Source organism: Salvelinus fontinalis, chromosome 18 (assembly GCF_029448725.1).
Source record: "Salvelinus fontinalis isolate EN_2023a chromosome 18, ASM2944872v1, whole genome shotgun sequence".
Lineage (NCBI taxonomy): Eukaryota > Metazoa > Chordata > Actinopteri > Salmoniformes > Salmonidae > Salvelinus > Salvelinus fontinalis.
Genome location: NC_074682.1, coordinates 13,098,555 through 13,242,733, shown reverse-complemented (window position 1 = coordinate 13,242,733; position 144,179 = coordinate 13,098,555). Strand labels below are relative to the sequence as shown.

General features: G+C 41.9%; 1 protein-coding gene across 13 annotated transcripts; it reads left to right on the top strand.

Annotated features, from left to right (window-relative positions):
- The first annotated feature begins 48,735 nt into the window (after window positions 1-48,735).
- On the top strand, window positions 48,736-125,182 carry LOC129815005 (neural cell adhesion molecule L1-like protein). 13 transcript variants are annotated; one of them, XM_055868241.1, is made up of 31 exons: window positions 48,736-49,091; window positions 98,632-98,846; window positions 99,401-99,433; window positions 100,009-100,117; window positions 100,410-100,600; window positions 101,593-101,715; window positions 101,866-102,036; window positions 102,352-102,390; window positions 102,575-102,686; window positions 102,828-103,009; window positions 103,377-103,508; window positions 103,602-103,742; window positions 104,733-104,844; window positions 105,274-105,440; window positions 105,641-105,806; window positions 105,924-106,048; window positions 106,804-106,905; window positions 107,216-107,413; window positions 107,596-107,666; window positions 108,458-108,680; window positions 109,389-109,504; window positions 109,754-109,958; window positions 110,095-110,217; window positions 111,496-111,675; window positions 114,544-114,573; window positions 115,691-115,762; window positions 117,835-117,948; window positions 118,183-118,344; window positions 118,774-118,905; window positions 121,859-121,931; window positions 123,007-125,182. In XM_055868241.1, exons 2-31 carry the CDS (start codon window positions 98,702-98,704, stop codon window positions 123,212-123,214), a joined length of 3,957 nt encoding a protein of 1,318 aa, XP_055724216.1. In that variant the 5' UTR covers window positions 48,736-49,091; window positions 98,632-98,701; the 3' UTR covers window positions 123,215-125,182. The 13 variants fall into 13 exon arrangements, with proteins under 13 accessions (XP_055724216.1, XP_055724219.1, XP_055724220.1 ...); XM_055868244.1 differs by having other exon boundaries at window positions 48,737-49,091; window positions 99,416-99,433; XM_055868243.1 differs by lacking the exon at window positions 48,736-49,091 and adding an exon at window positions 92,249-92,494.
- The last annotated feature ends 18,997 nt before the right edge of the window (window positions 125,183-144,179 follow it).

Below are 144,179 nucleotides of genomic sequence, written 5' to 3'. Positions count from 1 at the left end.
GGGCAATTAAGATACCAAATATGTTGACATTTTGTTTGGGAGTTTGCTGACAGTACCCTTTCATGTCTTGTTCCTTTAATTCCACTATGATGTCCCCAACTTCTATGAAAGCCTTGGATATATTTGGAATGCCTTGCAGATATCAATCGTGTTATCTGTTAAAGGCTTTAGAAATGGCAATCGTGAAAGAATCTGTAGTGTTGAAAAACAACATTTTCTTTTCTTTCTTTTTTTTACATTGCACTACTTTTAGTTACTAGCTGAGATTTGAAGTGCAAAATATATGTCTGCCTATTGGAATACAATTTCTTTCCCCTGTTAATTTGTCCGTCTAAGCCCTGAATGATTGTGACAGAGGACTGTCATCAGGCTCTAAATCATGGGGAAGTACTGTTCTTCCTCCAAACAAAACCAGAGGATGTCAGTCTGTGTTCCATCAAGTTTGCTTACTCACATACCCCCTCCGAACAAGTGTGGAGGTTTTTTGGGGCCCACCCGTCCACAGTTTGTATGCTTGGAGAACCACATGGATAGCAGATTTGGCATTGGCATGCTCACAGCACCAGCGAGTCTGCCCATTATTCTCCACACATTGCAAACGCTATGGCTGGAGTGGGGTCGGGCTGCATCCTCAGGGCCGGAAACAGCAATCTCAGCCTGCAGAGCTGGGGACAAATAGGCCGCTGATCTATGCACATTCATTTACCGTGGAAGTGGAAATAGAGACAGCCTTGCCATGCTAAAGGGATTGCAGCAAAGGCTAAGTGTATACAAGGGTACATCCTTGCTACTCTCTGGAGAAGTGCAGGGTGAAATGTACAAGTGCAGAAGTTGTATGAAACCTGACTGGGAAGCAGGGCAGAGTCTGGCAGTGTTAATCAGGCTTTCTGGTTCATCTGTATGAAGAAACTTTAGCCATAACTGAAGCCATGCAGAAGTGCAGAGATGGTAGTCTTAGGGGTGCATTTGTGGTTGCACTTTACTTGAACCGTCCATCACAAAGGTGCTTTGTATAGAGATAGCATTTTTAAAGGCAGAAGATTGCATCCCACCTCCAAAATAAATAGGAGATACGTATGTGTGCAAGTACAAAAGGAGTAATTTGTTGAGAATTGATAATACTCTCAGCAGGGTTTACTTTTAATCATCATTTATGTAATCTGCTTGTATATGCTCCTGGGTAAACACAATATCTGAACAATTAAACACCTGTGATCCCTCTTCCTAGAGGCACATCTTCGTTATTGACAGTGAACATGACACCTTAACACCACATCATGTTATCATGGAAGCTGAATTGTTATGTTCAAAAACGGGACTTTGAGAGTGCCTAGTGGTATAGTTTAATAGCATGTTTCACATTCATCTCAACCAAACATTTCCCACCCACACAATATTCAAGTGATTCCCCCCCCCCCCCCAGAGCTGACTCCCTAAAGGTTGCTTGTTGGTAAAAGCTTTCAGGAGAAGTAACCTGAACCATGTTGTGGGTACCTGCGTTATTGCTTATACTGTACCATGATTATGCAGTAAGCCTTCAGGGACCAGGACAGTGCCCACTGTCTAATATAATTATGAATTCACTGGATGATGCTCACCAAGGTGCCTTCGGGAATAACTATGGTGGAACACAGATCACATATTTCAATAACTTCAGATAAGCTAGCAAGTAAACAGAAAACAACTTTTCTGTTTGGAATGTTTCTTGGCAATGGCTTGCACTACACCCCATTGTCTTACGTCAGATTGCTCCAATGCTGTCACTGTCTTATCTGATATAAGACAATGACAACACCCCTGAGTTAGAGCTGCTACTGGAAAGATCATTTCTCCACATGCCAAATAATTATGTTGCTTTTGATATTGAAATTCAAACCCCTTGATTGGTTTCTATGGCAACTGGTTTGACTACTGTAAAAGCCTTACTCCAGTTTCTGAAGTGCAGTTGGAGATCTGTAGCCCTAGGAGGAAACTTCATAGACAAACTGTCACCCCTAAATTGTACCATAGTAATAGCCCCATCTCCACACCAGAGTTGTGCTTAGTTTTATGATTCTATGGGCAGCTCCTTTCAGATCCTGACTCAACATACTCTGGCTGTCACAATCACCCTGGGTAAAGGGCAGCCATGCACCAGACAATCAAAAACAAGGGAATAACCAGCTCACTTCATTATATCAATGGGGATGTGGTTTGTCACCACAACAGGTTCAGAAACATACCGGGTTCTTGTCCAAGCATAGGTTAATATCCTTCATCGGATACACAAAGCTATTTTAAACAGCTGACCATCTTTCCACTTTGGTCTGTTGGTTTGCTCCCACATAGCAAACTGTCAGGCTTTGGCCTTTCTTGTCGCAAGGCACCTTGGCTGAATCATCACTGTGAACTGTGATTTCTGCCCAGTTCTGTAACGTGTACACTAAGAGTTGGGAAGCAAGTACAGGGGGAGCGGGAGTAGACGTGACAATACCCCCTCTCTGATGCGCGGCTGCAGGACGGCAACCAGAGGGACGGTCCCGAGGACCAGGAGCGGGCCAGTCGCTTCCGCTGTGGTGCGGAAACCTGTAGAGCCGGCTGAGGCACGGGAGCCTGACGAGCCAACTGACGCTTGAAAACCTGTCGAACCAGCTGAGGCATCCCCGGTTGTTTCGGCAGCGGCACTTGGAACTGACGTCAGCAGTAAAAAAATATATATATCCCTGTTGCTTCCCTTTGGTGAGGCGTTATTCTGTAACGTGTATGCTAAGAATCGGGAAGCAAGTACAGAGAGTGAATTTAATAAATAACGGAATATAGACCAAAACAAGAGTAGCGTACAGACATGAAACACAGAAATAGAGGAAAGAACCAAAGGGAGTGACAGATATAGAGGTGGTAATCAGGAAGGTGAGGGAGTCCAGGTGAGTCTCATGAGGCGCAGGTGCGTGTAACGATGGTGGCAGGTCTGCATAATAATTAATAAACTGCCGACGTCGAGCGCCGGGGAGCGGGTGTAAATGTGACAAGTTCACCGGATAGTTAGGCTTAGGACACTCTCAAATCTTCAGATGGCACATTCACAACAACAGACAATCCAGTGTCTTCGGATGAGAGGAATGTGTGAGTTGAAGGTGCAAGAAAATAGTTAAGAGTCCTATGAGAGTCCTAAGTTACTATGTAGTTGTCACGTTCTGACCATAGTTCTTGTGTGTTGTGCTTGTTTTAGTGTTGGTCAGGACGTGAGCTGGGTGGGCATTCTATGTTGTGTGTCTAGTTTGTCCGTTTCTATGTTTGGCCTAATACGGTTCTCAATCAGAGGCAGATGTTTTGTGTTGTCTCTGATTGGGAATCATATATAGGTGGCTTATTTTGTGTTGGGATTTTGTGGGTGGTTGTTTCCTGTGTCAGTGTTTGTGCTACACGGGACTGTTACGGTTAGTTCGTTTGTTATTTTGTATCGTGTCTTGTTTTCGTGAATATTAAAATCATGTAAACTTACCACTTTGCACATTGATCCTCCGATCCTTCTCGCCTCGTCCGAGGAGGAGGAAGAAATAGACTGCCGTTACAGTAGTAAGAAGTATTTGTTGAACTTAGATTTCCTTTCACCATTACCAATGTGTATTCTGCAAGTATTCAGCAATACTCGCATCTAAATGAGAAAAACAAAGGCAATTTGCACTCAAACCTCTTTGTTCCTTTTAGATGGTTTAAAAGCATAGACTGGGACTGTAACCCAAAGCACTCATCAAAAATGGATAACCCCTGGGAATCAACAGCACTTTAAACTGCGAAAAAAGCTGAAAAGCACATTTTCTGGATATTTATAAATGGACATACAATATATTAAATGAACAACAGAAAAAACATGAAACTAAATATCAGTGCATACAAAGCCTCTACCTTAGTGTGCCTTATTATACAACTTAAGACTGCTCCTATACTGTTCAGGGTGTGTTGGCAACTCCATCAACTCCATTTCATTTCATTAGAGGAAAACGTTGTAGAATTCACTCACTTCTATACCCAGGGCCACGCAGTCAACATAAATAATGAGAAATGGGAATTGAAGCCCTCTGTTGCAATTAGTCATTTCATTTCCAGATCGAATTTGGCTTATTTCAAATGGTGTATCTCGGATTCTCTAGACATGTCTCTAAAGGTCAAATCTGTTTCTCTCCCCTAACAATAATTTGGATTCTCTTTCAAAGGACACACCCCCACAGAGATGTCTCCAAGGACAGCTATTTCTATCTGATATTCACATGATGAAGTAACGCCGCCATAAATGTCCATACTGCAGGGGTATTTGTGAATACATCTGCAGCAGCAGTAGTGTTACATCCAGATTTTGAGAGGAGTAGTGCATACAGTAGGGCTGTCTTGTGAGTCAAATAGACAAAGAAAAATTGCCAAAGGGACCAGGCAGGGAGATGACAAGCAGTGTTCCAGAATGACAAATGTTCTGAAATGGTAAAGGCTCAGGAATGATAAATATTACAGGATGACAAATGTGGACCAGCTGCAAAGGAAATCAAATACAAGCCACACTAGATTAGAGATTCTGAGTGGATCACGGTTTTGATTTCGTCAACTTTACGTCTTGATAGCAATGATCAAATTGAACAAGATGGGTGAAGTTTGGTGTTGAAGTTTTCCGGCTGTCTAAGAAGTGTATGATTATAATAAGAAGGGACTGTGTGATGTTGCCTCTTTAACAGATATATAAATAAACCCTCAACGCAAGGCAAATACACAAACTCAAGAGTTAGTTGTCCTCTGTGGAGGCAAGGTGTGTTGCTTCTCTCATAATACATTTCTTGCAAGAACAATTTCAAAAATGCTACTCAACAGACCCTTCAGAATTTGGGCATTTTTCCACTGTTATGGTTACATCAGAATACAATTTGGGAAGGGATTACATTCCTTGGCTAGCCGGAATGAATGTCGAGAAACACAATTGTGATTGGGACCACAGGTCATAGGTATTACTGTATGCTCAACAATGTAGAAGAGTCAAGCAGGCCAACTCCAACAGCTACTACCAACCCTTGAAAGGGAAAACTTGTCACACCCTGATTTGTTTCACCTGTCTTTGTGCTTGTCTCCACCCCCCTCCAGGTGTCACCCATCTTCCCCATTATCCCCTGTGTATTTATACCTGTATTCTCTGTTTGTCTGCTGCCAGTTCATTTTGTTTGTGAACCTACCAGCGTTTGGTCCCCTGCTCCTGTCTGTTTCTTGCTCCTGTTTACTAGTCCTTCCCGGTTTAGACCCTTCTGCCTGACCCTGAGCCTGCCTGCGGTTCTATATCTTGTCCCACCTCACTGGATTATTGACCCCTGCCTGCCCTGACCCTGAGACTGCCTGCCGTTCTGGACCCTTTGCACCCTCTCTGGATTATTGACCCCTGCCTGCCCTGACCCTGCGACTGCCTGCCGTTCTGGACCCTTTGCACCTTCTCTGGATTACTGGCCCATGCCTGCCTTTGACCTGTCGTTTCCCTGCCCCTGTATTAGAAATAAACATTTGTTTCTTCGACACTGTCTGCATCTGGGTCATACCTGAAACGTGATAATAATACCTTTCAAAATGTTGAATGGAGTTCTGTGTTAAGGCTGAGGTTTGGATTTCGAATAGCTAAATTACACCAAAGATAGGAAACAATTTAAGAGAACCACAGTATGCCCTTGAATAAACTCAAATATTTTTGAGTTTAAAAAATATTGACTCAGATGTCAATAGCTTGTATGTTAAATGTTATGTGTGACTGTTTGGAATTAATGTATGCATGATGCCAGATGTGTGATCAGACCAGTGTGTCTGGCTTGACATTTTGCATAGATAGGCTGGAACACACATTTGTAATCAATCAAATTGCATAGCGGGAAATCACCGTTTTATAACATGTAATTCAAAACACATATCTTTCATGTTTTATCTACTTAGAGTTACTGTTACTGTATGGAAGGAAAGAGGATACCTAGTCAGTTGCACATCTGAATGCATTCAACTGAAATGTATTTTCTGCATTTAACCCAACCCTTCTCTGACCATGGTCACTCCCGATCAACCATGGAGCATGTTTTGACTATAGAGTGTACACTATGGCTAACATTTGATACATTTACCAAGTGCTGACACCACACACTTTGTGCCATCAGAGTTAAAGGCTCTGATGAGAACTTAAATTGCCTCCTTGGCTTGTTTGTTCCACTTGACATCGGCTATAACGTCTCAAGGTAATGCTTACCTCTGCAAATGGCTGAACACCTGCCTTAGAAAAATAAGAATGGCCAGCATGAGCTATCAGGGACAAGGAGCTCTTCTGTTTATTGTAAGGTTTCAATTTGGGACAATATTCCCATGATCAAAATGTTTCCTTTGAACCAAAAATGTTCTATCACATTGAAATTATATAAGATCATGTTTAGTTACTGAATTCTTTTCGGATTAAAAGGTGAGGGACAAAAAAATAAACAAAAAAGACTAAAGTAAGCTTGCATAGTCCTATCAAGTAGAACATTTCAAGCCGACTAATGATGCCGGCTGGCTGCCGATGGGAAATATTGAGAGAGAACCATTTTTGAGGAGGAGAATAGAACAGAAAATGAATAATCAAATAAATAAATAGTAGGACAGACAGATAGCCTGTGACAAGGAGACCAGGAAATAATATTAGCGACTCGGCGAGAACAAGAGACAGTGTGATACAAGGATTACTCATAGTGAGCGCCTCAAGGGAATAGAGAGTAACAAAGATGGAAACCTGTTTCAATCTCTAGTCACGTTTCCTTAATGGACTCACAATGGGACCTAGTTTGTGGTGTTAGATGTGGGAGTATAACCAATTGATTACTGCAAATCAATGGCAAAAGTCTGAAGCTTCCCATGTTGCTCAAAAACAATATATTTAACAGCAGGTTTGAGAATAAAATAGTAATTACTAGGCTCAGTGATTTGTGACGACTGTAACAAGCTCTGCAAGCTCAAATAGACTGACCCAGCACTATCCTGGTGTTTATACCCCTGAGATGTATAATGACTTCAAAACAACACTTTTACACATGCATAGTCAAGTGCGTAGTTCATGCACAGAGTACATAAATAATAATTGAGCTTGGAGAAGAGTTGACCATAACACTGACTCAAAGTCAACATTTACAAATTTGCCATGATATAGTGTATTTGACACCGGAATTTGAAGTTGGACTTTCCTCCGCTCTGCCATGTTCTTTATGTCAACATTAATCATCACATGACATGAATAAACTCTCATTCTGTAGGCTGTGTGTTAATTTTTTGATGTCAATGAGACTAGTGGTCTTTTGAGAGTGGAGGTATGAGATTTCATTGATTAACAGTTAAAGGATCATTGATTTACTGCTTCAAGCTGCTTAGTTAGCTCCATTCAACACGGTAAGACATAACAAAATATGTGCTGGCTTTGATGTCTCTTAGCCTCCCAGCACAATTAGTCAATGATGTATTATTATTAATCTTCTCATACTAAGGCAATTTATATATTCTTAACTTCATAAAACAATACAAATTAAGGTATGAAACAATTGGATTGGTAATGATATCTCTATGGGCCCACCTTAGGGGGTCAAAGGTCCTACATGTATGTATTTTGGGGTACATCGAGACAGAATGGGCAGTATTGGGATGTACTCTATTATCACATGGTACCATAGATTTAGCTACATAGAGTCATCATAGATTTTGTCTATAATCAGTCCCAGCAGCCTATTTTATTTTTAAGATGGCTGCCATTCATTTCATTGGGAGGAATTGCATTGATTTTGCATGGACATAACTGAATAAATGATTGATGTAATAAGACAAATAATGGCTTAAAATGAGTGTTTACAATGAGGACAACACAACATTATGGCCCAGGTATGTCAGTTATATGTATTTAGCAAGATGTTACCAGAATAGTGGTAAAAATATGTCAGAAATGCTGTCTGTATTGTTGAGTTTTGTATCATTTTCAAATATATTGCATTTAAAGAGTAACAAAAAAATGCTAGAAGCTTTTACTAATGTCTATTAATAAAAATGATATACAATATGACTCTATAAATTGTGTTAACATCAAGAAATGTGATGTGAAACCTGCCCTGTACATTGCACCCTATATGAAATCCCATACATCCAGCAAAGAGGTACAGATAAACATTTTCTCAAAATGCCTTCATAATGAGTGTACTAAACTGTACATGAAGCTAGGAAAAGTCTAAACAATGATGCCCAGCTATTTCTGATTTAACCATAGAGTACACATTTTCCAATATGCCCACCAACAGGTTTCATTGGTTTTAATTGGTCTGACATTGCCAAAACTCTTTCAATTTTTGCAATGTTACGTTGATGGAAAAAAGCTTTCCTTGAAACAGTCTTGATATGTTTCTTTAAAAGAGAGATCAGGGTCCAGAGTAACGCCGAGGTCCTTCACAGTTTTATTTGAGACGACTTTACAACCATCAAGATTAATTGTCAGATTCAACAGAAGATCTCTTTGTTTCTTGGGACCTAGAACAAGCATCTCTGTTTTGTCCGAGTTTAAAAGTAAAACGTTTTCAGCCATCCACTTCCTTATGTCTGAAACACAGGCTTCTAGCGAGGGCAATTTTGGGGCTTCACCATGTTTCATTAAAATGTACAGCTGTGTGTCATCCGCATAGCAGTGAAAGTTAACATTATGTTTTCGAATGACATCCCCAAGAGGTAAAATATATAGTGAAAACAACAGTGGTCCTAAAACGGAACCTTGAGGAACACCGAAATGTACAGTTGATTTGTCAGAGGACAAACCATTCACAGAGACAAACTGATATCTTTCCAACAGATCTAAACCAGGCCATAACTTGTCCGTGTAGACCAATTTGGGTTTCCAATCTCTCCAAAAGAATGTGGTGATCGATGATATCAAAGGCAGCACTAAGGTCTAGTAGCACGAGGACAGATGCAGAGCCTCGGTCTGACGCCATTAAAAGGGCATTTACCACCTTCACAAGTGCAGTCTCAGTGCTATGATGGGGTCTAAAACCAGACTGAAGCATTTCGTATACATTATTTGTCTTCAGGAAGGCAGTGAGTTGCTGCGCAACAGCTTTTTTTTTTTTTTGAGAGAGGAATGGAAGATTCGATGTAGGCCGATAGTTTTTTATATTTTTCTGGGTCAAGGTTTGGCTTTTTCAAGAGAGGCTTTATTACTGCCACTTTTAATGAGTTTGGTACACATCCGGTGGATAGAGAGCCATTTATTATGTTCAACATAGGAGGGCCGAGCACAGGAAGCATCTCTTTCAGTAGTTTAGTTGGAATAGGGTCCAGTATGCAGCTTGAAGGTTTAGAGGCCATGATTATTTTCATCATTGTGTCAAGAGATATAGTACTAAAACACTTAAGTGTCTCTCTTGATCCTAGGTCCTGGCAGAGTTGTGCAGACTCAGGTCAGCTGAGCTTTGGAGGAATACGCAGATTTAAAGAGGAGTCCGTAATTTGCTTTCTAATGATCATGATCTTTTCCTCAAAGAAGTTCATGAATTTATTACTGCTGAAGTGAACGCCATCCTCACTTGGGGAATGCTGCTTTTTAGTTAGCTTTGCGACAGTATCAAAAATACATTTTGGATTGTTCTTATTTTCCTCAATTAAGTTGGAAAAATAGGATGATCGAGCAGCAGTGAGGGCTCTTCGATATTGCACGGTACTGTCTTTCCAAGCTAGTCGGAAGACTTCCAGTTTGGTGTGGCGCCAATTCCGTTCCAATTTTCTGGAAGCTTGCTTCAGAGCTCGGGTATTTTCTGTATACCAGGGAGCTAGTTTCTTATGACAAATATTTTTCGTTTTTATGGGTGCGACTGCATCTAGGGTATTGCGCAAGGTTAAATTGAGTTCCTCAGTCAGGTGGTTAACTGATTTTTGTCCTCTGACGTCCTTGGGTAGGCAGAAGGAGTCTGGAAGGGCATCAAGGAATCTTTGTGTTGTCTGAGAATTTTTAGCACAACTTTTGATGCTCCTTGGTTGGGGTCTGAGCAAATTATTTGTTGCGATTGCAAACGTAATAAAATGGTGGTCCGATAGTCCAGGATTATGAGGAAAAACATTAAGATCTACAACATTTATTCCATGGGACAAAACTAGGTCCAGAGTATGACTGTGGCAGTGAGTAGGTCCAGAGACATGTTGGACAAAACCCACTGAGTCGATGATGGCTCCGAAAGCCTTTTGGAGTGGGTCTGTGGACTTTTCCATGTGAATATTAAAATCACCAAAAATGTGCTTATATAGTAGCTATAAAAAGTGATTGAGTAGGCTGCATAGATTTCATGACTAGAAGCTCAAAAGCCGAAAATGTCATTTTTTTTTGTAAATTGAAATTTGCTATCGTAAATGTTAGCAACACCTCCGCCTTTGCGGGATGCACGGGGGATATGGTCACTATGTGTAACCAGGAGGTGAGGCCTCATTTAACACAGTAAATTCATTAGGCTTTAGCCATGTTTCAGTCAGGCCAATCACATCAAGATTATGATCAGTGATTAGTTAATTGACTATAACTGCCTTTGAAGTGAGGGATCTAACATTAAGTAGCCCTATTTTGAGATGTGAGGGATCACGATCTCTTTCAATAATGTCAGGAATGGAGGAGGTCTTTATCCTAGTGAGATTGCTAAGGCGAACACCACCATGTTTAGTTTTGCCCAACCTAGGTCGAGGCACAGACACAGTCTCAATGGGGATAGCTGAACTGACTACACTGACTATGCTAGTGGCAGACTCCACTAAGCTGGCATGCTGGCTAACAGCCTGCTGCCTGGCCTGCACCCTATTTCATTGTGTAGCTAGAGGAGTTAGAGCCCTGTCTATGTTGGTAGATAAGATGAGAGCACCCATCCAGCTAGGATGGAGTCCGTCACTCCTCAGCAGGCCAGGCTTGGTCCTGTTTGTGGGTGAGTCCCAGAAAGAGGGCCAATTATCTACAAATTCTATCTTTTGGGAGGGGCTGAAAACAGTTTTCAACCAGCGATTGAGTTGTGAGACTCTGCTGTAAAGCTCATCACTCCCCCTAACTGGGAGGGGGCCAGAGACAATTACTCGATGCCGACACATCTTTCTAGCTGATTTACACGCTGAAGCTATGTTGCGCTTGGTGACCTCTGACTGTTTCATCCTAACATCGTTGGTGCCCACGTGGATAACAATATCTCTATACTCTCTACACTCGCCAGTTTTAGCTTTAGCCAGCACCATCTTCAGATTAGCCTTAACGTCGGTAGCCCTGCCCCCTGGTAAACAGTGTATGATCGCTGGGTGATTTGTTTTAAGTCTAATACAGCGGGTAATGGAGTCGCCAATGACTAGGGTTTTCAATTTGTCAGAGCTAATGGTGGGAAGCTTCGGCGTCTCAGACCCCGTACCGGGAGGAGTAGAGACAAGAGAAGACTCGGCCTCAGACTCCGACTCACTGCTTAATGGGGAAAACCAGTTGAAAGTTTCTGTCGGCTGAATGAGCGACACCGGTTGAGCATTCCTACAGCATTTCCCTCCAGAAACAATGAGAAAGTTGTTCGGCTGCGGGGACTGTGCGGGGGGGGATTTATACTACTATCTGTACTTACTGGTGGCACAGACGCTGTTTCATCCTTTCCTACACTGAAATTACCCTTGCCTAACGATTGCGTCTGAAGCTGGGCTTGCAGCACAGCTATCCTCGCCATAAGGCGATCGTTCTCCTGTATATTATGAGTACAGCGACTGCAATTTAAAGGCATCATGTTAATGTTACTACTTAGCTTTGGCTGTTGAAGGTGCTGACGAACCATGTCCAGATAAAGCGTCAGGAGTGAAAAAGTTGAATGAAAAAAAAAGTTGAGGGAAAAACTAAAAATATAATTAAAAAGTAAAACCGTAAAGTTGTCAGGTAGCAAAGTAAGGTTGTCAACAAAACGCACAGCAACACAGCAAAAATTAAACGGTAATTAAAAAGTAAAAAACTTAAAGTTCTCAGGTAGCAAAGTAAGGTTGGCAACAAAAACGCACAGCAACACGTCTGCAAGTTCAAGACTACTGATTTAGTACCACAGAGTTATGGCCAGTCAGCACAAAGACTAATAATTAGAATAATTAAGAATAATTAGGTACAAAAACCCGTCGCGCACCAAACAACACGTGCACAAGCACTTACAATAAATAATCCCACACAAAGACATGGGGGGAACAGAGGGTTAAATGCACAACAAATGATTGAGGGAATTGAAACCAGGTGTGAGGAAAAACAAGACAAAATACATGGAAAATAAAAAGTGGATCGATGATGGCTAGAAGACCGGCGACAGCGACCGCCGAGCGCCGCCCGAAGACTGAGAGGACCCGACTTCAGCGGAAGTGGTGACAAATACACTGAAAAAAACCTTAAAGATACCAAAAAAATGTGTCCAATCAATGTTGTTAAATATCATGTGGCTGTCCATGGTACAGATTTCTCTCTGAGTGTGTGTGTGTGTGTGTGTGTGTGTGTGTGTGTGTGTGTGTGTGTGTGTGTGTGTGTGTGTGTGTGTGTGTGTGTGTGTGTGTGTGTGTGTGTGTGTGTGTGTGTGTGTGTGTGTGTGTGTGTGTGTGTGTGTGTGTGTGCACGCACAAGTAAAACAAAAAATGTTGACTCACCCTACTTGTAGACTCGATGAATGCCAATGCCATCCTCCTCTCTTTCATGTTCGCAAAACGGTCTATGGCTCTGTCATACAGTACACTTTACGTTTTTGTTGTCATAGGCTACCTATCTAAAATGCTTGCTAGCCTAACATCCTTGCATGGGCAACAATAAACCAGCTAAGCTAGCTAGCTAGTTGACGTGAGCCTAAAATGGCTAGGCTACATCTAGGCTACATATTGAACTTAAATTGTCTAAGGCCAGTGGCACAACATATACATTTATGGTTAGATCAGAATCACCGTCATAATCATTGACCTGTAGAGAGAATTAAGTCAAAACCACAAGTCCAAATCCCCAAATTCATTCATGGTATAGGAAAGGGATGATTAAGAAAGCTAACTCCTGCAGGACATCAACACAAGCAGACCAGAATCTGAAATGCAGTTTTGCTTAGAATGTGATTTAATTGGTGTGAAGCCAACTCCAAACTGGCCTCCCTTTGGGAGGCGTTTTTATGCACCAGGACAAATCACAGTTGAGCTCACCTCAACGCTGATTGGCTAATTATTTTATATATTTTTTTATCATGGGAGGCCAAGTGCTTGCTGGCATCAGTCAATCAAATGCCACGGCCGCAACATGTCATAGCCTTTTGGTCAAGACAGCATCAGATACATGGGCTACACATACTGAGACAGAGGGGCGCTGTTTCCCTCGTTCTGATGATTTCTCCTGTGAGATTCAGCCACTTGCGAATTGACGGAAAATTAAGAACACACAGAGAGGCGAAATACACTGCTCAAAAAAATAAAGGGAACACTTAAACAACACAATGTAACTCCAAGTCAATCACACTTCTGTGAAATCAAACTGTCCACTTAGGAAGCAACACTGATTGAGAATAAATTTCACATTCTGTTGTGCAAATGGAATAGACAAAAGGTGGAAATTATAGGCAATTAGCAAGACACCCCCAAAAAAGGAGTGATTCTGCAGGTGGTGATCACAGACCACTTCTCAGTTCCTATGCTTCCTGGCTGATGTTTTGGTCACTTTTGAATGCTGGCGGTGCTCTCACTCTAGTGGTAGCATGAGACGGAGTCTACAACCCACACAAGTGGCTCAGGTAGTGCAGTTCATCCAGGATGGCACATCAATGCGAGCTGTGGCAAAAAGGTTTGCTGTGTCTGTCAGCGTAGTGTCCAGAGCATGGAGGCGCTACCAGGAGACAGGCCAGTACATCAGGAGACGTGGAGGAGGCCGTAGGAAGGCAACAACCCATCAGCAGGACCGCTACCTCCGCCTTTGTGCAAGGAGGTTCACTGCCAGTGCCCTGCAAAATGACCTCCAGCAGGCCACAAATGTGCATGTGTCTGCTCAAATGGTCAGAAACAAACTCCATGAGGGTGGTATGAGGGCCCGACGTCGACAGGTGGGGGTTGTGCTTACAGCCCAACACCGTGCAGGACGTTTGGCATTTGCCAGAGAACACCAAGATTGGCAAATTCACCACTGGCGCCCTGTGCTCTTCACAGATGAAAGCAGGTTCACACTGAGCACATGAGCACATGTGACAGACGTGACAGAGTCTGGAGACGCCGTGGAGAACATTCTGCTGCCTGCAACATCCTCCAGCATGACCGGTTTGGCGATGTGTCAGTCATGGTGTGGGGTGGCATTTCTTTGTGGGGCCGCACAGCCCTCCATGTGCTCGCCAGAGGTAGCCTGACTGCCAATAGGTACCGAGATGAGATCCTCAGACCCCTTGTGAGACCATATGCTGACACATGCACATTTGTGGCCTGCAGGAGGTCATTTTGCAGGGCGCTGGCAGTGCACCTCCTTGCACAAAGGCGGAGGTAGCGGTCCTGCTGCTGGGTTGTTGCCCTCCTACGGCCTCCTCCACGTCTCCTGATGTACTGGCCTGTCTCCTGGTAGCGCCTCCATGCTCTGGACACTACGCTGACAGACACAGCAAACCTTTTTGCCACAGCTCGCATTGATGTGCCAATCTGGATGAACTGCACTACCTGAGCCACTTGTGTGGGTTGTAGACTCCGTCTCATGCTACCACTAGAGTGAGAGCTCCGCCAGCATTCAAAAGTGACCAAAACATCAGCCAGGAAGCATAGGAACTGAGAAGTGGTATGTGGTCACCACCTGCAGAATCACTCCTTTTTTGGTGGTGTCTTGCTAATTGCCTATAATTTCCACCTTTTGTCTATTCCATTTGCACAACAGCATGTGAAATTTATTGTCAATCAGTGTTGCTTCCTAAGTGGACAGTTTGATTTCACAGAAGTGTGATTGACTTGGAGTTACATTGTGTTGTTTAAGTGTTCCCTTTATTTTTTTGAGCAGTTTATATATATACATATACATTTTTGTTTTTTATTGGTCAAATGTTTGTGAAGCTTGGCTTTCCTTGGCATCCATGAATACACGGCACTGTCTAAAACCACTACGCTACCAGATTTGGATCTCTTGGACTTGGACCAAAACAAATTTGTAGTTCTGCTATTTGTAACATTGTTGTTTCAATGATGAATCAGTCTAGGTAAATCATTGGATCTGATAGCAAAAATGGACCAAATCCCATGGTTTTTAAGATGAGATACAGTCATTTTCAATCAGAATCTGAACATTCCAATTTGTCTCAACATTCTTTTATCAGCCTGGGAACATTCTATTGCATTGACTCCCATACAGCAAGATATATAAAGGTATGAAAAACATGAAAAGCTACTTTTTTAAGAATACATCGATTTGATCAGGGGCTTGTGGGGAACAATGTAATACCATCAAACCTTTGCCATCCCAAAGTGGGCACATTTTTCTGCTGGCCCATGGACTAAATTAAATTGAAAGAAACTTCCCTTCTCCTCTGGCTGTGAATAGCTGTATACGTCTGGCGGACATGTTGACAAATGGCTTGGGAGGAAATTTGAAAGGCTGCAGGGCTTTTTGCCTAAACAACTTGTTGAAAAGGGATTGCCTGAATAGCACATCACTGTCAATTTTATTATATCCTTTGGTAATGACTAAATTACCCAGATCCTATTAATCCCAGATGGTTTATTAATTTTGCAATGGGTTGTATATTATCATACTGCCATTAGTGTATTTATACCCAGGATCAACACGTGATCAATTGAAGTATATGGTGCAACATAACAGGTTAAAGAACCAGGGCCGTCAAAAATGTGGTTTCCTGTGTGTTATATGTATATATTTCCACACTATGAGGTTGGAATAATACTGTGAATTTGTGAAAATTATGATGATGCCCTTTTAGTTTAAGAGCTGTTTGAGAAGACTGCCTGAAATTTCAGCCTGTTTTGGTGAGAGGGAGTTTTGGCCTTCCGTGGTGAAATCACTGTGCAGTATATTAGTTAATAGACCAATAAGAAAGAGAGTTCCAGCATGCACAATCAGGGACAAGGAGCACTTCTGTTCATCATAAGACTTTAATTAGGATAATGAATTTGAAACAATACTACTATGATCAAAATATTTACTTTGAACCAAAATGTTCTATCACAATGAAGTTATAAAATATCTTATTACATTGCTGAATTGTTTTTGGTTTCAAATATGAGGGACAAAAAACGAAAGAAAAGAAGACTAAAGTAAGCTTGCATAGGCCTACCAAGTAGAACATTTCAAGCCTGCTGATGGTGCCAGCTGGCTGCCAATGGGAAATATTGAATTAAATAATCTCCTAAATAATAGAGCTGTGTGTTTTTTTAGACGGGCAAACAAAGACATCTGAAGAGGAGAAAAGGGGTTTTGAGACAGAACCATTTTTGAGGAGGAGAATAGAACAGAAAATTAATAATCAAATAAATAAATAGTAGGACAGACAGATAGCCTGTGACAAGGAGACCAGGAAATAATATTAGCGACTCGGCGAGAACAAGAGACAGTGTGATACAAGGATTACTCATAGTGAGCGCCTCAAGGGAATAGAGAGTAACAAAGATGGAAACCTGTTTCAATCTCTAGTCACGTTTCCTTAATGGACTCACAATGGGACCTAGTTTGTGGTGTTAGATGTGGGAGTATAACCAATTGATTACTGCAAATCAATGGCAAAAGTCTGAAGCTTCCCATGTTGCTCAAAAACAATATATTTAACAGCAGGTTTGAGAATAAAATAGTAATTACTAGGCTCAGTGAATTGTGACGACTGTAACAAGCTCTGCAAGCTCAAATAGACTGACCCAGCACTATCCTGGTGTTTATACCCCTGAGATGTACAATGACTTCAAAACAACACTTTTACACATGCATAGTCAAGTGCGTAGTTCATGCATAGAGTACATAAATAATAATTGAGCTTGGAGAAGAGTTGACCATAACACTCAGCCCAGTCCAGTCAAAACTGTTCACTGCTGTGGCACCCCAACGGTGGAACAAACTCCCTCACGACGCCAGGTCAGCGGAGTCAATCACCACCTTCCGGAGACACCTGAAACCCCACCTCTTTAAGGAATACCTAGGATAGGACAAAGTAATCCTTCTAACCCCTCCCCCCCCCCCCCTTAAAAGATTTAGATGCACTATTGTAAAGTGGTTGTTCCACTGGATATCATAAGGTGAATGCACCAATTTGTAAGTCGCTCTGGATTAGAGCGTCTGCTAAATGACTTATATGTAAAAGTAAATGTACACTGACACTGACTCAAACTCAACATTTACAAATTTGCCATGATATAGTGTATTTGACACCGGAATTTGAAGTTGGACTTTCCTCCGCTCTGCCATGTTCTTTATGTCAACATTAATTATTACATGACATGAATAAACTCTCATTCTGTAGGCTGTGTGTTAATTTTTTGATGTCAATGAGGCTAGTGGTCTTTTGAGAGTGGAGGTATGAGATTTCATTGATTAACAGTTAAAGGATCATTGATTTACTGCTTCAAGCTGCTTAGTTAGCTCCATTCAACACGGTAAGACATAACAAAATATGTGCTGGCTTTGATGTCTCTTCGCCTCACAGCACAATTAGTCAATGATGTATTATTATTAATCTTCTCATACTAAGGCAATTTATATATTCTTAACTTCATAAAACAATACAAATTAAGGTATGAAACAATTGGATTGGTAATGATATCTCTATGGGCCCACCTTAGGGGGTCAAAGGTCCTACATGTATGTATTTTGGGTTACATCGAGACAGAATGGGCAGTATTGGGATGTACTCTATTATCACATGGTACCATAGATTTAGCTACATAGAGTCATCATAGATTTTGTCTATAATCAGTCCCAGCTTTAGGACCATGCGGATGTCTCAGAATTCACCATGCAGTATATTAGTTAATAGACCAACAAGAAAGAGATTTCCAAATCTCTCTACCAATAACATCACATTTTCAGTTTTCCCCTCTCCACTCAAACCACTCCCAGACAGTGATAGCACAATTCATGCTTGAGAAATTGCTCTTTGCTAAGAAGCTGTTTTTGTTTCTTTTTGGCCATTTTCATTGAAAACAATCACAGTAAGGTATTTAACTGTTACCCAGAAATGATTTGATACTGAGATAGAAGTGGCTGCATTGGACCTTTCAGAATTATACAGTTTTTAGTTTCTCTGACGAGGTGGAAGAGTTTCTATCAATATGTCAAATCAATCAAACATGCACTGCAGTAAATCTACCTCTGGATAGTGGATATTAATAGTAGATAATTGGTACCCAGTTAAAAGTCTTTGTGCAGAGCATCAGAAAACATTTATTCATTTCATCAAAGCTTCAGTCCACTTAGGAAAGCTGATTACTTCTCTTTTGATTATAATAAAGTATGTCTGCACCACCGCTCAAACATTACACACTAAAACAGACCTTGTTCTTGTGTAAGATAGCTATGACCTCACATGAGCCAGGGCAGCATTCATTCAGAGCACTTCAGCAGCTGGGTTTAACCTCTTGTACAGCATTGATCATTTCCAAAATGCCGTATTGACCACAGCATGTAGAGGAGTCGATTGCATGACTTTCGTTTATTTTTCTTCTCCTGTGAACTATTGAAGGGAAACTGCAATATAGCGAGATAGCAGGATTTGTGGACTGTATCAATAGCCTGTTCGTATTTGAATGCTTTACAGGGATTGTTATTAACAATAGCCTAATGTATTTCCCAGATGACACAGATCATTTTGATAAATGATCCCTTTGTCCCTTTTACTTTATCTCATGCTGTCAAGCTGTCCCAGTCCACTTTTCACTTACCCTCTGTGATAGCTCTTGTCCAAAGGGTTTCATTTTTCTTGATATGTTGAGAGAGGGCGATCATCAATCAGGCTGAATCAGGCCTAACTATACAACCTGTTCGCAGAACATTTCGTATTATGATGTACGTAAATCCGAGACACTTCATTTATACTGAACAAAAATATAAACACAACATGTAAAGTGTTGGTCCCATGTTTCATGAGCTGACAGAAACATTTTCTCTCAAAGTGGGTGCAAAAATGTGTTTACATCCATGATAGTGAGCATTTATTTATCCTTTGCCGAGATAATCCATCCACTGGAATGTCCACCAGATCTGTTGCCAGAGAATTGAATGTTAATATCTCTACCATAAGTAGAGATAAGTAAATAAAAAACATGACTAGAAAAATAACCTCAATCAGTATTATACTGAGTAGTCTACTAGGTGTTTTAACCTATGCCCATTTCAGCCTGTTGTCAGAAACTTGATTCAATGTGGGCCATGTTGTTTCCCTCCTTACTTTAGAATGTGGATCACTATGTGACTGTTGGTAGTTTTTTTTCAAATTAGTATAAGTTTGTTTAAAACTATGAAGGTGTTGCATTTCTAATGAATGCCACACATGAGTCGCCTCCTCCATCGTTTTAGAAAAGTTGGCAGTACATCCAACCGGCCTCACAACCGCAGACCACGTGTAACCACACCAGCCCAAGACCTCCACATCCGGCTTCTTCACCTGCGGGATCATCTAAGACCAGCCACACGGACAGCTGATGAAAATGGAGGAGTATTTCTGTCTATAATAAAGCCCTCTTGTGAGGGAAAAACTCATTCTAATTGGCTGGGCCTGGCTCCCCAGTGTGTGGGGCCTGCACCCCTGCGCAGTCATGTAAAATCAATAGATTAGGGCCTAATGAATTTATTTCATTTGACTGATTTCCTTATATGAACTGTAATGTTTGGTATGGTTACATGAGACAGATGGTTACTTAAGGAAAAAAACGAAAGTAGGGTGGTTGGTCGGGTGGATGGGTGGGCGTATAACACTAACGTCTAGCAATCCAAAGGTTGTGAGTTTGAATCTCATCACTGACAACTTTATCATTTTAGCTAATTAGTAGCTTTTCAACTACTTACTACATTTGAGCCACTCTGCATGTTAGGTAACCCTTCCCCTGGAAGTGGTGTTGGAGGGCCAGTAGGAGGCACTCTTTCCTCTGGTCTAAAAAATATCCCAATGCCCCAGGGCAGTGATGGGGACACTGCCCTGTGTAAGGTGCCGTCTTTCAAATGGGACGTTAAACGGGTGTCCTGACTCTCTGAGGTCATTAAAGATCCCATGGCACTTGTTGCAAGAGTAGGGGTGTTAACCCCAGTGTCCTGGCTAAATTCCCAATCTGGCCCTCAAACCATCACAGTCACCTAAGAATCCCCAGTTTACAATTGGCTCATTCATCCGCATCCTCTCCCCTGTAACTATTCCCCAGGTTGTTGCTGTAAATGAGAATGTGTTCTCAGTCAACTTACCTGGTAAAATAATAACGGATAAACGGATAAATAATAAATAACTAACCTTAATAACCCCTTTAGATAACCCTAACCTTAACCCTTTAACCTAACTCCTAAACTTGACCCTAACCTTAACCCTAACCCTTAACCCCCATCCTAGCTAACGTTAGCTAGCTAGCTAACTTTAGACACCTGGTCACCTTGTTAGACACCTAACATATTGCACATTTTGCAAATTCGTAAAATATAATACAAATTGTAATTCGAAATATATCATACGAAATGGGTGATGGACATCCAAAAATATACATACCATACAAAAATGGAATACCAGAGGTAATGTAATGTCCAGCGCTGTGCACAGAACAAACTGTACATCCACATCAAGGATCTACATTTTGTTCACTGCCTAAACTGTACATCCACTTACGCAATGTGCATGCGTCATCCCACCTGAATAATCAAGCCCGTTCCCATATAATCCATCTCTCCTTGAAACAAAAGTGCCACAGTGTTCTAACAATAACTGGAAAAGCAGCCCTGGGAAGAATTAGACTTATTCACTGATTAACAACCTTCTGCATTGCACAACGATTTCAATAATGACATTCGAGTTTTGCTCCTGTTATTGACGGAAGCCTTGGAATACGATCTTTGCACTACAAGCCTTGCTGAAGGAAGTAGCAGCCTGCAGTACGTACAGTACATGCTGTCTTGGCTGCAACTTCTGCAACTACTGTCAAATAAAACTTTGTGTCAGATATGATCTAATTGTGTCAGGGTGGCTGCTCTGTTGTTTACCTCTTGATCTTTTGCAGTGCCAATTCTGGATGCGGAGAGAGAGGGGTTCAACAATGAAGACCTTATTTTCTGGTTCAAACAAATGTGAGTATCTATACATTATGCAGCTGTTACTGGGTTTCTACAGCTGTTAAACATCACTCTGGACAGAGAGATTGCCACCAAATTTATATGAAATCTGCCTTTCATTATGAATGAGGGCCAGGTGTGCTTCATTGAAAGTGGGCCCGTTGTCAGGAGAACCTCCCACACACACACGCACGCATGCAGGCACGCACGCACGCACGCATACACGCACACACACACACACACACACACACACACACACACACACACTATATCTGACAGAGCTCCAGCCAATCGGGCTAGGTGTGGAATACGTGTGTGGTGCCCTTGAACTGCCAGTGACAGAAACTGGCAGCGAGAGGGCTCACTGGAATTCATAATGTAAAGTGTCACTGTTCTCATATTCCTTGAGAGTGAAGCAGCACTTTCAGGCAACAACAATTATTTATTGCTGTTACACTTTATGTTGCTATTTTTTTTTGCTTGGAAGATATCACCATTAAATGTATTGTATGTTGACCTATATTATGTTAGCAACACGCATGCCCCACCCACCTGAGGATCTGTCTTTTCTAGACATCTTTTTCCTGTGTTTGAGGGGTGCAGAATCCACTTGTCACTTAAATCTCGCTGGATTGATTGCTTTCATTTGACTCCTGCGACTCTTTCATACGCGTCGTGCCTGTCGTTTTTCCACGTTAACGTTACGACCGTTGAAATGTTTGTAATGACCTTTCAAACACCCCCCAGTAATGGCTGAAATGGGCTCAGTGTAATGCACAGTTTTTCTGTTGCATCTATAAGAATGCTAAAGCTTTGTCAGGAATTTAACGCATCGTCTCGACACTTACATCACAAGAAAGAGAAGAAATATAACTTTATTTTGATGGGTGTTCATTTTTTGGTGAAATAATTTTTTTAATAATTTAGTACAGTTGAAATGTTTACAAATTGGATGCTCTGAAATCAAAGCAACTTCTGAAAATGAACACTCAGATTATAGTGATATTATGTCTGATCCTACAAAGAATGTAAAGTATGTATAGATAGGTGTAATCTAGAGCCAAGCCTGTTGATTTTTAATCCGAGGATGTCATGCTATTGACACACTTGTTGAGTTATGCAACAGAACATGACCACAACAGTAATTAATGAAGCTGTCTAGACAGCACAGGTGAGTGCAGGTAGGCCTAGACCACAGTCATTGGCCTAGACAGTTTTTGGTGGGTGCAGGCATATGCCATCCCTTTATGTTAATGTATATGGAAATACACCCAATGTATTTATGCACATTACTCCCATATTGTTTTCTTAATTTGAACAAATAATACCTGATACAATTAGAAAATATGTATATATTCCAAGAAAAAAATCAAAATTTGACTAACTAAATACCTGAATTCCCACCAACATACCTGAACTCCATTAATTATTTGTCCGTGCCAGTAAAATATTAAATGTGGAAGTTTAGATGGAAGTTTAGAGTATCATCATCCATTGTCCAACATTTATTATAATTAATTATAAAACCCTTTACCAACCTTGCTAATTATATGTGGCACGTTATCAATTCAATCCTAAAGTAACTGGTCATAGTGGTTTTTAGGATACAGATTAGTGGAATGCCACCATCGCTATTTATTACTTTGCAGTGAATACAATTTAGAATATGTGAGCATAAGAAATATATAAGGCAAAAATGTACAACTTCAAGCCCCCAAAGAACTATCAAGTCTGACTATTTACAAGCCCCTTAAATTTTTGCTGTTTCACTTTATGGCTGTCATAAATCTGTTGCATGGAGTGCAGCAGGACATATTGTAGATTGTATGTCCCTCCATCTGGAAGACCAAGTTTTGATTTCACTTCCGAGACCCGTAGAGACGGGGAGCCAGATGAGAGTGATTCAAAGCCCAGCCGGCTGACTCCACTGGAGCGATTGAGTGAGCCCCGGGAGGGGGTCTATAACTGTGGTCCTCCATCTGCTGTCCTGCAGGATCCACTTCACAGGACTGGCGGGTGCCCACTGTACCTAGTCCCAGTCCGGCTGATTCTTCCTCCCTGGGCCCGTCCGAAGTTCTAACCTGACCCCTCTCTGGAGCTGTGCCAGTGGGCTCTGCTGGGAGCCGGGCTGAAAATAACCCACCAATTCATCATGGAGAATACCAGCCGGGTGCTGCTGCCTGTGCTGCCTAGGCGCTTCTCTCAACTTCTGTAACTATTTCAGACTGACCGAGGGGACCATTCACAACTTCAATGCATTCATTATTCAAAAGCCTCTGCTGTGTCGTCTTTGTGTACCCCCATCAGATCAGTCCTCCTCCGGGTGGTGTGTGGAAATGATCAAATATCTCACCTAAAGCTCCATCCTGGATGCTTTTGGCATGCATTTAATCAGTTACTGCTTTACACTGGGACCAAGGCATCACAGTGATTGGCTTACAGCATATCACTGGCTGTTATGCAAAGAAAGGTAATGGTCTTCCCCACTTTGACTTTGCTTTTGATTGACTGCAATGCTCCTGAGAAATGTCCATGGTTAGCAATGGTTAGCAATTTTTCACATTAGCCTGTCCATCTCTCATCCTCATAAATCTATGAGGGTTTCACCAAAATTATCTAAACTTGTTGTTCTTACGGGGTGCAGGCGAGCTGAGTTATAGTAAGATGGTAGGATACTAAACAGCTTTCAGAAATATAATGTTTAATCTCTAACAGGAAACGGGGGAAATAGATGAATAGGAAAATAGTCACTTCCTCACCCTTTTGAAAGCAAGATATATTTTATTTACTGTATCTCAGAACTCGCATGAGGTCTATCTACAACACAGGCAGCACAATACAATCAAATACAATCAAACACAATCAAACATTACTTTAACTTTAACTCACTCTACACAAATGGCTGCACCACCAATGACACATCCATCAAACTACTCAAACAACTACTGATGACACAACCCTGGTCTCCGACAGCGATGAGTCCATGTACCGAGTAGAGGTTAACCGACTGGTGGCTTGATGCAGTCGCAACAACCTGGAACTCAACACAGCCAAAACCATGAAGATGGTAATAGACTAATAGGAAGCGTCCCTCTCCGCTCTCCCTCTCAAAATCAATGGCTCAGCTGCTAGCACAGCTGAATCATTCAATGTCACCAAGAAGGCTTACCAGAGGTGTAGTACATACGTCAGCTGAAGAAAATCAAACTCTCCGAGACAATTCTGATCCAATTTTACACTGCCATCCTCACCTCTTCCATCACCCGTCTGATTTGGGTCTGCAGCTGCCCGCTCCAAGGGAAAACTGCAATGCATTGTCCGGTCTGCAGAGAGGATCATCGGCTCTCACTTGCCCTCCATCGAGGACTTGCACGACTCCAGGACAAGTAAGAGTGTAGGAAAGATCATCTCTGACCCCGTCCACCCTGGACACCCCACCTTCCAAAAACTCCCCCTCTGGCAAACGGTTCAGGTCAATCATGACCAAAACCACCCAGCACCTGAACAGTTTCTTCTCCTGTGCTGTGGCCCTCACCAACCGACCATTGGGCTCACAGGGATTAAAAGACATAGCACTCTGTGCCAAACACTGCACCAAATCATCATTGACCTTTCCTGACCTTGAAAAGAACAAGTCACTCCAAGTACAGTAGTTCATATACAGAGAGAGGTATTTGGGTCAATGAGTGACAGTTACTTTGAGCTTATTACTGAGGCAGCAAACCAAAGGTACTGTATGCCTTGTTCATCCCATTTCAAGTCTAAATATGAACAACTAAGAAGTATGATCATACCCCAAACTGAGTTATGTTTAAGTATAAAATCATATGCGAAGATTGAGCTTACCTTAAGGACCTGGATTGATTTACTTTAAAAGGATTTCTGGTTTGATCTCAAATTTGTCAGGCTTCATCACTCAATCCATATCATATTTTCAAAATGACATTGCTACAGTACTTCCTATTCCTTAGTGTTGCATATTCCATGCCCCTTTACTTCATTATTTCAACATCTCATTGATTTCCTGATATTTAAAGCTTGTGAGTGGGCCAGCCAAACCCTTTAGCCAAGAAAGATCTTAATCAGCGAGATTGAAGATTGGTATCAGTTTGTCTTTTCCCTCTCTGTCCTCTACTGTATTTTACAAAAAATGGTAGCATGGAAGTAATCTGCCTCACTATGTGGGTATTGAGTATTGTACACACCTCATACAGTGATTGGCATAATCATGAAATGTGATTGTCAAGTCACATATATAAGATGTGATGTAAAATGACTGTCTCCATCACTCTAGCCCACCTTTGTGGAAATAGGATACAATAAACTGTATTTAAATATAAGTTCATGTAGTCAGATGTAATAGTACACGTAATAAAGAACATGGTGCAAAGGGTATTAGAAAGCAAGAGGGTTTCTTTATGCTCCATCTTGCCTGGTCTGCCTCGTATTTTATAACATGCAAGGGGAATCGACTGCCACAATTAATCACAATCTCCAGGCCCGTAATTATTACCTTTATTCTCACTGGGATCACTGGGATTTCAATCTGCAATTTATCCTCATCGGGCTTTTCAGCTGTTGTCATTCCATATAATAGACTGCTTTTGAAAGACAAGTGAACAGAATGCAGAATGTCAGCTTAATTAGTGTGCTTTCTGCCCACATGGCTCGCTGCTAGTCTGCTGCAAATTAGTTCCAGGGAGCACAGCTCAAGGACAAAGGGCTTGACACTTTGATATGTTTACACAACGAAGATCACTTACTGAACCGACATACAAGCAGTCTGCTGAAATCTTTTCTGAAAGACCACAGTTGTTCACCGTCTACTATGATAAGTAATAAACACGCAGTGTGAAGGTAGTCAATTGTGAACTAACCCACGTTAAAAAATACTATAGTAGCCTATACTATGGGATAAATTCTGTAGTATTCACTGTAGTGTTTTTGCACTCTACTGTAGCATGTACAGTATGTACATGTACAGCATGTACATGTAGTATACTCCAGTATTTACAGTTACCTATAGTATGAATATTGAAGTAAAATAACTGTGGTATATACTAAAGTAATGAATTTAGTGTTTTTGTGGATTGTAGTATACTGTACTATTTACTGTAGTGTTTTTGTGGACATTACTGTAGTATTTACTATAGTATTTTTGTTTTATTATCTTTGACAAGGGAGTGGAGGCTTTCTTCTTGAGGAAAACGACTGAAGAAATACTTAAAGAGTACCTTTTCCATAACCTGTAGGTAGGTAGGATTGTGGTCTGAACAAATAGTTCAGAGCTTCCACTCTTTTCTGTAACCTCTAGGAAACACAATGTATGGTCTATACTTGGCATCTATGTTTCACACTTATGGGTGGCAGAAATTACGATATGGGGGAGGGGAATGCATATGGTGTATGCAAATTACATAGTGTAGTATTTACTATCGTCAAAAAAGTTTTATGTTTTTGCAGTCTGTAGTGTTTTTGTGGACATTACTATAGTATTTACTATAGTATTCTACAGTATACTACAACATTCTATATTAAGTACTAAACATGATCGAGGGACATGACATTGTGTAGTATAATATTCTACAGTATACTAGTTTACAGTATTCTATAGTAAACGGTAGTATTTTTTCATGTGGAATTATGGGTATGCAAATGTTTGTGCTATTTTGAATATGAGCAATATTCTGACTGAGTGCAATATTTGTTTGGTGTACTCTAACCGTAGGCAAACAAGAGCATTCTTGTGAGTCTTTAACAATAGCAGCAATGGAACTTTTTACAGAACAAAATAAATGCAGAATGAGTGTAGTTGTAGGCCTATGTGAGGCATCTGATTGAGTGGAGTTCACTTTTTCAGTGCTTTTTCAGATAGCAGACCTCTATTTTTGTCTTTCTACTGCACTACAGTACAGTGGAGTCCTGTAGGTGCAGTTTTACCCTCAACACCTTGACTTTGACAACTGGACCTGAAAAGGCTTCAAATACTTCAAACATCAATGGGCAGCGCTGTATCTCCAGGATCCCCCACTTGTCTATTCTGTGTGTGTTTCTAGAGCTGACGAATCGGGAGCAAGGAGCTGGCAACTCCTGGACTAGGAAGGGCTGTGAAATCTAGAATAATTATCCATCTAGGAAGAGCAGACAAACCCTGCCCGTTTCACCACAAACACGTGTGTTACAGTAAGTGCCCCATGTGCCTCTTCCAAGAAAAACATGTCATACCTAGAAGAATATATCCCATTTTCAGCAAGTCACCGTGAAAAAAGAGACATCATCATCAGCATGTCCTACTAATACAAGCAGTAACCACATGTATGTCTTTCAAGTCTTTAATTTGATTGTTTTCAAAGAACATGGAGGTATATTCTATATTTCTGGTGTATCGGGTATTTTTTTCTGTTGGACAGCGGATGCCAGGTATTGGCATAACACAGTAGCAGTGAATGCACACTAGAGTGAATGCACACCTTATTGAATAAAAAAACATACACATTTCTGGGGATAAATTCAATTTAAATGTATAGCTGTGATTCAGAATGGGGCATCTGTATTGTGAGATCAAGAGTCCTCCAGAGATGATAAGATGGGGACTTGACAGATGTGAATTTGTTGTGATGTGCAGGCGGAGGATAGAGAAGGGCAGAGAAGAGCTGTGTACAGTAGCTACTACAACCCCTCTCCACGCTAGCGGCTGATAATTGCCTTTTGCGTTACACTCACATTGCACCTGGATCCCATTGGCGAGAGACGTGGCACTTTTATCAGGGTGCTTCTCGGGACAGAGGAGAGCTGTAAATAGTAGAATGTTTCTCCACAGGGAACCAGTGAAGCATTGTTGTATTCACACTCGCAATCTGGGGGCATCACAACACCATTGCTTACTAGACAAAATGTATGCCTGTCCAGGACTCTCTTCGTTTAACAGTACGTTTAATCTGGCGACAGGTTATTCAGTGCTGATGTGTGTTTTCTCATGTGGAGGTGTATTCATTTGTTTTGAAGCACCGAACACTACGGTTGTGGGGTACTGTTGGACAGTGCATATTTGTAGAGAGATTGGCTCACAGTTGGCCTATTTTATTGAAGCCTCCAACAAACAACAAGTACACAGCAAGCTCCCACTTTCCCAATATCCTCCTGGCCATGACTCATGAGCCAGAAATGTTATTGCTCTGCTACAATTTGCTCTCATTTTTGCTTTGCTCAGGGGTGTCACCAGTGCACCCCCTCTCCTGCCCAGCTCTGGAGTGGCAGAGAAGTCTGACAGTGTTAGCTGTTGTTATCTGTTATGTTCAGACTGTATTCATAGTCAATGGGACCCAGCTCCATGCATTGTCTACACCGCCTTTCCCAACCAACACTAACACCATTAAGCTCAATACATGACACATACTGTAAGCTCTCAGCTCATCTCCCTTGAATAACGATGTGTCCCTTTTTGACAGGTGAAAAGGTGACATATTGTAAAAGCACAGGAGGAGGATTAAAATCTGTATATAATAGTCAAAGGTTTCAACAAACAAGGGCTCCATCTCAGATAACACACCAAAAACCAAAGTGGAGGACGGAAAAGTACAAAAAACAATAAATAAAGAAGTTAGTGTAGACATTTACTATAGGATGTTGGACTGAGGCTGTGGAGAGATAATTAATGTCAAAACAGTGCACTGGTACAAATAGGCTCTGGGTCTCCTCCTAGGCTGATATGGCCGCAATGCACCAGCAGGCTTTACAGGCCTTCAAGTGCTTCAGTGGAGACACATTCCACCAGAATGCACTGCAAAGCCTTTGACTGCCCATCTAATGAGGTGGAGGACTGTCCGCAGCCTGCAGTCCCCAGCCAGGCCCTCCCTAGCTCCCCCTCGCTCCCTACTCACAGCCCCTGCTCCCTCTGGGCCTGTCAGCCTCCCTCTCGCCTCTCACTGACTGACTGGGCAGATGAATAAAAACAAGCTCTTTTGCGGATCGCTTGTGCCTTTTTAAAGACCGGAGCCCTGGCAAGTCGTCCTGACGGTCTCTATAGTCCTGTTTGGCCCTGTTAACTGGGCTAAAGTGGGACGCCACGGCAAGCGCTCAGATGTTGCCTTGAAAGATGTGTTTGTGGGCGTCTGAGACACTGGTCATGTTTTGTCAGCACATCAAGGTCCTGGTGACTGTTGTATGTTGTGCATTTATGTCTTTGAAAAGGCTGCAACAATGGCATTGATGTGCAACATGGTATAATTACTGCTCTCATTCCCATCACGCTCTATGTACTGTATGTAATGTATGTTGTTTTTTGAAAAACAACAAATATGCTCTACATGGATGGTGGACTCCACCCAAACCATCAAGGAGCCAGGACCCTCTCCTCACATTTTAAGACAGCATTAAGATATTGACTCAGACAGACCAAGCCCCGCTCAGGTAATACCTCCCATCCTCTCTAAGCGTTATCAGCGTAGTGTTGTCTATACCTCCAGGGGTGTTGTCAGTTGTAATCTTCTACCCATTCGTTTTAACTCCACTCATAGTTCGGCTATTGTTAGCTCAAATGAGGAGCCCACTGTGGACTGCTCGCCCAGTGCTTTAAGTTCAAATTTAAATTCCATTAACTTGAATAGCCCCTCGGTTTTCAAATCACGTAGAGGGCTTAGGCTGTTCCACGATAGCAACCAAAGCCCATGTAAGTCAGTTTAATATTCCATTATTTGTTACTCTGAGAGTTCCTCATATTGACTTTGGCTGCGGCCTCAGGCCCTATCGTTTTAACCTTGGAAAAATAATTCAAATTTCTTCTCCTTCCACTATTTCTAATAGGGATAGACAAAATGTTGCAGTTCTATGCAATCTGATAGCCATACAAATTATATAAATATCAACCATCAGACAAGGCCTGTAACCACCTACTGAACATAACTTGTTTGAGTTGGAGCTTCCGTGTGACTTAAAAAAAACGTACAGGACTTGGGTTAATGTATCGGAACATTAGGAGCTTACTTCCTTATCTGGATTACATAAAGATCTAGGCTATGCAAACGAATCCAAACATTCTGGTTCTGACTGAAACCTGGATCTCTGGGGACATTCTGGACTCTGATATTAATATTGAGGGTTATCATATGTTCAGAGCTGACAGACAGGGTAGAGGTGGTGGAGTGGCCATTTTTTTTAAAATAAATTCTCCGTCCCTACTGAAATCCATTTCCCTTGCCAATTTTTTTTTGCAACAATCTTAAGCCTTTGTCTAGGGAAAAAGGTATTCAGAACTGTTATAGTGGTCGACCGTCTTCCCTTTGCTAACCTTTGTGTACTCAAGGAGTTAACTAGTTTGTTGTCTTTTTTTACTAAATCAGAAGTTGTTATCCTGGGTGACCTAAATTATGATTGGGAAATGTAAGCTTCGGACAATCTAAAAAAACATGTGTAATGATCTAAACCTAACCCAGCCGGTGACTAAGCCTGCACGGCCCAACCCTAGAGATCCTTCAAAGTCATCTCTGATTGATCTTATTTTAACGACTACACCAGAGAAATATGCTTCTACTGGTGTCTTCGCCCAATGCATTAGTGAACATTGCCCAGTTGTTTGTTTTAGAGATGTGAGAACACAACAATCTAATCCTCGTGTCAATACAAAGAGTACCTTGTCAAGTGTCAACTTTCTTAATAATTATGACCCAATTTCACGTTTTTTTTTTTGTCTAGCTAAGATTCTCGTATCCTTGCTAAATGTACACGTTTTCTCTTTTTTATCTGAGAAATGTATTTTGAATGTAAACCAATCAGGGTTTAGGCCTGGGCAGAGCACTATTACAACAACCTCTTTAGTTGTTAATGATCTTGTCATTGCTTTAGACACTAAAATGATATGTGCTGAGTTGTTTGTGGACCTGTCAAAAGCTTTTGATACTGTTGATCATAATATTTTATTGAATATGTTGTCCTCGATAGGCCTGAGCGTTGACACCTGTTCATGATTATCTTAATGACAGAACTCAATCAAACAATCAAATGTATTTATAAAGCCCTTCTTACATCCGCTGATGTCACAAAGTGAGCACGGTGGCTAGGAAAAACTCAAAACTCAACTCAAAAATGACCAGCAGTCTCAAATAATAATAATCACAGTGGTTGTAGAGGATGCAACAGGTCAGCACCTCAGGAGTAAATGTCAGTTGGCTTTTCATAGCCCCTCATTCAGAGTATCTCTACCGCTCCTGCTGTCTCTAGAGAGTGGAAAACAGCATGTCTGGGACAGGTAGCACGTCCTGTGAACAGGTCAGGGTTCCATAGTCGCAGGCAGAACAGTTGAAACTGGAGCAGCATCACGACCAGGTGGACTAAGGACAGCAAGGAGTCATCAGGCCAGGTAGTCCTGAGGCATGGTCCTAGGGCTCAGGTCTTCTGAGAGAGAGAAAGAAAGAAAGAGAGAAAGAAAGAAAGAAAGAGTGAAGAGAGAGAGAATTAGAGAGAGCATACTTAAATTCACACAGGACACCGGATAAGACAGGAGAAATACTCCAAATATAACAGACTGAGCCTAGCCCCCGATACATAAACTATTGCAGAACTCAGGCCATCGTGATGGATAGGGTTAAGCCAGTACATAAAGGTGTACAACAGGGGTCGATTTTGGGACCTGTTCTCTTCGCTATTTATATAATCACCATTGGTCAATCTGTAAAGAATTGCTCAACTTCATCTATATGCAGATGATACTATTATGTGTGCTATTGCCCCGACTGTTGATCTAGCTGTGTCAAAACTAAATTGAGATTTAATAGCTTTGCAGGAATTCCTTGCTGATTTACAATTTGTGCTTAATATGGGGGGGAAATACATGTTGGTTTTAAACTCTTGTAAGAATGTTTCAGATGAACTACATGTTCACTCATTAGATGGTTCTCCAATCTAACGTGTTCCCGCATATACAGAACCAGTCAAAAGTTTGGACACACCGACTCATTCAACGGTCTTTCTTTATTTTTACTATTTTCTACATTGTAGAATAATAGTGAAGACATCAAAACTATGGAATCATGTAGTAACCAAAAAAGGTGTTAAACAAATCAAAATATATTTTTGATTATAGATTCTTCGAAGAAGCCACCCTCAGGATTGATGACAGCTTTGCACATTATTGGCATTCTCTCAACTAGCTTCACCTGGAATGCTTCATCCCAAATCATCTCAATTGGGTTGAGGTCGGGTGATTGTGGAGGCCAGGTCATCTGATGCAGCACCATCACTCTCCTTCTTGGTCAAATAGCCCTTACACAGGCTGGAGGTGTGTTTTGGGTCGTTGTCCTGATGAAAAACAAATGATAGTCCCACTAAGCGCAAACCAGATGGAATGGTGTATCGCTGCAGAATGCTGTGGTAGCTATGCTGGTTAAGTGTGCCTTGAATTATAAATAAATCACTGACAGTGTCACCAGCAAAGCAACCCCACACCATCAAACTCCTCCTCCATGCTTCACGGTGGGAGCCACAGATGCAGAGATCATCCATTCACCTACTCCGCGGCTCACAAAGACACTGTGATTGGAACCAAAAAAATCTCAAATTTGGACTCATCAGACCAAAGGACAGATTTCCACCTGTCTAATGTCCATTGCTCATGTTTCTTGGCCCAAGCAGGTCTCTTTGTCTTATTGGTGTCCTTTAGTAGTGTTTTCTTTGCAGCAATTCGACCATGAATACCTTATTCACGCAGTATCCTCTGAACAGTTGATGTTGAGATGTGTCTGATACTTGAACTCTGTGAAGCATTTATTTGAGCTGCAATTTCTGAGGCTGGCAAGTAATGAACTTATCCTCTGCAGCAGAGGAAACTCTGGGTCTTCTTTTCCTGTGGCGGTCCTCATGAGAGCCGGTTTCATCATTGACCTTGATGGTTCTTTATTGACTAACCTTCATGTCATAAATTAATGATGGACTGTTGTTTCTCTTTGCTTATTTGAGCTGTTCTTACCATAATATGAGGCTATCTTCTGTATACCAGCCATACCTTATCACAACACAACTGCTTGGCTCAAACGCATTAAGAAGGAAAGAAATTCCATAAATTAACTTCTAACAAGGCACACCTGTTAATTGAAATGCATTCCAGGTGACTACCTCATGAAGCTGGTTGAGAGAATGCCAAGAGTGTGCAAAGCTGTCATCAAGGCAAAGGGTGGCTACCTTAAATTGTTTAACACTTTTTTTGGTTACTACATTTATTTTATTTTTTTTATTTCACCAGGTAAGTTGACTGAGAACACATTCTCATTTGCAGCAACGACCTGGGGAATAGTTACAGGGGAGAGGAGGGGCATGAATGAGCCAATTGTAAACTGGGGATTATTAGGTGACCATGATGGTTTGATGGCCAGATTGGGAATTTAGCCAGGACACCGGGGTTAACACCCCTACTCTTACGATAAGTGCCATGGGATCTTTAATGACCTCAGAGAGTCAGGACACCCGTTTAACGTCCCATCCGAAAGACGACACCCTACACAGGGCAGTGTCCCCAATCACTGCCCTGGGGCATTGGGATATTTTTTAGACCAGAGGAAAGAGTGCCTCCTACTGGCCCTCCAACACCACTTCCAGCATCATCTGGTCTCCCATCCAGGGACTGACCAGGACCAACCCTGCTTAGCTTCAGAAGAAAGCCAGCAGTGGTATACAGGGTGGTATGCTGCTGGCCACATGATTCCATATGTGTCATTTCATAGTTTTGATGTCTTCACTATTATTCTACAGTACAGTAAAAATAAAGAAAGACCCTTGAATGAGTCGGCGTGTCAAAACTTTTGGCTGGTACTATATATATTTATCACAACAAATATATATCACAAAACTTTTGACTGGTACTATATATATATATATATCACAACAAATATATACTGTATATATATACATATATACCTATATATATATTGTATTTTATATTGTATTATACAGTGCACATTTGGAAAATATAGGTCTCAATATGTGCTCCCTGTCAAAATAAAAGTTAAATAAATAAAATAAAATAAATGATTATGCTTTTTTTTACCTTGAAATAAATATATTTGCTTGCTTAGGATTTTATGTCTCTAAATTCATTCTTAATGCACACATGCAGAGCAGTCTTTTTATGTGCTAGCTGGTTTCAGAGAGTCATAATGTGAGCAATGCTACCGTGTAGTGAATGCTATCAAGGCTATTGATTTAGGCCGTAAATTGTATGTATTGTTCAAAACAGCAAATTTGCAGGTCTTTCTGATGATGATAACCTGCATGCACCAGTGACTTCACTAAAAGTTCTCAATATGGACGAAGGAGTGCAGTGCATGCTGGGTCCTTCCCCACAGAGCGCAGGTTGCCAAATAGGAGGGCTGTTGGCCGATGGCAGATGGTGTGGGGGGAGATTACACTGTCATTGGTGCATGGCATGAGATTGCACTGGTGTGAGTCGCTGTGGGTGAGCGTGGGATACAGTTACTCCTCCGTATGCGGATTAGCGTTAGTGTTTATACTGGCTGTACTCTCATATATGTGTCTGCAGAGCCAGTTCACTGTATGCTACCAGACAGGGCCAGTTGCACTGTTCCCCAGCCTCAGGGAAGAATGTTAAATGCAGCATTTTGTCTCTAACGAGAATCCAAACAGTCAACATACTGTATGGTTTATATGCTCCATTTCTCCCCCTGGACTATGTTGCGTGCAGGATATTTATTATACAAAATATGAATTACAGAGGAATCACTGAGCAAGCCTACTTTGCATAGGACTGTAGTAGAAAATGGCTGTCCTAATGATATTGCTACTATAAAACCAGAATGAGACTAGGGAACCTCATTAATTACAGTCCCAGTCCAACAACTCTTTACGATGCATGGTACATTTAAGACAGACTGTAATCCATTTGAACAACTGTATCTTTACAGAGGCAATTAAGGACAAGAACCTTGCTAGAGGGCACAAAAACCTGAACCTCCTGGGAATCTATCTCACTGGAGTTAAATCACCAGGCCATTGGCCATCTGTGGTACCCCATGCTGACACAGTGAAACAATGCTTTGATTATACATTCAAGTGAAATTGGTAGGCATAATAATGGTAAGACCCCAAGGTCAAGGGGAGCTCAAGGTCAAGAAGAGCTAGCAGTGTACTTGGTTAGAGTGCTACGTTGCAGGGCAGAACACAAGCATCTTTCAATGAGGATGTTTGGTCAAATTAGTGGTGGAGTGTGTCATTTTTTTTTAATGTATATTATAAATTACACATGCCATTTCCAATTAGCAGTATGTACTAAATATTAAGTAATTACGGTAATATAATGTGATAGGTTGCTATGTAAGATTTTTTTCTTTATATTGTGCAAGCAACATTTTGTCCATATGGGGGCACTGAAGACAACATAAAACTGAATCTGGTGAGGGATGGGTTCCATTCAACATCGAGATCACGAGCGATACATTATTGGAAGTGGAATATAAAAAAACATGTTTTAAATTGTTTTAATAAAGTATTTGTGGAGAAAGTGTTACTGATAGTGATGATTATTATTGAATGTCATGATTTATGACCAAATCACTAAGGAAAACTGTGCTACTCTGCAACGTGAGTGCTGCTCTTGTCAGTTGTCATTTCTATCTCTACCAGGGGAGGGTAGTACAAGCCAAGTTTAGGAGAAGACTACACAAATTCTAGGCACAGGGAGGTTACATAGGGCTGTAGGACTTTCCAATCCCTATTTGATCCCTTTCCATCAGCTGCCTTATTACACATTTTAAATATTTTTCTCTCTTCTTTTTACAAAGATACTTTAAACAATCAGCCAATACTTCCTCATCAAATTCCATAACTCCATGACCTTACATGGGGTGCAGATGCAGTTATTGAAATGACTCAAATTGGATTCCACTGAAATTACACAGACACACCTACACTGGGGTCAGAAATGATTGACAATAATACATTGTGTCAAAGATCATACCCCCAAGACATGCTAATCTCCCCTGTTGTTGGTAATGGTGAGAGGTTAGCATGTTTTGGGAGTATGAACTTTGACCCTCCGTAACTTTCTCACTTATCATTATTCACGATTCATTCAGGATTATTTATGATCATGGTAACATCCACATTAATGAAGAAGTGTTGAGAAACATATTCTATTCTTACTTGCAATAAAAGTGACTGCAAAATGACACAATACATTATTTACCATTCAATTCTATTGGACACAAAATTATCTGAAAAACAACCAAAATGAACTGCAAATGCATCCAACAAGTTTGTAAAGTCACAGGCTTCATGTAGATCTTGAGTGCTAGGAATATAGGACAAAATACTAAACCTTTGACTACTTTCTTTGTAAGAACCTTTAGGGGTGTCAACAGGGGCGGACTGGGAGAAAGAATCGTCCCTAGCATTTCTAACACACCGGCCCATTTCTTTCTTCAAGGACCCCACACCAACCATTTTTTTACTTGAAGCCCACATTTCTTGGATCCCACATTTACCAGATGGACAGTCCGCCCTATGTGTCAATAATTTTGACCCCTACATTTGTGAGAAAAAAAGTATTACTTGTTGAAGAAAAACTTTTGAACGAGTAGGTGTCCTAACATTTGACTGGTAGTGTACTGTACATTGCATGCTACATTAAAAATATTATAATAATTTCATACAACTACTCTTGCTCAGGTATTAGATTTGGTTTATTTTTACTATTTTCAACATTGTAGAATAATATTGAAAACATCAAACCTAGTGTTAAACAAATCCAAATATATTTTACATTTTAGATTTTTCAAAGTAGCCACCCTTTGCCTTGATGACAGCTTTGCACACTCTTGGCATTCTCTCAACCAACTTCACCTGGAATACTTTTCCAACATTCTTGAAGGAGTTCCCACATATGCTGAGCACTTGTTTGCTGCTTTTCCTTCACTCCGTGGTCTGACTCATCCCAAACCATATCAATATCACTAAATAACTCTCCTTCATGGTCAGATAGCATTTACACAGCCTGGAGGTGTGTTGTGTCATTGTCCTGTTGAAAAACAAATGATAGTCCCAGTAAGCGCAAACCAGATGGGATGGGATATAACTGCTGAATGCTGTGGTAGCCATGTTTGTTAAGTGTGCCTTGAATTCTATATACATCACTGACATTGTCACCAGCAAAGTACCCCCACACCATCACACCTCCTCCTCCATGCTTCACGGTGGGAACCACACATGCGGATATCATCCGTTCACCTACTCTGCATCTCACAAAGACACAGCGGTTGGAACCAAACATCTTTACATTTGGACTCATCAGACCAAAGGACATATTTCTAATGTCCATTGCTTGTGTTTCTTGGCACAAGCAAGTTTCTTTGTCTTATTGGTGTCCATTAGTAGTGGTTTCTTTGCAGCAATTTGACCATGAAGGCAGTTGAGCAGTTGATGTTGAGATGTGTCTTTTACTTGAACTCTCTGAAGCATTTATTTGGGCTGCAATCTGAGGAGCAGTGAACTCTAATGAACTTGTCCTCTGCAGGAGATGTAACTTTGGGTCTTCCTTTCCTGTGGCATCCTCATGAGAGCCAGTTTCATCATAGTGCATTGACCGACCTTCATGTCTTAAAGTCATGATGGACTGTCGTTCCTCTTTGCTTATTTGTTCTGTTCTTGCCATAATAAGGACTTGGTCTTTTACCAAATAGGCCTATCTTCTGTATACCCCCCTAACTTGTCACAACACAACTGATTGGATCAAACGCATTAAGAAGGAAAGAAATTCCACAAATTCACTTTTTAAAGGGACACCTGTTATTTGAAGTGCATTCTAGGTGACTACCTCATGAAGCATGGTTGAGAGAATGCCAAGAGTGTGCAAAGCTGTCATCAAGGTAAAGAAAGGGTGGCTACTTTGAACAATCTCAAATATAACATATAGTTTGATTTGCTTAACACTTTTTTGGTTACTACATGATTCCATATGTGTTATTTCATAGTGTTGATGTCTTCACTATTTTTCTACAATGTAGAAAGTAGTTTAAAAAATAAAGAAAAACCCTTGAATGAATAGGTGTGTCCTAACTTTTGACTGGTACTGTGGCGCATCATTTGAATAATTAATTTTATACAGTCGTTATTGTTCATTTTTATCAAGCGTGTCAATACTTTCGGACCCCACTGTAGATGGTCTCACGTTAGCATTGGGTCTGTCTGACTGAGACACAAAGAGCAGTACGAGTGTTTGTGGAGCCAGTGTACAGCCTATCTGCTCATCAAAACAGACCACCTGTGAAGGATGGCCAACCCATCCACCATTTAACACACAATGGACAATAGCTCAGCTCGTATTGACCACAAACATGCACCATCCAGGATCCTCCCACCATTATGGCACCAGCTAAGGAACCAGACATATATTTTGCCAGTACTCAAACTTCAGATATTGAATGTATAACTTCAGCTATCAGCTTAAATACACCTAAAAAAGATACTATCAGCAATCTTATAGCTCAGGGCTCTCTCTCACTGATAAGGTGTTATTGCAGAAAATGTACTTATTATTCAGCCTGAACGTAGACATAAGCAGAGACAGAGAGAGTAAGAAAGAAAGAGAAGAAAGAGAGAGAGAAAGAGAGGCAGCGAGACAGAAAGAGAGGGAGACTGTGTAGGGGGGTTTCATCTAAACACAGAGGGCAGACAGAAACTCGATTACTGGGAAATGTAACTCTCCTGTCAGAGTGACAGTGACATTGTGGGAGGCAGGCTGAGACTCCTGATGATACCATCAAAGTCCTCCTTTATTTGTCTTGATGAGGAAGCGATTCCGCTTCCCCAGAGCCCCTGGGGGCATGCTGATGTCATCTGCCTGTCACCCACCACGACTGGAAGTCTCACTGCTGCCAGGCGTCAGGCACAGATGAATTAAGTCTGCAGCTCAATGCATGAGGTCTCACAATGTGACTGGTCAAGCCCAGTAATAACAGCCATTAGCATCTTTGCTGCTTCTCCTACTGTTACGGGGTTGTAGTGGTGGTATCACTATGATACCACCACTCCAACAAGAGTTAGCGAAGACTTATACTAAAATGTGTACTTCTATTGCTGCTACCACTACTTCTACTAGTGCTACCCCACTGGGCACACACTGGTTGAAATCAACGTTGTTTCCACGTCATTTCAATGAAATTACATTGAACCAACATGGAATAGACGTTGAATTGACATCTGCGCCCAGTGGGACTAGTTCTACTACTAGGCCTACATTTTGTTATTTATTTTCTCTTGGTTATGCCCCACCCTTATTTCTTAGAGACACAAAAGCCACTGCCAGACAGAAATGTGTGTTGCTCCTTTCCAGGATTTTTGGAGCAAATGCAAGTTACATATAATATTGCCAGTATGTGTGTGTGTGGGGGTGTGTGTGTGTGTGTGTGCCCTTTGAATGTCTGAGTCCAAGGCAGCACTTTGTTGAAGAGACAGATTCATCAGCAGGCTTTTGTGAGTGTCCCTTGCCTCCAGCACCTTTGGCTTCCACAGATGACTGCAGACAAACACATGTGGTCTATCGAGATTATACCTCATTTGAGTTGTACAATGGTCGCATTAGAGCGTTTGAAAGGACCTCTGAATCCCCTGTATTCACAATGGTGACAGGTCGCAGATGCTGATTTTTAACTGTTTATTGTCTTTGTCCATTGATGCATATTATAGGATAAGAAATCCATGAATTGAAGTGAAGCATAAAGTGCTTCAATGTAAATGTCTGGAAATAAATCCCATAATCAGCTGCTTACCACCTAGTGCTAGACAATATATAATGATATGCAGCCAGATTGTCAATTGACTTCCTGCATTCCACCTAGCCTCTATCTCCATGGCAACCCCTTGGCTCTTTTCTTGGTTGTTGCAAAAGAAAAATAGTTCAAAACACTCGTATTCACTCTCACATCGTGCCAGTCTCTGAATTAAACATGAACACCTGAATATTCCAAACACTTTTTTCGTTTTTAATTCTATCAAAATTCACTCCCACTATATTATATACCATAGACTTTTTTGTTGTCGTGGATATCATGTAAAGCAGTCTATGGCTTCTGGGAACTCGTAAAGAATGTGTCATGATGCCCCGGATGCGCAGAGAGGGCAGGCGTACGAGAGCCAGGGAGAGATAATGGGGGGCTGGATGTCAGAACTGACACTAACATGGTCCTCTCTGTCCTCTGTCACAGTGAGCTCATCCAGTCCAGACCTGACTCACTGCCTGGCGTCCTGCTCCTCCTTTGGGAGCCACTCTGAATCCCTCTCACTCACTAACACACTGACCCCAACAGATCATGTGTCTACGTCTGTGGAGTAACAGGATAGCTTGTCTGCTGGAACAAGCACAAGAAACAAGCTGGGGTCGTTGCGCAAGAACACAACCACCACTTGAAAACAAACTCTTGATTTGTTTCCGGGTTTCCCTAATCTCTTTGTTACATAACATGCTTAATCTGCTCTTCTTTGAACACAATCATCGGTTTAATTGTGTCCTCAGCCAATATGATGTCACGGTTACTTAGGCTGGATTATCATGGCAAATATGATCACACATGCAATGTCTTCTAATTACTGAGATCATTTCAACACCAGGGGAAAATGTCACTTGTCACCTAAATGTCATCATCATCATACCACTGTTATTCTCTACAGTGTGGAGCGCTGTGTGATGGCTGTCTCTTCACTGAAGTAAATGACATCACATAGCTGTGTGTGAGGTTTTAAACACAAGGGGTGAGAAGTGAAGGTGAGAAAAATATGCTGCAACAAACTGTTGTAGGGAAGAATAGAAATAGTTCAAACGCAGTCCCAGAGTGAACGTAGCGAACACAACTGTGACAGAATAGCACCCTTAGAAACAAACATTTCCCTCTTATTTGGCCTATGAAAGGACCCCAATGAACACTCCTCATGGCTCTTATATGTGTTCCCCACAGCCCTATAAGGAAACAGGTGGTGCTGTTCCCCCCTTCCTCTGAACCCACTTCAAATGTCAGGGAGCATGCAAGAAGATGGCAAATATGAGGGATTATTTGTATTGATTTTCCTCTTTTATTTTTAATTAGCCCAAGGGCTTAAGCCTTGATTAGATTGGATTCTGGCTTTAACAGTATTGATTTTTGATAGACTCCTCTAAATCCACTCTCTTCCTTATTACAGATCCCTGCTACCTCCCTCGTGGGCTGTGTTCATAGTGTTACCAAACATGTAGTCTGTTTCTAATGGGGCCAGAAACCATTTGATCGAAAGTGACAAAATAACACCCCTTCTGTCCCACGGGCCCAATTCTATTACCATGTTATGAACTTCCCTATGCATTCTGGGTAAGTGTGCAGAACAGACACTCCAGCATTATTCTGATCTTTAAACCTGATCTTGGGAATTATTCAGGACATTTACAGCACAGAGCAGCTCAGCCCCTCATGCCTGGATGGGTGTTTCTCATGTGTGTGAAACCTCCAGTGATAAAGCTGGTGAATGACATCCTCCTACAAGAATCAGCCTTTCATATCAAAATGTATTATTTTTTTATTTTTTTTACGCAACCTTTCACACAATAATGAGCTACAATGTACAACATCACCCGGGGTGATAGCTCTCTCTTAACATGAATTCTTTGCTGTATTCACACACAGATCAGATATGGCCATACCTGCCCACCAATTTGGCTGAGTGGAAAGGCAATTATTTGCATGATCACACAGTCATTGTGTTGCATCCATCCATTGAGAAATGTAATTATAGTATGGTAAATTCTTTCAGAGGAGAAGGACAGAAGTGAAGACTCTGCCTGCCATCTACATTGATGAAGACTGCAGGTTTCTCACTGTGTACACAGTGACGCACAAACCATTCAATCCAACTTTACCTTATATTTAGTAATGAACTTCAAACCTCTTTCAATAATGTTATGTAAAATGTACATCTTTGTATGGCAACTATAAAACCCATCACTGGCTCTCTTGTTCCCCACCTACATACAGTATATGACCCAATACCGCAGTAGATACTTTTGATTAGAAGTTTATACATTTTTATTTTACCTTTATTTAACTAGGCAAGTCAGTTAAGAACAAATTCTTATTTTCAATGACGGCCTAGGAACTTTCGGTTACTAGTCCAACGCTCTAACCACTAGGCTACCTGCCGCCCCAGTACAGAAGTACAGTCTAGACAATATTATTTTTTACATATCAAGTGTAACAGCAGTAATATGACAAATATGAAAAGGGAAATATCATATTGTGCTTGTTGTTGAGTAGGTGACAGTCTGTTGCCATCTGTTTGCTATCTCACCTCAAATGTAATTTCCTTAACATTTAAATTGCTACAGTATGGAAACAACTCTTAGTTCCCACATTTCCTGCCCCCCATCTAACCGCTGCCAGTATCTCCCAGCTTTTATTTTGTGAGAGGATGCTCCTTAGTTCCCTCATTAAGAGTAAATGATTCCATGAAGGCGGTATGATGGAGCTCCACGCCAGCACTGGTTTGTTCCCCTGGGATCTCGCCTACGCCTGCTGTAATCTGTTTCAGGAAGATGTATGCCTCTCTCTGCCTCTCCCTACCTGCTGATAATATTAATACAAACTCAGGACAAGGTATGGCAGTGCCTCAAGGCAGCACATCCCTGTCTCTGGGGCTGGGGGTGTGGGGGTGTTCATTAGAACACAGTGAAGCTACAGATGGCTTAGGAACATTCTGATGCAAGATGGTGGCAAATATATGTACTGTACTCCATGGTGTGTTTGGCACAAAGAAGTAGTGTTCGTCAAATCATTGCGAGATTAGACATCATTTTTTGACAAAGCTCAAATTGTAGGGCTACCTTTAGGAGATAGCAATCCTACACATTGTATTCAACAATCAAATGTCATATTATGCTGTTATTTTGTGGTTTGTAAATACCCTTGAGGAATAAATTCAGCTTTTTTGGCGTACATGTATCATAACATTCTTTATGCTTTCTCCCGAGGATTCAGTCTGACAGATGGGGACCTAATACATACTGACTATTTGTTAAAAGAAGAAAACAATTGTTTGCAGAAATCTGTCATTCATGAGTTTTTAGTCTCCCTGTTTCTGTTTCCTATCAGCTCTGAATGGTTTCATCTTCAAGTGAAATGAATAAGCACTCGGCTTACCTTTGATCTAGCCTTCTAAATGTCACAACAATAATGCATGTATTACTAGACAATACGTTGCATTAACATGTTTTTTTTGTATTTTTTTCCTATCAGGGTTTTTTGCTTGTGCTCCCCAGGGGAATATGTTCTTAGCCTGATGAGTGGTCTGCTAAGTGAGAGATTACTAGGGCCTCCTGAGAAGGGCTAGTCTTCCAGACCGGTAGCTAACTGTTCCACAAGACTGCCTTCCCTTTCCATCAAAGTTGGTCAATGGCAAATGACAGATGGTAATATAATTCCTATTGAATTAAAAGGTATACGCCAATAATCAGATTAATATGCTTATTTTGCACCATTAAATCCAATTAAATGGCTGTATTTGATGTGTATTGAGAATAAATAAATAAGTAGATTATACTGCAAACCGAGTACAATTCCTGTTCAACTACGACAAAAAATCTACGGGTACTTCAAAACATATCGAATGTACTGTATCCCTCAAAAAGGGCACTTCAGTTCCGGGTAAATAATACACCATGCAACATTGTGCCCGCCTTTTGGCAACACACTCTGTCTTCATTTTTTATGAAAGCCTATGGGCTGACTGGTAAAGAGCAGCAGGCAGAAAACAGGCTGCATATTTACTTCCAGCTCATTTATTCTCATTATGCAGCCCTCCAGAAGTCAATGAGGGGATTTCTGCCCCACAGAGATACCCATGGTAGAGAAAGGGGAGGAGAGAGAGAGAGTGAGTGACAGAGAGTGTGAGAGATGGTGTGTATAGATGTATCTAAAGGACGAGGGGTCAGAGTGACACAGGGACACAGAGAGGAAACGGGGCGAGGGGGGGGGGGGAGGGCACATTCATTCATTCATGCTAGGCCCGTGAACTTTGACACCTCTGACAGAGGTGCCCTTTGTTAGCAAACCCAACTCTGGTGACATGAGCTCATTCATTTCCTTTCGCTCAGTATCCATGGAACACTTATCATTCTGACTCATAACAAGGCTATATGTTCTGTCTGGTGGTGGCGGATGTGATGCTGGAATTACTATCTTGAAATATTGGATCAGTTGAGGACATAATCCACATTTTCATTAAATCTTCACAAACAGGCACGTGCTTGTCTACCTGTGCTCGAGCACCTGCTCCTTTGCCCTCCAACTCGTCAGTTTTTGTCATTGTTGTTTCCGAACCCACTGCCCCGCAAGTCGTTGAGACATCAAGTTAGCCACCCGCCGCCCCACCCCGTCTGTTGGTTGGTTGCGCCTGTTGGTCTGCCCTGTACGGATCTCGCGCCCAGTTGCGCATATTCAAATCAAGTCAAATTGTATTGGTCACATACACATAGTTAGCAGATGTTATTGAGAGTGTAGCAAAATGCTTGTGCTTCTAGTTCTGACACTGCAGCAATATCTAACAAGCAATCTAACAATTCCACAACAACTACCTAATACACACAAATCTAAGTAAAGGGATGGAATAAGAATATGTACATATAAGTACACTGCTCAAAAAAATAAAGGGAACACTTAAACAACACAATGTAACTCCAAGTCAATCACACTTCTGTGAAATCAAACTGTCCACTTAGGAAGCAACACTGATTGACAATAAATTTCACATGCTGTTGTGCAAATGGAATAGACAAAAGGTGGAAATTAAAGGCAATTAGCAAGACACCCTCAATAAAGGAGTGATTCTGCAGGTGGTGACCACAGACCACTTCTCAGTTCCTATGCTTCCTGGCTGATGTTTTGGTCACTTTTGAATGCTGGCGGTGCTCTCACTCTAGTGGTAGCATGAGACGGAGTCTACAACCCACACAAGTGGCTCAGGTAGTGCAGCTCATCCAGGATGGCACATCAATGCGAGCTGTGGCAAAAAGGTTTGCTGTGTCTGTCAGCGTAGTGTCCAGAGCATGGAGGTGCTACCAGGAGACAGTCCAGTACATCAGGAGACGTGGAGGAGGCCGTAGGAGGGCAACAACCCAGCAGCAGGACCGCTACCTCAGGAAGGAGACGCGTTCTGTGTCCGAGAGATGAACGTACTTTGGTCCTAAAAGTGCTAATCAATCCCAGAACAACAGCAAATGACATTGTGAAGATTCTGGAGGAAACAATTACAAAAGTATCTATATCCACAGTAAAACGAGTCCTATATCGACATAACCAAAAGGCCGCTCAGCAAGGAAGAAGCCACTGCTCCAAAACCACCATAAAAGAATTGTGGGCAGAACTGAAAAAGCATGTACGAGCAAGGAGGCCTACAAATCTGACTCAGTTGCACCATCTCTGTCAGGAGGAAGGTGTCAAAATTCACCCAACTTATTGTGCGAAGCTTGTGGAATGCTACCCGAAACGTTTGACCCAAGTTAAACAATTTCAAAGAAATGCTACCAAATACGAATTGAGTGTATGTAAACTTCTGACCCACTGGGAATGTAAAGAAATAAATAAAACCTGAAATAAATCCTTCTCTCTACTATTATTCTGACATTTCAAATTCTTAAAATAAAGTGGTGATCCTAACTGACCTAAGAGAGGGAATTTTTACTGGGATTAAATGTCAGAAATTGTGAAAAACTGAGTTTAAATGTATTTGGATAAGTTGTATGTAAACTTCTGACTACAACTGTACATATTGGATGAGTAATGCAAGATATGTAAACATCATTATTAAAGTGACTAGTGATCCATTTGTTAGAGTGGCCAATGATTCCAAGTCTGTATGTAGGCAGCAGCCTCTCTGTGTTAGTGATGGTTGTTTAACAGTGATGGCCTTGAGATAGAAGCTATTTGTCAGTCTCTCGGTCCCAGCTTTGATGCACCTGTACTGACCTCGCCTTTTGGATGGTAACGGGGTGAACAGGCAGTGGCTCGGGTCGTTGTTGTCCTTGATGATCTTTTTGGGCTTCCTGTGACATCGGGTGGTGTAGGTGTCCTGGAGGGCAGGTAGTTTGCCCCTGGTGATGCGTTGTGCAGACTGCACCACCCTTTGGAGAGCCCCGTGGTTGTGCGCGGTGCAGTTGCGGTGATGCACCTCGACAGGATGCTCTCAATTGTGCATCTGTAAAAGTTTGTGAGAGTTTCAGGTGACAAGCCAAATTTCTTCAGCCTCCTGATGTTGAAGAGGTGCTGTTATGCCTTCTGCACCACGCTGTCTGTGTGGGTGGACCATTTCAGTTTGTGCGTGATGTGTACGCCGAGGAACTTAAAACTTTCCACCTTCCCCACTACTGTCCCGTCGATGTGGATAGGGGGGTGCTCCCTCTGCTGTTTCCTGAAGTCCACGATCATCTCCTTTGTTTTGTTGACATTGAGTGAGAGGTTGTTTTCCTGACACCACACTCCGAGTGCCCTCACCTCCTCCCTATAGGCTGTCTCATCGGTGTTGGTAATCAAGCCTACTACTTTTGTGTCATCTGCAAACTTGATGATCGAGTTGGAGGCGTGCATTACCACACAGTCATGGGTGAACAGGGAGTACAAGAGAAGCTGAGCATGCACCCTTGTGGGATCAGTGGTGGAGATCTTGTTTCCTACCTTCACCATCTGGGGGCGGCCCGTCAGGAATTCCGGGACCCAAACGCACAGGGCGGGGTTGAGACTCAGGGCCTCAAGCTTAATGATGAGCTTGGAGGGTACTATGGTGTTGAATGCTGAGCTGTAGTCAATGAACAGCATTCTTACATAGGTATTCCTCTTGTCCAGATGGGATAGGGCAGTGTGCAGTGTGATGGCGATTGCATCGTCCTTGGACCTATTGTGGTGGTATGCAAATTGAAGTGGGTCTAGGGTGAAGGGTAATGTGGAGGTGATATGATCCTTGACTAGTCTCTCAAAGCACTTCATTATGACAGAAGTGAGTGCTACGGGGTGATAGTCATTCAGTTACCTTTGCCTTCTTGGGTACAGGAACAATGGTGGCCATCTTGAAGCATGTGGGGACAGTAGACTGGGATAGGGAGAGATTGAATATGTCCGTAAACACAACAGCCTGCTGGTCTGTGCATGCTCTGAGGACGTGGCTAGGGAGGCCGTCAGGGGCAGTAGCCTTGCGAGGGTTAACACATTAAATGTCTTACTCACGTCAGCCACGGAGAAGGAAAGCCCACAGTCCTTGGTAACGGGCCGCGTTGGTGGCACTGTGTTATCCTCAAAGTGGGCAAAGTTGATAACCCTCTGTATGCTTAGGTGGGATGGTACAGTAATTGTACTGTAGTGGTTAGAAAATACTCTGCCCCATGACATTGTAGAGTACTCTCTGCTCATCAAAAACTGAAACAGGTGTTCTCAGTCTGACAAGAAATCAAATTGTACAGTATTTGATGGAGCGCTCGTTGTAATGTGGAGTGTGCCTCATATAAAGATCCTATTACACACAGTGCTCCTTGAATGCATCGTGTAATCCCGTCAATGTGATTAAAATGGCCTGAATTAGATTAGGTTGGATTCTATTCAGTCTGTTCATTCCCTCTCTCAGACGTATCAGGTTAAGCACTTGAGAGAACATGGTGAAATCTATTAAATGTGGAAAGGGATGTATAGAATCGTTTTGAAAGTAGCCTGTAACATTTTACAAGAAACCCCAGGTCCTAGGTCATGGGGCAGTGTTGTCATCCAATTACATCACTCTCAGCCATTAACATCGTTTTTCCTGGAATAATTGACTCTGTCCAGACCACAACAACAGCTACCCAGAATAACTGTATCCAACTATTGCCCTTATAACCTAGCTGACAGCATGCATTTCTAATGTGTTACAGCGTGTTACTCATCACTGACCAGAGCAAGATGGCAGGTGTCTCCTGAAAATGTCTAATTAGCACCCAGTAATATGGTGGAGGTTGAAAAGCTAATTTGATTGCTACCTGACCTCCCCCACCCCGCACAGCAGATCAGTGGCACAGAGATTGAGCAAGTGCTTTAATGATGTTGCTGCTACTGCTGCTGTCTGAGGTTGTGAAACAATCCCTCCCTACACGGAGTAGTATGGCGTCTCCCTCCCCAATACGACCGTTAGGTTCTCATACATTGGGAATTAGCTGTTGACTTATCGACACAAATTATGTGAATATATATATTTTTTAATTATTTGTATTGTGTGGCTCACTAATAGCCTACCTGCATTATGCGGTTCCTATACAAACCTATACCACCCATGCCCTTGGATAATCTATCTGCCATATCCTGTGAAGTTGTTTGATTACATTCAGAGTTCTAATTCCCTTTTCCTCTGATTTACACTCACAATTTCAATTCAATTTTCCTCCCATTCAATATACTGTTTGTCTTCATTCGAGTTGGCTGTCACCCCCCCTCCTCCCCGAAACCTGCCTGCTCATTTTGCTAGCGCAATAACGTTGCTGTCATGGAGGTTGTTTTAACCCGGTCACACCGTTGAGAAGTTGTGGAGGGTTTTCTCGGTTGCCATGGATTTCTAAAAGCTATTGACAGCGATAGGGTCCCTTTCTCTGAATGTCTTTGTAAAAGACAACCTATTACTTTTCACTGTTTCTTTTTTTCAGGGGGGAGCGATAGCGTCTACGGTGAGGAAAGCGTTCTCGTGTCATTCTAGTTCCGTCTGACCAATTGCGCACGTTTTGAGATTCAGTAGCGATAAGTATCTCAGGCGGCTGTAAACGAAATTCAACCTCTGCAAACTGCTTGAACGATAGGAACTGCTCTTAAAAAAAGTAAGTGTATTTACTTTCGCAAATCTATCTTTGTATATATTTACTGTAAATGCATAAATGTTTTTCTCCCTAATCTGTTCTTGTTCATTAGTTCGTCATTTTGTGATACTTTGCTCCAAAGTTGGCAAGCATAAATAATCATAGCCGGTGTATCAAGTAGGCTACTAAGATAGCCTATAGCGAATTGCCTATCATAGAAGAATGACTTGTAAAATAAAATAGAAAATGTCAGAGTGAATATAAAAATCACTCATACGCTAATGCCACAGGCTGTAGCCTAGAATGGATGTCTTTATTGCCATTGTAATGCCATTATAAACAATGTTGGTTTACATGCGTTCTTCTCATTGATTTCACTTACATCTACATGGATTTCTTAACACAATATCCATTGATCACACAGCATGCATAGTGTTTTATGTTGTATAGCAATACTATTGTTGGCAGGGATGCTGAGTCAATAGTGCAGAATTGCAAGTTTTTTTTCACAACTTGGAATGGTAGCCCAGACAATTTGGGGAAACCCTATGGACACCTTATACCTCATTTGTTATTGGGGGCATGGGGAGAAACTAACCTCCGCCCCTAATGTCATCTACCACTGTGAGCTACTTTTCTCCATCAAGGAAATTCATCTCCTCATATGCATTGCTATGGATTATGAGGCAAGTGTTGTTTGTGGAGAACACATGGCCTCACAATATGATGAGTGATTTGTCTTTAATGAGTCAAATGTAAGTCACATTTGAAGCAGCAGATTGCTATTATGGGAGCCTCTACATTTCATAATAGATTTTGAGCAAGATTGAACCCGGTGATGATGATTCGTTTTTGTGCGAGTCTAAAGATACCAGTATGTACAGCATAATGAAGCACGCTTGGTTTTGCCTCAGTGATTCCTCTCAGAATGTGCTTTTAGTCATTAAAACAACTAAGTAGTAAACATTTTGGTCGGTTGTTTCCCAACACACAGTACAGTGCCTCTTGGGGATTACGTGCTTGGAGAACCTAAGAGGAAAACATATCACAGCTTCTGCTCAATTTCATCCTGTTTTGATATGCTTCCATTCTTCTTCGTCGTGTGCTTGTGTGTAGCAACACTTGCCAAGCCACATCAATTAGAGGGACCTTGTGAAGGTCACACTTCCATTTCTGGACAAATCAGCCTGTTCCTAAGAATGGAAAAAAATCACAAGTTATTTTTACCCCTTTCTCAGGTAAAGGTGGCCAGGCACATCCAATGTGGATTGATGGGCCTATACCTAGATCCTGCAGTGTGTATGTATGTACAAAGAGTTTATACCAGCTGAAGTGTGATATCCTGAAGGGATGTCGTGCTGTACCAGGTAGCTCATTATTATTCCACGCTAAAGATGGAGCCTCTCATGGCACCGGGGATCACGCGTCGTCCCAAGCCTCTCAGTATTCAGGCCACTTGTGCTTTGTGCCTAAAAGTAGGTCGAATACTTCTCACCAAACAACTTGAATGAAGTCCAGTGTAATTGGACAAGGAACGGCTCCACCACAGGTCCAGGTCAGCCATGGCATCTCTCACCACTTAACATGCGAATCCGACCGGACAGATTTCATGCCTATTTTGTTTTTAGGTAAAGAAAGTGCATGAAAAATACCAGATTGTGTCAGGGTAGTAAAGCTACCGGCATGGCCATTCAACATAGTTTGAAGACTGAACAGTAGACTCTAAAAAACTCAGGCAATATCCATTTCATTCCCTTACTCTATCTTCCCTACACAGACCAGAATACAGTCAGTCATACAAACACACACCTGTGCCTGTAACTACATTTGCTGCATTGCCTTTTCATTTACATGCAATCCCTAATACAAATAAGCAATGCCTCCTGAGACAGCATGACTTTTGAAGCTGTGAGAGACACAGTGTGTGTGTGTGTGAGAGAGAGAGACAGGGAGAGACAGGGAGATGGAAGAAGAGGGAGGGAGGGAGAGAGAGAGGGAGAGGGAAGGAGTGAGAGAGACACTCCATTATTCTACCGGCACCCTCCTGACTGATGGAATCCGTATTACACACACAGGCTACTATTAAAGATTAGAGATGAGCTTGACAACAGGAAGCAGAGATGAATTGATAGAGATGAACAGATGTAATTGCCCATTGATGATGCCGCTTTATCCCTTCATCTCTAAAACACTGTGGCGATAGATAACACACATTAGCCTTTCTTGACCCTCCCTGGACTGTGACAGAGAGAGCAATTATACTGACCCAGGAACAGATACCGATATCATAAACCCTGATTATATGAAACATTGTGACACGCCTAGGTGTACTCCAGACAGCAGACTGTATCGCATCGACAGTGTGTTGGAAGGTGTGGTGGAGCCTAGCAAGTACCCAGGCCTAATTGAACTTCCGTCGGTACAAGCTATTACAGTGACAACTCCTGCTCCCTTTAGTGCAGGCAGTGTTCACAGTGCTGCAGCTCTGCCTGAGCCCTCCTCTTTCATGTTTACTGCTGGTGACAGGAGGAAGAAGCAATCTGCCCTGTATGTTCTGGAAATGTGTTTGGTTACATGAAATATTCATTTATCGTTCTCCATAATCCCTGCCTGCTTTTCTGGAAATGTGCATACAGTATCCGTCCTTGTTATGATACCTTTAAATTAGACCCGGGGAGAGATAGTGGCAAAGGAATGATTCTGTCCATTCAGCCTTGGAGGGGTTGGGTGGGGGATGATGAAGATGCAATGATAAGAGTTGGCGATCACCTTTAACAGGCTGCTGTATTGTTGGGGACACTGGGTCTGCTCTGCACGGACAATTCGTCTTCAAACCTAACACTGAAGGACAAACCTGCAATGAGGTCAATGTTATCGCACATGTTCAGGGGTTCCTTTCCCGGAACAACCCAGTGGGAGGGATATAGGAGGCTGGTCTCTCTCGCTGGCAAGGTCCCCTGTACACTTCCGTGCTTAAGGCATTGGCTGGGGCTATCATTCTCCATGTGACATGACTAAAGGATATGCCATTGCAGAGAGTGAAGCCCTGTCCCATTCAGTGCACTTGGTTTATTGCAGTCCGGATTATCATTTGCTTGTGGCTATAGGCTTACAAGCTTGTCATATCTCAGATGTTGTCATGTGTTCTTTCAGAAAGAGGCAGTTTGTGGTTATTGTTATGTCCTGGCAGAGGCATTCACAGCTCCATATTAGACATGTCTCCCCTTTATGGTGCCTTAGGCTATTTGTGAAAGGCTTTTCCATGAGAAATAAATCGTCTTTCCCTTTTCTCAATGAAACAGGCAGCATCTTACTTGTTCTGCCTTAGTACAGGCAGCTTCAAATACAATTTTGTACAGTTTTATGAAAAGCAAATCCACAAAATCATGTTTGCATTTTTCATCCTGCAATGTTTTCATAGGAATGAGAACCACAACCAATAGGATTATGTTTTATTGGATGCCATTTGAGCCAACTGTGCATTGCCTTTCTGAAAGAACAGGGTTTACAATCTAGCCCTGAGCTACTCTAGCCCTGCACGCCTATTATCAGTCAGATTTATGGTGCTTTTTGTTTTGTGGTGGTCTGAATTTTCACAAGTGAATCTAATACAGTATGTGTTAAAAAACACACAATGGAAAGGCCAGAGAGAGTATCCACAAGGTCCTCAAAGGTACAGCAAAACCCGACAGCCTTAGCATAAAGAGCAAGTAGTTACAGAGGTAGGATCTTCATTTGATCGCTCTTTTGTTGCTGAGAATTATGCTGCACAGCAGGAAATGCAAACTCGTAGTGTATTCAAGGTTTCAAAAGGCCTTTAAAGTGTGTAATTTCCACTTTAAAATGTCAGACTTGGTTTGCATGAGCTACAAGAAATCCACATAATAATTCACATTTCCTGTTGCTGCAGGATTGTTTTCCTGCTGTAGCAAACTGGCTCAAATGAAGATCCTACATTTGTTTGATCCCGAATGAAAGCCAGCAGAATATCACCATTATTCCCAGTTTAATCTCATTCCAGATAACTGGTGAATATTGAAAAATACTGAACAAAGAGCAAAGACATAAAAGTGACAAATGTCCTGAATGGAATAGAGGGGGATCACAGTCTCCTCGGCTGTGTTCCCGCAGAGGGTATTGTGGTGGTTGCATGGGCAAGGTTACAAGGCACCCCCTAGGGACGAGGTGTAGAAGAGCAGACAGGATGGAGGAAGACAGGACAGATGTGACAGACAGATCTGGATAAGGAAAAGAGCCGTTGTGTCAAGTAGCATGATACGACGAGGTAGCAGAAAGTTCCCCCTTCCTTCCCCCTCAGTTGATGGGTAAATGTCATGTAAACCACTAAGGACAACGGGGATTGTAATTTAGGAGAATATTGACTGCACAAAGGATACACGAGGCTCATGTTTAACATCTACTACAGGCGTTGCTATGTAATAGAGTATAACTTTCCTCGTACCAACTGTACTGTATGGGCAATGAAAATAGGTGCATGTTGTACACACAACCATATGGCGTTGTTGTTGAATGAATCTGGTGGGTAGACAGACGCCAACAAACATCAACCGTATGCACAGTGACCCCATACATCCAAGTGTACACAAGCACAAGCACCAGGTGCTCCACCATAATTGCCTAACCCGCGTGTGCTCACCATTTTGCGGCTTCCCATAATATTACAATGTAACTCCTGTTTTGTTTGGAATGAGATATGCCCCTAATAAAAGCCCCAACCAGCTTCTGTAGGGGGAAACGTAATGTCGGTCCCTAAGACAGAGCCTGGTGTGAGGGCAGCGGTCCTCTGGGACCTCATTACACAGCGTGGAGCTCTACTGGGGACTGTCTGGGACGCCTGGCTGCCTGGGACTCTCAGCAAAAGATGGAGATACATGCTAGATGTAGAATCACTGGGTGTGATAAGCTATACACCAGCATCCCAATGTGTACTGATCTGCATAGCAAGAGCCTGTTTACTGGCTCAGCCATGCCTAGAGTCAGGGCTCTCCCCTAACGGGGGATCAGAGCACGTATCAACCATAATTAGAATAATGAATCAAGGAGGGCATGCTTAATAGTTGGATGGGTTGCCATGTGTAAAATCTTAATCTTCTCTCAGTTTGAAGGTGCATTGATTGCTGTGTGCTTTTGTTCCAAAGACTGTAAATGAATGGACAAATCCATCGATTACGTGATAACATTCATTCTTATGTGAAGACCAGTGGATGCTGCTGAGGGGAGGACTGCTCATAATAATATCTGGAAGGGAGTAAATGGAATGGTATCAAACACATGGATGTATATGATACCATTCCACTTATTCCACCCCAGCCATTACCATGAGCCACCAACCTCCTGGGGTGAAGAATCAATAGCGCATTGGAAGTTGGTTTTATCTTGCTAAGATGGCGTCTCATGAAGACATAACATGCTCAGTTTGAGCTAGTCCAGGAAGTGACGTTGCAGGCTAGCTCAGTGCTGCCCCCACTCATTGTGTATCTCAAGTTGAAGGCTGGCCTCCCGAGTGGTGAAGCAGTCTAAGGTACTGCATCGCAGTTTTGCGGTGTCACTACAGCCTGGGGTTCGATCCCCGGCTGTGTCACAACTGGCTGTGATCGGGAGTCCCATAGAGTGGCGCACAATTGGCCCAGCTTCGTCTGGGTTAGGGGAGGGTTTGGCCAGTCGTCAGTTGATCGGTGTTTCCACCGACACATTGGTGCAGCTGGCTTCCGGTTTAAGCGAGCGGGTGTTTAAAAAGCAGCACGGCTTGGCGGGTCATATTTCGGAGTGACTCAACCTTTTCTTCTCCCGAGCCCGTTGGGGAATTGCAGCGATGAGACAAGATTATAATTGGATTGCAATTGGAATCATGAAATTGTGGAGAAAAAGGGGGTAAAATAAAAAATATATAAAATAAACATTAGCTTTGAAGGATTACCGAGGTACTGCAGGCTGCCATTAGCAACTAAATGATCCTTATAACTTTAAAACTTTAAAAGCTTTAAAAATAATCGGTTCAAGGACATACATCTGGTGTAATAGATGCAATTATTGGTGCCATGACTGTCTTCAAAATGGGTTTTTAATTTACTCAGAGATTGACCACGAAGATTGTCATTTTCCCATTCACTATAATGGGGGATCATGTTTTCTGAAAACAGTGCCCGCAGTACCACGGTCGGCCTTGCACTTCGTGGCTTCAATGAGAGGGGGAAGTCGTTCTCCCCTGCATTAACTTATGTTGGGTAGAGTTGGTTAAGGTTACTGAAGCACAGCAGCTGGAAACAAATGACTTCATCATTTCAATTGAACGAGTGCTTTCAGGGATTCTCATTTATCATAGCAAAATTGGAGTTGCTTTTCATAGTTGATTTCCCCAGCTCAATTCACAATTATATGACACCCTAAGACTCATCAGCAATCAGCTGACTGTTTTGGTGCAGTTTTTGAAATGATAAAATACATTTTACATGTCTACAATATTTAACTTGACTGCTTGGCCATGAACTTCCATTTTGGAGATTTGTCAGAATACTTAATGGCTTTCTTAACATCTTTGTGTCGGTCCTTGGCATACTGGTGGACAGCCAGAACACAGCAATAGTCTATTTCTTAATGTTCTCTCCCTCAGACGTGGTAAATGTTGAGTAGAAGCCTTGCCAAACTGGTCAAGACCCAGCACCATTTGTCAGCTTGGGGGTAACTTCTGCCCATTTCTACTGATCTAACCGTGAGACCACCTGCAGAGCAGTGGAGACCCTTTGACCTCACTATTTTTTCCATCTCCAGATTCTTGGGTAAATACCAAAACTCCTGGCTGGAGCCATTTATTTTTATGGCGCTACATTGGATTGGATTGTAAGTTAGCCTGCCACCTATCACTTTCCAGGGTTTACTGCTAGGTTTTGCTAGTGCCAGGGAAGTGGTTTTGTGTGAATTGACTACAGGTGTGTCTAAGTAAGTGAGTGAGGCTGAGTTTTTATTTCTGTCAGTGGGTTAGGGGGTCCAGTCTTGATAAAACCACATGGTGTCTTTCCTCCTAATCAGTATCTCATATATCCCTAATTTAGATAGAAACCTCTCTCTGCACACATCATTAACTATGTTTCCATAAACTTCTCCAGTTATTTTTGTCAACATTTAGAAAGTTCATATAGAAAATAGATGTGACAATTGCCTGCTACAGTGTGTTTCCATTGAACTGTTTTGTGTCGTTAAAAACAGCTGGACGTAATGACGTCACCCCCCCCCCCCCCCAATAAATGGTGTATTAATAAATTGGCAACAGCCTGTTTCATGTCTCAAGTCAGCATAATTCTCATGTGCCAACATATCGCCACAGTCTTGCACAGAAACTTGTACTCCTGTAGATCTGAAATAATTGGATCTTGAAATTTGCATCCAGCCAACCAGAAAAACAAGACGTGAAATTTGCATTCAGCCAACCAGAAAAACAAGACGTGAAATTTGCATCCAGCCAACCAGGAAAAACAAGACGTGAAATTTGCATCCAGCCAACCAGGAAAAACAAGACGTGAAATTTGCATCCAGCCAACCAGGAAAAACAAGACGTGAAATTTGCATCCAGCCAACCAGGAAAAACAAGACGTGAAATTTGCATCCAGCCAACCAGGAAAAACAAGACGTGAAATTTGCATCCAGCCAAGCAGGAAAAACAAGACGTGAAATTTGCATTCAGCCAACCAGAAAAACAAGACGTGAAATTTGCATCCAGCCAACCAGAAAACAAGACGAAGCAATACAGGCATTCATTAAAGTCGGGACAATCCTTGTCCTGCAAAGAAACATTATTTTTGTTGCAACATTAGTTTTGTGGAATAAACCTGGGTCAATCTGCCTAACAAGGCTTTGGGATAGTATGAACAGTAAATGCCACCTGTTGCTATTGTTTTATACTTTACAACTTAAAATGTCTTCATCATGTCTTGCTATGGACTTATCTCATTACTACTTAAACAGACAAAGGCTTTAGTCCAAATGTACATTTGCTGTTCTAATATACCATTTTGGTAAAGAATAGATCATAACGGAGGGCAATCTCTGTGGTAAGTAGTGTTCAACTGCATTGGCTAATCAGTGCAATGCAACAGATGAGTTCCATACCAAATAAATGAGCATCCACTAGAATGGTATTGTAGGGTGTTGTGTGCTTGTTATTTGAGGAAAGAGCTTGGGTATGTGGGGAAACATATTTTTTTCCCTGTGTTTTATATTATATTGTACTGCTGATGAAACTAACACTGTGAACGTGTGAAACAATTTGATTGGTGTTACTTCTGATAGTTGCAGGTTTGCATGGGCATGTTTTGGATTTCCATGGTGACATCACCATGCGGTCAATTGCTTATTAGACCAATAACAAAAAGTGTTCCAATAACAGCTAGTATTCCATTTCCCCCTCCCCAATTAGACCACTCCAGACAGTCCTAGCTAAGTTATTGCTTGAGAAATAGTTTTTTGCTAAAAAGCTACTTTTCACATTTTCATGGAAATCTATTATAGTAAGGTATTTAATTGTTACCCATAAAATATTTGATGTAAAAAAAAAACAGCTGCATTGGGCCTTTAAAAGTACTCTGAAAACAAATTGTGCTATTCCTTTTTTGGAGGATGATGAAAGAGTAAACAGACCCTAATTATGTTGTCTGTTGCCATTATATTTAGGAAATCCCGTACACGTGCCCTTATGTTTTCCAATCTTATTTTCAAAGTAAACCATCTCTAAGTAGCATCTGTGCCATATTTCTCTCTCAGAAATGTAATAATACTATATAATACTACAGCACTTACTATAGAATTCTATTGTAAACTGTAGTATACTGTAGAAAACTATACTTCAAACTGTAGTTTCCCGCGATCATGTGTAGTACATACCAGAGGTGGGACCAAGTCATTGTTTTACAAGTCACAAGTAAGTCTCAAGTCTTAGCACTCAAGTATCAAGTCAAGTATCAAGTCAAGTCTCAAGTCTTTAACTTTGAGTTTCGAGTCATAAACAAGTCATTTTCATCTTTATTTAACCAGGTAGGCTAGTTGAGAACAAATTCTCATTTACAACTGCAACCTGGCCAAGATAAAGCAAAGCAGTTCGACACGTACAACAACACAGAGTTACACATGGAATAAACAAACATACAGTCAATAATTCAGTAGAAAAGTTCTATATACATTATGTGCAAATGAGGTAAGATAAGGGAGGTAAGGCAATAAATAGGCCATGGTGGCGAAGTAATTACAATATACCAATAAAACACTGGAGTGATAGATGTGCAGGATATGAATGTGCTACGTGTGCTCTTCATCAAATGTAATACCATTTCATATTTTTAACAAGAGTAATAGTTAGTACATTACATTTACGCAAATCATGAATGCTTTTAAAAATATCTATATATTTATTACTTTCCAAATAAACTTTATATTTCCTTGGAAATACATGGGTAGCCATGAGAAAGACACCCCCCCCAATAGTGATCGACTATCGAGGATCGCTATGGGGCGCAATCGGGAGATGTAGGCTTGTACACAATCGCCCAACCTTGTTTTAGGAACGTCAGGCAGGATTTAGGCTACCAACTGCCTAGCCAGTTGTATCTCAATCTTGGGTGCAATGATCACGTTCCCGCACTGACTGACTGTGTGGAGGCTCATTGATTTAACTTTACGCTAGCCTACATGATACACTAGTAAAGTAATAAAATATATAGCTGTCGGCTATATTAGCCACGACTTACCGTTCTTCGTGCAGCTTCAAAAGTCGAACAAAGTTGGAAATTGTTGCGCCTCCGTCTGTAATTTTCTTCCCGCATGTTTTGCAAGTTGCAATCCGTTTATTGTTGATACAGCGTCGTCTTTATATCCGTAAATAATAATTCTGGGTATCATCTTTCCAAGGGCTCCATCTGAATTCACCCGCCCACGTTCCTCTGCACTGCCACGTACAACGTTTTCTCAGCTGGTGTCACGTTCCTGACCTGTTTTTCATTTTTCTTGTATTTATTTAGTTGGTCAGGGCGTGAGTTGGGGTGGGTTGTCTATGTGTTATTTTCTATGTTGGGGTTTTGTGTTCGGCCTGGTATGATTCTCAATCAGAGGCAGCTGTCAATCGTTGTCCCTGATTGAGAATCATACTTAGGCAGCCTGGGTTTCACGTGTGTTTTGTGGGTGTTTGTTTCCGTGTCTGTGTTTGTTGCACCACACGGTACTGTATCAGTTTATGCACTTTGTTTATTTGTTTTGTAAGTCAGTTTCAGTTTCGTTTAATAAATCATTATGAACCCTAACCACTCTGCGTATTGGTCCGATCCGTCTCGCCTCTCCTCGTCCGAGGAGGAGGAGGAATATTACGATAGCCGTTACAGCTGGCACAATTTTATTGGCTGCTGTCCGATTCAAACTGTAATCTGTAAAGAGTTGATGCACTGCACACTTTTTTTAATAGCATCATTTTCAATATTTGGGATTGAGGAGGGTATCAAGTCATGTCGAGTCATACGGCTCAAGTCCAAGTCAAGTCATGAGTCATTGGTGTTAAAGTCAAAGTCGAGTCCAAGTCATCATATTTGTGGCTTGAGTCTGACTCGAGTCCAAGTCATGTGACTCGAGTCCACACCTCTGGTACTTACTATATAATGTTGTAGTATACTGTAGAATACTACAGTAAATACAAAAGAAATGTGTAGTAAATACTACAGTAATGTTTGCAAAAACGCTACAGTCCGCAAATCACTACACATTTTTCACTATAGTAAAAACTAAAGTCTGGGGCCTCCCGGGTGGCGCAGTGGTCTAAGGCACTGCACTACAGTGCTAGCTGAGCCACCAGAGATTCTGGGTTCGAGCCCAGGCTCTGTCGCAGCCAGCCGTGATCGGGAGGCCCATGGGGTGGCGCACACTTGGCCCAGCGTCGTCCGGGTTAGGGAGGGTTTGGCTGGCAGGGATATCCTTGTCTCATCGTGCACTAGCGACTCCTGTGGTGGGCTGGGTGCAGTGCACGCTGAGCAGGTGTACGGTGTTTCCTCTGACACATTGGTGCGGCTGGCTTCCATGATGTGCATTGTGTCAAGAAGCAGTGTGGCTTGGTTGTGCATTGTGTATTTTGGAGGATGCATGGCTCTCGACCTTCGCCTCTCCCGAGTCCGTACGGGAGTTGCAGCGATGAGACAAGACTGTAACTTCTACCAATTGGGGAGAAAAAATGGGTAAAATAATTTAAAAAAAAAGACTTGTCTGCAAAAACACTACAGTGAATACCATAGTATTTCTACCATAGTTTTTATACCATAGTTTTTATACCATAGTATTTCTACCATAGTATTTCCTCATGTGGGAGTGATTGAGCGTGGGGGCTCTTTCAATCTCCCTCAGAGATACCAGTGAGTTGTTGCACATATTTTTCATACAAAGTTTCTTAAAGACAGCTTGCAAAAGCTCAAAAGATTAAGGCTTTAGTCGTTTTGAGGAGTGATCCAACAGCATGCAAAACCTAAGAAGGAAATCTCCTGGAGGGGAGGGGTACAAAATAGAACAATAGAATAGTAATGCCATGGAAATAGTGATGCCAACATTCAAATAGATGAATCAGTAGAGATATAAAGATGGAAAATATGTGCTTGGTTTCGTTTACTCTATAGGGACTTGAGAGAACCAATTGAATTCCAAATTCATTAAAATAACAGACTTTACTTACGTTTTTTAATAGTCAGCACATAGATAGACCTCCCACAAGCTGGTGTAATCTCAGTGCATAGAGGATTTGAAATGGCTGTAAGGCTCCAGGCGATGGCTTTGAAACAAAAACAGATCAATAGAGGTGATCTAAGAAAAATCTCGCTTTGATATCTGGGGCTACATGCCAGGAAATGTTCCCATCAATCTTTGGTGACAGAGACTCTCTCCTGATTGGATGGACAGCCTGTGCTCTATGTTGTTCTATTGACCCTGCCAGTTTCCTGTGGCGTCTCTCAGAGTGGGACTGTGCGTCATTTTTCCGGTGTGAGAGGCAGGGAGGCCTTGTGTTGCATGACTCACCTCAAAGACTACAGCTAATTGGGATGCGGCCGCAGTTTTTTAGGCATTTGTTGTCTCCTCGCAAATGACAACACTCCATGGAACAGATTTTTCACTGCTCGGCTTCGTTAATGTCCTTCAGATGTGTTAAAAGCACACTATTTGAAGCTAGAGAGAGAGAGACATGTATAATTGTCATCAACAAAGGGATTAGGATTGAGCTATCATTGTATCCAATGCTGTCATCTTCAGATGTCTATTGTTTTCAGATCAAACTGTGTTCTACAGGCACAGGCAATCATACTGTCTCCCCAATTATTCTCTGAATACGGAGCTTTATATCTATTCAGCGTCACGCACAATGGCTTTTCTCATGAATGAATTGAACACAAGCTTTTGTGTGAAGGAACAGAATATGTTTGAGACAAGAGGCGTTATAGGGATCTGCCTGCAGCTCTCGTTACCAGTTGACAATTATTTCCTCTGTTCCAGAGTCTCCTCAATGTAGTAAACAATGCAGGGGTTAAAGATCCCAGACTGGGGGTCATGATAATTGGGAGACCATGTTGCTCTTACAATAAGATGACAGGGTCTACAGAGGATGAACTCTGGCTTATCACCAGAAAGCAGGTCTGATTGACAACCTGAGCCTTGGGGACTTTCCATTTCCCTCAGGCACTACTAGTCTCTTCTCTGCTATAGCCTAAATAAATCTTCCAGGCTTCCTGTTTTTAAAGTATTTTACACCTCAGTAATTCCTTCTAACTGCTATTGGCTGCAGCTGAGACAGTTTCCATTGGCAACCTGTGCCATTAGGGACACGTGATGAAACTATCGAGTGTGAGGCGCCTGTGGCTCTGGCCCACATGTTCTCACACAGCAATATGTTCTCACACAACAAACCTGTCCACAAGTGTTTTTCTGTGTTTGCCCCTAGGGGGCCTGAGTCTTCTTGCTGAACACACACTTTTATGGCCCCCATGTCACCACCCCTGGGTTAACTCACCTGCAGTTGAGATGTTAGGAGCGTGTCTAAATACTCCATGTTGTCCCCTTGTAGCAGCAGGGGACCTGTGTTCAGGATGCCCCTGTTTACTGTTGGGGTCACCACCAGCAGTGGTAGAGGCAGAGAGAGTTTGGGGGTCAGACAGACCCACCCTCCCGCTAGTCCGTATCAAATGTCATTACTGACACGGAGGCTCCCTCTGCACCCTCCCTCTGTTTGAGTAAAACAACAATCCTTGCTCACTCCACCCTGCTCACCCCTACCACCCGTGGAGTGAGCAGAGCTAGGTCTGCTGATTCTAAGTGTGCCAGCACACCCATTAACCCGCTGCATTATCCTATCTCTTTATGCCAGTGTATGAAGGGCACTCAGGCAAGCTCTTCTCCATTCATTAGAGAATAGACTGCATTCCTTCCAGTGAACATGGACATGGTGTGCTGGCCCTTGAAAAGCTTTCATTCCGATTGTGCTTCTGAACAGTAGCACCACTGTTCCCCCATATACAGTGCTTTCAGAAAGTATTCACACCCCTTGACTTTCTCCACATTTTGTTGTGTTACAAAGTGGGATTAAAATGGATTTTATTTTCATTTTTGGCAACAACCTACACAAAATGCTCTAATGTCAAAGTGGAGGGGAATTATTTTTAAATATATAATAATGAATGGAAAATAGGTTAGATAAGTATTCATCCCCCGGAGTTAATACATGTTAGAATACATGTTAGAATCAACTTTGACAGTGATTACAGCTGTGAGTATTTCTGGGTAAGTCTCTAAGAGCTTTTCAAACCTGTATTGTACAATATTTGCCCATTTATAATTTTTAAAATTCTTCAAGCTCTGTCAAGTTGGTTGTTGATCATTACAAGACAGACAATTTCAAGTCTTGCCATCGATTTTCATGACCATTTCAGTCAAAAATGTAACTAGGCCACTCATGAACATTCAGTGTCGTCTTGGTAAGCAACTTCAGTGTATATTTTGCCTTGCAGTTTAGGTTATTGTCCTACTGAAAGGTGAATTTGTCTCCCAGTGTCTGTTGGAAAGCAGACTGAACCAAGTTTTCCTCTAGGATTTTGCCTGTGCCAAGCTCTATTCCGTTTATTTTTATCCTAAAGAAGTCTCTAGTCCTTGCCGATGACAAGCATACCCACAACATGATGCAGCCACCATCATGCTTAAAAATATGAAGAGTGGTATTTAGTGATGTGTTGAGTTGGATTTGCCCCAACCATAATGCTTTGTATTCAGGACAAAAAGTTAATTTCTTTGCCACATTTTTCTGTACAAGCTTCCTTTTTTTACTCCATCATTTACATTAGTATTGTGGAGTACTACAATGTTGTTGATCCATCCTCAGTTTTCTCCTATCAAAGCCATTTAACGCTGTAACTGGTTTAAAATAACCATTAGCCTCATGGTGCAATCCCTGAGCGGTTTCCTTCCTCTCCATCAACTGAGTTAGGAAGGATGCCTGTATATTTGTAGTGACTGGGTGTATTGAAACATTATCCAAAGTGATTAATTAATAGGCATTGGAAGGTATTTGTCGTTAAATCTGTGCTTGAAATTCACTGCTCGACTGAGGGACCTTACAGATAATTGTATTTATAGGGTAGTCATTCAAAAATCATGTTAAGTCCATGCAACCTATTATCTGACTTGTTAAGCACATTTTTACTCCTGAAGTATTTAGGCTTGCCATTACAAAGGGGTTGAATACTTTTTAATTAATAACGTCATTCCACTTTGACATTATGGGGGGGGGGGGGGGGGGGGGGGGTATTGTGTGTAGATCAGTGACACAAAATCTAAATGTAATCAATTTTAAAAGTCAACGGGTGTGAATACTTTCTGAAGGCACTGTACATAACCCTCAGGAAACAACTTAAGGAAATGTGCCCCTCATCAGAGTTTGTTAAGACACACCCTTACCCAATTTCCGGCATTTGAGTGCCTGCTTAACATATTGCGTTACATATTCAGGCAAGTGAGCATCAAAGTCAAGGCAGTCGATGGGTCAAATGAGTTATGGCAGATTTTCATTCAGTTAACACCCTATGAACTCAGTGAACAAGAACGTCAACAAACAGAGTCTCTCTGTCGTAACATTTAACCTCTGTGTGCCTACGTATGCATACTAGAGGATGAGCCAAAACAGTGTTCCGAGACAGTTCTCTAACTGTCTCAGCGTTGTAAGTGAAGTCACGTCTACCTGTCTGTGAGCTATGAGGCTGTGAAGTGGGGCTGGGACAGTGCGAGCCAACACAGCGAGTGCTAGTACTAGCGCTGCATGCTAAGGGGGAATTCCACTACCTCTGCGTTCAGCTCAGACAGGAACCAAGGGGGATTTGTTTTCCTCAACAAGAGCTGCAAATAATATCAAATAGTTTCCCCCCCACAGTTCCTGATACATGGGCCTGTGTTTCTCCTGCTGCTGCTGCAAAGAGAGAAAATGGCTGATTTAAGGAGCCGTGCTTCTCGGTCTCTATCAATGCACGGCAGATTTGGTGATGAGAGAGGTTGGCAACTTTAGTTTGATGCTTTGATTTGTTCTATTTGTGGAATCCAGATGCTAGAGATTACGAATGACACATGACTGCATTTTCCCCCTTCCTATTTCACCTTGGTTTGAGGTTTTCATGAATGAGTGCAAATGTATTGGTGTGGTCGATTTCCTTCCCCTAAAAGGCTATCCTCAACCAAAATGTTAACAGTGTTTTGCGATGTTGCGTCCCACTGGGCACACACTTGTTGAATCAACGTGGTTTCCATATCATTTTAATGAAATTACGTTGAATTGACGTCTTTGCCGATGTAACCGGTGTGATAATGCTAGCTAGTTAGCTGGGTGCGCGCTAATAGCGTTTCAATCGGTGACGTCACTCGCTCTGAGGCCTTGAAGTAGTTTTTTCCCTTGCTCTGCAAGAGCCACGGCTTTTGTGGAGCGATAGGTAATGATGCTTTGAGGGTGTCAGTTGTTGATGTGTGCAGAGGGTCCCTGGTTTGAGGCCAGGTACAGGCGAGGAGAGGGACGGAAGCAAAACTGTTACACCCAGTGGGATATATTACGATAGCAGAAATCCACTCTATCAAATGGGTTGGATCAGACAAAAAAATTGTTGGTCAATAATGTCAACTAAGCTCCCGTGCTTTTATTCGCCAGAGCGATAATATTGTTGCCCGACCGGTTCCTGCCTATTGGGCCGGTGAATGAGGAGATACAGACCCATCACAGGAGATCCCACTGTCAGGACAGAGCCTGAGGGGTCTGGTCTCAGCATGTCTAGAATGCAGAGCACAGCATTCGAGAACTCCACCAGCCATCATCATTAGAGCTCTACTTCTCCAGAACGTAATGGCCATCCCTGCTCTGTTGTGTTCTGCCACCTATGCATTTTCTGAGTGCTCATTGGAGACCGGCCGGTGTGAAGCCATGAATTAATGGTGGTGTGATGAATCCTACGTGCTGTCAACCCTTTTAGAGGATGCATTGAGCAGCTCTTTGAGGAATCAACCATGGTGAGTCGATCAGAGGTAACGTCCTCTCTCCACCAAGGCCACATCCTCAAAGGCGGCTAATTTGGGCTTTAAGTCCTCGTTTATCTTCATATAAAGGCTGAAAAGAAGATGGCGTTGTTTACTGGTTTCAGTATTGAGTGAGGCAGCGGGCTGGGAAGGAGGAGGGGAAGACAGTGGAGGCAGTGTTTGGCTTGGGGGAAGGGGAGCTGGTTGGTGCTGGTGAGCTAATGGAAGTGCTATCCCTAGACTCCTAATTACATTGAAGAGATTTCAGATACCCGTTCGACGTACACCTTAAAACACGGAAAGCATTTCACTTTTTAAGAGGATGATTATTAAACGACTCCCATATTTCCATAGAATCGTCTTCATTAATCATGGTTCTGTGAAGTGCCATATTTTAAAATCAATACAACGCCATGACAAGACACATTAATCAACTGTGTTTACTGTTAATCATATTAAAAGGCTTTAAATGCTTGTAGTCTTTTTCCAATTATGTGCTCCCCCTTTGTCATCTTTGTGTAGTAGGTATAGATTTTTTTGCCGGCCAAATGAACCTTTTGCTAAGAGCCTGCAGTCATCCCCTTCTCCAAATGTACACTTTGCAAATCAATAACCCCAGAGAGGTTGAGGTTAATTCACTCCACCGTCTCCGAGGTACTCGTTGAGTCAATTTGGTTTAATGTCGTCCAGCCTGCTGTTGTTGCTATTGAACAGGCTTGTTTGACATAGTCGCAAAAAGCAACACATTTTCAATCGGCGCCATGTTTTTCTCATGTATTTTGAGTATCGTATTAATTTCATTTGGAGGCAGCCATGAGAGAAACACATGGGGGTGTTCTTCTTCCTGATTTGGCTCTCAATCAACTTGTGACTCCCCTCTGACAATCATCGCTGGATGTGTCTTGATGTGATTCATATCTGTCACATGGGGCATCATTAATAATGATTAGCCTGTGGCTGGACTGTGGCATACCTGATGCTGATCAATACTTATATTCCATCAGATCAATATCCAGTGTCGTCATGCAGAACAGGGGTTCTGATCTCTGGCTCTCATTGGCGTATTTGTTTTTAATTTAATTCCTAATCTTATTAAAAGGGTTTAGTCTGTCCTCTGTGGTAAAACCCTTGTGTGTGCTGACAGGAGGCAACCTTCATTTGTCTGTCTGTCCAACTGTAGCTCCCCGCCTCTCTCAACCTCCTCTACTCATTGCCAATGATGGATTCCCTACCTCTGCTTTCTCTGCTTCTGTTTACTCTGATTATTCAGCACATCAGGCACAGTGCAGCACCTCAGGTATAGATGAAGGACTCATTTCAATATCTTTGTGTGGGTGTGCATCAGTAATTCAATTACACATTCACTAGGAGGTTTGAAGTTAGAGAGGGATACAATTTAATGTTATTAATGAGAATGGATTAAAGGACCGGTGGGATGCTATTGTATTCTGCACTGTGTCAATGGATAGTACATTGTTATGGGGATGCTTTCCCCTAATTTCTGCAATCGACTGATTGGGGTCCTCCCCAGTATCATAGTTTAATCTGCTTAAAGCTGGAGATGAAAGAAACATAGTTCACTTTCTGTTTTGATCATTTCTGTTTTTCAATAACCTACCTTCTGGATGGATTGGTCTGCATACTGTAGGGCATTAGAGCTGATACTGGCTGAAACCCACCACTGTGAGTTGGACATATATGCACAGTGCTATGGCACACCGTGTCTGCCATTATTAACAACCAGACACGCAGTATCTAAAGGATGCATTATGCATGATAATACCAAATCATAGTTTTCCACCGTTGACACATTCAGCGTTACCAGGATGAAAGCGTGAAGGATAACCAGCTAAGGTACGGCCCTGGACTGACCAGATGTCCCGCTGGGTCCACAGCGTGAACCCAAACAAGAGATCAATGGAGCTTTCATTAGTGCAGAAAACAGCAGAGTGGAATTCTGCTCCATCTATTACCAACCTCTTTAAAAGCATTAAGATTAAAATCAATTAAATACAGCTGTGTGACATTTCACATCCTTTGGTGTGTGTGAAAGCAAGATTATGCGTGTCGGATTGAGGTGTAAATATATGTCATGAAGGCAAATGTAGTTACTGTCTGGCATGTCTTTGCAGATAGTCTATTTTGTTTTCTGTGGCACACCAGAAAAGGTCACAATTGAAGCTTACTCCACTTGTATTGATTTATTTGACCTCTCGGTCCCCACATAACCTTATGTCTGTTGAAGATCAATGGACTATTAACGGTAACGTATTTGACAATATTAGAAAATGCATTGTTTGAATCTAAAAAAGTTATATTGCACATACAGTAGACTGAACAAAAATATAAAAACAACTTGCAATAATTTCTAAGATTTTCCTAAATTACAGTTCATATAAGGAAATCAGTCATTTGAAATAAATACATTTGGCCCTGATCTATGGATTTCACGACTGGGCAGGGGTACAGTCAGAATTTGTTTTACCCACAAAATGGCTTTATTACAGACATAAATACTCCACAACACCCCCAACCTCTACCCCCACACATTTTAAAGTGGCCTTTTATTGTCGCCAGCACAAGGTGCACCTGTGTAATTACCATGCTGTTTAATCAGCTTCTTGATACACCACACATGTCAGGTGGATGTATTATCTTGGCAAAGATGAACTGCTCACTAACAGGGATGTAAACAAATGTGTGCACAACATTTGAGAGAAAGAACCTTTTTGTGCTTTTGGAAATTTTCTGGGATTTTTTATTTCAGCTCATGAGACATGGGGCAAACACTTTACATGTTGCGTTTATATTTTTGTATATATATCAGACCCCTTGACTTTTTCCACATTGTGACAGCCTTATTCTAAAATTGATAAAATATTTTACTCATCAATCTACACACAGTACCCCATAATGACAAAACCAAAACAGGTTTTTAGAAATTGTTGCTAGTTAAAAAAGTATATAATAACTGAAATATAACATTTACATAAGTATTCAGACTCTTTACTCAGTACTTTGTTGAAGCACCTTTGGCAGCGATTACAGCCTCGAGTCTTCTTGGGTATAGCTTGACAAACCTGTATTTGGGGAGTTTCTCCCATTCTTCTCTGCAGATCCTCTCAAGCTCTGTCAAGTTGGATGGGGAGCTTCGCTGCACAGTTTTTTCAGGTCTCTCTAGAGCTGTTAGATCGGGTCGTTGTTCTGTTGGAATATGAACCTTCACCCCAGTCTGAGGTCCTGAGTGCTCTGGAGCAGGTTTTCATCAAGGATTTCTCTGTACTTTGCTCCGTTCATCTTTGCCTCAATGCTGACTTGTCTCCCATTCCCTGCTGCTGAAAAACATCCCCACAGCATGATGCTGCCACCACCATGTTTAACTGTAGGGATGGTGCCAGGTTTCCTCCAGACGTGACACTTGGCATTCAGGACAAAGAGTTCAATATTGGTTTCATCAGACCAGAGAATCTCATGGTCTGAGAGTCTTTAGGTGCCTTTGGCAAACACCAAGCGGGCTGTCATGTGTCTTTTACTGAGGAGTGGCTTCCATTTGGTCACTCTACCATAAAGGCCTGATTGGTGGCGTGCTGCAGAGATGGTTGTCCTTCAAGAAGGTTCTCCCAACTCCACAGATTAACTCTAGAGCTCTGTCAGAGTGACCATCGGGTTCTTGGTCACCTCCCTGAACAAGGCCCTTCTCTCCCGATTGCTCAGTTTGGCCGGGTGGCCAGTTCTAGGCAGAATTTTGGTGGTTCCAAACTTCTTCCATTTAAGAATGATGGACGCCACTGTGTTCTTGGGGGATCTTCAATGCTGCAGACATTTTTTGGTACTCTTCCCCAGATCTGTGCCTCGACACAATCCTGTCTCTGAGCTTTGCGGACAAATCCTTCGACCTCATGGCTTGGTTTTTGCTCTGACATGCACTGTCAACTGTGGGACCTTATATAGACAGGTGTGTGCCTTTCCAAATCATGTCCAATCAATTGAATTTACCACAGAGGGTGTCACGGCTGTTGAAGGAAGAGGACCAAGGTGCAGCGTTGTGAGCGTACATTTTCTTTTATTTTAAATGAAAAGATGCCGAACAAAACAACACACACTACAAAACAAACTGTGAAGTTAAAGGCTATGTGCCATAAACAAAGTCAACTTCCCCAACTCACACCCTGACCAAACCAAAATAGAGACATAAACAGGATCTCTAAGGTCAGGGGGTGACAGTACTTCCCCCCCCCCCCCCCCCCCCCCCAAAGGTGTGGATTCCAGCCGCAAAACCTAAACCTATAGGGGAGGGTCTGGGTGGGCATCTATCCGCGGTGGTGGCTCAGTTGCGGGACGCAGACCCCGCTCCACCATTGGCTCACCCCACTTTGGTGGCATCTCTGGTGCAGGGACCCTCGTTGCGGGCCCCGGACGGTGCACCCTCGTTGCGGGCCCCGGACTGGGGACCGTCGCTGGAGGCTCCGGACTGGAGGCCTTCGTTGGAGGCTTCGTGCCATGACTCCTCACTGGAGGCTTCGTGCCATGTATCATCACTGGAGGCTTCTTGCCATGGATCATCACTGGAGGCTTCTTGCCATGGATCATCACTGGAGTGAGGAGACGTATGGGCAGTCTGGTACGTGGAGCTGTCACAGGGCTCACCAGGCTGGAGAGACATACAGGAGGACTAGTTCTGGGCGCAGGCACAGGACTCACCAGGCTGGAGAGACATACAGGAGGCCCTGTCTTTGGCAGAGGCACCGGATACAGGAAGCCTGGTTCTGACAGCAGGCACAGGACTCACCAGGCTGGGGAGACATACTGGAGGCCTGGTTCTGGGGGCAGGCACAGGACTCACCAGGCTGGAGAGACATACAGGAGGCCCTGTCTTTGGCAGAGGCACCGGATACACTGGGCCATGGAGGCGCACTGGAGGTCTTGAGCTTGGAGCCTGCACAACCCGTCCTGGCTGGGTGGTTATCTTCACCCTGCAAATGCGGGGCACTGGAACAGGACGCACTGGGCTGTGTAGACGTACCGGAGACACAATGCGCAGAGCTGGCACAGGACATCCTGGGCCGTAGAGACGTACTGGCGGCCAGATGCGCTGAGCCGGCACCCTCCAACCTGGCTGGATGCCCACTCTAGCCCGGCCGTTTCGGGGAGCTGGAAGGTAGCGCACCGGGCTGTGCACACCCACTGGAGACACTGTGCACTCCACCGCATAACACGGTGCCTGACTAGTACGATGCTCGCCACGGTAAGCACGGGGAGTTGGCCCAGGTCTCCAACCTGACTCAGCCACACTCCCCGTGTGCCTCCCCCCCAAAAATGTGGGGGCTGCCTCTCGTGCTTCCTTGGTATCCATGTCCCTTCGTAACGTTGCCACTCTGCTTTTGCTGCCTCCAGTTCCTCCCGTGGACGGCGATACTCCCCAGCCTGCCTCCAGGGTCCCTCACCGTCCAGGATTTCCTCCCAAGTCCATGAATCCTGAACATGCTGCTCCTCCTTACCATGCTGCTTGGTCCGTTGTTAGTGGGAAATTCTGTCACGGCTGTTGAAGGAAGAGGACCAAGGGGCAGTGTTGTCAGCGTACATTTTCTTTTATTTTAAATGAAAAGACGCCAAACAAAACAATAACCACTACAAAACAAACCGTGAAGCTAAAGGCTATGTGCCATAAACAAAGTCAACTTCCAACAAAGACAGGTGGGAAAAGGGCTACCTAAGTATGGTTCTCAATCAGAGACAACGATAGACAGCTGTCCCTGATTGAGAACCCTACCTGGCCAAAACATAGAAATACAAATAATAGAATATAGAATACACACGTCAACTCACACCCTGACCAAACCAAAATAGAGACATAAACAGGATCTCTAAGGTCAGGGCGTGACAGTTGGACTACCATCAAGTTGTCAAAACATTTCAAGGATGATCAATGGAAACAGGATGCACCTGAGCTCAATTTCGAGTCTCATAGCAAAGGGTCTGAATACTTATATAAATAAGGTATTTCAGTTTTTTTATTTTATACATTTGCAAAAATTTATAAAAAACAGTTTTTGCTTTGTTATTATGTGTAGATTGCTGACGATTTTTTATTATTTAATACATTTTTCAATAAGGCTGTAACGTAACAAAATGTGGAAAAAGTCAAGGGATCTGAATATTTTCTGAAGGCACTGTGTGTGTGTGTGTGTGTATATATACACTGCTCAAAAAAATAAAGGGAACACTTAAACAACACAATGTAACTCCAAGTCAATCACACTTCTGTGAAATCAAACTGTCCACTTAGGAAGCAACACTGATTGACAATAAATTTCACATGCTGTTGTGCAAATGGAATAGACAAAAGGTGGAAATTATAGGCAATTAGCAAGACACCCCCCAAAACAGGAGTGATTCTGCAGGTGGTGACCACAGACCACTTCTCAGTTCCTATGCTTCCTGGCTGATGTTTTGGTCACTTTTGAATGCTGGCGGTGCTCTCACTCTAGTGGTAGCATGAGACGGAGTCTACAACCCACACAAGTGGCTCAGGTAGTGCAGTTCATCCAGGATGGCACATCAATGTGAACTGTGGCAAAAAGGTTTGCTGTGTCTGTCAACGTAGTGTCCAGAGCATGCAGGCGCTACCAGGAGACAGGCCAGTACATCAGGATACGTGGAGGAGGCCGTAGGAGGGCAACAACCCAGCAGCAGGACCGGTACCTCCGCCTTAGTGCAAGGAGGTGCACTGCCAGAGCCCTGCAGAATGACCTCCAGCAGGCCACAAATGTGCATGTGTCAGCATATGGTCTCACAAGGGGTCTGAGGATCTCATCTCGGTACCTAATGGCAGTCAGGCTACCTCTGGCGAGCACATGGAGGGCTGTGCGGCCCCACAAAGAAATGCCACCCCACACCATGACTGACCCATCGCCAAACCGGTCATGCTGGAGGATGTTGCAGGCAGCAGAACGTTCTCCACTGCGTCTCCAGACTCTGTCACGTCTGTCACATGTGCTCATGTGCTCAGTGTGAACCTGCTTTCATCTGTGAAGAGCACAGGGCGCCAGTGGTGAATTTGCCAATCTTGGTGTTCTCTGGCAAATGCCAAACGTCCTGCACGGTGTTGGGCTGTAAGCACAACCCCCACCTGTGGACGTCGGGCCCTCATACCACCCTCATGGAGTCTGTTTCTGACCGTTTGAGCAGACACATGCACATTTGTGGCCTGCTGGAGGTCATTTTGCAGGGCGCTGGCAGTGCACCTTTTAGATTTTTGGTTCCAACCGCCCTGTCTTTGTGAGACGCAGAGTAGGTGAACGGATGATCTCCACATGTGTGGTTCCCACCGTGAAGCATGGAGGAGGAGGTTTGATGGTGTGGGGATGCTTTGCTGGTGACACTGTCTGTGATTTATTTAGAATTCAAGGCACACTTAACCAGCATGGCTACCACAGCATCCTGCAGCGATACGCCATCCCATCTGGGTTGTGCTTAGTGAGACTATCATTCATTTTTCAACAGGACAATGACGCAAACACAATCTCCAGGCTGTGTAAGGGCTATTTGACCATGAAGGAGAGTGATGGAGTGCTTGGAATGCGTTGGACTGCAGAGTGAAGGAAAAGCAGCCAACAAGTGCTCAGCGTATGTGGGAACTCAAGACTGTTGGAAAAGCATTCCTCATCAAGCTGGTTGACAGAATGCCAAGACTGTACAAAGCTGTCATCAAGGCAAAAGGTGGCTACTTTGAAGAAATATATTTTGATTTGTTTAACACTTTTTTGGTTACTACGTGATTCCATGTGTTATTTCATAGTTTTGTGTTCTTCACTATTATTCTAGAATGTAGAAAATAGTAAAAAATTAAGAAATACCCTGAGGAGGTGTGTCCAAACTTTTGACTGGTATTGCATATATGGTGTAAATAGACAGTATGGACTATATATTAATGCAATATGTATGTACAGCAGTAGTTATATAGGATGAGCCTTGAGTAAAATACAGTATATACATATGAAGTGGGTAAAACAGTATGCAAACATTATTATTGTGACCAATGTTCAATGTCTCTATCTACGGTACATGGGGCAGCAGGATTCAGCCAACAAGCTGGATTAATTATTTCCAGAAAACATACTCTTTTTTTCCCAGTCCTATGATGGGAAAGCATGGTGGGTAGGTCAGTAAAGCGAAAGCCCTAATGACAAGCATTGAGCATCTCAGGCCTTTTAAGGAGTGGCCTGCCTGCCTGCCGTCTGTCCACACAGACAGACAGTATGGAGGGCCAGAGCACAGAGACAGATGAGCCTGTCTGTCGTGGTACACTGCTAATCCTCCTGTGGAAAATGTCTCAGGGATCCGTCTCACATGAATGAGCAGCTCGAGATGAGGCAGTCCAATATTTGGGGGGGAATTAATTGTGTGTGTGTGTGAGAGAGGGAGTAGGCGTGTGTCTGTGTGTCTACCGTACATTGACATTCAGGTCACTAAAACCTGCGCTGTTCCATAACCCTTCAAGCTGTACCATTATTGTAATTTGATGAGCAAAAATAATCTATAAAGCCTTCATGTGTTTTATTGTATACTGGCAAGAACATGCTTTGTAATGCCGGATGTTTTTCTTCTTTGCCTGCATAAATCCTCTGTAGAACTACATATTATATTAATGTATGGACATATTAATGGAGGCCATTTCTAATTCATTGGGCAGCGTACATTTTTTAGAACATACCGTGAAATTGTCAGTCCATGGGTACCCCACAGTGGTGGGAAAGACATGGCTTTTTGTTCTCAGTTTTAGGCCATTCTACCTTTCCCATAGCCAATTAGCCGCTGTCAGGTAGAGCCCACAGGCACAATTCTATAAAAGTTAACCAGGAAACTGTATTACTATGCAAATAACGTCCCTTCTGGCTTCGTGTTTACCTGATGGATTGCACTAATAAATTGCTTGTTTGGGTAAGAGGGCTCGTTGTTATTATACTTCAATCCAAGCTTGTTCTTAGGGAAATTATGTCGAAAATGGCGAACTTAGACTCTCAAAGTAGAGCCTTTTTCTTTATCAACTTTAAACCAACAACAATAAGGCTTTGGATATTTGTGTCCTAAAGGGTCTTGTCAAGAAAACAGGCTGACAGTGCTGTGAATTCACAAGTTTGACATATTACTCTACAAATCGAGAGCTTGGGATGATACGGTTCTATCCGCAACAAGATGATTCTAAGATAACTGGCTTTAAAAAGCTCCGAACCCTCATTGGTTAACAACATGAATTCGGTTACTTGAACAAAACAAGGCTACGTTAACAACAACATTTTGACGAAAATGCAGATAGAACCTTATAGTCCCAAGGTCTCGCAACGTTGAATAGTAAAAACCAAAAGACCACCAAAGCAATTGATTGGGGTGTATAAACCCACACCTGCAGGCCACATCTGGTCTCTCTGTACCCTGTGGAACAGTATAGTAGTGTACATTTCCTGAAAATAACTTTTAAGGGTCTGATATCAGATAACCGACTGATACTCAGCCATGTGAAAGGGTGTAGGCCTACTTTTCCCGAACTGTTTTACCTCACAAATGGATAGTAGTAAGGAGAAGCAAAGAACATGGAACTACATCTATTATCCTGTTTGACTAGAAGGTCCACATCTTAGTCTGTGGGCTATATGGGCTAAGTAAACAGAAGTTCCGATTCTCTTAGATTCCCACTTTTCAAACAATTAACATTTTTATTTATAATATCTGGAACCCATACATATGATTTCTCTTACCAGCTACACTGTATAACATGTGGGGTATATCTGAATATCAAGTGATTGAAAAGCCTTTCAGTGTCTAAGTCTCTGACAGCCTGTGCCACTTGAAAGCATTCTCACATAGATGAAATGAAACACCTGCTTCATTGAAACACTGCGTACACCCGGGAAAGTTATCTTTCTGAAACTTGAAAGGACAGATGGAGCATTTAGGAATCTAGTCAAAAGGGACCCTTTAGAGTGCTGCCTTTGTCAAGCTCACATCAAACGCCTGGAAAGAGAATAGAATTGCCTTGTGTTGTCTGTCCGCGTGCGGGTGGAAGTTTGTTGTTTGCTACAGTTAGTCACACAGAGTAAAATGAAGTACTTTTCCCACGGTGGTGTATTGTTGATATGTCTACAATTTGTACGAATATTTACTCCTCATGTACAGTATTTCAGATGTCAACAAAAAAATCTGTTTGAGTCTAGAACTCGGTCATACAAAATAGTACCGAAGAGTACGTGAAGAACAGATACTGTGAATACTTAATTGGTTCCAGTGCACTAGCCATTTAGAACGCGATTCCTAACACAAAATAATATATTCTGGTCTGTCTGTTTTTGCCAGGTGCTGTGCAGACAAAGTGGAAAGGACATTATTTATTAGTGCTGCCCATGGACAATTGTATAATGATATCCACTTTTGGAACCTTCTAGTGGTATCCTTGCTCCAGCAATCATGGCTGTGGTTGGGTTAAACATTTTGTGCCAGAACACAGGGTGTTATGTTCCAGATTTACATTATTCGTACGAAGAATTTAAGGATTCAAGTGATATGTTGAATATATTCATTTCCATAAAAGCGGTGTATGATACAGGTTGTGTTGAATATGCTTCTCTTTCCAGCTGTGTAAGTGCCAGTGAAAGGGTTAAGGGGGACACAGAGAGTTAAGTGGAATGTTAAGGGTCTGCCGTTCATATGAGCAAAGAGAAAGTTAATTGAGGTCTATAGAGGTTTGGAGTTGTTGGGCAAAAGGACACTGATGTCCTTGGTCTCAGTGTAAATGTGACCGTGACAGACAGTGCAAGAGCATTTAGCTGTTTAGTGGAATATAATATTGTTTTGGAAACATTTGCTTAATCCTAAAATCTAAACCAGAACAGGTTATGGTGGGCCAGGGGTGGGTGTGGATGTCATCATATGCCATCTGTAGGGATAGTTCTGCCATGAAAAAAGTGGATAGTGGAATAAGTCATAGTTGTTGCAGGATACACAGACATTGTGATTGCAGTAAAAAAGCATCGTAACTGCCTGAGGTCAAATACTACAGAGCGGAGGAGAGGGTGGGCTACAGTTGAGGTTGGCCAGAGTTGAGGTTGGCCAGAGTTGAAGCCAGCCTATCCAGTTACCTCTCTGTAGCGATAATGTATTTACTGGGAGCAGCTGGGTAATCATGTTAGCTAGTTATCGAACAGAAAGCATTGTGAACTCCAAAATACGTCATCAAAAAGCAAAAAAAAAAAACCCCCGGAAAAACAGTGATTTAGAACAGGTTTCAGGCAGGGCACTTCAAAGCCTGTACACTCTTAGAAAAAAAGGTGCTATCTAGAACCTAAAAGGGTTCTTTGCCTGTCCCCATAGGAGAACCCTTTTGGGTTCCATGTAGAACCCTTTCCACAGAGGGTTCTACATGGAACCCAGAAGGATTATACCTGGAACCAAAAAGGGTTCTCCCCTGGGGACAGCTGAAGAACCCGTTTGGAAGCCTTTTTTCTAAGAGTGTATCGTACCTGTCTATGTCTAAATCAAATAAGGTAGATGATGTATTGTATGTTTGTAAGGGAGTGAAATAACAGAATTCAGCAACAATAATGACAAAAAAAGGTAATACAGGTTAAATGTAAAGGAAGGTTTTCTCTACAATAGATAGAGTCTGGGCAGAGGCCACGGTCATTGCTGTGATCCACAGAGTGTTTGATCATAATGGCACCATCAAATATTTGACTGGGCCACTCCTTTAGAGACGACTGATGCATCTCAACAGCAGCCTTTAGACAGTGTGAGGGAATGCATTGAGCACACACTCCCAATAGCACAGGTTTTGAGTGAAACCCAGAATCACATATTAAATATCATTCAGGGAACTGAAAATAGTTTTACTCACAGTTGAGCTTTTGAAACTTGCTTGGTAAGATATATAGGTTAGGTCCCCTGACACTATTCATAAAAATTCATGTATGCTAATAGTGAGGGCTTTGAACCCTTTCTATTCTTTGAATGACAAAATTCCAGATACAATCTGAGAATGCTTTATATAATATACTTCATTATAGAAAAGCACTGGTGGATTGACAATGTAATTGAACCATCTGTTTTTTTTAAAGATGAGAACATAATATCGCTGAGGATCAGGATTTGGGGGAATTTGTCGGGAGATCAGGGAAAATGAGGGGGAATCCTCTCCCTCTCAGCTGGCATCGGTGTCAGGTTTTCACTCAGTTGCTGTAGAGAACACATTCCATGTACACAAATGTTGAGTGTGCATACAGGGGTCAGTACTGTTGTCAGGGCTAGATCCCCTGGACCTGTAAGCTTCTTCAGTATTCTGACTCGACCATCAGCTCAATCAACTGCCAGTTCAGCACCAAATATACGAATAAGGACTGCCATGCAAGCGTATCAAAATACAGGGTAAAAGTGATGATATGTCTTTGCACAACAACAAAGAACTCTTAGAATAAAAGGTGCTATATGGAACCTAAAAGGGTTCTTTGGCTGTCTCCATAGGATAACCCTTTGAATAACCCTTTTTGGTTCCAGGTAGAACCCTTTTTGGTTCCAGGCTGAACTATTTTGGGTTCCAGGTAGAGCCCTCTGGGGACAGGGTTATACATGGAACCCAATAGGGTTCTACCTGGAACCAAAAAGGGTTCTTCAAAGGGTTATCCTATGGAGACAGCCAAAGAACCCTTTTAGGTTCCATATAGCACCTTTTTTTCTAAGAGTGTAGCTTCAGAGAGAGGAAAGATGACAGATCATGCAGCTTTGTGTGAAGGCCACGTTGTGAAGGACATCTTGGACACAGGTTGAGTGTCTCTCTGCTGGCTTCTGCCTAACAAAGCACAGCAGCCCAATCTTGCTGCCTTGCGTCACCCATATTGATAAGGAAATAATTACTTTCCCTTATTCCCCTGCAATGACTGTCCCCTGCATCTCCTTCACTCATTAACTTCCCCAGTGTTCCTCCTCAAGTCAGAACTGCTACTGCTGTCATTAAAGACAAAGAGAACACAGAATTGCTGGAATTATAGTTCATCCTCTACAACAGCACCTGTTCTGTTGGCCCTGATACGTATTTTGTTATCCCTCTAACCAGCACACAAGGTCCCACAGCACCAGGAAATACGTGGACGTTGTTATAGCGACAAGTCGCCAATAACTTCTACAAGAGATTTTAAATGTCTAGGACCAATGCAATATTTATATTCTTCCACATACTATAAAGGTTCAGAAAATCACTATAGAGGCTCACTTTGTGAGCTTGTGTGACTACGTACGCTTGATAATAGAGATAGAGATAATAAGGCCCCCGCAATTCCACAGGAAACCAGTTTTGTTGTTGTCAAACACTTCTGTTGAAAGTATGTCTATGTTTTCCACGAAGCAGAGACCCCACCAGCAACCACTATTAGGGCAAACTGTGCCATGTCGTGACATGGGAACACCAATAAAAAGTGTTAAGAGCCAGAGGCATTAGCATTTTGGAAGCAGCTGAATGGGTGCGTTTGTTCCTTTTCCTGCGCCTCCCAGAAAGACTATTAAAGGGAGGTTTAGAGATCGCTTTGCTTTGCTCATATTAAAGTTGGGATTGCAAGGGGAGAAAGTTTGACAGTAAAAGTAAGTTTTCCTTTGAGAGTTATGCACTCTTCTTCTTTCAACCGTCAGTTAGTTTCCCTTGGTGATATTTTGAGGTCCCTCAGAAATGTAGAGTTTTGTATTTCAATGAGGTGGAACAACAATTGCTTCTAACAGGAAATCACGAATGAAGCATCCGTCATTCTTTGATATCTTCAGGAATGTGTCTCTCAATGTACAGTACCAGTCAAACGTTTGGCCACACCTACTCATTCAATGGTTTTTCTTTATTTTTTAAAACTATTTTCTACATCATAGGAAAGTAGTGAATACATCAAAACTATGAAATAACACATATGGAATTATGTAGTAACCAAAAAAGTGTTAAACAAATCAAAATATATTTTAGATTCTTAAAAGTAGCCACCATTTGCCTTGATGACAGCTTTGCACACTCTTGGCATTCTCTCAACCAGCTTCATGAGGAATGCTTTTCCAACAGTCTTGAATGAGTTTCCACATATGCTGAGCACTTGTTGGCTGCTTTTCCTTTACTCTGCGGTCCAACTCATCCCAAACCATCTCAATTGGGTTGAGGTCGGGTGATTGTGGAGGCCAGGTCATCTGAGGCAGCACTCCATCACTCTCCTTCTTGGTCAAAAAGCCCTTACACAGCCTGGAGGTGTGTTGGGTCATTGTCCTGTTGAAAAACAAATGATAGTCCCAGTAAGCGCAAATCAGCGTATCACTGCAGAATGTAGTGGTAACCTTGCTGATTAAGTGTGCCTTGAATTTGACAGTGTCACCAGCAAAGCACCCTCACACCTCCTCCATGCTTCACGGTGGGAACCACACATGCGGAGATCATCCGTTCACCTACAGTACACTGTGTCTCACAAAGACACTGCTGTTGAAACCAAACATCTCAAATTTGGACTCATCAGACCAAAGGACAAATGTCCATTGCTCGTGTTTCTTTGCCCAAGCAAGTCTCTTCTTATTATTGGTGTCCTTTAGTAGAGGTTTCGTTTCTTTGTAGAAACTCAACAATGACGGCCTGATTCAGTCTCCTCTAAACAGTTAACCTGTTTGGGCTGCAAGCCCGAAATCGGACGAAAATGACAACAGCTGCAGGGCGCGAAATTCAAAATCTATTTTTTAAAAATATTTAACTTTTACACATTAACAAGTCCAATACAGCATTTGAAAGATAAACATCTTGTCAATCCAGCCAACATGTCCGATTTTTTTAAATGTTTTACAGAGAAAACACCACATATATTTATGTTAGCTCACCACCAAATACAAAAGTGGACAGACACGTATGGATATGATTATGAAGTATGAATTATGATTGAAGTAGCATGCACAAGCCAACCGAAATAAACTAAAACCAACCTAAAGAGCCCAGAAAAAACTACCTCAGATGACAGTCATATAACATGTTACACAATAAATCTATGTTTTGTTCATAAAAAGTGCATATTTTAGCTATAAATCAGTTTTACATTGATGCTACCCAAAAATGCTAACACATAGCTAGAGTCTGAATCCAGACGGGAGTAGCCAGAGAAAATACATACACCAACGTCGGCTACTAATTACACCTCATAAAACATTTCAGAAAAACATATGGTGGATAACTAATAAAAGACAGATATCGTGTGAATAAAGCCAACATTTCCGATTTTTGAAGTGTTTTACAGCGAAAACACAATATATCGTTATATTAGCTAACAACATAAGCTAGCATAAGGCAGCATTGATTCTAGTCAAGCGCTAGCCTAGCACAGTTAGCACAGTTAGCATACAACAGTTCGACAGATATATGAAAAAGCATCCCAAATTGGGTCTTATCTTTGTTGGTATTCCATCAGAATGTTGTAACGGGGTCCAATGTCCAGTAGAGTCTTTAGTTGGGTTCCAGAACGAATTATTTCCCTCTTTGGTTAGCCAGCATAATAGCATTGCGGCTCTACACAGCGTTTCTTCAAAAAAAAAAAAAATCTTCCGTCGTATCACATCTAAGGGCGAGGAATAAATTGCAATAATATAATTAAAGTATATTGAAAAAACATACTTTAGAATGATTTTGTGACATGTATCAAATAATATCGTAGTCAGACATCATATTCAACGTTATCTACCTTCTTCCATAAGCCGAGACCAAATTCTGCATCGCGCCCGGAATTTTTTTTTAACTGCGCAGGTCTCACAAGAAGGTGTGTTATTCAGTCCATGGACGAGATATTCGACTCCTTTCAATTCTCACTTCCGCATTACAGCCTGACGAATGCGGGTGACGTGTTGATATGGTCCCAAGTCAAAGGGCCTTTTATAGAGAAGGTCTTAAAGAGACACATCGCATTTTGAAAATCTCAATTCGGCTGGGAAAATGGCTGTAAAAATATTTCTGTTCGACTTAGAGAAACAATTCAAACCTTTTTAGAAACTATAGACTGTTATCTATCCAACAGTAGTAAATATATGCATATTGGAAAATAAAAAGTTTCTTAGGAGGCCGTTTGAAAATGTGCACACATTTTCCAGTTTTTTCAATATTCAGCTTGCAGCCCAAACAGGTTAATGTTGAGATGCTTTATCTTGGCCAGGTCACAATTGTAAATGAGAACGTGTTCTCAACTTGCCTACCTGGTTAAATAACCTGTTTGGGCTGCAAACCCGATGTCGGAACGAAAATGACAACAGCTGCAGGGCGCGAAATTCAAAATCTATTTTTTAAAAATAATTAACTTTCACACATTAACAAGTCCAATACAGCATTTGAAAGATAAACATCTTGTCAATCCAGCCAACATGTCTGATTTTTTAAATGTTTTACAGAGAAAACACCACATATATTTATGTTAGCTCACCACCAAATACAAAAGTGGACAGACACGTATGATTATGATTATGATGTATGAATTATGATTCAAGTAGCATGCACAAGCCAACCGAAATAACCTAAAACCAACCTAAAGAACCCAGAAAAAACTACCTCAGATGACAGTCATATAACATGTTACACAATAAATCTATGTTTTGTTCAAAAAATGTGCATATTTTAGCTATAAATCAGTTTTACATTGATGCTACCATAAATGCTACCACATAGCTACAGCCTGAAATCAGACGGGAGTAGCCAGAGAAAATACAGACACCAACGTCAACTACTAATTACACCTCATAAAACATTTCAGAAAAGCATATGGTGGATAGCTAATGAAAGACAGATATCGTGTGAATAGAGCCAATATTTCCGATTTTTGAAGTGTTTTACAGCGAAAACACAATATATCGTTATATTAGCTAACAACATAAGCTAGCATAAGGCAGCATTGATTCTAGTCAAGCGCTAGCCTAGCACAGTTAGCACAGTTAGCATAGAACAGTTCGACAGATATATGAAAAAGCATCCCAAATTGGGTCCTTATCTTTGTTGATATTCCATCAGAATGTTGTAACGGGGTCCAATGTCCAAGTACAGTCTTTAGTTGGGTTCCAGAACGAAATATTTCCCTCTTTGGTTAGCAAGCACCACGGCTGTGCGGCGCTAATCTTTCTGTCTTCAAAAAATTCTTCCAAAACATCACGTCTAAAGTCCAGAAAAAATTGCAATAATATAATTAAAGTATATTGAAAAAACATACTTTAGGATGATTTTGTGACATGTATCAAATAATATCGAAGTCAGAGATCATATTCACCTTTATCGACCTTCTTCCAGTAGCCGAGTCCAAATTCTGCCAAGCGCCCGGAATTTTTTTTTAACTGCGCAGGTCTCACAAGAAGGTGTGGTATTCAGTCCATGGACGAGATATTCGACTCCTTTCAATTCTCACTTCCGCATTACACCCTGATGAAGGCGTATGACGTGTTTCTACGGTCCTAAGTGTAATGACCTTTTATAGACAAGGTCTTAAAGAGACACATCGCATTTTGGAAATCTCAATTCGGCTGGGAAAATGGCTGTAAAAATAGTTCTGTTCGACTTAGAGAAATAATTCAAACCTTTTTAGAAACTATAGACTGTTATCTATCCAACAGTAGTAAATATATGCATATTGTAAAATCAAAAATTTCTTAAGAGGCCGTTTGAAAATGTGCACATATTTTCCAGTTTTTTCAATATTCACCCTGCAGCCTGAAGAAGATAAAGGTGAAATAAATAAAAAAATAATGTGTCTGTTACTTGAACTCTGAAGCATTTATTTGGGCTGCAACTGAGGTGCAGTTAATTGCCGATTTCTGAGGCTGGTAACTCTAATGAACTTATCCTCTGCAGCAGAGGTAACGCTGGGTCTTCCTATCCTGTGGCGGACCTCATGAGAGCCAGTTTCATCATAGCGCTTGATGATTTTTGGGACTGCACTTGAAGAAACTTTCAAAGAAATTTTCCGCATTGACTGACCTTCATGTCTTAAGGAAAGAAATTCCACAAATTAACTTTTAACAAGGCACAGCTGTTAATTGAAATGCGTTCCAGGTGATGCTGGTTGAGAGAATGTCGAGAGTGTGCAAAGGGTGGCTACTTTGAAGTATCTCAAATATAACATATTTTGATTTGTTTAACACTTTTTTGGTTACTACATGATTCCACATGTGTTATTTCATAGTTTTGATGTCTCCACTTTTTCTACAATGTAGAAAATAGTAAAAAATAAAGAAAAACCCTGAAATGAGTAGGTGTGTCCAAACTTTTGACTGGTACTATATATATACATATATTTTGATTTATATTCCCGGACTCTGACATTGCTCGTTCTGATATTTTGTTACCTTTTGGTTTATGTGTGCATTGTTATTCTATTGCTAGGTATTACTGCGCTGTTGAAGCTACGAACATAAGCATTTTACTGCACCTGCGATAACATCTGCAAATCTGTGACCAATAATGTATGATTTGATTGAAATTTGAATCAGATAGAAGAGAACCATAGTGGAGGGTTCTGCCTGGAGTGGTTTATGAGAAACCTGTCTATCTTACAGACAACAGGTGGGCTGCTGATGATGCTGCCGCTGCTGCTGCTGCTACTCTGTAGATAGTGATGAGGATCTGATCTGCACAGCTCCCTGCCTGCAGGATCTAACCATTCAATTACAATTGAACTGCTCCATTTGGAGGAGAGCTGAGTCAATGTAGGAGGGCTGATTCTATGCAGTCTGCAGTGTGTGATTGAGTGTATTGCCGAGCCCTCCAACCATTTGGAATGCTGAATGCTGTGTGTTCTGGGGGCTGTGTGTGTTCTCTCTCCGGGTTGAGGGAAGCTCAGAAGCACGGTTGCCATGCCTACACATTTGACTGAAGACAGCGCGGTTATTTTAATGAATTTGTCTTTTCAGACTTCTCTTTGCACCGTATTCTCAATCTGCTGTGTACACACTTAAAATATCTCAGCGCTGGGGACCCTTTCGTTTGTTAACAGTGACCTTTGGGGAAATAGCTTATTGATTCCTGGGGTAACATGATTAAAATGGGTTCTAAGTGGACACTTCATCTGAACTTGTCTACAAGACTACTGTGAGGGTAGATAAGCCGTGGCATGCAGGAGTCATTCTCTCTGTCCGTCCTGGTGGTCCACTCTTTCATTTTTACTTTCCTTCACTTGTTTTTCATGGTTTTCTATTTTGAAAAGGACTGTAGAAGTAATCCACAGCCAGAAACATGAGGTTGAAATAGAAATACCAAGCACACGCTCACGAACAATTTCCAGTTACCCCATTGGCTGTCTCTCAACCAGTGATGAATGTGCACCAGACGCTAGCATGCACACAGCTTTTAGTAGGTGTGCTAATCACGAGGAGTTATCCCATGATGACTGCCATGATCACTGAGCGCACCATCTGTGGGCTCCGCCGGGCTCTCCACCGGCCTGGTGTCTCACTGAGAGAGCTGGATGCATCTTGGGCCCTCCTGGCCCACTCCCTCCTGTCTGTCTTTCCAAGGCTGCAGTCAGTCAGTCAAGGTTCATCCCTGCCGTATGGCTGTAGAGACTCACCTACTGCTGAACTCACAGTCACACACAGTACAGTATACCTTACAACCTGCTGGAACCACTTAACATGTTCAGAGCAGCTTAAGCTGTGACAATATATTTTAAGTGTACGGAAATTTCAGAAAGATGTGGGATTTATAATAGGCACATGTGTTATACAATCTGGACCATTTTGAAAAGGTATCCTTCCTTGGTTGCTCCCTGATTTATCTGGTGTTAGCTTTTTGCCTTTGGTCTGATCGGACGCTCTCTTTGGAGTGTTGCGCTGGATAAATCACCTATGAACCTGGACCTGGAAACAATTGTAGAGGCCATTAAAGAGTCAGGGATAATGGTGAATTGCATATAAACATGGGCAATTAAATAGGTGGAATGTCATCTGGTTTTCATTAGCAGTTGGAGGTCACGTTCAGTACCCATCAGATATCCGGTAATTAAGGGATTGCTCTCGGTTCTAAAAGCGGTGGGTGTTGTTTGTGATGGGATACTCAAACCATGAACACAAACATCCTCAAAACAACAGGAATCAAGATGTGTACCACAGCTAGTTTTCCATACGCATCAGCTGTGGAGAGCATTTATCAAAGCGATCTGCATGGTAAACTGTAGTAATGTCACCGTAACAAAATACACCGGAAAAAATACCCAGTTCCATTTTTTTGTGAGCCACATTCAGAGGAATGCATACCAGTAATGAAAAATATGCCACGGCTCTGCAGATGTCAGCTTCTAGTATTAACATCAGGTTTTCTGACACATTTGACTAGAAGACAAGTTTTGAGGGTGAAAACAACAAAATGAGGCTATCTGCCCATAGTTCAATTAAACAACCTCATACTGTGTACAGTCTGCATATCTGCCAAGCCTCTGAACTAAATTAGCTTTTGTGCCGCCTCATCAGTGATCCCTCTTGTCCCAGTTGGGATGGCCTTCATTGACCCCAGCGTACTTGACTTTTAATCTAAGACTTTGAAGCGATGCTTAATGCCTGAGCATAGATCTCCTTGACGGGACAGACGGAGCTACTCAAGAACGACCTGGACATAAAGAGCCGACTGTCTAATGTCTAGGAGTATAGGGGTTAAACAAGGGCTAGACACAGCTGGTGAACACACCAGACTGCTCTCCTCTCTCTTGGTCTCTTCTCTGCTCTCAGGGCAGAGTGAGAACAACATGGACACTGATGTGTGCGGCTGATGTTGTTGATGCAGGCTGTGCTCCTCTCTGTGTCCTCCTCTCTTGCTTCATTCCAAGACGCCTGAGGGAACTCTGGTCTGGACCGACTTTCTAATTCCATTACATTGACTTGATAGGATAGATAGACCTCTATCTCACACTGGCCAGATTGATAGTATTTGTTGATCGCTGCCTGAAGGAGATAAGAGATGTGTTGTAAATAAAATGGAATTGTAAACATCTTATCTCACAGAAAGATCATTGGAGGATATCTCCATTTTATTTTCTCATTTCCCCGTTATTTTCCGATTTTCCCCTTTGTTGTGTGCGTGTCTACTATGAATTAGCTGTATCACATAGAGACCCTCAAGCTAATATCCCGACAATGTCACATTATGAAATATGTTGGATGACACGAACAAAGCTATCTCAGTTTATTACAGCTTCCATTTTATGTAGCTCCAGCTCCAGCTTTAGTCGATCTTCATGTACTTTGAGAGTCTCCCACAGCCTGCTCCATGGCATTTTAACAAATGGCGTTAAGTGTGAATAAATGTTTGGTTTTGCGCCCCTACAAGTCATGTCCCATTCATGTAATCTGTGGGGACAGAGGTGTGAATGGGTTGGAGCGGTCGAGAGCAGAGGAAGAAGAGGGGAATAGGCAGTCCCCGGGGCAGTACCCAGGACAATGTCAGGTTTGTCTGGCCTGAGTGAGTGAACACTAAGCTTTTCGGAACTGGCAGCTTGCCCCGGGACCTTCCCTCCCATCGTCCTCGCTTCCAGAGCTGTCTAGCTCCAAGCAGTAAGCGTTTGTGCAAAGTTCATAAGGCTTCCCTCTGTTTGTGTGGCCATAATGGCGGCTTCATCCTGCTGCTGCTCAAAGAGAGGGCTGAGTGCCTTGGAGGGCCTGGCTGGCACTGGGTCTCACTGGCTCTGCAGAGGAGAGGCGGGTCAGTGTTCTCAGTGTCTGGAGCTGGCAATCTGCTGCTCACATTATCAAGAGGCCAATGTCCTCCGACTGTCCAGTACTTCAGCTCTAAATCCCTGTTTATACCTGGTGCTAACATGCATCCTTTGTCCTGATCATGTCCAGATTCTGATTTTGCCCACATTTTTAGACAGGTGTAGAGGATTAAAGGACACATTGTGCTCTGATTGTGATCAGATCTTGCAAGCACGCATTGTGTCTGGATATCTTACAAGTGTAGATGGATCTGGACAGTGAAACCATTTAAATCATAATTATGCTGCCTTCTAAAATCATTGACAAGTGGCACCATTGACTTATGGCATCAATATGTAAATATTAGTTTGAAATAATAGCTGTCAAATCATTTGCATACAGGAAGGGACCAGGAAATGTGGTCGCAATGCAGGCACAGTAGACGGATAAGATACACATTTTAATACAGTGTGTAGACATATTTCTGAAATTGTGTGCACAATCATAATGTGGGCAAGATCAGGACAAGGGTCGCATGTTAGAGCCAGGTATAAACAAGGCTTATATGGTGACTTTTTAAGGTCGCATCCATCATCTTTGTGTCTTCTGGAAATCATAAAAATCATACATTTTATTTACCTAGGCAAGTCAGTTAAGAACAAATTCTTATTTTCATTAATGGCCTAGGAACAGTGGGTTAACTGCCTTGTTCAGGGGAAGTACAACATATTTTTACCTTGTCAGCTTTGGGATTCGATCTAGCAACCGTTCAGTTACGAGTCCAACGCGCTAACCACTAGTCTACCTGCTGCCCCATTGATATGTAAACTGGTCTTTTAAAAAGTCTATTACTTTACTTTATATTGATTTCAACAATGATGTTAGAGAATAAAGTTACAATTGCACATTAAAACCAGTGGTATAAAGTATTTAAGTAAAAATTCCTTGAAGTACTACTTAAGTATTTTTGGGGGTTATCTGTACTTTACTTTACTGAACAAAAATATAAATGCAACGTGCAACAATTTCAACGATTTTACTGAGTTACAGTTAATTTAAGGAAATTAGTCAATTTAAAATAAACTCATTATGCCCTAATGTATGGATTTCACCTGACTGTGTGCATCTGTTGGTCACAGATACCTATAAAAAAAGGTAGGGGTGTGGATCAGAAAACCAGTCAGTATCTGGTATGACCACCATTTGCCTCGTGCAGCACGGCACATCTCCTTCACATAGAGTTGATCAGGCTGTTGATTGCGAAATTGCTGGATATTGGAACACGCTGTCATACACATGGATCCAGAGCATCCCAAACATGCTCAATGTGTCCCATGTCTGGTGAGTATGCAGGCCATGGAAGAACTGGGACATTTTCAGCTTCAAGGAATTGTGTATAGATCCTTGTGACATGGGGCCGTGCATTATCATGCTAAAACATGAGGTGATGGCGGCGGATGAATGACATGACAATGGGTCTCAGGATCTCGTCACGGTATCTCTGTGCATTCAAATTCCCAATGATAAAATGCAGTTGTGTTCATGATCCGTAGCTTATGCCTGCCCATACCATAACCCCACCGCCACCATGGGGCACTCTGTTCACAACGTTGACATCATTTCTCCCGCACGACGCCATACATGCTGTCTGCCATCTACACGCTGTCTACCATCTGCCCAGTACAGTTAAAACCGGGATTCAACCGTGAAGAGCACACTTCTCCAGCGTGCCAGTGGCCACTGAAGGTGAGTATTTGCCCACTGGAATCGTTCACAATGCCAAACTGCAGTCATGTCAAGAACCTTGTGAGGACAATGAACATGCAGATGAGCTTCCCTGAGATTGTTTCTGACAGTTTGTACAGAAAGTCTTTGGTTGTGCAAACCCACAGTTTCATCAGCTGTCCAGGTGGCTGGTCTCAGCCATGTGGAGGCCGGTTACACAGCCGAGTGGCCGGTTTGACGTACTGCCAAATTCTCTAAAACTACGTTGGAGGTGGCTTATGGTAGAGAAATTAACATTCAATTATCTGGCAACAACTCTGGTGGACATTCCTGCAGTCAGCATTCCAATTGCACACTCCGTCAAAACCTGAGACATCTTTGGCATTGTGTTGTATGACAAAACTGCACATTTTAGAGTGGCCTTTTATTGTCCACAGCACAAGGTGCACCTGTGTAATGATCATGCTTTTTAATCGGCTTCTTGATATGCCACACCTGTCAGATGGAAGGATTGTCTTGGCAAAGGAGAAATGTTCACTAACAGAAATGTAAACACATTTGTGCAAAACATTTTAGAGAAATATGTTTTTGTGTGAAAGGAATGTTTTGGGTATCTTTTAATCATAATTGAATTTCTGGTGAAAATAATATTGCCTCCATGTACAGTACCTTCAGAAAGTATTCAGACCCCTTGGCGTTTTCCACAAAAATACATTTTTCTCATCAATTTACACACAATACCCCATAATGACAAAGTGAAAACAGGTTTTTAGAATTTTTTTACAAATGAAAAAACAAGAACTGAAATATTACATTTACGTAAGTATTCAGACACTTCGCTATGAGACTCAATTGAGCTCAGGGGCATCCTGTTTCCAATGATCATCCTTGAGATGTTTCTACAACTTGATTGCAGTCCATCTGTGGTAAATTCAATTAATTGGACATGATTTGGAAAGGCACACACCTGTCCATATAAGGTCCCAAAGTTGACAGTGCTTGTCAGAGCAAAAAGCAAGCCATGAGGTCGAAGGAATTGTCCGTAGCGCTCCGAGACAGGATTGTGTCGATGCACAGATCTGGGGAAGGGTACCAAAACATTTCTGCAGCATTGAAGGTCCCCAAGAACACAGTGGCCTCCATCATTCTTAAATGGAAGAAGTTTGGAACCACCAAGACTCTTCTTAGAGCTGGCCAAACTGAGCAATCGGGAGAGTAGGGCCTTGGTCAGGGAGGTGACCAAGAACCTGATGGTCCCTCTGACAGAGCTCCAGAGTTCCTCTATGGAGATGGGAGAACCTTCCAGAAGGACAACCATCTCTGCAGCACTCCACCAATCAGGCCTTTATAGTAGAGTGACCCGACGGAAGACACTCCTCAGTAAAAGGCACATGACAGTCCGCTTGGAGTTTTCTAGAAGGTACCTAAAGGACCTAGACCTTCTAGAACTCTCAGACCATGAGAAACAAGATTCTCTGGTCTGATGAAAACAAGATCGAACTCTCTGGCCTGAATGCCAAGCCTCACATCTGGAGGAAACCTGGCATCATCCCTACGGTGAAGCATGGTGGTGGCAGCATACTGTGTGGATGTTTTTTAGTGGCAGGGACTAGTCTCCGTCAGAATCAAGGGAAAGATGAACGGAGCAAAGTACAAAGAGATTCTTGATGAAAACCTGCTCCAGAGCGCTCAGGACCTCAGCCTGGGGCGAAGGGTCACCTTCCAACAGGACAACGACCCTAAGCACACAGCCAAGACAATGCAGGAGTGGCATCAGGACAAATCTCTAAATGTGGCCCAGCCAGAGCCCGGACTTGAACCCAATCTAACATCTCTGGAGAGACCTGAAAATAGCTGTGCAGTGACGCTCCCCATCCTACCTTACAGAGCTTCACACCCAAGAAGACTCGAGGCTGTAATTGCTGCCAAAGGTTCTTCATCAAAGTACTGAGTGAAAGGGTCTGAATACTTATGTAAATGTAATATTGAACTTTTTTATTTTTAATAAATTAGCAAACATTTCTTAACACCTGTTTTTGCTTTGTCGTTATGGGGTATTGTGTGTAGATTGATGAAGACATTTAAAAATAAGAATAAAGATTTTAGAATAAGGCTGTAATGTAACAAAATGCGGAAAAAGTAAACGGGTCTGAATACTTTCCGAATGCACTGTATTTATAGTGCATTGATCACATATCAAATCGTACATTTATCTAATGTCTCCATTCAAAGGTATACAATCTCATTTCCACCATTTCCCAACTGTCAGCACATATGAAGCACAAGTGATGATAACCTTGAATGGAGCCTGCACAAATTGCGCTCCGCTGAAAAAGGCCCGTTTTTTGCCGTTTTCAGCAAATTCAAGCATGACCCTCTGCCCCTCCCCCTTTTAATATTCTCCCTTTCTCCTTGTTAAAGCCCAAGTCTCAGACCTGGGTCCACACCATACATCATCCAGACTGTGCCGCTCCCTTCCCCCCGTGTCATGGGAGACAGGCTGTGGTGTTGTTGGGCTATGGAGGGCTCTTATCGGCAGTCTCAGCACTCTCTCTCTGCTCTGCTCTGCTCTCTGCTTCTTCCCCACAGGTCACACAGGTCCCCATCTGTGGAGTCTTGGAATGATGTCTGTGCTCACCAATCTGTCAATCAAGGTCTCTAAATCAGTCGCTCAAAAAATCCCAGTTTTCATTCCACAGGTTCATTGGTTCTTCTGGTCAAAAAAACAAAACAATCTTCAAACCGATTATTATGCTTCAATTTGATCGGATGGGTAAAGTTAAGAGCAGACCTGGGCACAGATGTACTGTAGGGATACTGTAGCCTCGTCTTCTGTAATACTGAGAGACAATCGCCACCAGCATTATAAGAAATAAGGAGATTGTCCCTGCCTACAAAGAGGATTGGTCCCTGAGATCTGTAACACTCGAAGGCTGATCTCTACCCTGCTGCTCCCACCTGTGCTCTTGCAGGCATTCTGTAAAATATGTGTGCGTAACTCTTAAGACAACACTTTAAGCAAAGCTTCAGGTGAAGAACATGTATTGCTGGTCAGGAAACTGAGGGGGGGGGGGGGGGGGGGGGTGAGATGGAAGATGCAGTCCTCCCCTTTTCCTCCTCCATCTTTTGTACACAGCCAGTGAATGGCCTTTAGATTGTGCTTTGTGAGAATGATTGTCAGTGGCTTAATGAGCGTCTTTGCCAAACTAGAGGCTTTGGTAACATATGCGTCCACAGCGCCTCTCTCACTCCGTCCCCAGCTTGTGTGACAGGATCTGGTGCGGGTGGGACGCCTCTAGAGCAGTCCCCGGGATTTTGACAGATCATTTACTGTTTCTGTGCTCTGTTTTTCCCCTTTGGATTGGATTGCCTGCAGAGGGAATGGTTGTTCTTATGTGTCTCGCGGGGGACCAGCGCAGAGAATGAAGTTAAGTCTTGTAAGTGACGTCTTGTCTTGGGATGTTTCTGTAGCTGCCTGTTAAATGTTTTGGTTTTTGCATGTGTGGTGAGGTGCACTGGGATGATCTCTCCCTCAAAGAGAGGAGAGGCACAACATTGTCAGTGTTCATGTCTTGAAATTATTGAACTGAGCTGTCTCAGTAGTTGATTGTGGGTATCTCTTGTTGTCATACAATGAATATGGATATATTGAGGTTATTCTGTTTTGAAAGAAACAAGAAATGTCTGGGCAAAAAAATGCAGTATCTAAATTTGGCATAATTTTGATTCTTTGGATATATACAATTTTAGGACAGCCTGATAGGATTGTGAACTGTGTACGTCAGTACATGAGGCTGGGTGATAACATTATACCAAGTTTGAACAAACTTGTCTAGCCAGGAGTATCATACTGCCCTTAATATATCTCCAAATAGTGGGGGAATCCGTAGCATTATCTAAGTCTTTTAATCTTTCATATCTGACATTGAACACCTACCCCCCCCCCACACACCCACACACCACACACCCACACACACACACCATAACACCACAAATTGATCAAGACGCTCAGGACTCATTTCCGACTGCTGTGTCAAACAGTTCGCCCTGTGAACGCTGTCCAGATGTCCTGCCGTAGAGCGCAGGAAATACAAGATAGATTGCATGCAGCATTTTACTGGTAAATCCCAGTTGGGAGCCAGGAATTTCAATGTGTTGGAGAGGGACCTTAGAGGACAGGAAAAAGGGTAACAACCAGCCTGTGGCAATTCAATATACTATTCTGTATCTGCGTTGGGGGAATCAGACTTTTCTGGTGTTGGACGGAAGTAAATTGCTTTGGGGTTTGATGGAAGAGGGGATTTGGGATATAAGTCCCATCCATCATGTCCGGCGGTGGCACAGTTTCCTCCACAGTTTCATCCTGGGAAATAGCCATCATCAGTCAGATGGAGTGAATGAACGGGACGAGGACCTCGCTGCGTTTGTTCACGCAAAATAATGTCCCTGTCCCCGCAGTCCAGGCTGTGAATCCATAACGCTCCTCTCCTGGCGACTCAGTGAGGATCACAGACTAATGTGATGATCGTCCTGGGCATGGGGCGCCCATCTGTGACTCGGGACTTCAAAGAGACTAGAGCTGAGAGGGGAAAAAGTTGAAGTGCTTGGCTTCTCACCATTCTGCAGACAGTTTGTCACAGGAGCAATTTACAGTACCTTTTGTGTCACTTGTACTTGAAATGTGACACATAGAATATCTCAGTCTGGCATTACTCTGCTGCCTCAACGCTGTGACAGCTGCACCATGATTTCTCTCAACCCTTGAACTCTCAGATTTACACTTAATTTATAAACCAGTTATAGTAAGCCATTGTGTGACACGGCCCGTTGCTCACTTCCCAGTCACATTTGCTTCCAATTACAGTGATGTGTTTTTCAACAAAGAAATGATACACAAGCGGCTAGCCCATACATGTAGTTAAAATCTCACCATATCTTTAAATGAAGAATAATGGTGAAATGATTGCGAGAGATTGCAGCAATATTTGCACTGAAACAGTTTTTGTTCCTGCTGTGCCTTAATATGCTCAGCAGGCCTCCATATTTCACTGGGACAAACAGAGCTTTCAGCAGCGAGCAGAGCCGAGTTTCACGATGGAACAAGTCATTAGAGAAGGAGAAAAACCCTCACCTCTCTTTTACTCATGAAAGACACTGTAATCGCTCAGCAAAGATTAAATAGACAGGTGAGGAAATGCAGAGACAAAAAGGAACCTTGAAGTGATATAAAACAAAGCTGATGTTTTGGCTATCCTTTTCCTTAATATGTGTGATCAAATAGCCCATATTCTTCCAATGGAAGATGCTACAGACACAACGTGTACAGTACACCAGTATTTTACTCCAAGATTTTCATTGCTGGTTAAAAAGCGATGCCTGTGCCCTGGAGGTCATAGGTCGTATGGTGTCAACCAGGGATGTGTCCCACTCTGTCCCTGGTCACGACAGTTTATATGGAGTCAGTAAGGTCATTTGTCATTCTCTCCACTTGGGACAGAGGTCAGCGACCCTGCAGTACATCTCAGAAACCCCTCCATATCCACATTGGTCGAAATCCCCATAGCCTCATTCCCTCACCCCTCTATGCTTCATGAGTAGACAGACTCCTGCAATATTAATGGTGTGGTAATTGAACTGTTCACTCTCCTGCATGCATGGTAAAGCAGAGAGAAATTGAGCCAAATCTCAATTAGGCAAGGTTATTATTTAATATTGGTCTGACTTCCTAATCTCATTAAGGGCCTTGTTTATGTTTTCCTCCTGCTGCTGAAGTTTTATTAATGAATTAACTCCCCTGACCCACAAGCATGGAGAGGAATCTGAGTCTCTGCCTCTGTTCGCCAGAGGTCAGAATGGAACCCATTGCAAATGAACAAGAAATATGATTACATTACAGTTAGTAAGTTAATGCATGCAAATAAAAGTGCTTTTTACGAAATTCCAGTGGGTCTACTTCCACTGTAGTAGTTAATAACACATAACAAGATGTGTTTTCTAGGGCAATACTTCACACATAACATAATTGTTCAATGTACCCCTAGTTCATCAGTAAAGAACTGTATCCTTATGTTTTGTTGTTGTCTAGAACCAGTCTCAAGTCATTTGTAAACTAAATAAGAAATTGACTTTGCGAAAACAGAAAGGAAAGAAAATGAAAAATAAATAATTACCGGCAACAGAAATGCAGGCTAATTGCTGTTTAATGTTAATCAATTCTCCCAATGTTGTAATTGTACTTCGGTGATTAACTGGGATTCAGTGCTGAGGCATTACCAGGAGTGTGTGTGGAGTGTGGTGCTACTGTCTTCCTGCATTGAAGCTCTTTAGTGAGGACAATATTTTAATCCAGTTTGACAAGACGAGGATCTGCTTAATCCCATTATAGGCTTGCAGCACATCAAACTACAGTAGGCCTGTAGACACAGACACTCTCCTGCCTGTCTACCTGTCGTTCTGCAGAGCCTGTAAACACTCTCCTGTCTGTCTGCCTGTTGTATTGCAGAGCCTGTAGATACTCTCCTGTCTGTCGTACAGCAGAGTTTTGCATGTGAAGGAGGCAGATTGCAGACAACAGAACGGCAAGAGGTTAAACAGCATAGCATATTTGAATGGCAGCAGTTAAGGACACCTCAGTCCTTCAACAGAGCGTCACCATTTTCCTTTAGCCAAAATGCTTTGTCTACATCTTGATAATAATCTGTAATAATGTATCTTGATAATGCCTCATCTAGAAAATCATTGTTATAAAGCCACTGAGGAAATAGTGAATTATACAGTATATCAACAGACCCTTGACTTTGGTGTATAAGTCAAGGTTAGGATTCCATGCCAGCCCAGATGGAGGAACTAGGAGACTGAAGGGATAGAACACATGCCAACCAGAACACTGTGCCAGTAACATCTCCTTATGAAGAGAGACATGGGTGTCTTTGATTCAGCCTGGAGCCTGAATTATGAGGATGGGGCTTCTCAATCAAATGAACCAGCAGGTAGAGTGAGCATGGAGCAGACGCGACATCCCTCTCTGCCTGCCTCTTACATTTCCTCTGTTATCAGTCTTATGCCTGGTGCTCGTTTTGAATGAGAAATGGTTTTTGCACGTCTTGGCAGATAGCCCACTGTAAATGATGGAGAGCGGTGTGAGAGCAGCACTCTACAGTATCAGTCAATCCGAGTTGAGTTTAAGGCACGGCTGTAGATTGCACAGGGCCCGTGTCCCCTCTCCCTCCACCCCAGCACAGCTTCTGTTTCCTCTGAGCCTCGGCTAAGAGAGGTCAGAGTTCATTTTGGCCTTCCCAATGTGAGTAGCTTTTAACCACCTGCCAGCTTCGTCAGTCTCAGACTCCCATCTATTTCTGCCGGAGGAGGGGATTAAGAACAGCCAGCGGTCTTAGAGCAGGCTCGCCTCGGGCCCACTCAACGGATTCATCTAGCCTGTAGCTTATACTGTATGCTGGGTTAGAGCAAGACATCTCCGTCTCCCACCAGTTTAGCCTGTATGTTTTATGGACCTCCGTCAACCAGATGGACGAGTTGGATCGGGCTAAATGCTCAACGATGGGGGAGAACAAAATCAGATGGCAAGTGATCAAGCACAGTTTGAACGGAACGTAATCCATCTAAGTTGTGTTAGGTTGATAAAGGCCCTGAGAGGAACACATTGTCTTGGAGGGATTGTAAAAAGCTTCCCCTTAAACTCACCAAACCCAAGGAGAAAGCGCTGGCCAATTAGCACAGCTTCCTACTTTCTGATTCTAATCTGTAATTTGCAGCAAATATCAGTGTGTGGGAAAAGAGTGAAATGGGAGCAGCAAATCAAGCCTGAGGCATTTTTCCAGTCCCGACTCATGGATCATAACAAAGCCATGTCAATCTGAGGTTGGAGGAAAAGTCAATGGCCTAGTATTGTGATTAAGAGGGGTGGGTGTATTGCACACTGTTGTCTGTGGCTCTGCCGGTGACTTCAGTGACTTCACTGGGTCAGAATAACCAGGATGGAGTCAGAGGCTCCAGACAGAGTTAATACCATTAGCATGAGGCATGGGGAGAGGTCAGGGTTCGTGTCCATCTGAAACAGAGCCTCACAAAGAAATTAATGAAATCGACTCTTTCACTCCTTGGTCAATTATTCAATTTCTTCTCATGAACTGCCATTTGACCTCTGTGTTTCCTATTGAATTTGGTAATCAAGGGAGAAGATTAAAAAAAAATGTTTTAAAAGAAGAGCAGTGTTTTCAGTCAGTATGATTGAAAAGACACCAGTAAAAAGCCAGCTGTTTGTGAAAACTGCCAGGCCTGTTGGAGCGTGGCTGTCTCTTAGGTCTGGTTCTCTCCATCCTGCTCAAAGAAAGAGCTTAACACACACAGATTCCCTCTCCCAATACAAATCCCTTTTCTGGCATTAACTGGAAGCTCCATCATCAACACGAGAAGAGACACCAGTTCCAACCAGTTGTAATCACTGGATGTGTATGCTTGTGATGAGAAGTGTTCAGCTAGTTTCATTGTGGGGACTCCCCGAAGACCCATGAGCATTATAGTTTGTCAAGTTTCTTAGTAGTGGGCGATTATTGCTTATTTTTCCATGTGGTCTGGTCTATGCTACCTTGCATTGAACTAATTGGAGTCCTGACTAGAATGACCCAATGAGCTGGGTCACTGCCAACATGAGGGAGGCTAATGAACGGACACCCCAGAGATTCTACTACAGAACAGAGGCTGGTGGGCAACAATGCTGCCGAGGTGGACATTCCTGCAGAGAGCTCTTCCCCCCACAATCCTTTGCTCTAGTCATACTGTACAGAGCGCGTTATGATCCAAGCCACTGGCCTGTTAGGTGGAGGATGACCTGTGCCCTCTGACCGTGTGACCAACTGCTTATCAGATAACATGTTATTCAGTGTGTAGAGTGGTAAATGTGTGTAGAAAAATACTATTGCTGTTCTTTGGAAGAGGACTATTGCTATGTCTGAGGACCACGTGTGCAGCGTTCCTAGATCGGCAGGGTTGTGTCGTTCTATCTTTTTGAATATTCAGGGAGGAGCCCAGAGACACAGAACAGCAACAGCCTGATGGCAGAACGCTGCAGCAGGGTTATATCTTAATGATGGAAATCTTTCGCTCCATTGTGGAATGAATTCATAATTTTCACTTTGAAATGTGGAAACATCTGCTGTGTATTAATATAACCACAGGCAGCCACATATATTTAAATATTTAAACTCTTCTTCTATTGCGCATGAAATTGTCCTGCCTGTTGTACTGCCAAGCCAACACACTCCAACAGACAATAAACAAGAAAACAATTTATGTCTCAAGGGAACAGGGTGGTATAGAGCTTTAATATGTAGATTTTTGTTTCAGCCCAGAATGTGGTCCCTGCTGATGCGAGTGACTACTGTGCTGGGAACGTGTGTTGTGCCTGGCTAAGCATCTCTCTCAGTCACCGGGGGTTCTCTCCCTGCGTTGTGTGGGATTGCCTGACTGTCTGCCGTGCCTGACGCGTGGGTGTATCTGGATTCATGGGAGGCCTCTCTTATTCTTTCTCTCTCTGTTGTCTGTGTTGTTCTTGAAGGTCCTTCGTCTTCGGCAGGACCTAGTTATGAACTGAGAGTGGGAAGAGTGCAGCTTGTGTCACTTCCTCCATGATGAACTCAGAGATTGTTGTCTGCTGTGGAGCGATGAGGATGAGGTCATCGATGTGGAGCCCAGGATTGGCTCTCCTGATGGGCGTGGTCGTCAGTGTCTGTGCCTTTCACCTCACCACTGCCCTAGACATCCCACTGGAGGGTAAGTGCTCACTCTTCCCATAAAGTGCTTGGTGCAGAATATCATAAACCTTTGTAAAGTACAGTATATTGATTTTGTTTTCCAATGTCTGTAATGGTCAAAGGAATCCACAGGTATTCTTTGAAATATAGCATGTTCTGTAAATCTATATCATGCCAAAATCAGTTCAATTATATTCATGGGTCAAACACATCCTTAACTGGGGTTTAGTTTCTAGTTTCAGCTTGTTTAAATCAGGTTTCTTCATTCTCTTGTATTGGGGGCTGTGTATCTTACAGTTTCCTTGGAAACGAGTATCAAGTTTTCTCTTCTAAATTATTCAGAAACATCTCTTAAGGGCCCGCTTACAAAGAGCAGTTCAAACAGGTTTTGAAAATGCAACGCACACTTGCTCTTGATGCAGGGTAATTCATTTCACGCAATCTCCTTAAATGCAATTCACAATCCTCTGTTTTGTTGTACCTACAGTACTAATGTTTATAAAGGCCTATAACCAATCAAAAAAACAGTATTATGCTTAAACTTCTGCCTGTGTTTTTGTTGTCTTCCTGCCGCCATGGATATTTTAGTTTTAGGTCATGTAAACAGTAAGTTTGCTCTGATGTGACCTGTCCCATCCAGCATTAGTGACCGCCTGTCTGTCCTCACATAATCTCTTGGCTCAGTGTTCAGCACCACAGCAGCTGTACCATGTGGTCATCTTGTGTACGATCTGCATCTCGTGTGCCATCCTCCATTTATTTGCACAATCAACATCTTCGAATTGGATTGTCTTGGTCGACTGTCATCCATTTAGTGGCATGTGGTTTTAACCTGCACCATTGGCCATACTGGCCTGACCTCATGCTGCTAGTTTTACTGTTGTTGACCCCTGTAGTTTTGTAGTGAATCTCTAAGTCATATCACTTAAACAAGTTCAAACAGTGCTGTATGTCACTGTGAAATAGAACCGTAAGAGAAGGAACCCACTGGGCACAGACGTCATTTGAAATGACGTGGAAGCAACGTTGATTCAACCAGTGTGTGCCCAGTGGGAAATACCATCATAATCGAAATGAACCATACCATAACACCTTATAGTGTGAGAGATCATATTATCAGAAACCTACAGGAGGTCTATGGGACTTTTCATAAAGTGTTGTCCTTGTTGTCTGTTTTACAGTTGAGCAGCTGCCCACCATCACAGAGGCGTCCCCCAGCTCTCTGATCGCCTTCCCCTTCGATGAGAGCTTCCCCATGACGTGTGAAGCCAAAGGGAACCCTAAACCAGAGTGAGTTCTGAGTGTCCTACTCTACCATTCCATACCCGGCAGATGGGAGAGGGACAGCTCAGGAGAGCTCGTTAGCAGCCCGACAGACAGTCTATCACCGGCCATCGATTTGGCGTGTCACATTTGGCTCGTCAATTTGGCGAGTTTGAGGGTTTGATTTTCAAGTATTGGACAGACTGTGAGGACCAACCTTGGACACCAAACACACTGTACATTTGGCTGAAACACATGAGATATTTTCAAGATTTACGTAGAATTTTATCAGTGGCTGATTGAACTGTTGATTTTGTAGATACCGGTGGACAAAAAATGGGGAAGAGTTTGACCCCTACCAGGACCCGAGGCTGATCAAGGAGGACAACTCTGGGACGTTTGTGATCCCCAACACTGGGAATCTCACAGAGTACCAGGGAACATACCGCTGTTACGCTGACAACGAACTAGGGACGGCCATAACGGAGGAGATTGAGTTTGTTGTGCCCCGTGAGTAGCATAATGTACATCCATACATCTCTGATCTCTGTGGCGCTTACAGCTCTGTGGCGCTTACAGCTCTTTGAAAGTGATTCAGGGCCTGGAATTCAATTCAACGACTGTGTCGCTCCATCGTGAGCTGTTCGTTGAATTGGCGATGGCAGAAAGTCATTGAAGCTCCAGAGCATTCCACCCCAGGTTGCCTCTCGTCTATACCCATATAGACTGTGTGGCAGAAGGGAGACTGATCTATCCTCCATCATTTCCCTTGGTACATTTTTCATTTTGTTCCAAAGCATAGTACATAAATCTTCTAAGAAATCCAGACCGAGGGGAACTATGACAAAATTTGGCCGTGCTTCAACCATTCAGTGCGACTGACACGCGGCACAACAGTACTAATGACGTTTATTTCTTCCCGCAAGTAAAAATCTGAAGAATGTGCTGTAAAATCCAATTCACTTGAACACAAATACCTCCATACACAACCAGCACAAAACACTAGTATCATAGGACTGCCACCTGCTGGAGAGAAAGGCACCTACATCAAATGACAGACAAATCATTGACACACACTGAGTGTACAAAACATTAAGAACACCCCCCTTTTGCACCCCCCTTTTGCCATCAGAACAGTCTCAATTCGTTGGGGTATAGACTTGATAAGTTGTCGAAAGTGTTCCACAGGGATGCTGGCCCATGTTGACTCCAATGCTTCCCACAGTGTCAAGTTGGCTGTGTGAAAACACAAAAGCGTTGCCGTTTTTGACACAAACCTGGCACCTACACACACACAATCCATGTCTCAGTTGTATCAAGGCTTCAAAATCCTTCTTTAACCTTCCTCCCCTTCATCTACACTGATTGAAGTGGATTCAACAAGTGACATCAATAAGGGATCATAGCTTTCACCTGGATTCACCTGGTCAGTCTATGTAATGGAAAGAGCAGGTGTTCCTAATGTTTTGTACACTCAGTGTATATTGTTGTTTTTTTATCAGACGTTCCTAAGTTTCCCAAGGAGAAGATTGATCCCATCAAGGTGGAGGAGGGTCAGCCTGTCATTTTGGAGTGTAACCCTCCTAAAGGAATCCCTCCTTTACAGATCTACTGGATGACCATCGGTGAGTCACTAACAGCTTGCCAGACCTAACACAGTGTCCGAATCATGTCCCATGCTTTGTGTTGACACCTGCCGTTTTATTGAAGCACGATAGAGCAAACGAAAGCAACCAACATTTGTATGGAATATCCACCTCTTTTCTCCTCTTCAGACCTTCAGCACATAGAGCAGGATGAGAGGGTGTCCATGGGTCTGAACGGCGACCTGTTCTTCTCTAATGCTCTGGAGAAGGACAGCCGCAGAGACTACTGTTGCTTCGCTGCCTTCCCCAGGATACGCACCATCGTACAGAAGAATGCCATGTCTGTCGTAGTCAAGCGCAGTAGGTGTCAATCTAAGAAGGCATGTCTGTGATTAGGTGTGTTTATTAACTCTGCTACAGCATAGAGCTTGACCAAATGGCTTCGTTTTGATCACCATAATGACTTCAACCTCTGACCCAATGCATTCGTCGCTATGATCGTGGTCATGATCAAGAACATTCCCAATGTCCAGCAGCATCTCCAAAGTTGTATTTTCCCTGCTCTTGATGGCACCGATGTTTTCATGAATCTACACCACCCCATTGTCTGTCATGATTGTTTTCGTTTTTATGAATGCTTTGCACATTTTCATATGTTACCCACCTTAATTTCAGAAAATTCAAACAGTGACTCAAGTAGCAGTCCTGGTCGTGGTAAGTTACATGCCATACCATATCATTGTCTAGAACACCCCATGTGTGATTTTTTTTCATATCAGAGTGTGATATGTGGATCGAAACATTGCATTGTAGGTTAGCAGTCCAAGAGTTAGACCCATGCATTGCCTTGTTTGAAAAACTAAGCTTAAAAACAATGTTTCTATTCCATTCTCAAAAGCCAATTCAATCCTGGAGAGGAAACCAAGTCTTCTGATGCCCTCTGGTGTCAAATCGGAGACACAGCTGGTGAAAGGTGACGAGCTACTACTGGAGTGCATTGCCGAGGGCTTGTAAGGAAACCTTCCTCTCTTTTTTTAGGCTTAGGTCTTTTTCTCTTTTTTTTTACAAAAGACTGCATGATATCTTCTAGACACTTCGTTGTATATGAAGCAACTACATCAAAACGTCAATCATTTTACTGCCCCTCTCAGTCCAACACCCAAGATTGAATGGGTAAGGATGGGCCACAGGCTGCCCGACAGAGCGACGATAGAGAACCATGGGAAACTCCTGAGCATTGACCGGGTCAATGAGGACGACAGTGGGAAATACATGTGTAAGGTTAAGAACATCCATGGAGAGGCCAACCACTCCTTTGATGTATCAGTGGAAGGTAAGTGGAAAAATGTACAAAGGTTGAAAAAATAGGTTCTTAGTTTGATTATGTGTGTCTGAAAAACAGCTGTTTAGCTTAAACTACATTTATAGGTTTTACTGTAGGAAAACTACTTCATAATAGTAACACATTTTCATGAGAAAGAGTGCCATCTACTGTACATTGAGTGAACTGCTGTCCAAGAGGGATTCAAAAAAGTCCCAATTTGAGAATTGGCTCCAGGTGATAGAAAACACAAACATCATATCTCTTGCATGATTTCCATGTTTTTTAAATGCAAATTCTGGGAGAGAGTTGTCAACTGTGCTCTGGTTCACTCACTGCTTCCTGATGTTATGTCTGTCTTTGATGTTGCGCTTTCCAGAGCCTCCTAAGTGGGTATCTGAGCCTGAGAGCCAGCTTAGTACGATTGGCTCAGACGTGCATATCAAGTGCTCCGCCACTGGCACTCCTCAGCCCACCATCCAATGGAGGGTGAATGGAAAACCTCTTAAGGGTATGTTCTCAGTCTACCTCAACAAGACATGAATGTCCTATTTCTAATACTGCAAATTGGTGCACAGTTAATGGATTTCATTGTTGATTGCAGAGGTCCCAGCATCTAACAGAAAAGTTTCGGATGACACCATTGTATTGCACAACGCCAAATCGATTGACAGTGCCGTCTATCAATGTGAGGCTTCCAACAGACATGGAACCCTACTGGCCAATGCCAATATCATGATCATGAGTAAGTTTATGGGGCTTCGTTGGTTTTACTCTCTACCTCTGAAAGGCTTAATGGTCACAAATAAATAGTTCCTACATCTCAGCCTTCATCATTGTTTTACCGGTCGTGCTCATGCATTTAGTTACCCACTAAGTATGGAATTGTATGATGATGAAAGTGCACTAAAGAATCCAACCAGTTGCTTGACATTGTCATGAGACAGTGGAAGACTGTCTGTGAGTGGTGGTGTGTCTGGTTTAAAAGCCGGCTCTGGCGCCAGAGCCCCTCGGGCCGTGGTGAAGGAAGGGTTGTCTGAGCGCCACAGGCCTCCATTCAGACTACCCACCCACGTCCCCTGTCCCTGTTGATCAGCCCGCATGCTCCCAGGCATGTATTTCTATGCTACCACGTTTCTCTACTCCATTCAGAATGCAATGCCACAACACTAAAATGTGCTCCTTTTATAGGAGCAGATTTTTAAAAAAGTGCTCTCTTTGGCTTCTCAGAAATGTCTGGAGTTTGTCAATGGTGACAAACTAGGAAGTTATTAAGTGGACTGTTTCTGGATTCAAAGTCACAGCTTTTTATTTTGGTTAACAAAGGAATGAGACAGACAGGATGTTTTGGTTCGAAATGATAAGACACATTTATTTAAAATTTAGCACTCATTGTTCCACTTGTTTTAATTTTTTATTCATTTTTTTTTTATTTTCAAGTTATATGACAATCATCGTGACAGTCCAGCCATTCTTTCAAAAGAAATGGTAATTAACAAAAATGGATGACAATAACATTTTCACGTCACTTGGTCTGCTTTATCAGTCTCCTTAGTTTGAATCTTAGCTATACATTTTAATGGACTTTCTTAGTGTGTCTTTATAACCAATACTGCAGTACAGTCGGAGGGCCATTCCTCAATCCCTCCATATCTGTATGGAAGTTAGAAAATAAATCTCTCTCTCGTTTATGTCCCAAACCCTGATTCATTTACTGGGATGTCTCTCCCCACAGATCTGCCTCCTATGATCCTGACAGAGGAAGGTCTGGAGTATTCAGCTGTGGAGGGAAAGAGTGTAGTCATGCACTGCAAGGTGTTCAGCTCTCCGCCCTCTATTGTAACCTGGTGAGTATGCTCTCACTAACCATAGCCTGGTCCCAGACCAGAATGTGCTTCAGCCAACTCATCCTACTCTTCTTGTCATGTCATCAATCATTGGCTCAAGCCCATACAAATTCTGGACTAGGCTTCTCCAGCTCCAACCAGTCCTCTCAGAGGCCAGTAGAGAGCAGTAGATATCAACGTGTCATTACTAGATAACAATGTGTCAGTGTCATTAGGTAGTTATAAAAATAGCTATGTACACGATCCGTTTCTCTGTTGGTGAACCACTGTTTGCAGTGGAAATATGCAGAAAGAAAAAACATCTTATACCTACACAAATACTTTAAGGGGCGTTATTGCAGTATCTTCTTAAGTGCTCAGCAAGGTTCCTCTGTAATTGAATTCAATTGCAAGTGGAGACTTTAATTGATTGCTTTACGTGTTGTACAGGAACAAGGATGACTCAACAGGGTCTGTAGAGGGACCAAGGTTTACAGTTCACCAGAATGGATCATTGGAGATCCATAATGTGGAGAAAGAGGACATGGGCCAATACACATGTTACACCAAGAATACTGAAGGGAAGTCTGCTATAACTGCCTTACTGGATGTTAAAGGTATGAAAGTAAATACAAGACGGGATGTGTTTAACACACAACTAAGGCCATGTGTGTTTCTAAATACAGTATGTGACCTGATGAGGAACAACTGCCTTATATAGTGTTTCCTGCTAAAGTCACATGGTTAGAAAAAAGAGGGGTCCTTAACACAACCCTTTACATGTAACTTATACAGTTGTGTGTTTCATCTATCCAAGATCCCACAAAGATATCCCAGGCCCCAGAGGACTTGCATGTCCTAATAGGAACCACAGCCCAGCTCTCCTGCCTGGCGATGTACGACGACTCCTTCAGTGGCGACTTTGAGATCGTGTGGGAAAAAGACGATATGGAGATAGCACTAAACCACACTGAGAATTCTGGGTAAGACGACGCCTTTCTTATGGTGTCACAGATCCAAGCCTAGCTCGGGAAAGTTCACTTGTTTCTTTAGATTGCACAGATCAATAGGTTGTCTCTCTCTCTTTTTTCTGCCGATAGATATTTCTTTGAGGATGGCATACTGCAGATCGTCAACGTCAGCCACAGAGACCAGGGCATGTACACGTGTGTGGCCAGAACTCCAGTGGACCAGGACACTGCCTCTGCACTACTCATAGTGCTGGGTGAGAAAATATGTCAAATACTGTACATCAAAGCCTGGTCTGACCCCAACGGGTCTATGGCCCCAAGCACAACAGAAATGCATAGCATGTCACAATATGAATCCATATGCCGAAGCCAAGCATTCCATGGCGTGGTACACAGAGCAGAACATGGTTACACCGTGTATCTTCAGACCTCGGCTCTGCATTTACAGAACTATGCCTTTACATCATTTGCATCGCAGTTTTACATTTTGCTTTCTTTCCCATTGGTCAGTCTCTGACTGTTTCATGGTGCTTTTGCAGAGGATAAATCAAATGAAATTGTATTGGTCACATACACATGGTTAGCCGATGTTATTGCGAGTGTAGTGAAATGCTTGTGCTTCTTGTTCCGACACTGCAGCAATATCTAACAAGTAATCTAACAATTCCGCAACAACTACCTAATACTCACAAATCTAAGTAAAGGGATGGAATAAGAATATGTACACATAAATATATGGATGAGCGATGGCCGAGCGGCATAGGCAAGATGCAATAGGTGGTATAACAGTATATACATATGGGATGAGTAATGCAAGAAATGTAAATGTCATTATTAAAGTGTCATTGATAAAGTGACTAGTGATCCATTTGTTAGAGTGTCCAATGATTTCAAGTCTGTATGTAGGCAGCAGCCTCTCTGTGTTAGTGATGGCTGTTTAACAGTCTGATGGATACAATGTCTTTGTGTGTTATCAAAGTAATGTTGTTGTGGGGGTGGTGTTTTCCAGATGTCCCTGATGCACCTGAGAACTTGGTGCTGTCTGAACACAAGGGCAGAAGTGTGAAGCTCAAATGGATACCTGGGGATGACCACAACAGCTCAACCACTGGTAATAGTCTGGCTCTACAAGCAAAGTTCAGCTGCTTTGCATGATTTAGGGAACAGCAGGCCTGTAGTATATACAATGATAATAACATGGCACATATTTACTAAGAAAATGGAATTAGTACTTTATTATTGTGTAAGTCTCCTGTCAACATTCCAACACAAATGTGTCGTATTTTTTGGGGGGTGCAAGTTTCCTGCTTAGTGCAGGGTTTGAAGAGTTTGCTACGCAGGTGGCTGTTAGATAAGCAGCCCCTTTGGCAAAGGACTTGGGCAGATTGGGGTCTGGTTTGTGTGTCTCACCCTGTGAACAGACTTCATTATTGAGTATGAGGAGAGCCAGTGGGAGCCAGGGAACTGGAACGAGCTTCAGAGAGTTCCAGGAAATCACGGTTCGGCAGTCCTCAAACTTTATGGACATGTTGACTATCGCTTTCGAGTGTCTGGAGTCAACGCGGTGGGTAGGGGGCGTCCCAGTGAGCCCACAGAAAGATACAAGACCCCTCCTGCAGGTAGGAAGTCCAGTTATGTTTTATCCTCTGACCTGCCTCCACCGCCCGTTGAACTTTAAAACACTCAAACATCTGAGATAATTGATTTCACTCTTAGGTCTCTCATGTGCACATTTCACAGGAGATTTATTTAACTAACAATTTCAATTCTGGAAAAATCCATATTTCTTCTCTGCCACCAGCCCCTGACAAGAACCCTGAAAATATTAAAATCGAAGGTCATTTGGCACATGAAATGGATATCAACTGGGAGGTAAGAAACAGAATGGGGTTCCTTTAATATTCCTTCCCTTCGTACGTACGCACCCCTCCGAGTATTGAATATTTCACAGCAGTTACATTTTGGGGAAATCAAAGAATCTCTCTTTATTCATAGAGAAAATAAGCTTTAGTGTTATCCCTCAGAAATAAATCAAATATCCCTGCTTTTGAAGTATCGTATTGTGATGTATAACTTTAGAAAACCTATTTTTGATGGGTCATAGTGAATGGGATAGCTATCAAAGCAGTTCATTGTGAACCTTTTATAAGAAAGTGCAAAGGAATGGAGCAGAGAGGAGTACAGTAATACAGTAATAAATTCTGCTTTATTGTAAAAAGATTAATCTCACCCCCACAAATGATCTTCCTGTCCTAGCAGAGTAATGCAACCTGAACTTCTGAATGTACGAGCTCCCTCATTGTTAATGATTTGCTTTTGTGGATAATAGTGTCTTATTCTATTTCCCATCATGGTCAGGCCATTGTGAGGGAAGCGTTGGATCGCTCTATAATCTCTACAGTCTGTGAAGTCCTAGACTGCTCCTTATATCAGAGGGGTCCTCAGAGCTCCCTGGAACCAGCACCCAGCCAATTGTCTTATTGTTTTACTGATTTGATATGATCAAATATTAGGATCCATGTATATGGGCTTGGCATGATAACCCCAAAATAGCCAGGGATGTAGAAGGAAATATAAAGAGCTCCTTTCTTGATTGTTCAAGATCCTGTTAAATGGTAATAATCTGTGTGTTACTGCTTTTCTTACATTCTTCGCCCTTGCAGCCATTGTCCCCCATTGAACACAATGGGCCAGGCCTTGAATATAAGGTGAGCTATAAACGGCAGGATGTAGAGGAGGACTGGCACGAGCATGTGGTGAAAAGACACTCGTTTGTGGTGAAGGGCACTCCCACGTTTGTGCCATATGAGGTCAGGATCCAGGCGAGGAACCACCAGGGATGGGGACCTGAACCCAAAGTGATGACTGGCTACTCTGGAGAGGACTGTGAGTGACTAGTGTTGTTTTTTTAAATAAAATATCACTCCCTTGTAAATACAAAGAATGTATGTGAATTTCACAATAATAATACCATTCAGATATATAAGGCCAGTACCGTACGTACCATTCAGCTTTGTGTGTGGTTGGCTCCAGTCCATAAAATCTGGACTCTTTCTTCTTTAAAAGTGCTATAGATTTGTGAGCAGAATCCTAACCCACCAGCCAGAGTACTTGATGAAATCCAATGTTTGCTTTGTGATATAGGCTAGTAGCTTGGTTGAGCGTCACTTTATAGAGCCTATGTACCCTTTCACTCATGCCAAAGTGAAAACTCTCTTTTAGAACCATTTCATTCCATGCACTTTCTTATTTCTATCTTTATCTTTAGCGTTCTTTTGGATTTGCCCTCAGGATGTAACCTCAGGTCACATATACCATCTCAACCTTGTTAACAATGTATTGTCCTCCTTTAGAAGCTTTGTACTCCTTTGTTGTCATACTGCCTGGTATCATCGCTTAGGCAATAGCAGTGAGCCCAACACTAGAAGCTTTGAAGCACCTAAATACTCAACCCTGCCAATACTACACATATGATCTGGTGGATCATTCACTGTAAAGCTGAGCTCATCCTTCACATGTTGGGCTGATCTTTACAGTAGTCTGTGTGATATACGGGCTGTATGGACTGTGACGTGAGTGTGTTTGGCTCCGCAGTCCCCTCCGCGGCCCCTGATGATGTAGAGGTGGAGGTGATGAACAACTCGCTGGTCAAGGTCAGCTGGACACGTGTTCACAAGGACAAGCTGCATGGACACCTGGGAGGCTACAGGGTAATTCCTCAAAACAGCCCAGTAGCTTTAACACAGTTTAAAAGGATCCTGACCTCGCTGGATCTTCTGGCCCCCTCACCCAACTCTGTCTCCCTACTGCTGGCAGCTCACTGTTCCCTTACACTCGCGAAAAAATACTATAACCAAGACCGCAGCATTTTTCTATTTTATGAGCTGTTGTCTTTGTCTCACATAATTATGATCTGTTAGACCTATAACACTGTCTCCCCTCTGTCATGGCGGTGTCAGATAAGCTGGTGGCGGCTGCGTAGTCTGCTGGACTCAAAAAAGACTCCCGGGAACAAACACACACTGACATTCCCGGGGGACAGGAACCATGCCATGGTACCAGGGCTCACACCCTTCTCTGAGTACAGCCTCATCGTCATGACCTTCAACGGGCGAGGCAACGGGCCAGGCAGCCACGCCGTCAACTTCAAAACTCCCGAGGGAGGTAAGACATGAGGGTAGAGGTCTGGGGTGCCATGGAACATATTGATTCAGTACTGTCCAATGGAAGAAGAAAATAACTATCTAGAGACAAGACTATTGTGCTACTCTCAAACTGCTTACTACCTGTATATTCCCAGTTCCAGAGGAAAATCCCGTTTTCAGGGTCACAGATGTTCAGAAGCACACCGTCGCTCTCACCTGGGCACCTCCTCTGGTTGCCAATGGAGTCGTCACAGGATACCGGCTAGAGTATCAGCTAAGTGTGTACAACTCTTTCCCCTTCCCCGTTGAACTGCAGTCTCTTACATGCACCAGCCTACCTTCAGTCAAAGTGACTAGCGATTCCTTGATCTTACCACTAGGAGATAATGTTGTGCTTGTGATTGGTGCTACAGCCCATTGCTGAACGTGGTGTTAATGAAGGTTTAGAGTTTAGCTCCAACAGCTGGTGTTCAACTTTAGCCCTATTATAGAAATGTGAGAAAATGCATGCAGAGCTGTGATCCACAGGTTTAAGTCTCACAGTGGTTGCATGAGAATATGATCCCATGTGGGGAAACTCAGATTCAAGTAATGAGGCTTGAATACAACTAAATGTTAAATGTATTTTATTGGATGGCATCAGAAAGCATGGAAGTGGATATCCAGTAGGACTTACTGATAGTATAACCTGGGATTGACCCCCTTTGGTGGAAAGAGGGGTCAGTGTCGGGTTGGGGTGTGACACACTGGCCTGTGTGGTGTGTCATGATCCGGCCCCAGCAGCGCTGACCAAGGCCAGCGTGTCACAGCCTTTTAAGGTCTTTGTTAGTGACCCGATACCGTCCACTGGGGCCTTCATCACAACCAACGACCCAGATTAATCCAAAAGGAAACAGTCACTGGACGTGATGTGCGTGTGTGTGTGTCCCACTCTTCAACCCCTGGCCTGAAACAATAATGATGATGAGGCTAATTACAACGTTTTAAAGACAGCATTGTACAGCAACTCTCACTAAAGGTTTTGGATGTTGCCGCTGCACAAGAGGGCCAAAAGTGTCATGCTGTATTTCAGAAGAAGGGACGTTTACATTGTACAAGCGTGATAAAGCTGATGGACTCTTTTGAAGTGAGGGGTTTTTGAAGTCCCCTTGAAGGAACTCGTGTGTGAAATGTGGAGGATAATGCACACAGCTGTCAGCATGGCACCGGGAGGAAGCACCAGAGGAATTTAAAGGCTGCTGCACAGCTGTTCCAGGGCTGAGCCCAGCTTCTTAGAGGGCCTTGCTAACTACATTTTTCACAGGTTTCACAGGACCTACACTGTTACATTGAGGGTCAGTTCCACTGCTAGGGAGGGCTGAACCAACTCACAATGCAGATCACATGTTGTACAGTCTTACATAGCGTGGTCATGTATTCATCAAACCCCCAACATATCATGTGTCCTTTTCAAATGATCTATCATAGGCTTCTTTTCTCCTTGGTGTTTCAGAGAGACACCTCTGTGTCCATTAATGTAGCAACACACGTTTAATCCAGTCTATGTGTGTGTTTAGTCAACGACACAGAGGAGGTGGGTGTCCTGCAGTCGATGGACATCAGCAGCCCGGACACCACCTCGTGTGTCCTGCGGAACCTCGAGGCCGTCAGCAGGTACAAGTTCTACCTGCGCTCCTGCACCAGGGTGGGCTGTGGGCCCCAGGTCAGCGAGGAGAGCACCACCACACCTGTAGCACGTAAGTCACAAAGGCCAGGGTGTTGCAGGGCAGATGGGGGATGCTGGAGGAAGTTCTACAGGGACAGAAAGGGGGCATGGATTTAGGGTTGGGGGTAATAGCGAGATGTGATAGCCAGACTTTGGGATGAGGTACTCTGTAGATGACCAAGCCATTTCAGTAATGTATTAGCTCAGGGAATATGATATTGGCTCCATCTGCCAGGCTTTTCATATCTCTATCTAAGTAATTTTTGTGGTTAAACAATATCATAAGGGTGTGAGAAGGGGTTTCATTCATCATTGTCATAAAAGAGCAAGTGTTTATTGATTTAAAGGGGAAAGCAAGCTATGAAACAACCAGCTGGAAAAGAGATTTGCCTTCGGCAAGTGAAACTGTATATTTTCTATATCATAGTGTATTATTATATAGGAATTGGTAAGGTAAGTCAATTGCCAGCCATTGCAGTATGTTTGGTTCATGCACATGATACATCATTTTGATTTTATAAAACGCAGTATATGTCATTTCTACTTCATACAAGTAGTATGTACCCTTCTGAGTCTGTGGGAGTGTAGGTAAGGGGGTGGCACCAGTCAAATATAATTAGAATCTAATGAAAATAAGCAAGTGCACTTGAAATGGTAATGGAGAGTCTGTACTGTATTCTGAGGTGCCACAACACACACAGCCTCTGTCCAACAATAGTAATAATTCATTTGGGTCCTCTAGTAGAACATTTGAGTAATTTAGCAGACACTCTTATCCAGAGCAACTTACAGGAGCAATTAGGGTTAAGTGCCTTTCTCAAGTTCACATCGACAGATTTTTCACCAAGTCCGCTCAGGGATGCGAACCAGCGACCTTTGCGTTACTGGCCCAGCGCTCATAACTGATAGGCTACCTGCAAGTAAGGGCTTTCACATTGATATAAATGTACAGTATAACAAAACATAGCATCCTATTCAATCTCAGTAAGCAGGCTTCTGGGATGAATTAAAAACATCAAATTTGGTGTGCTGCGAGAATTCATGTTTAGATTTGTTTACTTCTTTTTTTATTTAACTAGGCAAGTCAGTTAAGAACAAATTCTTATTTACAATGACGGCCTACCCCGGCCAAACCCGGGCCAATTGTACACCACCCTATGAGACTCCCAATCACGTCCGGTTGTGATACAGCCTGAAATCAAACCAGGGTCTGTAGTGACACCTCTAGCACTGAGATGCAGTGCCTTAGACCCCTACGCCACTCAGGAGCCCAAACAAAACTTAACAAAACGTTGTTATAGTGTGAAAACAAAAGAAACATGCTTTTGTGTGGGAGTAATGTTATATTGCTTTGGATGTATATCCTGTAAATGTTTCTTCGTCTGTCCCCATAAGAGAACCCGTTTGGGTTCCATGTAGAACCATCTGTGGAAAGGGTTCTACATGGAACCCAAAGGGGTATTTACCTGGAATATAAAGGGTTCTACCTGGAACCAATAAGGGTTCTTCAAAGGTTTCTCCTATGGGGACAGCTGAAAAACCCTTTTAGGTTCTACATAGCACCTGTTTATTGAGATGGGGCTTAGTTGTAATCTACTTCATTTACACACATTTATGTAGGGTAACATTTTGCATCTTTTTCATGCTTATGTCGTGGTTGGTGTCTGCATATGCTTTCCCTATGCCATGCTAATGTACACTGAACAAAAATATAAACGCAAAGTGTTGGTCCCGTGTTTCATGAGCTGAAATAAAAGATTGCAAAAATGTTCCATAATCACAAAAAGCTTATTTCGCTCAAATTTTCAGAACAAATTCGCTTACATCCCTGTTAGTGAGCATTTGTCGTTTGCCAAGATAAACCATCCACCTGACAGGTGTAGAATATCAAGAAACTGATTAAACAGCATGACCATTACACTGGTGCACCTTGTGCTGGTGACAATAAAAGGCCACTCTAAAATGTGCAGTTTTGTCACAAAACACAATGCCACAGATGTCTCAAGTTTTGAGGGAGCGTGCAATTTGCAGGAATGTCCACCAGAGCTGTTGCCAGAGAATTGAATGTTAATTTCTCTATCATAAGACTCCACGTCCAACTGGCCTCACAACCGCAGACCAAGTGTATGCCGTCGTGTGGGCGAGCGGTTTGCTGATGTCAATGTTGTGAACAAAGGGAAACAAATGCATTTTATTGATGGCAATTTGAATGCACAGAGATACCGTGACAAGATCCTGAGGCCTATTGTTGTGCCATTCATCCGCCACCATCACCTTATGTTTCAGCATGACAATGCATGGCCCCATGTCACAAGGATCTGTACACAATTCCTGGAAGATGAAAATGTCCCAGTTCTTCCATGGCCTGCATACTCACCAGACATGTCACCCATTGAGCATGTTTGGGATGCTCTGGATCGATGTGTGCGATAGTGTGTTCCATTTCCCGCCAATATCCAGCAACTTCGCACAGCCATTGAAGAGGAGTGGGACAACATTCCACAGGCCACAGTCAACAGCCTGATCAACTCTGCGATGGAGATGTGTCGCGCTGCATGAGACAAATGGTGGTCACACCAGATACTGACTGGTTTTCTGATCCACGCCACTACCTTTTTTAAAAAGGTATCTGTGACCAACAGATGCATATCTGTATTCCCAGTCATGTGAAATCCATAGATTAGGGCCTAATGAATTTATTTCAATTGACTGATTTCTTTATTTGAACTGTTACTCCGAAAAATCGTTGAAATTGTTGCATGTTACAGTTGTGTTTTTGTTCAGTATATTTAAGGCTTTTAACTTATGCTATTGAAAATAATGTATGCCTATCAACAACTTTTAATACATGGACCTGCTTGGCAATGCTTTCCTTTTTTCTTTTCCTTCTCTTCACCAGCTTCAACAGCGGTATCCACTGTCAACTTCAGTATGTAGATTTCTGTTTATGTGCAGTAAAAACACAACTACTGTAGTCTAACGCTGTTGTAAGTCACGCCCTTCGGGTATATTCACTATGTTGATGTATTACTGTATGAGTCGACAGTTCATTAGTTGTATCACATCCTTGGTGGATAGTTGAGTAGAACTGTAGCTCTCTCTCATTCCATTTCTGAGAAAGACTCATGCTATTCTTTTCATATACTTGTTAGCATGATTTCTGTCAGCTATAGTTTCTTTAACATAGACTAGCTGTGAGAGCATGAATATGGATAAAGGGCTGATAAACGGGTGGGAGGTGACAGCTCCAGACAGCTCCTGGCCCTGCCTGCCTCCATGGTTGAATGGGTCAAGCAGGCATTTAGGAAAAGTTACTGAATCTGATGTCGGCAACAATTAAGACTTTTAATATTTCACACAAATACGAAACTAAAATCATGCAGATACTCCTCTCATCTGTGAATAATTGCCCTTGTCTGTTGTGTGCCCTTGCCATCAGTGCTGAGCACTCTGATGCCTCCTTTCATTAGTAGACCAATACAGACTCCCCTGTTTTCAGACAAAGTTTGTGGTTTTCTCTGCAATAACAAATGGTAATGAGTATCCTGATTATAAATTCATATGAATCCGATCTCATTAGTGAATCTCTAAATGAATATTGACTTGTGTTCTAACAACGGCAGGATCAATGCCACCTGTATTGCAAAAGCAACGGGATCAAATTAAGCTTTAAGTGCAACATACAGGAAGGATATCAGACAGGCGTCTCTATTGTAGTGTCATTCAGCGTTCAAATGATGGCGTCTTTGCCTCAAACTGAACAGTGGAATAGTCACTTCCTGTAGTACAAATTATTACTAATGATCATATCTAACCAAAAATTACACCTTGTTTCCTAGTTCTTTGACGGTATGCATTGCTCTGTAGTAGTAACTACCCTGACTAGTCATTATAGTAGACATATCTGTAGACTAGAAACTAATATCAGTTCACTTTACCCATAGTTGTAGTGTACTAACAATTCTACTAGTAGTCAGTAGACAGTAGCTCCCCCTCCTTCACTCCAAAAAATAGCCAATAATCTCAAGATCTGTCTTTCTTTTCAGGCCAGTCTGCCTCCCCCTCACCTCCAAGCACTGCAGTCTCCCACGTGTCCAATGCCACCCGTTCCAACATAGGTATTCATGTCACCAATTGTGCTCAGGATGGTAATGATAGTCATAGGTGGAAAAACTGTCAACTCTAGTGATCGCTATGACACAAATCCTCTATTTTGAGCTTAACTTCAATCAATGAAAAACTAGCCTCAGCATCGATGTTGAGTTAAAGTCCAGCAAACGGCTCAACAAGCTCATCAACAGACAGTCACGTTATTGAATCTATTCCATACCCGATGGTGTGAGTGTAGTGTGTTGTAGTTCAAACAGGGCAAATATGTCTAATTGTCAAGGATTGATTTTTTGGGGGGGCCCAGTCCTCTTTTACACAGCAGAATATTGACCAAACAGTCACCTGAACATTTCCATGTAACCTTCAACTGGGTAAACAACAATAGTGCTGTGGGGCAAGCAAATGTCCATAGCACCATTTGAGCTGGGGAAAATGTCGACTTAGCCAGGCAGAGTGAGGAGGAGGTGTGAGCTCTTAAAGAAACGGTAATATTTAGGGGACTGAGATAAGTGGATAAATTGAAAGCTGTAGAGCAGAATATTTCTGTGTACTGGGGCACTCCTTTTATAGAACTCCCTGACTTTGAAGAGGCATCTTTCAGGCATTGTGGCAGGGCCAGGGCTGCGCTCCCTGCTGTGACAGCAGATGCTTTCTGCAGCCTTTAATACCAGGCTGAGCAGCGCGGTGACAAACACGCCAAGCCCTGGGATATTTTTAGTCAGGCCCCGTGTCACTTAGTCATCATACTAAGCGAATGATGGGAATTACCATAGTTACGAAGTCATACATCAGCATTACCCACGGTGTGTCATTTGTGCTCACAGGGATGGGCAGCACAGACACAGGTGTCCTTGTGTACTGAATTATCACCTGAGAAAATAATGACACCTGAGCAGGAGACACAGTCACAGATTTGCATGTATGCCTGAGGGAAATGAAGGGGATTGGTTGCTGTTGACCGGGTCAAACCATAGCTTTCTTTTACCAACTTTAGCAATATGGAGTGATGCATGATTCTCACCATCACTCCAGGTGCAGTGGTTCTTTGATTTATTCTTGGAGTGTCAGAGTCTTCAGAGTCTTTATTAGTCTGTTGTTATCTAATGTATTCACCACTGTGTACCTGAGTTAAACTGCAGTGAGGCAAAGGGACTTACTAACCTCTGATATTTAACATTCCCATTGAAGTGTTTACTGTTGTAGAAGAAAAGCTCAATTTTGTGCTTGGACCCTTCTACATGAACCCCTTGAACCCCTCCACATCTTAAGCATATTTTCCATAGGGGTTTGTACACTGAGTGTACAAAACATTATAATATTGTGTATTTTTGCCCTGAGAACAGCCTCAATTTGTCCTTTGGGGGGTGGACCATTCTTGACACACACGGGAAACCCAGCAGCATTGCGGTTCTTGACACACTCAAACCTACTACCATACCCGTTCAAAGGCACTTCAATCATTATATTGCTCTGAATGGCACACACACAATCCATGTCTCAATTGTCTCGAGATTTAACAAGTGACATCAATAAGAGATCATATCTTTCACCTGGATTCACCTGGTCAGTCTATGTCATGGAAGGAGCAGGTGTTCTTAATGCTTTGTACACTCAGTGTACAGTACATATGTATTGCAGCAGTGTAAAACGATCTGATTTGAAAAGCGAGAGCAGTCAGTGGTATTGCTTAAGAAAATGAACACGCGGAGTCAATAAGCAGGGTTTTGCTTTGTTCTTTCGTCTGCAGGTTTCAGTGGATGCATGCTATCTATAGATTTCCATTCAGCTCTGTGGACTTTCCTTATCAAAACATTTCCATATCATTGTTGTTTTCCTTTGGCAATTTCATTACAAGTGATTTATGAAATGTGTTAAAGTTGTTGATAAGCCTTCATTCTGTGTCCTACAGTAATATTAGGAATGAAACACATAAGCAAATGGATTGACTTAATCAACAACTCTCTGGCCAGCTTCCGATCCAATGTTTTTTGTGTGTGGATGTAATCTGTCTTCTCGTTACTATCCTTTACTAACCCTGTTCTGCCATTTCTCCCCTTTTCTCCCCTCATCTGTCTGTCAGTCCCAGCCCTGTTGAATATTAGTTCCTCAGTTAGTGACAACTTTGCAAATATCAGCTGGATTCCGGGAAGCGAACAAACAGATTCAGAGTTTTATGTTGCATATATGAACAACCGTAAGCGCATATTACTTCTCTGTCCATTTGTAGTCTATTTTATAGTGATACGTGTTTAAGGTGATTTTGAATGTATTGGTAACATCTGAGAAATCTGCATTCCATATTACCGTTAACGTTACATGCTAGAAATGTTGTTCTGTGTTATTTCATCGAACTCTCTGTAAGTAACCTTTAACCCTTGAACCTTCACCCCTCATGAGTACTAACCCTCCCTGATTGTGCACCTTATAGGTAAAGGTAACTGGAAGATCTCTGAGGCAGTAAACACCTCTAAGACTTTCCACATCATTGAGGGGCTGGAGCCTGGGACTGCGTACACTGTGCGCCTTATGACTAAGAACTGGGTTGATAATTCTAGTATTTTTGAAGATGTAATCAGGACCAGGGATAAAGGTGAGCAGGGATGCCACAGGAAAAGAAGCAAACGCTCTCCCACCCCTCATTCAACCCCCCACCTACATCAGCACCACAACCAATTGATGTCTTATTGAGTACTAGGTCTATGCAGGTGCACCAATGTCCTTGAACGTGTCTCAAGGTGTCATGCATGGTTTTCTCAGTGTCAATAGGATTTCCCCCCCCAAAAAAAAATCTGTGTGACTTGGTGAATGAATTTCTGTTTGAACAGCCTCCTCAGTTGATTAATTAGACAAGGGGATTAGCTGTTTAATATTAATACGGGTACATTTCCATTTCAGCGTAACCTGCTGCCTCTCTGCCTCTGCATCAGATAGACTTTGTCGATGTAAACATTCAATTAAGTGTCCTCGTGAAAGGCAGGGTCAAGTCAATGTCAAAGACTTGTGTTGTTGTTCTCCTCAGGTCTGGCAAGCATCCATGGAGGAATCTCCACCCAGGGCTGGTTCATCGGGCTAATGTGTGCCATGGCTGTCCTCACACTCATTGTGTTAATCGCCTGCTTTGTCAACAGAAATAAAGGAGGGAAATATGCTGGTAGGTGCTCACTCTCAAACACACACACACACACACACACACTGCACCTTATGAATGTTAACTAATCATTACACAAGGCATCATTATATTTCCATTTAGAGTCCTCATTACAAAAGAGAAATGATACATCACTCTGGACACCGTTATAGATATACTTAAGCTGATGTGTTATTATTTGTAGAAATATACATCACACCACTGCTCAAAATGTCAACGCTGATATATTTAGAGTATAATGGGAATTTGAATTAATGGGAGCATATACATTTGTATTCATAACATTTAAATACAGCATATCATATTTGGAATATGCTGAATTTGGATAACAAAACATACAATGCACAAAATACACAGAAGAAATGCAAATGTTATGGTCACATGCCAGTTGTGGGGTGATGCCATAAGGACCAGGGTATCTTAATGCCAGACCTGTCTGTGGGGGATGGGGGGTATTTTACAGTACCTTTCATCTTTACACACTTATTGGGCTCAGCTAATCACCTATCATGTCAGAAAGACAGTCTAAATCACAGGGCTTTGTTCTGTGTTGCCTTCATTAAACACTACCTCCTGCACTTTCACTGATAGTAAGCTTCCCACTTTGAAATGAGGATTTAGTTGTTACTCATATTGTAAATGTTACTGACATAAAGCACTGAGTATGTTATTACTTCAGAATGTGAGAGAACTTGTAAGGCGTTTTAACAGAACATTATTATGTCTTCATCAAGCATTACAATTTTTTAAAAAATGTGCGAAAAAACAAATCACAGCTTTTTTTTACCACATGAGTCAGACACGTGGTTTTTGGACGCTACATGGATTTTTGACATGTACATTTTTCATGTTTAATTTTCATGTGACACGTTTCCCAACGAAATTATACGTTTCACTAGAACCCGTGTCTCCAACGGGAGAAGCCAACGTAACAGTTAGCAAAATCAGCTAAATTGATAAAGCACACTTTCTTTAACCTCAATCTCAACTTGTTTGGACTTCGCATTGTTGTTTCTAGCTGTATCGATTATGTATTTTGGATGATTCAGTGTAGTTTGATCAATGCAATTAATCACGATTTTAACTTGAGTTTAACTCGAGATAACTAATTAACTCTGACAGCCCTAATTCTAAATCATCTCTTTATAGAAAAGTATCTGTTTACATTCATTCCAAAAGTAAACAAATTCACACATTTTCAAATACATCAAAATCCCTTAAAGGCCTGTTTATTAAATGTAATAAAAACCAATAGACAGCTAACAATAACAGAAGCGAAAAATAGCTAAATAGGACAACATTGAAGGCTAGCTATCACCTATCACTAAGCTAGCTAGCGGTTAGTAGTTAGCATGCGACCATTGGATACAAATTTCATAAAACCTTCTAAATTACAAATCATTAGAGTGATTAATATGTAGACACGTAAATACACTCAATATGAGCCCCTTGTTTATAAAGATAACAATATCCTCTGAAATGCCATGTTGTTCTCGTTGACTTGCACACAAAAGTGGACTTGCTAGCTAGTTACTTAGCTTGGCTACACTCATGTGAATGGGAAAATGTTGTTACTCGTTTAAACAAGGGCTCATATTGAGTGTATTTACATGTGTACATATTAATCACGCTAATGATTTTGTATTTTAGGTTACTTTTTTATTAAATCTGAATCCATTGATTTATGCTAACTACACAAGCGTGGTGGCAGGTAGCCTAGTGGTTAGAGCATTGGGCCTGTAACCGAAAGGTTGCTAGATCGAATCCCTGAGCTAACAAGGTAAAAATCTGTTTTTCTGCCCCTGAACAAGGCAGTTAACCCACTGTTCCTAGGCTGTAATTGCAAATAAGAATTTGTTCTTAACTGACTTGCCAAGTTAAATAAAGGTAAAAAAATATAACCAGGATGAGCTGTCTTCTCTGTTCTTTCACTGGGCTTCTTCCAATGGTCACGGACCAACACGCTTGCGGCAGTAACACTCTGACTGCCTCTCTCTAGTGGTAGCGCTAAGTATACATGTATGTTTATGCAACACCATGGAGGACTAATAATGGAGTGGCAGGCTCAGAAAACAGAAATAATTGTTTTTTACTTGAATTATTATACTCAGATAGGCATGTGGAGTTTTCTTAGATGTGAAATTACAAATATGATTTTCACGTGACTGTTTTTAACATGTGAACTTGCAATTCTACAAGTGAAAGTGAGATTTACACATGGAGTTTTCTTACATGTAAAACTGCAAATGTCTATTTCACACGTTAAAGGTCCAATGCAGCTGTTTTTATCTCAATAGCATTAATTTATGGTTAACAACTAAATACTTTACTGTGATTGTTTTCAATACAAATAGTCAAAAAGAAACATGAGCAAAGAGCAATTTCTCAAGCAAACAATGTTGCTAGGACTGTCTGGAAGTGGTCTGAGTGGAAGGGGGGAAACTGGAAACTAGCAGTTATTGGCAGAGAGGTTTGGAAATCTTTTTCTCATTGGTCTAATAACTAATTTACCACCTGGTGATGTCACCAGGCAGGCAAAAAACTCCATCCCACCATAACAGGCTGATATTTCAGGCTGTCTTTTCAAACAGCTCTTACACTAAAATGGCATCGTCACCATTTTCACAATTTCACAGTAGTATTCCAACCTGTGTACAAAACATTATGAACATGCTTTTTCTATGGCATAGACAGGAGAAAGCTATGATCCCTTATTGATGTCACTTGTTAAATCCACTTCAATCACTGTAGATGATTGAACAGGTTAAAGATTTTTAAGCCTTGAGGCAATTGAGACATGGATTGTGTATGTGTGCCATTTAGAGGGTAAATGGGCAAGACAAAATATATTTTGCAGCCATTTCACCTGTTTTTTTGTAAGGGAAGGTAAAAAATTGTTATGGAATGTTATACTGTACTCATGGTACCCTAAATGATTATCTTTCTCTCTGAGCAGTAAAGGAGAAAGAGGACCTCCACCCAGACCTTGAATCCCAGGGTATGCATGATGACACCTTCTGTGAATACAGGTAAATCACACCTCCAACCACCATTGCATCGAGAATTCATTGTACCCAATGTTTTGAATTGTATCACATCATATAATTATATCTGTGCATTTCTCCTGATTTAAAAGAAAACCCCACATGCATGAGCTATACACGGACCCTCACAGACATCCCTGTTCGAGACATGCGATGGGCTGAGTAGCCTGTATGCTTACATGTATGTGGTAAACAGCAACAAACACCCCTGTTGTTGTTGACGAATTTGTGATGTCGATGTGGTATCACCCTATACGGTGCATTGTGATTAGGTAGACGTGTGGTGGTAGAGCTCAGCTCATTAGCAGTAACAGCCTCATTGTTCAGATGGTACTAATTGTTTCTGAATGGAGCTCAATGAAGGATGGCTGCCTGGCCGCAACACAACCTAGCAGGAGGCTAAAACCAATCTGTGTAATTGAATGCAGCTCATCTCCGGGGCAATAATATCTGTGCTCAATTCATTAATCCTCCACTGGTCCGATTCAGAACACACTCAAAGAATGCAACTCAGAGACCCGCACACCACTCCAATCAGTAGAGTCTCACACTCAGAACCTAAATTGAATCAAAGGTATCCTAGACATCTTTCGCCATATGGTCACAGTAAAGTTGAGAACTAGAGTGGTGTGTGTGTGGTCCTTAAAATATATGGCCCCCAACATCAGACCACGGGAAAGCACATTTATTGTATGTTTGCTCCAAAATCTAGAAATGCTCAGAATGCTGAAGCACACTATAATTGTACACTACAACAGCCCGACATCCACATCAATACCCTGTCTTCTTTAAATCATCCCATTCATTGTCACATACAGTACATGGATATACTGTACATGTAGAGTTTTTAAGTACTCTTGACATATTTGATCATTTTTCCTCTGTCCATCAGTCAGAGGTAAACATTGCTGCCAAATCACCGAAGCTCTTCATTGTAGCTTTATGGGTTCAAACCTGCATGTGTCCCTGTCCTCACCAGTAAAGCCTATTGAGTTAAGCCATGAGTGAAATTAGGTGGTTTTTAAATCCCCTGTCTTTGTGCCATCGTGTTGTGACACAGTGACAATGATGAGAAGCCACTGAAGGGCAGCCAGCACTCTCTGAGCGGACAGATCAAAGCAGAGGACAGTGGGGACAGCCTGGTGGACTATGGGGATGAGGACGCCCAGTTCAACGAGGATGGCTCCTTTATCGGCGAGTACGCTGGACGCAAGGAAAAAAGGGTGTCCATGGAAGTCAAAGGAACCACCAATCAGAGCAAAGCGTAAGAGAAAGGAAAAGGGGCCATCATCCATCCTTAGGACAACACTTTCATCAGACTGGTGGAGGGGGGGACTTAATAAAGGAAGTACATGACATCATCCATACCAAGCAGAATCTCATGTGAAATGTAATTTGTCATTGTCAGCTACACTGCCATCTTCATTTTATAAAGCTTGTCCTTTTATCAAACTGTAACAGAATGCATAATTTCGAAATGTATATATTATTGTATGTTTGGAGTGTTTTCTATTACCGCAAATCAGTGAAAACCTTTGAGGCTTTTGCATTTTTTTGTCAAATGCAACAACTGTTTGTAATCCACTCAAATATAAAAGGAAGAAAATAAGAAAACTCCAGTCCACACGGCTCCTTGTGTTATACTGCCAGGTCTTTTAGCAAACAACACGCGTATGTGAGCATATGATGTCTGTCTTGTTCAGTTGAAGCAAATATTATTGACATTTTATATTTGAAATGCATTCATTAAATATGATTTTAATATGTGTACAAAAGTTGTTTATTAACTTATTTCCTGGTTTTATACATGACAAAATAATACAAAATGGATGCCTCAGTTATATCACATGATGAAATACACAAAAGACCTAAGGCAGGTGGGTCGTTCCACTGATTAGGTGCCTTTTGAGTAGTGTAATTTGGTAAACATATATATTTTTTTACCTCATTTTAATATTCTGTCATAAAGACCAAATTTTCAACTTAATAAAAAAGACTTTTTCCCATCTCAATGTTTTTTAAATAAAACAAAATGAAGTGCCTATTAAGTGCCAGATAAAGTAACAGGGTTGACCGTAACGGGGTTCATCTTAAAAGTTCATCTTAAATCAGCCATAAATCCCCTTGTGACTGGGGGAATGGAAGCTTGGTGTGTGCAACAGGGAGGGGCAATTGAATGCAAGCTTCACAAAGAAAATGTAATTATACAAAAATGTCTAGCCTGTTGATCTATGTGTTACAGGGTTAATGTGTTATACTCGACTCGCTCAGTTTTCCTCCACAAAAGACCAGAAAATGTCCGAAAAGAGTAGAAACAGCTCACCTGCATTTACACTGTAATTTGACGATTAGACGTTCAGTGTTTCTTTTGAAAAAAATATTTGAAAATGAATAGTTTCACTATATTAAAACAAGAGTTCAGTTCACATAACAGGGTTGACATTAAAATTATGGACATTTTTTTTTGGTTAAGCTTAAAATGAATTACTAGTCACAAGAAATAAATAATCTTTAGAAATGATTGTCAAAGCAACACAATACTGTAACTAGGGCTTTACAATGATGGTGAAAACTTGGAGAATGTTGGGGTTAAGTGGATTAAAATCACAGAGGATGCACAGAGCGACATGAACTTTATGTCTATTCATATAAAAATCTGATTTATTGAATTTTCCATGTGGTCTATATTGAAGGCTACTTCAATAACTATAACCGGCAATTCAATATTTCTACACAATTTCTACTTAATATATCAAAGGGACACAAAAGGCACTCATTCCATGGAACGACCCAGGTGCTCTGAGAACTCAGTTGATAACAGGAAAGTACTTAAACTGTTGTTGTAGACATTTCTGATACGATTTCCACGGCGAGGCTGTGATTCAGTGGTTTTATGTGACAGCTTGCTACAACATGCAGACAATTATCAACCGAGTTACCGCTTGATCTATTCTAGTTCATCAAAATACCAATTAAAGCATGGCTTAATGTTATCCCAATGTTCTTAGAACAGCCTTGCTCATTACAACTCGCATGCCATTTTAGACACTTCCGTTCATCTCTAAAAAACGAATCACAGTAGTAAGCCTGTTTTACAGTCAACCTAAACGTTAACACGACGATCGCCTTCTACTGCATCTTTGTACAAAAAAAGACATGTACAGCTATTGCATGTGTTTCAGAATGTTTGTGGATGTTTTTGATGTTATTAAATTGTTTCACTTTTCATAACCGTTGGCCATGGACTGACTGTCCGTCTTTAAACTGTACATAAAGAATACTTCCACTTCAATATAAACTATTTGTGCTTTGGGGTTTGTGATACACTGAACATTCTGCAGAAAGCTTTGCAATGCCGTTATAACATCTACTGGATGGGATGCAGAGCATGACTATGTTACAATTGTGGTAAGTGTTGTCTGTTGTAAATAATGCATAACACTATTGGGACATTCATTTTATTTATTTTATTTCACCTTTATTTAATCAGGTGGGCAAGTTGAGAACAAGTTCTCATTTACAATTGCGACCTGGCCAAGATAAAGCAAAGCAGTTCGACACATACAACAACACAGAGTTACACATGGAATAAAACAAACATCCAGTCAATAATACAGTAGAAAAACAAGTCTATATACAATGTGAGCAAATGAGGTGAGATAAGGGAGGTAAAGGCAAAAAAAAGGCCACGGTGGCGAAGTAAATACAATATAGCAAGTAAAACACTGGAATGGTAGATTTGCAGTGGAAGAATGTGCAAAGTAGAAATGGAAATAATGGGGTGCAAAGGAGCAAAATAAATACAGTAGGGGAAGAGGTAGTTGTTTGGGCTAAATTATAGATGAGCTATGTACAGGTGTGGTAATGAATGAATGTGTATACTTTGTGTGGGGTTAGTTCTGTTACTGAAATTTACTGCATATCTACAGTGATCACTCAATTACATGTTTACCTCAAATTGTGCCAAATTGTCTAGGAGCTTCTCTAATTCATAGATTCTAGAATGCATATGTTTCTTCAGCTTTGAGTTTAGAATATGTATTAACTTCATCAGGTGTTAATTAGCGAGATAATTTCCTGATGAAGCATTATCGTATGCAGAAACAGATCACACACCAATCATTACAGACTTCAAATCAGAAGTCTGAGAACAGTGGGGGGGGGGTGTTTATCTGAAAATAAATCACTTCAATGTCAGGCCTGTCTCCAAGGTTGTTAATGGGTTGTTTAAAACAACTTGTGCCTCAGGAGACTAACATGGGAAATCAAAGAGGTGGGTTCAGTCAGTGGATAAAGGAGCAGGGCTATAATCACATGGATAAGCAGATAGCAGAGAGTAGAGTATCACACTGCTCAGGTCATGATGGGTTACCCTGTTCCATTTGACTGAAGTAACACTGCCTCCTGTGTGAGGAACCACATTTGTTCTTTAGGACTCAGCAGACAAAATATATTAAAGAAAACTGCTATATACAGTGCCTTCGGAAAATATTCAGACCCCTTGACTTTTTCCACATTTTGATAGGTTACAGCCTTATTCAAAAATTGATTAAATAGTTTTTTTCCCCACATCGATCTACACACAATACCCCATAATGACAAAGCAAAAATAGGTTTAGACATTTTTGCAGCACCTTCGGCAGCGATTACAGCCTCGCGTCTTCTTGGGTATGACGCTACAAGCTTGGCACACCTGTATTTGGGGAGTTTCTCCCATTCTTCTCTGCAGATCCTCTCAAGCTTTGTCAGATTCACTAGGGAGTGTCGCTACACAGCTATTTTCAGGTATCTCTAGAGATGTTCAGTCGGGTTCAAGTTTGGGCTCTGGCTTGGCCACTCAAGGGCATTCAGAGACTTGTTCCGAAGCCACTTCTGCATTGTCTTGGCTGTGTACTTAGGGTCGTTGTCCTGCTGGAAGGTGAACCTTCGCCCCAGTCTGAGGTCCTGAGCACTCTGGAGCAGGTTTTCATCAAGGAGCTCTCTGTGCTTTTCTCTGTTCATCTTTCCCTCGATCCTGACTAGTCTCCCAGTCCCTGTCGCTAAAAAAACATCCCCACAGCATGATGCTGCCACCACCATGCCTCAGCATAGAGATGGTGCCAGGTTTCATCCAGACGTGACACTTGGTTTCATCAGACCAGATAATCGTGTTTCTCATGGTCTGAGAGTCATTTAGATGCCTTTTGGCAAACTCCAAGCGGGCTGTCATCTGCCTTTTACTGAGGAGTGGCTTCCGTCTGGTCACTCTACCATAATGGTGCTTGATGGAGCGCTACAGAGATGGTTGTCCTTGTCCTCTATCTCCACAGAGGCACTCTGGAGCTCTGTCAGAGTGACCATCGGGTTCTTGGTCACTTCCCTGGCCAAGGCCTTTCTCCCCCGATAGCTCAGTTTGGCCGGGCCGGCCAGCTCTAGGAAGAGTCTTGGTGGTTCCAAACTTCTTCCATTTAAGAATGATGGAGGCCACTGTGTTCTTGGAGACCTTCAATGCTGCAGACAATTTTTGTTACCCATACCCAGATCGGTACCTAGACACAATCATGTCTCGGAGCTCTACGGACAATTCCTTTGACCTCATGGCTTGGTCTTTGCTCTGAAATGCGTTGACAACTTTGGGACCTTATATAGACAGTTGTGTGCCTTTCCAAATCATGTCCAATCAATTGAATTTACCTTTGGTAGACTCTAATCAAGTTGTAGATACATCTCAAGGATGATCAATGGAAACAGGATGTACCTGAGCTCAATTTTGAGTCTCATAGCAAAGGGTCTGAATGATATTTATTTTGCAAAAAATTCTAAAAACCTTTTTTCACTTTGTCATTATAGTGTATCATGTGTAGATTAATGAGGAAAAAATATTTTTAGCCATTTTAGAATAAGTTTTTACATGAGGAACAGCTATATTCATCCATTATATGGTCCCTTGGATGTTCTGTGTACGTTAAAATGTTTTTAGCTGTGAATAACCCACTACATTGTTCTCCCTTACCTCTAGTGTAGTGTAATTGACTGTAGGGACAAGGACTGAGCCCCTGTGCTCGTGTTACTGAGGCTGCTGAGGAATGAATGCAGGAGAGGAGAGGTCAATGACTCAGAGCACAATATGAACCTATAAGAGCCCCAGTGACGCCAGAGAGAATTTTCAGACAAAGCACTCCCACAGCGTTTCATCTAAATCACTAGGAAAGTTATAAATAATGTACAACTCGGGTCAACGTCAGCATTTGCATAGACGGCCCAGAGCAGGAACAAATGGCTGGATTAAGTAGAAGAAAAATGGTCTCTCCCGCACTATATATTATTTCCTGTGTCACCAGTTCTAGTTTGTTTCAGATATCCAGGTCGCAGCAACTGGAGGAGCCAAATATCCAACCTGATCTCAGAGCATTTTGTATTATTCTGTATGTAAATCCAGAACACTCCATTTAGTATAATATGTTACGTTTTGTATGGTATGTCTCCATTTGTGGATATCCATCACCCATTTCGGATGATATGTTACGAATTAAAATTTGTATGATGCAGTTGAAGTCAGAAGTTTACATACACCTTAGCCAAATACATTTAAACTCAGTTTATCACAATTCCTGACATTTAATCCTTTTAAAAATCCCCTGTCTTAAGTCAGGATCACCACTTTATTTAAAGAATATGAAATGTCAGAATAATATTAGAGAGAATGATTTATTTCAGCTTTTATTTCTTTCATCACATTCCCAGTGGGTCAGAAGTTTACATACACTCAATTAGTATTTGGTAGCATTGCCTTTAAATTGTTTAACTTGTTTCGGGTAGCATTCCACAAGCTTCCCACAATACGTTGGGTGAATTTTGGCCCATTCCTCCTGACAGAGCTGGTGTAACTGAGTCAGGTTTTTTAGGCCTCCTTGCTCGCTCACGCTTTTTCAGTTCTGCCCACAAATTTTCTATGGGTCATGGCTTCGTGATGGCCACTCCAATACCTTGACTTTGTTGTCCTTAAGCCATTTTCCCACAACTGTGGAAGTGTGCTTGGGGTTATTGTCCATTTGGAAGTCCCATTTGCAACCAAGCTTTAACTTCCTGACTGATGTCTTGAGACGTTGCTTCAATATGTCCACATAATTTTCATACCTCATGATGCAATCTATTTTATGAAGTGCACCAGTCCCTCCTGCAGCAAAGCACCCCCACAACATGATGCTGCCACCCATGTGCTTCACGGTTGGGATGGTGTTCCCCGGCTTGCAAGCCTCCCCCTTTTTCCTCCAAACATAACGATGGTCATTATGGCCAAACAGTTCTATTTTTGTTTCATCAGACCAGAGGACATTTCTCCAAAAAGTACAATCTTTGTCCCCATGTGCAGTTGCAAACCATAGTCTGGCTTTTTTATGGCGGTTTTGGAGCAGTGGCTTCTTCCTTGCTGAGCGGCATTTCCGGTTATGTCAATATAGGACTCGTTTTACTGTGGATATAGATACTTTTGTACCGGTTTCCTCCAGCATCTTCACAAGGTCCTTTGCTGTTGTTCTGGAATTTATTTGCACTTTTCACGCCAAAGTACGCTCATCTCTAGGAGACAGAATGCGTCTCCTTCCTGAGCGGTATGACGGCTGTGTGGTCCCATGGTGTTTATACTTGCATACAATTGTTTGTACAGATGAACGGGGTACCTCCAGGCGTTTGGAAATTGCTCCCAAGGATGAACCAGACTTGTGGAGGTCTACAATTTTTTTTCTGAGATCTTGGTTGATTTCTTTTGATTTTCCCATGATATCAAGCAAAGAGGCACTGAGTTTGATGGTAGGCCTTGAAATACATCCACAGGTACACCTCCAATTGACTCAAATTATGTCAATTAGCCTATCAGAATCTTCTAAAGCCATGACATCATTTTCTGGAATTTTCCAAGCTGTTTAAAGGCACAGCCAATTTACTGTATGTAAACTTCTGACCCACTGGAATTGGGATACAGTGAATTATAAGTGAAATAATCTGTCTGTAAACAATTGTTGGAAAAATTACTTGTGTCATGCACAAAGTAGATGTCCTAACTGACTTGCCAAAACTATTGTTTGTTTAAAAGAAATGTGTGGAGTGGTTGAGAAAGGAGTTTTAATGACTCCAACCTAAGTGTATGTAAACTTCCCACTTCAACTGTATGTTAAGAATTTGCAAAAATGTGTAAAATGTATGATATGTTACAAATTCTAGCTTGGTGGCTAATGTTAGCTAGCTGGCTAACGTTAGCTAGGCTAGTGGTTGAGGTTAAGGTTAGGGTTAGACTTAGCTAAAAGGGTTAAGGTTAAGGGAATGGTTAGCTAAAATGGTTAGGGTTAGGGGAAGGGTTTGCTAACATGCTACGTAGTTGAAAAGTAGCTAAAAAGTTGTAAAAGTTGCTAAGTAGCTTAAATTGTCCGTGATGAGATTCAAACATGAAACCTTTGGGTTGCTGGACGTTTGCATTATACGTCCCTCCAACCTCCCTACTTTCGTTTTTGCCTTAAGTATCCATCTGTCTTATATAACCATACTAAACATATCATACTAATGTGAGTGTGTCTCTAGTCTATGAGACAAGGCTGGAATACAACAGGTGTAGACTTTACAGTGAAATACTTGCTTATTATAGCCCTTCCCGAGTTAAAAAGAATAATACGAATAATAAAACTAGTAACACAAGAGGAATAGAATCCACAAGAATGAAGTTATATACAGGGAGTACAAATACCATATTACTGTGGAGCTATATACAGGGAGTACCAGTACCAGATCAATGTGGAGCTATATACAGGGAGTACCAGTACCAGATCAATGTGGAGCTATATACAGGGAGTACCAGTACCAGATCAATGTGGAGCTATATACAGGGAGTACCAGTACCAGATCAATGTGGAGCTATATACAGGGAGTACCAGTACCAGATCAATGTGGAGCTATATACAGGGAGTACCAGTACCAGATCAATGTGGAGCTATATACAGGGAGTACCCGTACCAGATCAATGTGGAGTTATATACAGGGAGTACCAGTGCCAGATAAATGTGGAGCTATATACAGGGAGTACCAGTACCAGATCAATGTGGAGCTATATACAGGGAGTACCAGTACCAGATCAATGTGCAGGGGGTATGAGATATTTGAAGTAGATATGTACATAAAGGCAGGGCAAAGTGACTAGGCATAGGATAGATAATAATAAGAGTAAAGAGTATCAGCAGCGTGTGTGTGTGTGTGTGTGTGTGTGTGTGTGTGTGTGTGTGTGTGTGTGTGTGTGTGTGTGTGTGTGTGTGTGTGTGTGTGTGTGTGTGTGTGTGTGGGTGTGTGTGTGTGTGTGTGTGTGTGGGTGTGTGTGGGTGTGGGTGTGGCATCGGTATGCGTGTGTCCTTAATGTTGGACCTGATTCATGTTTTTGCTGATGTACTGGCATTCTCATCATGAGGCCAATTAGTGAAATAATCAAGAACATTATGTAACTTTTTATACTTTGTTTCATTTGAATTATATCTCTTCAAGCACACTGGAACAATTTGGAACAGTAGAAACTGTCAATGTCTTTGGGAAGGTGTAATCTTTTTCGTCAAGTTTGCACAGTCATGGTTTAATTTGTCTTTGGGACTTGAAAATAAATAAATGCATTGTTAAATGAAATTACACATATTTTGTTGACTTAAATATAACGTGTTGTTTTTAATTAAAGACCGAAACGTCTTTGCCTAACAGGTTGATTTCCAAAGTAAGTTTCCAATTTGTCCCTTGCTTGGATACTTTCTGTATTTTCTGCATAAACTCTTTCTGCCCTTCTTATTGTCGTAGCAAGAGTTAGTTACAGACCATATTCATATTAAAGTAAGGAAGTCCTGCATTACAAGTGAACTGAACTCTATGTGAAGGGTGATTCATTTAGAGAGTGGCAAAAATGGTAATGCCTGTGCAGGCCTGTGACTCTCTCAAAGCTCTGATGCAGCTGGGACATCTAAGGGATTGATCTCAACACATCGTACTTACGCTGCAAATGAATTGATCCCCAGGACTCTTGGAGCTGTCAGCAACTCACGTTGTATGAGGCCTTCATTCATCAACACATTTTTCCATGTGAGCAGCAACTTTTGGGGGGGGGGAGAAATAGAGCAAAACTTATCTGCATAAATCCTGCTGCCAGCACTACTGGACATTTCAGGGAATAAATGATGGTCAGGAGACGGTTAGTGCTTTCTGAGTGTCCCAGATGATCTGAGAAGCATTTGGCCTGGCCTCTGAAAATGTAATTTCTGTTATCCTGCTCTTCTGAGGGATATATAAAGCATAACTCTTATATATGGTCCTGCATGGCTCAACTGGTAGAGCGTGGTGCTTACAACGTCAGGGTTGTGGGGTTGATTCCCGCCATACCAAAATGTATACACACACTACTATAAGTGGCTTTGGATAAACTCATCTGCTAAATGATTTATTTATGCTGTAATCCTACTTATGTACCTCAAAACCATAAATCAACCTTTTTGGCCTAAGACTGGATTTGATCTTTACTATGAGAAGAAAAGAAAGTATCCATGTAACGCAGGGGATGTCAAAGTCATTCCGTGGAGGGCCTAGTGTCTGCTGGTTTTTGGTTTTGCCTTTCAATTAAGACCTAGACAACTAGGTGTGGGGAGTTCCTTACTAATAAGTGAACTTAATTCATCAATCAAGTACAAGGGAGGAGCGAAATCCCGCAGTGCTCGGCCCTCCGTGGAATGAGTTTGACACATGATGTAATGACTCAGGTCGCTGAGGAGCAAAGTGTCTGCATTTCTGTCCAATTATCCACAGACCGGATGCATGCACTCTCACCTACAGACTTGGCACGAGAATTTGTGACGCTCCAGCCTTGACTTTCTAGTGGCCCTACAGTCTAACAGTAATTCTGAGGTTAATGATGATTACAGAGACATCTCAAATGTCTGGTACTGGCTCTTGATGGTGTGCAATCCAAACTGTTGCAGAACGGAGTGGCTTTTTCAGTAAAACAGTTATTTGCATTTGTAACGTTAGAGTATTTTCCCAAAGCTTTGAATGATAAGACTAGGACATCTTCATAGCATTTCTGGAGAAGCCATGAAATGACCAACCCCAGATTGACATATCTGGCACAGACAGACGCTGTACTGTGACTCTGGTAGCACTTATTTAGAAATGTTGGCTATGGATGAACACATGGCAGGGCAAAGGTAAACAGGTCCCCTTGTGAGGGGGACAGGTGGGGGTATTTCACACAACTAAGATGGCTCTGGGCCTGCCCTGGAAACGGCCCAATACTGTAGCAGAGGTTCCTGCAGTTCAGACTGGGGAGACTCCTTGTTTGACCTCGAATCTCCATTAATCTCCGGCCAAGTCTCCACCCTCCACTGTATGTGGATCAGCCTGTCTGTCTGTGTGGTCTTATGAGCAGCACAGCGTCTGTCCTCTAGGCAGTGCTACAGTATGGCCCTCTCTACCTGAGAACAGGTCCCCCTAGCTTGTATAATCCATGGGTTTCATGAATGATAAAAAGTGTGGAATAAATAAATCAACAGGAGCATTACCATTCTACAGAGACCTGCCCTTATCACAAATGCACAAATGGACGCATGCTTCGAAGTGTATTTGCATATTTGACTCTCTTTGTCATTAATACGCAATGCAATCGAAAACATTTTTCCAAACCCATTTCCACTCCTGCCTTTATGTCTCTATGCAAGGCTTATATAGACTTTCACCTGGAATAATGATGGATTTACAGAAGTCAAAAGTTCAGATATACACCCAATCAGGAATATGAATGACAGATACATCCCCATGTCCATTAACATACTATTTGTGGAAATTATATGCAGGAAAGGGGTAATATAAGAAATGCCCAAAGCTTAAATCTAATAAAATAAATGCAATGTATTATTTATTGATATGCTGGGGGCATTAAACAGCTTCTCGTTTTTGCCCTAATGGTGTTCTGCAAATCCCTGCCCTTGGTCTTCAGGATTAGGATTATTAATTTTGCCAGCGTGCCTTACAGATGGGGAAATTCCCACAAGTTTTTTAAATGCAGAAATATTTTCTGTACTTTCAAGTATATCATGTCCACCTAATTTCATGAGCAATAACACTGTTAAGTGGTTGCTGTACTGTACTGTACTGTAGCACCAATGAATGTGTTTGACAAATGTGTTATCAAAAATGAATCGAAAATTGTTTCATTACATTGCAGTCAGAAGTAATAGTGATAATGTATGGTCTAATAATTCAGTTGTCCAGGATTTGCTTTCATCTGTTTGATTTACAACAGGAATGGATTGGAATAAGAAGTCAAGCTTCAATGAAACATGTAGTACAGCTCCAAGATACAACAAAGTGGGCTGGCCAAATAATGTGAAAATACTATTATTCAGATAAATAGAGCTACAGTAATTGGGCAAAACAGGTCCCTGGTTTATTGAGCAATAAATCAATTTGGTCTGCTCTCAGAGCACCAATGAAACATATCCCTAAAAGGGAATACCCCAAATGCTTATGATATTTTTTTTAAGAGATTTAAATTATGTTGATCAAATTGAAAAGCATTGACTGGTCCTACAAATACTTCAAAGTATAATGATGTTAACACATGCCAACATAATGTCTTGAGAAACCAACAACCTCATTTTAGATTTGTGGAAAAAGTCATATACTGTGTGTCTCAATTGTATTATCTAGTTCTTTCTCTGGAAGGGGCCTAATATAAGATGTTTTGTACCGCTATATCTTGTGTGAGGAGAGATGCAGCACTGCCCCTGGCATTTCAGAAGACCTACAGTATATAAAGTATGTCTAACAACTTAATGACTTGAGTGGACAGCGCCTCCAGCTTGTCCTAGCGTCTGGCTTCTAGCTTCTGGCTCACAGCTGGCGAGGAGACCAAGAGGAGTGGTTCTCTGTGATCCAATCAGGTGAGGGGGCTATTATCTGCTGTGTGCTGGGCTGTTCAGCCAGCCACCTGCACAGGGCTCCCCACTAGGGGCTGTCAACCACGCCGGAGGCTCTTACACATTCTGACCACATTTTTTTTATACCAGTTACTCCATGATAAACTGAGCCAAAGTACTACTATGCTACTTTAAAAAGCCCTCACACTAGAGAGGATCAGCTTCAGAGCACTACAATCAAGGCATTCCGGCTCAATCACTTCGACCTTCAGGGGTAAAAAAAAAAGTCTGTAAATTGCTATGAAAATGAGGGCTGGCACAGTAATCATATTATTGCGTAATCAACAATTATGGACATTAACCGTGAATTAAAAATTATTATCATAATCATAATAATGTACATACATTTGAGGGTAGAGGGGGGATTTTAATGTCATTTTCAAGTAAAGATAGTTTACCCGATAGCAGTTTTTCATTTTTACAAGAAGAGGGTATGGTTTGTAATTTCTCAACAAGGGCAGCAATCATTTTACGAGCAGTATGGTACAGTCAAGAAGAAAAGCTTCATTTCCTGAAGTTCTAAACGGTCAAAACCATTGGTTTTTGAGACGGTCAAAGCCATTTGTTTTTGAGACGGTCAAAGCCATTTGTTTTTGAAACGGTCAAAGCCATTTGTTTTTGAGACGGTCAAAACCATTGGTTTTTGAGACGGTCAAAGCCATTTGTTTTTGAGACGGTCAAAGCCATTTGTTTTTGAGACGGTCAAAGCCATTTGTTTTTGAGACGGTCAAAGCCATTTGTTTTTGAGACGGTCAAAGCCATTTGTTTTTGAGACGGTCAAAACCATTGGTTTTTGAGATTGTCAAAACTATTTGTTTTTGTCACCAAAGCAGTGTTGTATTCCTTACAATTATGACAATAACCATGGTCATGTGCATGACAATTAAATGAACATTTCATAAATCTAGCACAATGTATAGTTAAATAATTTCAATTACCAGCTTTTCTGTGAAGATTATCGCAGATCCATTCTTTCACGAATCTCTGAAAAACGGACAGGCCTATATAACATGATTTTATAGCATGATGCAGAGATCAGCTCTGCACTGGCCTGGTACATTCAACTACCAGAAGAACCAGACTAAAATACACCTACCTGGTTAAAAGTTATTTACCACAATCACCCCCTCAATGACATTGATCTTCTCTTCATGGGAGCTGGCTGCTGAGGCTTATCTGATTTTAACAGCAGATTATCAGTTGTTTAGTCTGTATAATTGACCTGGATCCCACTGTTTATGTTATTCTACCCCAGAGCTGGAGTCTTGGATCTCACTGCTTGACATCCGCCCCTGCTTTTTTTTTTGTCAGACTTGAATAACTTTGAGTGGCTTGTGGGCTATTAGTTATACCAACACTTTGCACTGTGGGGTGTTAGTTATACCAAAACTTTGCACTACCTACAACTACATGGAGTGACTTCAGACATTTTGGAATAGTCCACATGGTATTTAGTCATGTACACTACCAGTCAAAAGTTTGGACACACCTACTCATTCAATGGTTTTTCTTTATACTATTTTCTACATTGTAGAATAATAGTGAAAACATCAAAACTATGAAATAACACATAGGGAATCATGTAGTAACCAAAAAGGTGTTAAACAAATCTAAATATATTTTAGATTCTTCAAAGTAGCCACCCTTTGCCTTGATGTCAGCTTGGCACCGTCTTGACATTCTCTCAACCAGCTTCATGAGGAATGCTTTTCGAACAGTCTTGAAGGAGATCCTACATATGCTGTTGGCTGCTTTTCCTTCAGTATGCGGCCGACTCATCCCAAACCACCTCAATTGGGTTGAGGTCGGGTGATTGTGGAGGCCAGGTCATCTGATGCAACACTATCACTCTCCTTATTGGTCAAATAGCCCTTATGCAGCCTGGAGGTGTGTTGGGTCATTGTCCTGTTGAAAAACAAATGATTGTCCCACTAAGTGCAAACCAGGTGGGATGGTGTATCACTGCAGATTGCTGTGGTAGCCATACTGGTTAAGTGTGCCTTGAATTCTAAATTAGTCACAGACAGTGTGACCAGCAAAGCACCCCCACACCATCACACCTCCTCCTCCATGTTTCGCAGTGGGAACCACACATGTGGAGATCATCTGTTCACTTACTCTCCGTCTCACAAAGACATGGCGGTTGGAACCAAAAAAAATGATTTCCACCGGTCTAATGCCCATTGCTCGTGTTTCTTGGTCAAATTAAGTCTCTTCTTCTTATTGGTGTCCTTTAGTTGTGTTTTCTTTGCAGCAATTTGACCATGAAGGCCTGATTCACACAGTCTCCTCTGAACAGTTGATGTTGAGATGTGTCTGTTACTTGAACTCTGTGAAGCATTATTTGGGCTGCAATCTGAGATGCAGTTAACTCCAATGAACTTAGCCTCTGCTGCAGATGTAACTCTTGGTCTTCTTGTCCTGTGGCGGTCCTCATGAGAGCCAGTTTCATCATCGCGCTTGATGGTTTTTGTAACTGCATTTGAGAAACTTCAAATGTTCTTGAATTGTTCTGCATTGACTGACCTTCATGTCTTAAAATAATGGTGGACTGCCATTGCTCTTTGCTTATTTGAGCTGTTCCTGCCATTATAGGGACTTGGACTTTTACCAAATAGGGCTGTATTCTGCATACCACCTCTACCTTGTCACAACACAGCTGATTGACTCAAATGCATTAAGAAGGAAAGAAATTCCACAAATTAACTTTAAACAAGAAACACCTGTTAATTAAAATGCATTCCTAGGTGACTACCTCATGAAGCTGGTTGAGAGAATGCCAAGAGTGTGCAAAGCTGTCATCAAGGCAAAGGGTGGCTACTTTGAAGAATCTCAAATCTCAAATATTTTTATTTGTTTTTAACAATTTTTTTGTTACTACATGATTCCATGTGTTATTTCATAGTTTTGATGTCTTCACTATTATTCCACAATGTAGAAAATAGCATAAAGAAAAACCCTTGAATGAGTAGGTGTGTCCAAACCTTTGACTAGTACTGTACAGCATATACTTTTACAAGTCATATACACTGCCCTACTAAGCAAAAGAGCAGTATCTGCTCATTGAGTGTAACAAGAAAAAATTACTTCAAAGTATTTTAATTATCCAGCCAAATGAGTTGTAGGCAGATCTCTGGAAATGTGGTTAGCTGTTGTCTTGCCATAACCTTATGACCCTATTCATAATTTTCATATTGACATGACCTTTGACCCTAGATGGAAGTTACTGCCATCTTAGTTGGTACACCCACTGGAATACTATGCCATTACCATTTTTTAACACACGTTTGTGTTCATAGATTTACTATATGCTATATGTTTCATATACAGTTGAAGTCGGAAGTTTACATACACAATAGCCAAATACAAACTGAGTTTTTCACAATTCCTGACATTTAATCCCAGTAAAAATTCCCTGTCTATGGTCAGTTAGGATCACCACTTTATTTTAAGATTGTGAAATGCCAGAATAATAGTAGAGAGAATTATTTATTTCAACTTTTGGGTAGCCTTCCACAAGCTTCCCACAATAAGTTGGGTGAATTTTGGCCCATTCCTCCTGACAGAGCTGGTGTAACTGGGTCAGGTTTGTAGGCCTCCTTGCTCGCTCACGCTTTTTCAGTTCTGCCCACAAATTTTCTGTAGGATTGAGGTCATGGCTTTGTGATGGCCACTCCAATACCTTGACTTTGTTGTCCTTAAGCCATTTTGCCACAACTTTGGAAGTATGTTTGGGGTCATTGTCCATTTGGAAGACCCAGTTTCAGCCAAGCTTTAACTTCCTAACTGATGTCTTGAGATGTTGCTTCAATATATCCACACAATTTTCCTACCTCATGATGCCATCTATTTTGTGAAGTGCACCAGTCCCTCCTGCAGCAAAGCACCCCCACAACATGATGCTGCCACCCCCGTGCTTCACGGTTGGGATGGTGTGTCTTCGGCTTGCAAGCCTTCCCCTTTTTCCTCCAAACATAACGATGGTCATTATGGCCAAACAGTTCTATTATGTTACATCAGACCAGAGGACATTTCTCCAAAAAGTATGATCTTTGTCCTCTTGTGCAGTTGCAAACCGTAGTCTGGCTTTTTTATTGTGGTGGCTCCTTCCTTGCTGAGCGGCCTTTCAGGTTATGTCGATATAGGACTCTTTTTATTGTGAATATAGATACTTTGGTACCTGTTTCCTCCAGCATCTTCACAGGGTCCTTTGCTGTTGTTGTTGGTTTTTTTCTGAGATCTTGGCTGATTTCTTTTGATTTTCCCATGATGTCAAGCAAAGAGGCACTGGTACACCTCCAATTGACTCAAGTTATGTCAATTAGCCTATCAAGCTGTTTAAAGGCACAGTCAACTTAGTGTATGTAAACTTCTGACCCACTGGAATTGTAATACAGTGAAATAATGTAAACAGTTATTGGAAAAATTACTTGCACAAAGTAGATGTCCTAACCGACTTGCCAAAACTATAGTTTGTTTGCAAGAAATTTGTGGAGTGGTTGAAAAACTAGTTTTGATGTCTCCAACCTAAATGTATGTAAACTTCCGACTTCAACTGTATAGCATAAATTGTACACACTGCAGCCCAAAGCTCGGTGAAACCAAGGTAAAAGTCAGTAACTGACGTGAATGATGGTAGGTTCTGCTTTTTACCTTGCTTTCACCATAACTATTTCCAGTTCCTGCAAATATGACCCCCCCCCCCCCCCCCCCCCCCCATAATCTCCAGAACACAACACAGTGGAGGCAGGATATTTGTCCATTTTTTACCAAATGTGCAGTTCCTACTCTTTTGCTTGGTTGGGCAGAGTATAACATTCTCTGTTCTCTGACACGGCATTGAAAACTGATTTAAGTAGACGACCATTACGCATAATTATGTACCACTATTCAATAGCCTAAATCGCCCATGACTCATACAGTATGACACAGACATAGAAATATAATAGTAAAAACTGATCCACTCAGTATAGTGAGTGTGTTGAAAAGAAATCAAATGAAAGATGAATTTGTTTGTTTTGTTATTGTTGTTTTTTTCTCCACACACTGCGGCACTTGAACAAAGTGCGCTAAATCCCATAACTTAGTGAAGAAAAGAGAGCCATCTGGTGCTTAAACCATAGTTCATAATGAAAAATAATGCAAATCAAACAAGATTTTAAAGGTCTCCTTTGTTGTGAAAATAAAATATTTTCATCCAAGAGCGTTGGTGTTACAACTCATTGATAAGGTAATGATGTATACCACAGGTCAGGCAAGGAATGGAGGTAATGATGACAGTCATTTAACATATTTACTGGCGTATACTGGACCACCATCTGCAATTTTATGGTTGATTTAGAATCGCTTTATCCTCTCTTTATAGCCGGGACTTCACAATCAAATGTGCATCAGGCATCTTTTTATCATCACATGTCTGCTGAGCCAGCAGGGCTCATTTGATTGCCATAGCGAAATGCTTTTCTACCCTGCAGTACAAATGTCCTCCATTTGAATCTATTTTTCAAAGGAAAAATCCCTTTTTTATTGGTCTGGCCAATACTCAACAACATTATTCTTCATTACTCGGTCATAAGGCATTGACCCTTTTATTTTTTAAATATTTTTTTTGCACTGACTCTGTGTACACTCACAGGACTCTACACACTCACTCACAGAAACTCATACTGACACTCCAACACACACTCACACACTTCATTTGCTCACACACACATAGACGCACATACATTCATACGGACTCTAAACACACGTACACACATTCACCTACAATCATCATCAAATACCTGCTGCTACTCCTGATGCCTAGTCACCTTACCCTCATACATATCTACCCTTATCACTCCAGTATCCCTGCACATTGTAATTATGGTATTGGAACTGACCCTAGAACTGACACTGTATACAGCTTACTTACTTTCTCATGTTATTCTTATTTCTATTTCTCATGCGTTTTTTTTCTGCCATACAGATGTTTTTTCTACTATACAGTATGTTGGGCATTTTAAGGGGTTCTTATTACAGTGTAATTACATGTGCAATTACACTGTAACAAGTATTGTAGTTAACTGTAACAACCAATAGTTACACTGTAATAGCAACATTGCGGTGTTACCATGCGTGTTACCATACTCGTTACAAATGGGCAGGTTTCCACTAAATTCAGAAACTTTGTGTTTTGTTTCTTCTCACCTGCATCCAATTGAGTCACAACTGTCACAAAGGTTGTGACCCCTCGTGGGTGCGCTGGGTGTCAGAGAGATTATGCCCAATAGGCTCTAATTACTTACCCACAAATATGCACTGGTGAAAATAACTCAACGTTATTGCCAGCAATAAAGTGTACCATCTGGGTTAATTTGGTCATCCCAGCTGAGGAAAAACATTATTTCAAAGCATCGTACATGTAATGTTTGCCTAAGCAAAATGTAATTACTAGGTGTTACACAGGATTTAAATTAAGTGTGTTTTGAGGGGTACTTACTTGTAAACAATGTGTACTTATACAGGACACAACCACTCATTTTAAAGCTGCTGGAAGTGGGATCCAAGTGGGAAGATATACACACTGGTACACTACAGAGTACACGTAATTTCTGAATAAGTACAATGTAATTTCTATCTGTTACACAGGATTTAGCTAGTTAAAGTGAAATGTGTCTTGAGGGGTACTTACTTGTAATTAATGTGTACTTATACAGTACATTACCCATCCTGACAACCTCACCCTCATTTTAAAGCTTCTGGAAGTTTCACTTCATTTCTGTACCTTCTTGTAAAATCAGAGCCAGGTTGTCAATATGGGTAATGTACTGTATAAGTACCCCTCAACATACACTTCATTTTAATGAGCAAAATCCTGTGTAACAACTAGTAATTACATTGTAAGTAGGTAAACATTGCATGTACTGAAATAGTGTATTTTTCCTCATCTGAGATGCCACCCATATTAGATCACAGTCAGTGAAGTTGACGTACTGATCAGTACACTTTATTTTGGGTGGTACACTTATTTTTGGGGGAAGTGCTACTGTATCAACAACACTGAATGGAGATATAGTTTGAACAGTGCACGTTCAAGGGTAAGTCATTCGAGCCTATTGAGCATACTGTATGCAGCTGAGAAGAAGTGAGTTGGTGAATTTAGTAGAAACCTGCCCATTTGTCACAAGCATGGTAACAAGCCTTCATTTTTACACCTTGGTAATTACATTGTGATAAGGACCGCTTAAAATGAAGTTTTACGCATATTGATATTAATTACTGCATTATTGGGAAATAAGCTTGCAATAAAGGCATTTCACTGTACTCGTGCACGTGACAATAAAACTTTAAACTTGAAAATAAATTACCAGCCTGGCCCATGGTAAGCAGAAAAGCATTGCCTTCCTTTCTCTGTTTTGATTTGCTTGCTACATGCCCAACATGGAATATCAGGGAATTACTGTATAAACCGGAGTAGGAACTCATGAACTCAATCCCAAGATGGCCTCTCAGTCTCCTGAATACAGATTTCTAACCTACAGGTGAGAACCCATTTAATGTGTTATTCATTGTGATGCCTCTCAAACATCTAACATCTGAATTCCATGATGAAAATGTATTGTTTTTTGTTTTGTTTTACACAGCTCATTTGAGTCATATTTTGATGATTGTAGATGATAACTCTGAAATTGTAATTGTTTCCAATGAATCATACATATAAACATTGACAAGAATAGGAAAACTGATTGGCATCTTATGAATAGCTTAGCATATGTATACGTTTTGCTTACATATATAGACTGCAGTATATTTCTCTTTGTTGATGATATTTAGCATGTATTATTTTAACAAATGTTTTTGATTCAAAACTGCAATGAAATTCACACAACAATTTCCTGACATTCATTTACATTTGCATGACTTATAACATTTGAAATGGTCCAATAAGTCCATAAACAACCAGAAGCAGCATGTTGTGGCAACTTGCCATTCTCACACCTTTCACACCCACTGAGCAACTGAGTGCTCCAGGAGATTAGGCACAGGAGTAGTATTTGTGCAGACAATAAGGCAGATTGAGAAAACAATTCCGAGGTGGTTATCAAAAACATGTGGCATTTTTAAACATACTGTACAATGTGTCTCTCTGTCTTCCTTCACTGCAGCCGTTCTCGTTAAAGGTGTCTATGAAGTCACAAATCTGAGACAAATTATCAATAGTTAATTTAACATTCTCCAATCCAAGTTCCTTTGCCTTTTTATAGTTGATGTCTAACAGCCAGTAATTCACACAGAATTAGCAAGACAATAAATGTGTTGAAGCAAACGCGATGGAAATGTTTATGGATTTGAAATTGCTTAGTTTATGACAACACATTTAATTCCATATGATTTTAATATAAAAATGAGCTAGAACTTCACCAAGTCTTCAAATACAATACGAAAGTCAGCAGTAAAGTCAGTCAGCAGAGAATGAGGTTGAGATCCTTCAGCATCTACCAAAAAGGCATTTGATGACTGGAGAGGTTTTCAAACCATGTTGGACGATGGAAGACTTCAGTTCCAATATTGTGACAGAGGGCTTGAGACCTGAAAACAAGGCTACTGAGCATTATATTATATTGGTGCCATAAAAATACCTTTAGCAAGTGAGTGGGATTGTAACACCCCTTGAGTCATTGAGATTGTAGAGCTAGCTTCAAGGCCTATTTGGAGTAGTCCTGTCTGTTACATTCTTACAGTCAAACTGTCATACAATTCTTTGAAATGTGTTTCATTTTAAAACAGACCCTTTCTCTTCCTTAGAAAGAAAAGGACAGGTTATGCTGTGCCTGAGTATTTAAGGTATAGCCAGACACATGACCATGGAAGAGTGCTCTTCTGACTGAGAGGCCTGCTGTCTGTCTGCTTACCTTGGAGGCTATCTCTTTGACTGATATTCTTTGGACAATTTGCCTTCCCCAACAAATATTATCCTTTTCTCTTGAGATTCTCTGTCTTCTCATATTTTACAGTAGCTACAACTTCACATCCTTGATCCTTCTCACAGATGTTTTTTTGTTTTAGCAGGTAATTCATATAATAGGAAAGTTGAATACTCATTATGACTAAATGGTGAATTTACAGAATTGGAGGCTACTCAGAGGGGGAAGGGAGGAACCATTCTCCTCAGTGAATTTCATAAAAATAGTGAAACATTTAAAATGTCTTGCTTTTTAAATAAAACTATAATAAATATATTCACGTCACCAAATAATTTATTAAAACACACAATTTTGCAATTTTG

Bases quoted from the DNA above. Each gene is read 5' to 3' on its own strand.
- LOC129815005 (XM_055868241.1), top strand. From the start codon at position 98,702: ATGATGAACTCAGAGATTGTTGTCTGCTGTGGAGCGATGAGGATGAGG. The intron at 102,391-102,574 runs GTAAGTTACATG...CATTCTCAAAAG, and splicing joins AAGTAGCAGTCCTGGTCGTG to CCAATTCAATCCTGGAGAGG. The intron at 102,687-102,827 runs GTAAGGAAACCT...TGCCCCTCTCAG, and splicing joins GAGTGCATTGCCGAGGGCTT to TCCAACACCCAAGATTGAAT.